At 47.0% G+C, this 128,918-nt stretch overlaps 1 protein-coding gene across 1 annotated transcript; it reads left to right on the forward strand.

Moving 5' to 3' along the window:
* Positions 1-49,908: 49,908 nt before the first annotated feature.
* On the forward strand, positions 49,909-119,485 carry LOC132086444 (uncharacterized). Its single transcript, XM_059492128.1, has 24 exons — positions 49,909-49,954; positions 50,132-50,301; positions 80,478-80,609; positions 82,221-82,352; positions 84,014-84,145; positions 94,225-94,356; positions 94,936-95,067; positions 96,718-96,849; positions 105,209-105,340; positions 105,910-106,041; positions 107,704-107,835; positions 108,397-108,528; positions 110,144-110,275; positions 110,750-110,887; positions 111,511-111,648; positions 112,002-112,170; positions 112,476-112,539; positions 113,244-113,292; positions 114,059-114,171; positions 114,805-114,922; positions 115,706-115,805; positions 116,254-116,450; positions 117,793-117,930; positions 119,277-119,485. The coding sequence occupies exons 1-24, from the start codon at positions 49,909-49,911 to the stop codon at positions 119,376-119,378; spliced, it is 2,994 nt and encodes a 997-aa protein (XP_059348111.1). The 3' UTR covers positions 119,379-119,485.
* The last annotated feature ends 9,433 nt before the right edge of the window (positions 119,486-128,918 follow it).

The raw sequence follows: 128,918 nt of genomic DNA on the forward strand, positions 1-128,918 counted from the left end.
GAGGAAGCTTCCAGAAGCCAAAGGACAGACAGGAATGCCCAAGCCCCTCTGAGGCATCTTCCTTTCACCTGTGTGTCTTCAATTGGTGAGTGCTTGCAGTGAAGGGCTGCCAGGTCCCTGGGAGAGGGCACCACACATGGCCTTGTCCTTTGAAGTTATTTCTTTTGTCTCGTGGGGGGAAGATTTTGGGTTTTGGGGGAAGATGGGTAATCGTTTGTCTCCAGCCCAACGAAAGTTCTATGTCCAAGTTAAAACTACCCTGGTTTTGGGAGATGTTTCTTTTTCAAAGAGGGTCCTCAAATCTTTTGTTCACTTTTTGTTTGAACATTTTCCCAAGATTACCCGGGATGACATTTCTCTGGTTTTATTTTGGGGAAAAGTTGGGTGAAGCATTTATGATATACAAGTTAAGGGGAATTATAAGGTAGGCAGCTTTAATCCTCATTTAGATTCAATTCTTAAATTAGTAAAATCAAAGTGGGAATACAGGGTCCCGAGTTCTCCTCTCCCATGTTCCTCCCTCCCTGATCCTAACCCTGCTTCCCCTATGAGTGGGATGGGAGCCAGATCCTGCCCACAGGCACAGGGTTGTCACCTACTCCTTGCTGCCTCTCACCCCACTCAGTCCCACTCTTGTGCTGGACCTGGCCACTCCAGCCCAAGCGCTGTCCACTCCCTTGTCCCTAGCTCCCCTGTTCCCAGTTCAATCCTCAGTTCTAAAAGTGTTAACAGTTAAGTGCAAAATGGTCCCAACCAAAAGGTCAGGTGCCCAGAATATTTTCCACAAATTGGTGTATCTCCTTCACCCCCTCATGTTCCGGCCCCTCCACCTCCCAATTATCGTGTGCCGAGCCCCGCCCCTGAATTGGGTCCCTTCCCTTTGGTTGCAAATGCGTCAATGGTGTCACCGTCGGGACCCACCCCTTCCGTCCGTTCCACCATACCCTCGGGTGAACCTCCTGTGGGGTGTGCTGGCCTCCAGGAAGGCCACACCCCAGTGGGTGGGTCAGGCCCACCACCAGGCCATGCCCCTCCCTCTTCAGCCTCTTCCGATTCCCATGCCGCCAGAACCAGAAGTAGGCCTGGCCAGAAGCAGGCCATCTTGGCCTGCTGGGACCCAAGACACCAGGTCTCGCCGGTCAGTCGGAGACTCCGTGCCCCAGCCTGCTGGGTCTCATCCTCTGAGGAGAATGGGAACACTAACACCCCTGGCAGCACAATCAAACCGGGAGGAAGCTGGACACAGATCAGGGAGGAAGCCTTATGGGAGGGTGATTTGGGCTTGGTGTGAGACCTTGATTGTTTTGTGGCAATGGTCATTGAAAAACAAGGGAGGAATCCGCAATGGGAGCAAATTCCTTACACCCAGGTGAAGGAGCTGAGAAAGGTGGCCAAAGATTATGGCTGCAATTCACCTTAAATTAAAAATATTCTGGACTTAAATTTTACTGGACACGTCTTAATCCCTCATGATTTATGATATATTGCCACTGCGTTACTTTCTCCCACTGAATTTTTATTATGGGAGATGCAATAGAGAAAGCTGTTAAAGCCCATTATTTCTAAATGGGATTTAAGTGCTGTGCTAGGAGAAGGGGAAGAAGGCTTTGAGGATTTAGCGGGGGAGGGGGAGTTCTCCAGACCAGAAGACCAGGTCATGCTACCCGCTGATATTCTAGATGATATCAAAGCTGCTGCAAAGACTGCTCTTTTAAAGATCCCTGATGGAAATACCCCCCATCCAGAACTTTTCTTCCATCCACCAAGGGATTAAAGAGACATTTATTAAGTTTGTTGACCGCCTCTGAGAAGCCATTGAGTGCCAAATTGATAATGTTGAGGCCAATGATGAGTTCTTGAGGAAAATGGCCACAATAAATGCCAACGTAGAAATGAAAAAGATCCTCAGAGCTCTCCCTCAGAGCCTGAGCTGACCATCCCCCGATGGTTGATGCTTGCAGTAAAGCCTCCTCTCTCAAACACACTTTACTAACAGCCAGTGCCAAAGGAGTGGGGGAGGCAATGGTGAACATAAAAAATGTGAGATGTTTTGACTGTGGCAAATTAGGCCATTTCCAATCTAATTGCCAGCATTTGCCCCCCAGACACTTTAATCAACCATGTATGCCTTCTCGAAGAATGCCTGGAAATTACCAGTCCCCACAACATCCAGGAAATGAGTGGCAGAGCGCAGAGCGGCCCCGCACTGAGACACCAAATGGCAGGGCATATTGCCAAAGTCTCTCTCTCTTTCTACCATCCAGGAGACTCAATTCCTGGACAACTCATTTCCCAGGATTGGAGCCATGAAGAGGGACTCAGGTTCTTCAGGAGAACCTGCAACCTGAACCAAGACACTCATAGAATTTCATATAGCTCCGTCCATCTGCTATTTGCCGATGAGGATCTGGTAAGGGTCTCTGCAGGATACTTGGGTCCCCCTCACCATGATCACATCACCACCATGCTCCTCCTTGGAGACACTCATCATACACTGCACAAGCTTACCATTCTCCCTGAAGTAGTAACTATTGATCCTGGGAATGAAATCACTGTTACAGTAAAATGTTACGACCCCCCTATGCCCTGTGCAAAGGGTACCCCTTTGCCCAAATGTATATCATATCTGGACAAGACTATTTAGATGATGACAATGACTTTCATGTCTACTTTTCTAAGAGTTTAGGTAAAGAAAGACCATTCATTTCATCTGTTATTTCCCAAAAAGGAAAGTCCATCAAACTGAACATAGTGGCAGACACCAGTGCTGTCTGACTATTTACACCAAAACCTTGAATTTCTGTATGCAAAATAATGGGGAGTAACCTTGTACTTTGGAGGATGACCTTCTCAGTGATTGTTAGCTGTAAGGCAGAAATCCATTGTTAAAGGACCAAGGATTTCTAATTCTTGGAGTTCAGATAATGCTTGGGAAAGTTCTTTGTCCCAAATGTTTTTGGGGATTGCTCCCATTGTTAATTTCACCAGGCTTACTACTGACTTGCTTTTTGACCAAGGGCAAATCCTTTACTGTCACACCGACTAGACAGGTTGAGAAAGGCTTTTCTGGTTCTGAATTAGACAAACATGGTATCCAAGCCTTATGCCTTGGCTTAAGTCACCCAAACATTTGGTTTTGGTTGTTCCACAGGCAAATCTGCACTACAAGAAGCAATTAAAACCCACCAACCAACACCAGTGTATCATTGGATTTTGCTCCATGCTTTTTGTGAGCTAATTTTTGGCAAAAGATCCTCCCATATCCTCTTCAATTTAAAAACTTTGCTTTTGACCTTTAACTAAAATTTTACCTTTCTAAGTCCAAGAGAGGGGATCTATAACATAACAAAACAAAACCCCATGCTTTTGCCAAAAAAGCTCTATGAAACCAACAATTGACACATTTATAAATAGTATAAAATCAGTTTGCAGGTTCCACCAATGAACAGGGAACGTCAGGCATGACCTGTGATCCCTCTGTTCTGCTCACGTCTGCATACTTAAATGAATTGCCATAATTGCTTTTAATCAAGGACAGTGCATTGGCCATTTTAGGCTTGGAATTTTTCCTTTCCTTTGTGGAAGAGGAAAGTAACAAAGACTCTTTGGCCACCATTTATTTTACTCCACTAGCGTGTGTGAAAGTCTGTCAGAATTTTCCCTCATCTGCCTCACGATCGTCTTTGGGAGACCACTGAAGAGAAGACCCCCCCCCCCCCCCCCCCGTCTGTATCTGGCTCTGAAGGACCAAAGTCACATGCCGCGGGCCCTGAGACCTGAAAGCTCAGTGTTGAGCTATTGTTTTCACAGGTGTGTTTGCTGTATGCTAAGAAGAGGGCACCATGCCCCGTTTGCAACAATAGCAGCTCTGGAAGCTGTCCCACCTCTCGGCCTGGCTGGACTTCTCCTGAGTCTCAGGTGGTCTCCCACAGAAGACCCTCACCTGTTTTACAACCACCGTGACAGACAGACTGAGATGGAAGAAGATTCTCCACCAAAGACTGAGACATGAAACTCCTAACACGCCCCTCTGCTCCTTCCAAGGACTGGGACTGAAACCCCCAGCCCGGGGTAGGTGTGTGGGGAGGCAAGCTGACCAAAGCAAGATGTTTGCCTCCAGATTGTGACCACTGGAGCAAGAAAATAATGGCTCTCATTTACTGCTGAGAACATAGACTACCTGTTACATCTATCAAGCTCATTTACTGCTAAGAACATAGACTACCTGTTACATCTGTTCCCTATTGTATCTGTTCCCCCCCCCCCGCCCCAATTTTCAGTAATAAAAAACTCTGAGTTAGCCAGAGCCTTGGAGATCTCCCCAGCGTAGCAGGCAGACCCTCGGCTGGACTGGACCAAAGGACTTCATCTCTGCGTTGGTAGCTATATCCCCTCTCTCTCTCTCTCTCTTTCTCTATCTTTTTCTCTCCCTTAATTCCTCTATCGCATTTTTGCTGTAGTTATTTCAATAAAACCACATTTGATTTGATTATCACTGCAAACCCCTTGTACTGTGTTGGTCTTTGCACTCTGAGATCATTCCTACGAACCATCAGGTCATCTGTCCACTAGGACAGACCCTGACAGTGTGGAGTTATTATTATCCTGGTGGGTGTTTTTATAGAGCCTCCAAGGCCTCTTGCCATTGTTATTTTTGTCTGTTTTAGGTGGATTCTTCAAGCTGAGGTTTGAGGACTTCCAAGTCTGTTTCTATATACCATCTTGCAAAAGCAGGATGAGCTCTCTCCCTTTGGCTTGTCAGTGTGTTAGAGCTTGGTTCTGCATGAACCACATTGGATATTGTTCCCCTGATGTCTTGCCAAATTACACTGTAATTCCTTGCCCTGAAGAGTATCAGGAAGACCTGCTGAGCTCCATGGACACTGTCAGCTGCATGGAAGTGAGCATCCTTGGCTTTGCTGAACAAACTGGAGCTCAGCTTAGGTTAGATGCTCTTGAGCAGGAGAAAGGCTGGAATCATCAGGTGGTTCCAGAGGCCTGTGTGCCCTGAGGGACTGAGTTCTGGGGAGCAGCTGGATGTGTCTGCACATCATGGAAGGGGATTGCCAGACAGCTCAAGCCTTAGCACGGGCAAACACTCCCCAACCCTTCTCATGCAACATTTTGCTTTGGATTTCAAGTTGTTCCCACTTGTCTGTCTGTGAAGATGCCCATGCAAGCCTCACAGAACTGCTGTTACATTTCCAGAAATAAGGAAAAGAAGCCCAAACCCAGCAAAGTTTCTAAGGCAGTGGTTTTTAGAGAGGAACTTAAATCCACTGTGCAGTTTCTTCTCACTGGCAAACATGCCTGAAATCTGGGCATGAGGGTGTAAAGGCCACAGAGTCTCTTCTGTTCCTTCTGCAGTGCTGCTGAAACCCTCAGTGACCGTGCTTCTCCCCTAGCCCAAGGCACTTTATCTCACATCACCAAGCCAGAGCCTGGTGATGTGGAGAGCCTGCCAAAACCTCCCAGTGTATCCTGGCACTTTGCGGGATGGGCCTACCATTAATGCATTGACTGCAGTAGCCAAAGGAGTAGAAGGTGACCAAAGGGATGAGAATTCTCCTTCTGATTTGACCATGGGTGTTGTAATGTGTTGTTTTTTGTATTGCTCCCCCATTTTATGTATTGTTTCCCCCCTTTCCAATGTAAGATGGTTTTGTCCTCCCCAGTTTTCCCGCCATAGCCCTCCTGACAGTTTTGTTGCTATGGTTACCCCTGCCCCTGGGTTTGTCAGTCAGTTAAGTTATGTGATTTCTCCTCCCTTATTTCTCCTTATAAGTAAACTTTTTCTCCTCCCTGGGCCCAGTCAATCACCCCCCACTCCTCCTAGTCTTTGAGAACCTTCTTCTCTCTGGGGGTTGTGGTTGGCTGTGGTCCCGTGGCCCCTCCTTTACTTTGTATTTATTGGATATTTCTGTATGCCCATTATGTTAAGTTCCTCCCTATACCTTTCCCTATTGGTCTGCTGTGAATCCCTCCCTTATCCACCCCCTATCTTTAAAACCCTACTTCTCCCACTCCTCGGGGCCATTTTGCTGGTTGGCTGTTCCTCGGTTGGTGCCCCTGTGTCATCGAATAAACCGACCTTCGCCCCCAGCAAGGTGTGCGGCTCCTTCTTCTCGTCCTTAAGCAGTGAGTCCAGTCCGCAATCCAGCCCAGCCTGAGGCCAGGACGCCAAAGGGGGTTGGCACTTTATGCAGTTGGGGTGTCGGCCACCTCAGCTAGCCGGACTTCGCCTTAGTGGCCACATACACACCGCTGCACATGGGAAGCTTTCCTTTTCCACAAAAGGAAAGCAGAAATTTTCACACTGCTAAGAGATAGAGCTGCAGGTGACTCCTGTGGGCCCAAGCAGGCATTTTCATCCCAAAGCATTTGTGCAGGCATCTTAATGTGAATGTGTTGAAGATGAGATTGTAAATGTTTGTTTCCTAACCTGAGGAACACTTGGTGCATTTTCTTTCTTTTCTTCCAATTCCCATTGTTTTCAGGAACAACATAAAAAGCTTGATGAGTTTTGTTCTATGGCAGCAGTGCTTAAGGGACCAGAAAGCACTGAGAAATGATTTTCATGTACTAATCCTTGGAATTAGTTACTATAGCAAAGTCCCTCTTCCAAAAGGCCTGTCAAGCTGATGTGAATCCTCAGAGAAGCAAATGTGCTTTTGCTGATGTAGTTCCCACTAACTAGGTCAGTCAATGAAATCAGCTGTCAAGGCAAGATTTGCGGGATGGTGGAAAAGCTGTGGCTGCATCGGGGTTTGGGTTTTTGATTGGTAGAAGAAAGTAATCTCTGGGTCTCTGCCAGGGCAGGAACTGCCACTGCAGAATGGAGCTTAAACAAAGGGATCTGGGAGAGCACCTACAGATGTGAAAGCAGCAGGTAGAGCCTTGTGTTTCCTTTTTATCCAGGCTAAAAGCCTGATAGCCACATTAGGGACGTCACAGCTGCTGCAGCCCAAGCTCCTCTCTGTTTTGCTGCATGATTTCCTGAGCTGCTGCCTCACAAAGAAGAGCAGCGCTGGTCTGCCAGTGAGCTCCTGAAGGTAAAATGTGAAGGGGCTGTAGGTGAAACAGGGTCTGAGAGATGGGCTCCTCCTCCCCTCAAGTCCAAGGCATCAGCTGAGCCCCCTTCCTCCTCACCTCCACTCTTGCTGCTCTTCAAATGAAAATGGTGAGGAATCCTAGACTGGGTTGGGCTGGCAGGGCCCTGTGAAGGTCCTCTGGTGCAAGTGTCCTGTAATGAGCAGGGACATCTTTAAAGAGATCAGGTTGCTCAGAGCCCTTTGCCACTTGACCGTGAATGGTTCCAGGGACAGGACACCAACAAGCTCTTGGGAAAACCTGTGCCAGGGTGGCACCATGCTCTGTGTAAACAAGTTTTTCTTTAGACCTCCTCTGATTAGATCTCCTTTGTGTTTAAAAATATTCGCCAACATTCTCTTGTAACTGGCCCTGTAAAAAAGGTGTCCCCACTTTTTTCAAAGCCACTCTGAAGTCTTGGAAAGTACCTCTGCATTTCTTGAGAGAGAGGTGCTCTGTTTTCTGACTGTTTCTGTCACCTTCTTTTGTCATTTTGTTGGGTGTTTAATTTTATCTAATGGCAAAAGAATTGAAGTAGAGCAATGCAGGGTACAGAGACATGAAATGGTGGTGGAGGAACCCAAGGAAGCCAGTCCCAGCTGAACAGTCAGAGATTTGGCTGTGGGCAGCAGGGGCTCTGGGGGGCTCACTGTGAGCCTCTGAGGGGCCCTGGTTTGTGCCCCCCAGCCCACCCTTAGAGGTTTCTGCCACACAAACAGGGACAGCTGGGAGGGAATTGTCCCAGCCTCATCTGCTGCCTGGCACACTCAAGCAGACGGGAACTGTGCCATGGTTACTGCCAGGTTGTGTGGCAGAGAGGGAACTGCAGGGCCCAGTGCCACTGGGCTGGCCCTGCTGGGAAGGAAGGTGCCATCCAGCACACGAGGGGCAGGGCATGAAAAGGTAGACACTGCTCTGTCTCCCTGTGGGAATCAGCACAGTGCCTGTCTTGCAAAGGAAGGGACTTATGTGAGTCATTGGAGTTTCCTGAAAGGAAGAAACCCCAGGGACAGAAAGCACCATTTCTAGAGCACTGGCAGGGCAAAAATCCCAGCAAGATGAAGACATCACAATAAACAGATGAGTGGGATTCTGGGCCACCTTTGCCTGTGATGGCAAGGTCCTGCATATTGGGGATGAATGGGGAGCAGACAGCCCCACTGCTCCTCTTTCTGGGTCTTTCTAAGAACCAGAGCAATCCTGATACAAGTCTGTGATGCACTGAGCTTGGAAACTCATGGTTCAATGTTCTTGGTTGTTTTTTTTTCAAGTGAGTAGCATCCATACTCTGGCATCACTCACCATTTCACTGAAGAGGAGGAAAGTGGAGGACCATTTTCTCCACAGCCAGTTTAGAGTAGGACTGAAGAATACTATTGTAGACAAGAATTATAGTTTAGGACTGAAAACAAAGTTTCTGAAACTTTGGCTTATCTGGAAGATTCCTTTCTTTTTCAGCTTGTGAATAAGCTCACCAATCCTTCTGAATTGTTAGATGATTTATGGTGTCTTTGGTACAGTTTGAAATGGGGAAAGCCTCTCTTCATTCATGCTTTCCAGACCACACTGCCTTTATAATATGGACCACTGTGCCCTTTTGGCAAACTTGTGGCACTTATGCCACAGGTTGCAGGCAAAACCAAAAATCTGTGTGCATTGCATTTGACTCGAGAGCATTTGGGTTCCTGCCGCTTGGATTTGTATCCCTAAATGCAATGTCTTTGGTGGAAAGAGAGCCTTGCTCAAGTGAGAAAGCAGAAAGATCAGAGAGGGTGCTCGGGAAGGTCTCCTGTGGTGCAGAGCTGTCAGCGCCTGTGAGGTGAGAGCGGGCCCAGCCTTGGCCAGGGTGGAGCCCCGGCAGAGCCCCGGCAGAGGCCGGAGCAGGCTGAGCCCTGGCAGAGGCAGGCTGGAAGGAGGCCCTTGGAGCTGCAAGAGGCAGCAGCCGGGCTCTGGGTGCCTGTTCTTGGGAGCGGGCGAATCCTCCGCTCTCAGAGCCCAGGTGGCAGCTGGCTGCTGCCGAGGGGAAGCGCAGCCGTGCTGGGCACAGCCCAGCCTGGAGGCATTGGCTGTCTGGAGTGTGCCCAGGAGCAGAGAAAGGCCAAGGGCAGCCGAGGGCCGCTGGGCTGCCTGAGGATTCCTCCTCTTCTGCCGGCTGCCCTGCAACTCCTGGCAAAGGTCAGCAGTGTGTGCAGCACTCTGGGCACCGGGGCAGGGAGCCGGGCTGCTCGGCAGGCTGGAGCGCAGGGCAGCCTCCTTCAGGCCCGGCTCTTGTGCCAGGGGAAGCGAGGCCAGCGTGAGGCCGGGACAGCTTGGCAGGGCACATCTGCAGGAGCCAGCGCCTCACGCAGCTCTGGGAGGAAGCGCCTGCAATCCTGCAGTTCTGCACTGAGCCAGAGCAAAGGTGTGAGATGCAGAGTGTTTGGCAGAAATATTCAGGTCCACCAGGCCAGCCTGCTTTGTGCTCTCTGGCACACAGCAAGTGCTGTGCAATGCAGCTCTGAGCTGCTGGGAGAGAGGGAATCCAGGATGTGCCTGAGGGTTTTGCTTGAGGAGTGAACTGATTTGAAAGGGAGCAGAATAATTTCAGTAGGCAATTTGTGTTTTCTTCATTAATTTCTGAAAGAAAGTCATAATGTGTTGCACACAGGTAGGAGGATTAGAAAAGAAAGGCCTTATAAATTCAGGCCTTGCCATGGTAAATTCCCAGCTGGCCTGTTACAACTTCAATGTGCCAGCTAACTTCCCATGGGAAAAGTCCTAAGAATAAGTGCAGTTAGCAGATCAAGCTATTGTGCTAAGAAAACTGTTTGCATCTGTAATAAACAAGAAATCTGTCCCAGGAGCGTCCATGAAAGAAAAATGTTATCACCTGAGTAAGAGTGAGTCCTAGTATGTACACACCAAAACACCTTCTAAGCAATAAATTGTGTGGCAAGGAGTTGACCATGAGATCGGTGAAAATAATATAAAAATCAGTTATGTGAATAAAGAATTAGCTTTCCCTGCATGAAGAAACTGAGTCCTGGCTGCTTTATTGACACAGCAATGTGGCTTGACTCAGCAAGAAGACTTGCAGGGTGTATTGATGAAACGCTTGTGTTTGATTCCCAGAATAGGAAAGAGAGGCATTAAGTGTAACAAACAGCTTAGTCTTGTGAATTCCTTTATCTTCAACAGGAGTGCTAAACCCTGTATTCCCCCAATTACTCCAATTTTTCCTTATTCAATCCTTTGTTAGGGTTTAATAAACCTTTAAAAAGGTTAAAGTGAAGAGTCTTTTCTTAGATGGGCAATGCTGTGGGCCATTTTCTTGGTCTGGTTTCTTTTGCTTGGGTCCCTTCTGAGTGCTCAGTTGGGGTACAGCCTGTAGGTGCTTGGGGCACTCTTGGAGTTCCTCTCGGATCCCTTGAACAACAGGCTTTGGCCCATGAGGGGAATTTGTGCTGCTTTGTGACAGAGGAGAACTTCGCAGACTATTCTGTGTTTGCTGTGGGGAAGGTTGGTTATTGCTTGGTATAAATTCACAGACCAACACAGAGCGTTTGCTTTGTCCTGTCGGGGCATGGTTGCCACCTTGTCGTAGTGACATCACAAGGTTGCCTTGGTGCACGGAAGGTCCGGAGCCGGTTTGTATTCCATCAGCGGCTCCGGTCTCGTACCATCCCGAGGTGGGGGGGGGAACGCGTGCCCAATGGTCTCCCTTGACACAATAACAAATTAAGGAGCTCTGCAAGGCCCAAAAGGATTACTCCCAGGAGAGTGAGAACTCCCGGGGGATCCTGAGGGCCTCTTTAGCAAGGTCAGAGGTCACCCCTTGTGACCTCCGGGACATTTTCTAGTGCCTCCTCAACCCCACCGAGTTTGTTGCGTGGGAGGCGGCATGGGAAAAGGAAGTTGTGGAGATCCTTCCCTCCTTGTGGGACGATCCCCACACAGGGCAAAACTTAAATGGTGATACCATCTCCATCGAGCACCTGTGCGGGAAGGGAGACCTGGCAGACAGGCACATCCAGGAAAGACTTATCCCACCTGAGACCCTTAAAGAAGGCCGGAAGGCAGCAGAGAGGGCGTTTCTTAGGCTTCCCACTACCGCACCCCAGATTTCGTATTCTAAGATTTTGCAGCAGGCAGACAAGCTGTTCATACTCTTTGTTGAGCATCCCCAGAAGGTGATCGAGGCGCAGGTGCAGGGAGAAGAGGCCAGGAAGCAGCTCCTGTGTGAAGTAGCAACCACTAATGCCAATGCAGTGTGCAGGGATTCCATCCTGAGCCTGCCGATGGATCCACCAATCTCCCTGCAATGGATGATTGAGATCTGCTCTCGAAAGATCACCATGCCCTCCAGAGACCTCGACCACCAGGCTAGACCACTGCCCCGCTGCGTTGCTGCTGCTGACATCCCAGAAGCCGTCCCAATGGGCTCTGATCCTGTTTTTCCTCCAGCTGACTACCGGCCTTGACCAAACATCCCTGGACCGGTTCACAAGAGCACTTCCCCTGCCATCTATGTGGGAATGTGGGCCACTGGATGCCTGACTGTCCCGTTCTGGGAGTTTAAAAAGGAGAGCAAAACAAATACAACACTTTGTGACAGAGGTGAACTTCCCAGGCTATTTTCTGTTTGCTGTGGGGAAGGTTGGTTATTGCTTGGCATAAATTCACAGACCAACACAAAGCATTTGCTTTGTTCTGCTGGGGCATGGTTGCCACCTCGTTGTAGTGACATCAGAAGGTTGCCTTGGTGCATGCAAAACCTAAGTGTCAGAGCAGCCCTAGGCCGTGCTCAGTGCAGGAGAACCCTCCTGCTTGAGGCATTTGTTTGTGGACACTTGCACACTGACAGAAGCCTTGCTTTTTTTGATGTTGAAGCACAGCCTGCAAACTTGCAGAGCAGTGTTACAATGATTCACCATCTTTCTCCTGCAGTTTTTGCTCCATATGGCGTTTCCTTTTAATCTATTTTGTGACTCACTTTGGTTTTCCATCAATTATGTGACTCACTTTGCACGTATGTAGAGGTTTTCCCTGGGTGTATCCTAACCTGGCTTTGTATGTCTTCCTGCTCTTTCTCAGTGACAGAGTTTCTGATTCTGAAACAAAAAGAAAATTAAGGAGGCCACTGGTTTGGCAAAGCTCCTGTCAAGGCGTTCAGCTAAAAGGGGGTGTCTGTAGCCACAGGGGCAGCATTTGCAAGGGAACCTGCAGGGCTCCTGTTCCCTCCACAGAGAGTCTGTGGCAACAGAGTCTGTCATTTCCTCAGTTTGCTGGGACAAGCAAGACAGCTTGAAAATGTAGTCTGGAAGACTTTCTTGCAAAACCTTCCAAAAACTCTGCAGTTGTTTCCAGAATTCAGGGAAAGCTGCTTTCTTTCTACATTTTCTCCTGAAAGGATTTGACTGACTAACTTGACCGTTTACTGAGTGCTAAAACAGTAATTCCCTTTGCAAGGAAGTGCAAACTCCAAAGCAGTGAGTGTCTGCTGCAGAACCCTGGAGCTGTGGGAGGAGGGGACAGGGAAGATGAGGCGAGAGTGCCCTGGGATGATTCTAACATCAATCAGCTGTAGCCCACTCCTTCCCTTCTAGAATATTCCCACTTCCCCACTCCCCCACTGGACCTCGCCACAAGAGCACCCTCTCCCCACACTCCTACAGTTGTACTCCCGATCACCCCACCTTGTCCCCTCCTCTGAGCCCTTTCTCCACTGCTTGATTTGTACCCCGACCCTGCCTACCCTCTCCCCTTTATAAACCCTGGTCCCACCCCGGTTTGGGGCTTGAGCTCATCCAGACACCGGCTCCCTTCAACTGCCGTGGCACCTCAGCTTTCCTTCCCTCCTTAAACCTCGGACCATCTGCTAATAAACCCAGTCGGATTTGCACCGGTGCCTCAAATCTCCTTCTCCCCGGCGGTGCTTTCGATATACATCCGAGACTGTGCGCGCAGTGGAAGAGGTGGAGACGCTCCTATGGGATCAAGAAGGAGTGATCTGCCCACACCCACACAGGACACTCCCCTGCGAGGGGAACCACCCCAGCATGGAGCTGCTGCTGTGCTATTTCACAACAGAACTGCCACAACTCAGGTGGATTTTGGGGAAGCTTTTCTGGGCCACTGTTTCCAGCAAGTTAATAGAACTGGTGCATGCCATTGGTTATTTTTAAAAAGTACCGGAGGGAGAGGATTTTAGAAGTTGTTTTATGTCTTTGGTAGCACAGAAGCATTGAGTGTTGAAGAAGAATGTGCATTTTCTTGGTCAAGTTTGCATTCATTTACTGGCAAAACAGGCCAAAGTGTAGGGACAAGCAACAATACTGTCCTGATCTCTTGCTGGCTGCGTGAATGAAATGTGTCTCTTGGAGGGATGTTGTGAAATGGGATATCATCTCTCTTTGGGTTGACTATTTCTGTGTGATTCAGCAGCCCAAGCAGTTTTCTCACAGCATCTGGTTCAATTCCCCTGCTCACTACAGGTCACCTGAAGCGTGTATTGAGCGGTGCTGATCCTGAGGTTGAGTGAGAAGGCGAGATTTTAATGTTCCTGGTGTTTAAGAATTGTAGAGCCAGCTGTCAGCTTGGCCAATGGCAGTGGTGTGTAGAGGGCCAGCTAGGGAGGCTGAAAGAAAATCCATTTTCATGCCTTCAACATTCTCACAGCCAGCAACAAAGGCAAAAGTGGATATTTCCTAATTTCCATCTCAGAGCCCTGAAGAACTACAAACTCAGATTTGCAGAAATAATGTTGCTTGCTGACAGCAGCCAGAGGGGAACACAGAACTAAGAGCAACTTATTCTAGAGAGCTGAATTATCCCACTTATATTTAGTCAGAGGGACTGAGAATTCTATTCCTATAAATTTAATGATCTCTCCTTAGAAGATGCACTTGTAGAACAAGAAGGACAACTTGAAATGATGGATGCTGTCTTTGAAGTCAAACAGGAAACTTAGTGACTGGAGAGCTGCGTGGGCCAAAAGGAGCCAGGGGTGCTTCTTGTCTTGAGCAGCTGAAGATGAGGCAGCGTGTGGCCAGGTGTCCAAGAAGGCCAAGGGCTTGGTGGCTGTGCCAGCAGCAGTGGGGCAGCAGGAGCAGGGCAGTGAGCGTGGCCCTGTGCTGGGCAGCGCTGCGGCCACAGCTGGAGTGCTGTGTGCACTTGTGGGCCCTGGGAAGCAGAAAGTGATGGAGGGGCTGCAGTGTGTGCAGAGAAGGACAGGGGAGCTGGGCAAGGGAGTGGAGCACAAGACCAGTGAGGAGGTGCTTAAGGAGCTTTAGCCTGGACAATGAGAGGCTCCTCAGGGATCTTCAGCATCTCCTCAGTGCATCCAAATATTTGAGCCACTTTTGGAAGTGACTTTTTCCCTTTTTTTTCTTTTTTTTTTTTTTTTTTGTTTGCTTGGAGGAAGGGGAGTAATCATTTTCTTTTTCTCCCATCTAAGGTGTTTTTCCTCATCATTTCCTGCCCTTTTACAGCACTGGGACTGGGTCTGCTACAATTTTAATTTCCAAGGTGTCACTTCTGGAGAATGCAGTGTGTTAGCATGAGAACACATCATTTGGTGCAGGTACCTTGGTACAGAAGGAGCATTTGTGGTTCCAGGTCAGCCAGCATGGCCTTAAAAATCACTTTGAGCTTAGCAGTGCCCGTGCCTTTTTGCAGCCCAGGGAATCAATGTGTGTTTTGTTTGGAAATTGAGAAAGAGATCAATGCCCTTGCATTCCAGCTCAGAGATCACAGGAGCTGGGAGGGGCTGGGCTGCATTTCTGATTCCAGCCACTTCAGCACAGTCAGTGTGGTTGAGTCCAAGAGAAGAACTCGATCGAGGCACAGATGCACAAAGAGTGCAGTTCCCAGTGCAATGCTCTGGCTCTGATCCCTTTCCATAAGGACCTACATGCTCCAGATTCCCCAAGAGTGTGCTTTATTGAAGCAACAGGAAAGCAATCTCAGAATTGCTGCTGAACGGGACACTGGCTAACAAGTTTTGATGTGTGTAGCAACAGAGAGGACAGTAAAGAGAGATTTCAGTAATGAGATCTGTCTATGTCGCAGAACTCTTTTCATAAAAACCATTTCTTTAGGATTTTCCCTTCTGGGAAGCTGAGGCCCCAGAAAAAGAATGTAAACAATGGTTATCTGCTGCTGTGGAATGCAACAGGTGCACCTGTGATTGGCCCATCTTGGATGTTTAAAATTAATGGCCAATCAAAGACTAAGTTCTCTTGGACAGAGTTGGAGAGAGCGCCTTTGTTATCATTCTTTTCTATTCTTAGCTTAGCTAGCCTTCTGAGAACTTTTCCTTCTATTTGTTTTTTAGTATAGTTATAATGTTATATAGATATCATAAAATAATAAATCAAGCCTTCTGATCATGGAATCAACATTCTCGTCTCTCTCATCCTGAAAACCCTTGTGACCACGGTCACGTCTGTCTGTCAGTCTGTCTGTCTATCCATCTATCTACGCAACATTTACATAATTGAAACTTTCTGGCTCTGGTCCAAGGCAGTTGGAGGTGCAAAGGTCACCTAAAGCATCCCTTTCAGGAGAGGATTAGAGACATGTTCCCTCAACCAATTCTGAGCAGGCAGAGATGTTTCCCCCTCCAGATATGATGGTTTCTTCCCCTCAGAGCTGTTTTACTCCTCCGGCCTCTTCTGCCCTCAAGTGCCCAGTTAATTCTTTAAATTTCTGCCTGTCCTAGAGACGTGCAACAATTCCATATTTAGGAGGGGGTATGGTGACTCTGGTCACACATGCGTTACATGACATGTGGTTTCCTTCACTGGCATCCCCAGGGCTGTGTAAGTGCATTCGTTCATGGGGCCTTAGGAGAGGCTCTTTCCCTCAGCAGCAGCAGCAGCAGCAGCAAGGAGCAGTGGCAGGGTCAGGATGAGGACGTGGCTGCCCTGGCCCTTTGCTCCCAGGCCCCAGGCCAGGAGGGCTCTGGCTGCAGCAGGGCGCTCTTTGGGCAGCCCCTGGCAGCCTCTGCACGGAGCACAGCACGCTACCCAATCCTGCCTGGGTCACTTTTCTTCAGCAATACCCTACTAGCTCCTCTTCAGAAGGAAAAAACTCCAGCAATGTAAAAAGAGCTAATTCAAGTACAGTTCTACCTGCCTTTCTATTGTAGTTCACAGCATCTATTTTTTTGTCTAGAATTTCATGATTTTTATGAAAACATGCATTCATATCTGCATATTTTTGTGTTTCTAATTATTCCTATACAGAAACACTTATTTTTTAACTCTTGATTTATTGCAGTTCATAATTTTGAGGTAGTATAATTTAAAATGTCACAAACCAACACCCTTTGGGTAGTTTTCCTCACTCTTAAAAAAACCCCATACACCAGTTTAGTCTCTGTCTCTCCAAGTTGGTTCACACTGGTCTATTTTAAATCAGGGCTACAATACTTTTACAGGATCGAGAGAGGTCCATGAAATGCACACCAGTGATTCCTCTTGTGGAATGTCACGGCCCTGCCATAAAGCCTCTTTTTACTGGTTTTTTTCCCTCTCATTATCTCAACTGCAAACACATGTTTAGTTGCAAACTTACACAAGATGAGCAAAACCAAAATGATGGGATGGGCCTTTGGGAACTCCTTGCTGATCTTTCTGCCTCTTCAGCTGAGAAAGGCTCTGATCCAGGCAAAGAGATTGCACTTAGAACCTTTTGGCTGGAACTCTGCTGATTTCTAGGAACAGCTGGAGGCCTCTGTCTCCCAGGATGTTTTGGCTGAGCCAAGCTTTGCTGGGTTTTGGCTGCAAATACCATTGCCCTTGCTTTCTTATATCCACAAATACCATGGCTGGGCAAAAACTGCCCAGTGGGCCATATTCCAAAAGCACTTGGGTCTGGAGTTTGTGAATGAAAGAAACCTTATCCACTTCCAAACCACATGAAAAAAATCATGAAAGAGAACTCCCCATCCTTAACAAACAACTGACAATTCGCAAGTGGATCTAGAGCTTCTTTACAGAATGAAAAGGAAGGCAATCTTCCAATGGAGTTGTGCTTTCTGGAGTCTTTCTTCTGACTCCCACTCACAGCTGGGGCTGGAAAAAGTCACCTCTCTGCCAGTGTCAGTGTCTTATGTCTGCCATCAATTGTTTTGCTGCAACAATCAGAACAGGCATCAGGCTGGAGAGAGGCTCAGCTGATGTTAGGAATAGGAGCTGCCCCAAGGAGAAAAAAAGAAATGAACTTTTTTCTCCCAAACCCATCTCCACAGAGGCTCAAGCAGGATTCCTCTGGTTCCCAGAAATACAAAGAAATAGGGTTAAGAAGACCCTCTGCATCTATGTGTTCATGCCCAAGATCTTTGCTGGTGCCATTTGGGTTTTGCCTTTTTTTCTTTTCTACTTTTTCTGTATTCTTTGCACATCTATATAGAGCTCTGTAGGCTACCCTATTTGTGACTATATAAAAGTGACTACTTTTATATATAAGCTACCCTATGTAAAAGTGACTACTTTTCCCAGTCCTTTTCCATGGCCTTTGCCTAAGCAGAAAGACAAACTTCCAGAGCTCCAAGTACTGGGGGGTAGAAGGCCCCAGTGTTATCTTGGTTCTTCCTGGGACAGACCCTTCCGGGGAGCTGGTGCACTCACCATCCCTGCAAGCCTTTAAAAGAAGACTGGATGTGTCACTCAGTGCCGTGCTTTAGTTGAGGTGTTAGGGCATGGGTTGGAGTCGATCATCTTGAAGGTGTCTGTCTTCCAAGCCAGTGACTCTGTGATTCTGTCACTGAGGGAGCTTTTCCTGCAGCCCTGGAAAGGACTGCGGGGTCCCTTGGCTGAGAATGGGGATCAGGGCTCCTGGAAAAGAAGCAAAGGGCTCAAAGCGAAGGCCGAGAGGGCAGAGCTGCCCCAGCGCGGCCCACAGCGAGCCTCATGTCCTCCTCCTCAACCTGCGCCCTCTGCGCTGCCCTTTGCGGCGCCGGCGGCTCCTCTCGCTGCAGGGCTCCAGGCCGTGCTGGGGGCCGAGCACCTCGTCCTCGGGAAGCGCCTGAGCCTCGGAGGCGAGCGGCTGCTGCTGTGGCCGGCAGGGGAGAGCTGCGACTGCGGCCCCGGGCACGGCGAGCTGCTGCTATGGCCGGCTCCTGCCGCGGCTCCTGCCTCTGCTCCGGCCTCTGCTCCTGCCCTGTGCGCACAGACACGGCCGAGGGCTGTCCGGCAGCTCCGTGCCGCTCCGCAGCGGGCCCGGCCGGGCTGCTGCTCTCTGCGGCCTCTGCCCGCCGCTGCCGGCCCCGCCGCGCTCCCGCCTGCCTCTGCCACGGCCCACACGGGAGGCAGCACATTGCGGCCGGCTCGGAAAAGCCCTGCCCACAAAGCGCCCGCCACGGCCGCGGCCTCAGGGCACAGGCTGTTGGCGTCCTCGCAGCTGCGAGCCGGCCTGGGCCGCCTGCCGGCCTCGGCCACAGCTCCCGCCCGTGTCTCCATGGCCGCGGCTGCTCGGCACAGCGGGCTGAGCACAGCCAGCGCCAGCAGCAGCTCCTCACGGGCCCAGGCTCCTGGCGCTCCGAACCCGCCCAACCCCGAATTCCAGCCCTGAGGGGCTTGGCGTCCCAGTGCATCCCCTGGGGACAGCAGACTCGGCCGCTGAGCCCAGCCCATGGCGACACCACCCAGTGACCAATGGAAAATTCACCAAATCCTCAACAGAGACAAGAGAAAACTCCCATGGTGCCTGACAGCCTGAAACAACTGCCATTACAGAACATTCCATCCACGTGGGAAAAGAGACTTTTGCATTAAAGCAGAAAAGAGTTATCTAAAAGGAGGCCAGGAACAAACAACAAAGTTATTTGGACTCCTGCGTCTTGTGTCTGTTTGAAAGACCAAGAAAATGCAACCTTTGCTCTTCTGACACAGCTCTCTGTTCATGATGTGGGACAACGAGTGCGGATGTGCAGGAGCTGATGGAAGGGACTGGGACGAGGATGCAGCAGCAGACACAGTGCCAAGCCAACAGAGGGATGATCTCTGGCAGTAGCACTGAAGCAGAAGAGTTTGCAGGCAGGACAGAAAATGGCTTTGTTTCACCTCATCTTTCAGTGCTGCTAAGAATGTAGCCTGGAGCAAACTGGGAGCACCAGAGCATGGAGCCCTTTCCAGGCAGGGCTGTGTCTGCTGAAGGGGTAGAGAGAGCTCAGTAGGGATCAGACAAAAACCAGTAGGGGACTGAGGAACCCCTGTGGTGGCAGTGAGCAGCCTCGGGCTCCGCTCACTGCTGGTGGCATTTTCTTTGAACCAAGGACTCCAAGGAGTTCTGTTGTGCTCTGTGTTTCTAAGGGTTTTCCCCCTTGGTTTTTTTTTGCTTGTCTCCTGCACCTTTGTTTCTCCAAATTTTCCTACCCTGTCTGCAGCAGCCCCTGTCCAGAACTGGCTCTAACATATGAGCAAAGAAGCTGGCAACAATAATGGGTGGAATCCTATGGCTCAAGAATTCTTATGCCAGAACTCTTCATGTGCCATATGCTTGTCAGCACCTCCTTCTCTGAGCAAAAACTAATCATCAGTGGAGGTTTTTTGCCTAAGAGCTCCTGAGAAGCAGATGTTGTGCTAGAATTCTCATGAGTGTATCTGTTAAGTTCATTGCTGGGAAACAGAAAGTAAGGCCAGGGTAGCAGAGCAGCTGGGAGCTGGTCACTCCCTGCAAAGCGCTGGTGTATGATGTGGGAACACCACGTTCCAGGATGGGTGAGAAAGGTAAATGTGCTCAAGGTGCTGCAGATGAGGTTTGGGTTCATTCAGAGGGCAGTCAGGGCTGGTGAGCACTGGAAGATCCAGCTGCAGTCCCCATCCATGTCCCTTTCAGTGATGTCTTTAAGGTGTCTGCAGCCTGGATCCAGAGCACCTTGGGGGGCTCCTGTGGCTGCCTTTGCACCCAGGCTGAGGATGCCCAAGAGCCACTGAGGCCGGCAGTGAGGACCAGGGCTGGGGCTTGTGGCCTGGCAGGTGTGGCTCTGGGGGCTGTGACATGCCAGGGCATGGGTCACTGTCACTGCCCTCCGGAGCCCTGGCTAGCTCTGTGATGTTCCAGGGACAGTGGCAGGAATGGGGAACTGGCTAGGTTAGGGTTTTGCCTCAGCCAGAACCTCTAGGCCAGCTCCCCAGCAGTAAAGACCCCTGGAGGACCGAGTGAAAGAGGCAGAGGAAGCTCTTCTGCAGTGTAAAGTGCAGCTAATTTATTAGGAGAGACAGGGGGAAGGCACATACGAAAGAATTGCCAAAGGAGAACAGAAGTTAACCCCTAGCAGCCCTGTCCACGGGTTTTTAAAATCTTTCAAAACAGGGGGTGGACACCATATAGTAACTAATAAGGGACTCTCACAGTGTGGTTTCGAAGGCTATAATAAATCAGAACAAGGGGAGGAGAGAGGGTTGGGGTGGGGATTGGATCTTAGGGTGAGGAACAGGGAACTTTCTGGAACAAAGGGTAGGCTTTGGGCTGATGGATGGGCCCAAGGGGCCGGGTTGTCTTGACAGACAGGGAAAAATCTGGTGAGGAGGGAGGGGATTCCTTGAGGGACATTTGGGTAGGAGGGCATAACACAGGGGAGAAACTAACTGCAATAAGTCAGGGAACACTTGAACATACCGCAAGCTAACAGAACATTTGACTCGGAAACTAACGCACTGCAACACAGAAATTCAGGGTTTCAGCAGCCGAGAGGTGGCACGGTTAGAACCCTCAGGAGCTGGTGAAAGCCATCTCTCCCCTTCAGGTTCTTGCTGTGTGGGAAGGTGCTGCGAGTTGTGGTGGCTGCACTCCCCCTTTGCTGGGAGGATGATCTGTACCAAGGGAGAACAGAAAGCTGCCGTGGTGAGCAGAACATGCTCAGAGCACTCCAGTTCAGAGAATGGCACTGCCCCTGAAGGGCAAAAAGATTGAAAGCATAGAATTCTGTGCAGAACCATTGCACAAATTTTGTCTTCTAGAACGTGCCCGTTTTTGTATTCTGTAGATGGATACTCTGGGTTTTATAAAATACATGGGGTTTTTTCTTAAGGTTTTTGGGAGAATTCTCAAGTTTATTTCTATTTGCATTTTACATCCAGCAAGGATGCGGATTTTTATTTTTTTATTTTGTAAATACTTAAAGAAAAAATACCCAAGCATCTTTTAATCCTTTGGGATATTGTGATTAATATTCTTAGAAAGAAAACCTTGTTGAACAAGTGTGAAAACAGAGGGAAAATTGTATAAAAGTCTTTTAGAACAGGGCGTGTAATAAGGACTGCAGAACTGAGTAATTCCTCCAAGAGCAGAATTAGTAAGATGTATTGCTAAGAATACCTACCAAGATACTTCATGAAATCAAGGGAAATGTGACCTGCAGCCATACAAAGTACAGCCAAAGCAAAGGAGAACCTTTGGAAAAGAAGGAATTTTGCCAGTGAGATCAGTCTGTCTGAATAACTGAGGGATGCCCATCAACCTTGCACTGCATTCCTCAATATTTGCAATGTCTTTTATCCCAGTTTTTGTGAAGTGAATAAGCTGCAGTTGTTTACCATTAACTTAAGCTCTTAGGGCAATTACCCAGCCCCATAAATGTTTTTTGTAGCTGAGCAGGACTTGAATTTCCCAAATCTTCTACAAAGCAGAAGGAAACCACACAGTTACTTGCGCTAATGTTAATGAAGGATTTCATGAAAGCAGGTGAATGAGAGCATTGGATTATAAAACTTCCACATTCAAGAAAACAGGAAGCACTAAGAATAAAACATATGAGGCTAGCATAACATCAGAACAGGATAAAATGAAATTGCTAGACAGGAAGTGATGCATTGGAAATGAAGTGTATCATTTCTCATACATCTGCATGCATTTGCAAGCTAAAACAGAAAAAGAAGGGCAGAGATAGAAAGGAATGAATATTTTAAAATTGTACTGTGCAGAAGAGACACACGAACCACCTGGGTAAAAAGAGCTGAGAGATTCAGCTTAGAGATGGATTTCACTCAAGTACATTCACTGAAGATTTCTGGTGCACACGAGTGCAAAGACTGAGGAAAAAAGGAGAAAAGTTTAATTTCTGAAAGCCATTTAGATTCCTGGAAGCATTTTCTAAAGATCTAAGGAGCTAAAGCCTCAGAGAATCTGAACCTAAAACATCCCCAAATGGGTTGATAAGGTATTATGGGCACATCTCTGCTGTTTTCAGTGTCAATGAAACTGACAATGAGTGTCTGGAAATTAGGAATGCCGACCCAGATTTTATCTCCATTACTTTAAGAACACCTTATAAGGCACTTTAGGAACCCAACACTAACATTCTCACTCTTCTCTATTTAGTTGACATTTGAATACAGGCTGGTAGAAGTAGAGATCTGGCTTTAATCTCTGCCCAAGTTACCTGTTGCACATTCAGGTTAGGAGTAGATGTAAAATTCAGCTAATCACTCTCTCTATCCATGAATATTCCACTAGTGAACTGACATGTAGAAACATCCTTTTCTCTTGGTACCTTCCTAAATGGTGCCCTGTTGAACAGGAGACTTGCATAAATCACACAGAAAATCACTAAAATTGCTGAAATTAACCCTCAAGTCCATGATAAAAGCTTCTGAGAAAAGGCTTGACAGGATCACTGAACAAACTAAAGCTTGGAAGAGAAACATGCATTTTAGCACTGATCAAGGGGAAAGAAACAGAAATGCTGTAAAAATTCCAAGTGGAAGATAATGAGAAAGCCAGGAAGCACAGGAAGAACAAGGCCCTCCCTGTCAGATGACCTGTGGAAGGTAACGTTGTGCCCCTGCACTGTTAGAGGACATTCCTGTCATTGGTGCAAGCAGCTGGAGACATAAATACTGATTGATTTGGGGGCCACAATCTTGGTAACTGCAGAGGTGGTTCAGTAACGTGACATGAGGGAGTTCCCTCAGAACAACTGAGATGCCTGAAAGAGGTGGACAGCTCATCACAGCCTGGCCCGCTCAGCTGCTTTTCCTTCTGACCCTCCTGGGGAGGCTCTGAGATTTCCTCTTCCCTGACTGAAGTGCAGCAGTTGCCAAGGGAAACATCCCCATACTCACTCAGTGTTCCCTTTGCTTGCCAGATGTCCCATCTGCTGTCCCTGTCCAGGAGAGCTGCTCTGCACGGGAGGAGGAGCCCGAGGGAAAGCCTGGGAACATCGGCGCTGCAATCCCTCCTGACCTCGTGCTGTTTATGGATGTGTAGAGTTAGACTTGGATAGTTACAAGTGTAGGGATATTTACATACATTGACTGGTATTTCTATGGGGATATTATGAATGTGTACCTAGTTACATTTATGAATGTATGTTATGTGTACGTATATATGTGTAAATATATGTAAAAACATAGATATGTATGCAGTTATGTGTATCTATGTATCTAGTTATATTTATATGTCTGTGTTCACTTTATATCCCTGCTTTCTTATATCCACATACGTGTACAGTTGTACAGCAGTATAGTTCTACTGTTAAAGTTAGATGGATTTTTATATTGGTACATTGATATTTGTATTTATAGATAGGATTCTTATGTATATATTTATATGCATCTTGTTATATGTAATATGTAACAATATATATTTATACTGTACATTATTATGGTTGTGTGTTTAATTCTATTACATTGAAATGCATATGGATTTCTATAGTTCTGAAACTGTATTTATTTAATTCTAGGCATAGGGTTATTTAGAGAGGGATATTGATATTTCTGTGCTTGTGTTGTATTCATATTGCCGTATATCATATTTTTAGGGTCTCATACCTTCTGGGTGGTTTTCTCACAGCAGCTCTTCACAGCATTGTTGTTGCTTCTCAGCCAGGGCTCCTCTCCAGCTCTCCCTGGCTGCCCCACCCCCTTTTATCCCAGCTACCTCCACGGGCTACAGCTGCTGCCCAATTAAGGAAATCACAGCTGCAGACCATTTACAATAACTAGAATCAGGGCAGGGTCACTTATACAATACAGAGATCTTTTACTGCAATACATATCAGAGATCTTTTAGTGCAATACATATATTTACTCAGGCCCCTATATGCTTGTATATGGGCTGTACAGTTGTAGTAGTATGTAATAAATTTGTTAAACTTCAATTGATATTTGCTTACAGTTAATGTTTGTAGATGGTTTCAGTACATTAGTTTTTAAACTGCATTTGATATTTTGTTGTAGTGTGTTCGTTAAGTTCATTGAATTCCTCCCCCATTTTATGTATTTGCCCCCCCCCCCCCCCATTTTGTGTAAAATGGTTCTGCCCTCCTCAGTTTTCCTGCCACAGCCCTGCCAGTTATGTTGTCCCCTTAGCAACCCTGGCTACGTGTATTGTCAATCTTTTAGGTTATATAATTCCTCCTCCCCTTTTTCCCTTATATGTATGCTTTTTCTCCTCCCTGGGCTAAGTCAATCACTTCCCCACTCCACCTAGTATTCCAGAAGCTTCTCCTCTTTGGGGGTTGTGGTTGGCTGTGGTCCTGGGGCCCCTCCTATACCTTGTACCTATTGGGCTCTCCACTATGTCATTTGTGTTAAGCTCATCCCCTCTTCTCCCCCTATTGGTCTTTTGTAAACCCCTCCCGGATCCATCCCTTCCCTTTATGACCCTGTGCGCGAGGGCGTAATTGGCCCTAGATCCGGCTAGCTGTGAAGGTGAGAGATGGCCGACACCCTCCACACATAGGAGTGCCAGCCCCCCTTAGCATCCTGGCCTTGGGCTGGGCTGGATGGCGGAGCTGGATATCGCGCAGGAGAGACGAGAACAAGAGGCGACCACTTGCTGGGGTTAACAGTCGGTTTATTGATGGTCCACGGGAACCAACAGAGGGAAAAAGAACCAGCAGCAAATGGCCAAGAATAGAGGGAGACACAGTGTTTTAAAGCAGAGGGGTGGAGAAGGGAGGGAAGCCCAGCTATCCAATAAGAAATCATTAGGGGAAGTACCGAACATAACTGACATACAAAAATAACTAGTGAATACAAACAATAGGAGGGGCCCTGGGACCACAGCCAACCACAGCCCCCAGCTAACCGAAGGTTCCAGAAGCTTGGGAGGAGTGGGGGGTGATTGACTGGGCCCAGGGAGGAGGAAAAACTTACTTATAAGGAGAGACAGGGTAGGGGAAGTTACATAACTTAGAGGATTGGCAACTGAGGGAGAAGGGGTAACCATAGTAACATAACTGTAACAAACTCTGAGGCGGGAAAACTGGAGAGGAGGGAACCATTTACAAAGAGTAATAGGGGGAACATACATAAAATGGGGGAGCAAACCGAGAAACTTAAAAACACACTACAACATCTCCCCGTTTCTTAACAAATAAAAGAAGGAAAACAGGAATGTCCATAAAAACTCAAAAGTTGGGGACCCGCGGCTGGTCCGGCCAGTCCTCGCCTTCTTCGAGCTGGAGGTCGCCTGCCCATGGATGTTCGTGGGGCGGCGCGGTGGACCCCTCTTCTTCTGCAGCATCTTTGGCCTCCGAAGAGAGGTCGTCCAGCTCGAAGTGCTCTTCCAAAGGAATCGCAGCGTGGTTCACAGCGGGCGAGGAGGCCTTTGTTAGCAGTCTTTGGACCAGTCCGCGGATCACCATGATCAGAACTGAAAATACGATCAAACTCAAAACAACTTTACAAACAGATTCTAAAATCGAGCTGGCCCACCCGCTAAGGCCCCAACCCTTGAACACGTCCCCCAGCCAGTCAGATGTTTCTAACTTGACCTGGTGTACGAGGTCCTGGAGTCGCTTGATCGAGTGTCTGGCATCCTCAGCCCGGGAGGACAGGTTCAAACAGCAGAGGCCCTCAAACTCCTCGCAATGGTGGTGATGAAGCAGCAATAGATTTTCTATAGAAAATCTATTGCTGCTCTATTTTGGAGTGTCGCCTTCCTTGTTATTTCCTCGTCTGTGAGGAGGTCGTAAAGCGCAGCTGATATAAGATTCGCTTGCTTAGCTACCCAACACTCTAGGCGGCCCAATTCACCTAGAGCCTTCGCTACCAATACCCAAGGCAACAGAATGGTAAAGGCAACGGATTTTGAATGCGACCAATGGGTAATTTCGTCATCACAGTCTTCTGTGAGATCTTTCAAATCTCTTTTGGCTCTGCCCAATTCTGCTGTGATGTTTGTTCTCTTCCAATTGACAATTTGGGTGATGTTAGGAGTAAACAGCGTCAGCCGGCCAGAAGTACACGGCCCTCTGACCAGGCCAGAGGGGATACCTGCCCACGCTCGGTCACCACAAATTAAAAACACGCCTCTTGGAAGGGAGTAAGGGGTCCGTCCAGTAGTGGTGGGGCCAAGGATTTTCAGAACGGCCCGGCACCACTGCTTGGCTTGATACTCTTCCTTGGACTGATGGACCACCTCACTACCCTTCTCTATCGGGGTTATACCGTAGTCGAACTGAAAACAAATGGAGGCGTTGGCTGACCCAAGGAGATGTAATTCGGTGGGCTCGGAGGGTGCAGGATCCAGCCTGACCACTCCGTCTCTCCAGGCATTGGAAGAATCAAAATTGGGGAGAATGGTAAGACTCTGGGATAGGATTGGGGAAAAGGCACGTTGGAACGTAACGGGGAACTCGCCTGGAGAGAAAGGGATCCCCACAAGGCAAGACGACATCGGGTCCTCTGCTGCGCCGGTGTCGAGGCAGATGCTGTCCTGACCTAAGGATTGAGCTAAGGCACGCCAGACGTTAACTTTTGGCTGGGGGATGACCCACGGCTCCGATGGTGTCAGAAGGAGTCTGAAGGTCATTGCGACTACCAGCAGCAGGCAAGGGTTTGGGACCAGCGGTGATGTGGTTGAGGCCATCGGGGAGATGCAACTGAAACGAAAGAAAATAGTGAAAGTATAACGAAATCATAAAAATGGTTCCTCTCCAAACAGCCAGTTCAAATAAAACATACGGGGAGAGATCTCAGGAGCTGGGGGAGAATAGGAAGAGATGTGATAGATAAGATCAAGAGGAGGAGGAGAGGCCGGAGGAGAGGGCTCCTTGGGAACTTGGGGAAGAGCTGGAGAAAGGGAAGGAGCTGGATGGTGTTGCTTCCTTCGCCGCCGCCAACATGCTTGCCGGACCTGTGGCACTGTCTCCTGCTTGGTCCTCTGTTTCGGGACGAAGGGCCTAACCCACTTAGATGGTATCCACCTGGGGCCTGAGGGAGTGGACACGCAGGCATATCCCCTCCCCCAGGTCACCAGGTCAAAAGGGCCCTCCGTCCGCCAGGTCTCCGGATCTTTTACAAGAACCGGTGGCCTGGCCTTAGGCTGCAGCTGCTGGTGACTGCCGAAATGCCGGACCACTGGAGAATCCTGGCTGTCGAAAGAGCAATTCAGAAATTTGAGTGTGTACAACGCTCTCGACAGCCGGATGTGGGGGGTCTCCACCTTCATTGCCGGTTGTTGTCGGGACAGAATCTTCTTGAGGCTCTGGTGGGCCCTCTCCACCATGGCTTGGCCTGTTGGGGAACAAGGGATGCCGGCCTTATGAACTATTCCCCATTGCTGCAGGAAGCTCCGCAGCTCCTTGGATGTATACGCAGGGCCGTTGTCTGTTTTTAAGGCCCTAGGGATGCCCAAGACAGCGAATGCCTGAAGCAGATGCTTCTGGACATCTGCTGCCTTCTCACCTGTGTGGGCAGAAGCACAGATAGCCCCGGAGAAGGTATCCACTGAGACGTGGACGTAACACAATCGGCCAAAAGATGGAATGTGTGTTACGTCCATCTGCCACACCTCACAGCTTGCCAGACCTCGGGGATTAGCCCCCGATGCCACAGTGGGCATCTGGTCGTGCTGGTATTGGAGACATGTGGCCACAATCGCCTTGGCCTGATCCTGTGTCAGATTGAATTGCCGGACCAGACCAGGCGCATTCTGGTAGAACAGTTGGTGGCTGATCTTAGCCTGGCCGAACACATCAGGGAGAGGGACCCTGCGTAACGGCAGCCGCGGCCAAAGAATCGGCACGACGGTTGCCCTCCACAATAAACCCGGGCAGGTCTGTGTGTGATCTTACGTGCATGACATAGAAAGGGTGCTCGTGGTGGGAGACTAATTCGACGAGCCTATTAAGTAACTCAAATAACTTTTGGTTGGTGACCTCCTGAAGAACTGCAAATTCAGCTCTCGACACTGCACCTGCGACATACGCAGAATCTGTAACCAAATTGAAAGGTTCAGGGAATCTCTGGAATGCCCTGACGACTGCGTCTAACTCAGCAATTTGTGGAGAGCCCTCCACAATAGCAACATCTGTCTCCCACTGCTGAGTCTGAGGATCCTTCCAAGTCATTACTGACTTGTGGGATGCTCCAGACGCGTCGGTAAAAACTGTCATAGCATCCAGCGGTTCTCTGCTCTGAACCTTTTTCAGAGACAACTTAAATTCCGAATTGAACAATTTGTGGGCCGGCCGATCTACTGCGATGCGCCCAGTGTAGCTGTCAAGTGCAAACTGAAGATATTCATTAGTTTGCAGCAGTTCTTCAAATGTCTTTAATTTAAGTTGGCCCGATTCTAATTTAAGTGGGATATGTATGCACGCAAAATCACAACCTGCCAGCTCCCTGATCCTCGATCTAGCCTTGAGGATCAGTTCGGCTACGAACTCTTGTGGCTGTGTCATTCTTTTGGACCTCTGGTGACTCAGGAAGACCCACTCTATGATTAAGAGCTTATCTCCTGAGCCCTGGTCCTTCAGGATTTCGTCCCACTGGTGGATCATGCCGTGAAGGTGTGGCAACTTTCCCAGTATAATGAATTTGAATGGCAGGCCCGGATGGTAACGATGGGCCTGCCTGGCCGAAATAACTTTTTGGATCTTCTCCAGAGCTACCTGTGCCTCTGGGGTGAGAGCCCTAGGGGAACTAAGCCCCTCTCCCCCTTTCAACAAATTGAAAAGGGGGGCTAGGTCCTCGGTCGAAATGCCCAGCCAGGGTCTCACCCAATTTAAGGACCCACACAGCTGATGGACATCTGCTAGGGTCTGGACCTTAGTCCGAATAGCCAATTTCTGCGGAACAATGGTCTGCTTTGTAATTTCCAGGCACAGGTATCTCCAAGGTGGCATCCTCTGAATTTTGTCCTGCTGGAGCTCGAACCCTGCAGCAACCAACGCATTGGTTGTCAGGTCAAGCGCATGGGCAAGCAGACTGTGGTCGGGTGCACACACGAGGATGCCGTCCATGTAATGGTGAACAATGACAGCATCCCCGGGGGCTGTATGTACAGGTGACAGCAGCGAAGCAACGTACCATTGGCAGATCACAGGGCTGTTCTTCATGCCCTGCGGAAGCACCCGCCAATGGTAGCGCTTGGCTGGGGACTCACGGTTGATGGACAGAACCGTGAAAGCAAAGCGCGGGGCATCGTCCGGGTGAAGGGGAATTTGAAAAAAGCAATCTTTGATATCAATCACTGCCAAATTCCAATTTTGGGGGAGCATTGCTGGGGAGGGCATCCCTGGCTGGAGAGGACCCATATCAATTATTAAATCATTAATTTGGCGGAGGTCAGTCAGGAGCCGCCACTTATCCTTATTGGGCTTCTTGATAACAAAAACTGGAGAATTCCAGGGAGACATAGTCTCCACAATGTTGCCCTTAAGTAGCTGCTCCTGAATGAGCTCATTGAGCGCCTTCAATTTTTGTTTGTTAAGTGGCCACTGCAAGACCTGTACTGGTTTATCTGATAGCCAATTCAGTTTCCAGGTCAGGCGCTCTTCAGTGGCCACTGCCCGAAAAACCTGGGGAGCCTTAGGTAAGTCAATTCGGGCTCCCCACTGGGCTAAAAGGTCTCTCCCCCAGAGAGGCTCCGTGTAATCCAAAACGAACGGGCGTATGGAAGCCAATTGCCCGTTAGGCCCCTTAATTTGGACAATGCTCTTTGATTGGTTAGCCAATTGTAAACCCCCGACACCCGAAATCGTGCCCACTGCACTTTGCAAGTCCCAATGTGACGGCCACTCCCGAGAGGGAATGATCGTCACATCTGCACCCGTGTCCAAAAGACCCCTGACGATCTTTTTGTCCCCGCCCAACGAAATTTGACAGGTCAGGCGAGGTTTCTCCCTCCCCACTAACTGTGCCCAGGCTACCGCCGGCGGTGATGACTTTTCCGCAGGGTTCTTCCAGTGATCTTTCTCCGGAACTGGGATAGCCTGGGCAATTATCTGTCCCTTGGGGAGGAAGAGTGGGGGTTGGACACAGTACAGCCCTACCGCGAAACGGTCCCGGTCGGTGGTTACCAAACCTGGGATGATGTGGATGTCTTGTGGTGTGTGCTTGGTGTCTCCGACGACGGTCCACCTGCAAAGTCCCAGTTTCCTCCAGCGACCTGGGTGTTGAAGGTCGACAGACACCAGCTGGATATTGCTGCTAGGGAAATAAAAGTCCCTAGTTAGCTGCAGCCTGTATGGAGAAACAGAGGACAAGGTGTTAAGTGCAGGCACAGTACCACAGGTAGGCTTTGTCACATCCGTAAGGTATGTCAAGTCCGGCAAAATGAAGGCGGGCGGCTCTCTCTCCACTCCTCCCTCCCTGCATTTCGTTGTTAGTCCCGCCGCATTTGTGTCATCACACAGGGAGGGGCTGCGCTCTGGGCTCAGTTTTTTGAGCCCTTTGCCTCCTCCTTCTCCCGCTTCCTCCTATATTCAAGATAGTCTTGACGCATTGGACACTGGGGCATCCAGTGCCCGATTTTGCCACAGAGATGGCAAGGGTGGGTGGCCACGGATCTTCGGCCGGACCCTGGTGTTCCTGGTCCGGCGACGGGGGCAGCTTCTAGCTCGACGAAATCCGGGTCGGGGCACTCTACAAAAGACACTGAAGATCTCTTGGGGCGCGATGGTAACACAACTTGCCCTACTACTGCCTCGATCATGGCCTCCACCGTGGGCCGGGGACTTCTAGGGAGAGCTCAGATGGCTCTACGGCACTCCACATTGGCATTGCTGTATGCCATTCGGCGGAGTGTACTCTCCCTATCATCGTCCCCAGTCGCGTGCGCCTCCACATACCGGTAGAGGCGCTCGATGAAGGCCATGTAGGGCTCTTGTGCCCCCTGCCGGATCTCGTCATCTTCCCATTGGGAAGTCACTCCCCGCAGCTTGTGGAAGGCTCGCTCAGCAGCCTTGGATGTTTCCACAAGCTGCGTTGGGAATAATGCCTTCGCCTGTGCTGCCCCCTCAGCCCATTGTCCCTCGCCCAAAAGGTGTTCAATGGACACTACCAGACCGTCCGCATCATGAGATGTTGAAGGACTCGCCCAAAGACTTGGGAGAGCCTCCAAGATCTCCCTCCTCCATTCAGCCACCGAGACCCGGAACTCCATGGGCCCTGTAAGGCTGGAGAAGAGAGCTCTCAGGTCCGCTGGCACCAAATCTCCCCGCGCAAGGGCATTACGGAGCATCCACCGGAAGTACTCGGACTCCCAGGAGTAGTCCTTCTGCGCCTTGCACAGTTCCTTGATCTGGGCCTGTGCAAGCGGCACCCACGAGGCCTGAGAACTCCCCTCCCCAGTAAGGTGGTACGTCACCGGGGCAGCTTCCAATAAAGGTGCCTGCCCCAGCTTCCGGTCATCCACGCCACCCCCCCGGAACACAAAGCGTGGGAACCGGAAGGAGGAGCGTGGGAACCGGAACTGGAGGAGGTAGAGGCGGGGTCTGGCAGTGAGGTGGGGCGAGGGAGTGGGCGCAGCACACTCACATTCTCCGCCTCCTTGATGGAGATCGGAGGCGGAGCAACATAGGAGGGCGGAACAGGGGAGGGGTGAACCGAGGGTGGAACCGAGGGAGGAGTTTGAGGAGGAGCTAACGGAGGAGCGGAAGGTGGGGAAATGGGAGGAACGGAGGGAGGATACGAAGGAGGGGCTTCGGAGAGAGAGGCAGGGTCTGGGGGGAGAAAGGGATTGCCACAGGGGAGGAAAGGGTTGGGAGGAGAAAAAGGAGCCGTGGCGGGAACAACCACGTGGTCGCCACCATTTCGGGCTCCCAGGAAGCCATCTTGGGAACCATCAGCAAACCTAACAAACTTAGGGTTAGAAACTGGGGACTTGGGGACTGGGGCAGAAGGAGGGGGAAAAGAAGAAGCCTGGCCAGGGCTCCTCGAAGGGGGAGGCCGAGCAGGTCGAGGGGGAGCAGGGGCAGGATGGACCCCCTGCCTCTGGTCGGCCTTTAGAATCCCCCTCGAGGGCTCCAGCCGACGGAAAGAGGGAACAGGTTTGGGGGCAAGGGCAACAGAACAAGGGGAACGCGGGGATAAACCAGAACATGCAGGACTTTTCTCCGTCCTGATGGACGGAGTGTTGCGTACACTCTACCCGCCCAATAAGCCACGGTGGCCATTTGCGTCTCACCAGAGATAACGGCCTCTTCTAATTTGGCCACAACGGCTGCCCAAAATCGTGGCTGTCTAGCAAGTTCCGGTGAGACGTTGGGGAACTTAGAAAAGACCCACTTAACCAAACTTTTTAACTCTTGCTTGGGGGCCCGATGACCACCCCCAAGCAGCAAATCTTTAACAACATAATACACCTCTTTCTGCAATTTTCCCAGGCCAGCACCCATGGCTCCTTTCTAGGACAGAAATTTCCGTCACTAGAAAGGGGGAAAATCCTCCGATGTTACCGCCACGCGCCTGCCAAACAACGAAAACTTAAACACCAAGCCGCACGCCGCCGGCCCCCGCTCCCCCCAACCGCCCCAAAGTCTGGGACAAAACTGGAGGGAAGAATGAAATTAGGGAGGTGTGTCTGGAAAGCCGGCACCCACAGGAACAAGAAAACAAAGAACGCGGGGGGTGAGGAAAGTCCTCAAAGAACAATGGCAGGGGGTAGGTCCCCAACTCAGGGCAAGTACCCCTAGGGAGCTTTAAAAAGGGCAGGGGGGAAACCCGGAAAGTCCCCTGGTCGGGGCCCGAGCTTACCAAAACCAGCGGCGGCAAAACCAAAAGGACAGGCGGTGGTCTTCGTCTCTGGAGTCGTCTTCAACAGGTGCGAAGAGTGTCGACTCCAATCCCACAGGGAGTGCTGCCCCTAAAACGGGGCCTGCTACTACCTGGGGTAGCTGACGTCCAACAGGAAAATTAAATCCAACTCCGTGGGGTCTGCTCGATGGTCAAAAGTCCACCTCTTCAGGCCCTACGTTGGGCGCCAGCTGTGCGAGGGCGTAAGTGGCCCTAGATCCGGCTAGCTGTGAAGGTGAGAGATGGCCGACACCCTCCACGCATAGGAGTGCCAGCCCCCCTTGGCGTCCTGGCCTCGGGCTGGGCTGGATGGCGGAGCTGGATATCGTGCAGGAGAGACGAGAACAAGAGGCGACCACTTGCTGGGGTTAACAGTCAGTTTATTGATGGTCCACGTGTAGAAGTCCATCTGAAAATCCTTCATTTTTTGCCTCACAATTGTCATGAGAAAAGACTACCGAAGGGTTAAAACTGCTGAGCCAGTTGGGAAAGAAAGTCTCCTGCTTATCTAGTGTGTTCACAAGTGATGCTTGCAGAACACGCCATGCTGTACTCGAAGGGGGCATGCTGCCCTTTTCTGGACAATTGAACTGGACTTTCTTCCAAACTCCTGAGCTGGCTAGACTGAGCTCTGGGGTGGCTCCCCCCCTGCACCATGAGAAGACCCCTCTTGCCTGTCTTCAACCACCGTGATGGACCAACCAAGATGCGAATCCCCTCGTCAAGGAACCCAGAACCCCTCTGGCACCCTATTGGCACCCCCCTGGCAACCTCCTTCCAGAGACTGGGACTGCACTCCCTCCCAAATCAGGGAGGGGGAAAACTTAACGTACATGTGAGCATTCGGCCATGAAAACAATGGACTTCTCCCCTCCATGGAAACCTAATTTCAGTTACCTTCCCCCAACCAAGAACAGTATATATATTGGGGTTCGGTCCGACTGTCCTCTGAGATCTCCCCACGACGTGTACCAGCGAGTTTCGGCGGCAGGACCCCGAAGACATCACGTTTTGGTAGCTATACCCCATTCCCTGACCTCCTTTCCTCCCTTTTTACTTGTCTTAGCCTTCTCTTCCCCGGATCCCTTAACCAAACGCATATTTAGCTGTGGTTATAATCAATAAATTGCACCTTGTTGATTTATTACTGCAAAACCCCTGTGCCTTGTGTTGGTTATTTTTGCACCCAAAAATCATTTGTCACCCGTTTATTTCGGGTGGACCTTCACACCACGGGAACCAACACAGGGAAGAAGAACCAGCAGCAAATGGCCAAGAATAGAGGGAGACACAGTGTTTTAAAGCAGAGGGGTGGAGAAGGGAGGGAAGCCCAGCTATCCAATAAGAAATCATTAGGGGAAGTACCGAACATAACTGACATACAAAAATAACCAGTGAATACAAACAATAGGAGGGGCCCTGGGACCACAGCCAACCACAGCCAACCACAGCCCCCAGCTAACCGAAGGTTCCAGAAGCTTGGGAGGAGGGGGGTGATTGACTGGGCCCAGGGAGGAGGAAATCTTACTTATAAGGAGAGACAGGGGAGGGGAAGTTACATAACTTAGAGGATTGGCAACTGAGGGAGAAGGGGTAACCATAGTAACATAACTGTAACAAACTCTGAGGGGGGAAAACTGGAGAGGAGGGAACCATTTACAAAGAGTAATAGGGGGAACATACATAAAATGGGGGAGCAAACCGAGAAACTTAAAAACACACTATAACAACCCTGATGCACCTTTTGTTCTGTGTCATTCGCTGGTACATCAGGGGGTCCCTCCCTGGCTGGCATCGTGGGTTTTCCAATAAACCTGTTTCACCCTCAGTGAATTTCCAACTCCTTTCTTCTTGTTGTTTAGCAGCGATCCAGTTCACAACCAGCACAGCCCAAGGCCTTACGACGCCAAGGGGTGCTGGAAGGATATGCAGCTGAGTGTCGGCCTTAACCTCAGCTAGCCAGACACTGACCTTGAAGGCCTGTTACACCTCGCCGCAATATTTGTAAATATTTCCATTGCATGATAGTAACAATAAATTTCTTCTGTAACCTTAAATTGATATTTGTATGTTGGCAGTGCAGGTGTAGTAATTTATAAAAAATTTCATTTTTTAAACTTAAGTTGATTTTTGTGTATTTGTTCACTGTTGCAGCATTGCAGGGTGGTGGAAATGCTGCAGCCTTCTTTGAGGTGTCTCCTTCTGTCATGGTTTTGGCCTGGCACAATGCCAGTTCGCCTGTGAGAATACCCTCTCCTTGGTGTCTGCTGTGACATGTGACCAGGAATAAGCAAAGCAGGCTCCTGCTTAGAAATAAAGAAAACTTTACTAACTAAGCTACAAGAAAAGAAGAAAAAAAAACTCATAAGGGAAAAAATGAAAACCTTACAAAATCACTTTCCTCCTCCCCCCCACCAAATTTCCCAATGCAATACATTCCCCCAAATCACCAACTCTCAGTCCGGCACCACCCTTTAGAATACTCAATCTTCAGTTCATGAAGAGGAGTCCTTCTTGCACCATAGGCTTCCCCTGGAAACACATTGAAACGTCGTGTGTTTCCATGCCACTCAGCACTGCCCAGAAAGTCCTTTTGCCATCGTGACACCTTCCTCCCATGCCCAGTGCTCTCACCACTGTGCATGGACCTGCTTCTAGGGTTGTCTTTCAAGGATGCCTTGTCTCACTCCAAAAAGGCACAGTCTCTCCTTCAGGACATCTGTCCCCCCCAATTTTTCACCCCCTGGGACCGAGGGGTACCCACACTGAACCCTCCTGGTTCTGAGGCACTGCCTCCCCCTAAATGCAGTCTCTATGTCACAGGAAAAAAACTGGTTCAGTCTATGGCCACACAAGAAAAGTCCAGCCAAAAGGTCACTCTATCATCTCTCGACCCACTCAAGGGTCTTCTGCACTTCCCTCGGGCCTATCCCTTATCTCATCTCTTATCTCTCTTCTTATTCAGCTCCAGGAGGATCAGCATTTAAAAAGTCTCAATCATGCAAGAAGAGGGGTAAAAATTTCAGTCTCTGCCTGTCCCAGAGCTCCGGAACTCCCACACTGCCCTTCCTGGCACCTCAGCACCTTCTCACCGCACTCTCCCTGCCCCTTCTCCTCCTGGGCCGGCACCGCTATCAAATTCAGACGCCGGCTCTCCCTCTCTCTCTATCTCTCTTCCCTGGGTAGGGTGTGGCTGCCCAATGTCTCTTGATCTCTTCCACCCTTCCATCCTTGGGCTGGGCCTACTTCATGGCCGCGTGGCTTTTCCCCTCCCCCCGCCCAGCCAGCAGCTGGGACCAGGGGAGAGATCCAAAGCCTTTCCCGATGGAAGTCCAAAGAGAGCTTACCAGGGGCGCAGCTCTAATTTTTAACCCCTGTGTTTTTCTCAGAGGCGGATCTGGTCCTCAGTGGGGGTACCAAATGCCAATTCTAAAATCTGAGCATCCATTGGTGGCCTGATGGTAGTGACTACAGCATCCCAGAAATCTCATTTCTGGTCCAAAGCACCACACCTTCAGAAGCTGCTCAGAGGAAGGCCACAAGAACAGCCATTTCCAGTCCATGTGTGCATGGACTCATAGACTCACAGATAGCTCAGCGGAGGAAGAACAGGAAGGGTCTTTGCATGAGATATTCCAGGGATGGTTTTATTGCATCTCTCACACCAGAGGGACCAGAGACAAAGGAGCAAACCATCTGTTCTGCACGACCTAAGTGTGGGGTCAGTGACCAATGACCGGAGGGCACAGGGGCGGGCAAAGGGCAGGGCCAAGGGCAACAACAACCTGTAGGGGGGATGAGGGATGAATAATTGGGGTGGGCAGTGTCAACGGGCCAATGGGGGAGACAAACTGATGTAGATTGGCAGTAGTGCTGCAGAGCATCATGGGTTAAGTCTTCTCTATTAGCCTAGGTGGGGAAAACTCTATGATACTGAGTTTGAGGGGGGGAGTCAGAGGATTCCACAACTCCTCTGATTTTCCTGACTATGAAGACTTCCTCAGTGGACCTCTGCAGACACTTAACTAAACAGGGAAACAGGAGTATAAACAATGATTACAACCCAAAAAGTTCCTCTAAGAAATGATGAAACCTATCCTGTCAACCTCCATTGTCCAAAAAGTTCATTGATGTCATCTGAGTTCTTCTCAACTTTTAAGTCCTTTACTTGCTCCTTCAGCCCTGGATGTTTACATGTGTAGATGCTGAGTGTGAAGAAAAGTTGAAGCAGAGCATCCTCTCGAAGTCGTGGCAGCTGTGTCCACAGGCAAGCAGTGAAAAGTCTCTTGCTGCTGGTTTTATAGTGTTACATGCTTGGTGCCATTAGCATTTGTTAGCAGCTCACTTGGTGCTTAGGATGTAGCATGGGTCTGCTTACTGAGCTAGCAGTTTCAATTCACTTAGCATTTTTTTAAAGTTTTTTGCAGCAGTAACCCCAAGGACCAATACTGAGGCTGCTATTTTCTTTTTTCTACTTCAAAATTCAATTTTGTGTCTGCAGCCAGGTTTAAACTGATGGACAAATCTGTTGAACTTAATCGTTTTGGTCACTAATTATGGTAATGTTAGGTGCTGGCAGAGCAGGCTTCCCCAGGTCATGTGGGTCACTTTGGCCATGGGACCATTTATTTGCTGGTGGGTTAGTAAGGTTTCCAAGAGGCTGCATGGGCAAGGAGGGCTCCCTCAGAGGTAATTTCTCGAAAAACAACCTGTAAAAAGATTACATCTGCAAGAAAAAATTAAATTGTAATAGGCTGCAAGATTTAATAAAGACTGAGTATTTGCAAATTTCAGTTCACGGATTTGTTACGTCTAGAATACATAGAGAGAAAAAATTGTTTTTAGTTACACATCTTTTTAGTAAGGCTGTTAGAGAGTTTTAGCTCTCTGCTTCTCACTGGCTTTAAAGACTCCTTATTCTTAAGACAAATTCAGTTGGATCTTCTAATTACCATTATAAAAAGGAGACAGAGCTGTGCAGTTAGAATATAACAGAATTTTGAAAATGGAAAGCATTCTTAAAAGCTCACAAGAAACAGCTATAAAAGAGCTCTGCCTTTTAAATTTTTTTTAAAATTTTATTGTATCAGATGACTTGTGTGTGTTTGACCAGTTGAACATTGGTATGTATCTTTGCATGAAATTCACACATATAGAACAAAGAGTCTCATTCGTGTGCAGAATGGGGAGCGGCCAGTGGCAGGAGCGGCTCCTCGCCATGAAATGCGATGCTGCAGTGCAGGAGGGGCTGCGGTGCATGAGGGGCTGCGGTGCATGAGGGGCTGCAGTGCAGGAGGGGCTGCAGTGTAGGAGGGGCTGCGGTGCAGAAGAGGCTGTGGTGCAGGATGAGCTGCGGTGCAGGAGGGGCTGCGGTGCAGGAGAGGCTGCAGTGCAGGAAGGGCTGCGGTGCAGGAGGGGCTGCGGTGCAGGAGGGGCTGCAGTGCAGGAGGGGCTTCGGTGCAGCAACGCCCGCTTCGTGGCCGCCATGAGCCGTATCCAGGAGGAGTATAATCGTCCCTTTGAAGAAAACATACTTGTTCCCCTGGATGCTCTCACTTATGATACACCAGACAGACCAAAGAGATGAGAGCGAATGTTAAGGAAGGATGTTCAAAAATGGAAGAAGTAAACATTTAGGCATGATAGATGAAGTCAAAGAAATACAGAAATATCAAAGCAACAGAGCAGTTGCTTTGATATTTCTGTGTTTCTTTGATTTTTTTTTCTGTCAGATGACTTGCATGTGTTTGAGCAATTGAACATTGGTATATGACTTTACATGACATTCACACATATAGAGCAAAGAGTCTTCTAGACTTCTGAAGTTGCTGCAGGTGAGGTTTGGGTTCCCCTAGAGGGTAGACAGGAGTGGTGAGCACTGGAAGATCCAGCTGCAGTCCCCATCCATGTCCCTTTCAGTGGTGGCTATAGGGTGTCTGCAGCCTGGATCCAGAGCGCTCTGGGGGGCTCCTGTGGCTGCCTTTGCACTCAGGCTGGGGATGCCCAGGAGCTGCTGAGGTCGGCAGTGGGGACCAGGGCTGGGGCTTGTGGCCTGGCAGGTGTGGCTCTGGGGGCTGTGACATGCGAGGCCATGGGTCACAGTGGGAGCTGTTAGCAGGGGTGTTGAGAGTTTTTGCAGGACACTGGACATATGCAACATATGCACAATCCAGCCTTCATAGAAACTGAGTAAGGTCACAATGCCCTTGAAGGACATGAAAGGAGAAGAATACACTGAGAAGCAGACAGTTTAGGATGCAAAGGCAGACAAGAAAACCGCAGCGAGACGCATGAAGAAGAAAGACTAACCAAAATTACCTGAAATATTAAAATGCATGCATAAAAAGGATTTGACCAATCATGTATTAGCTTGAGGTGTGAACAATAGAGAACAGCATAAATATAGTTTGCTTTTCATAATAAATCCATTTCAACTGATCATATTGATGATGGCATGATGTCCTGTTACTGATCCTCCGCACAGGGGCATGGCCAGCTTGGCAGCTGAGTGACATGGTTCTGATGGCCGTGACATCACAGAGGACAGGTCACGCTGGCACCTGTGTCCAGGGCAGCACTGGGCAGTTGGATTCTGGCAGTCAGTGAGTGCACACACAGGGGGACAGCTGGGCTGGATGGGGGCTGGGAAAGGTGCCCTGGGGATTTAAAGCCACAGGGAGAGTGGGGACTCTCAGGGCAGGGCACTGTCCCCAGGGCTGGGAGAAGTGGGGCTTGGGGCTCTCAGCATGGCAGGTGCCCAGAGAGGCTCTGGGGACATTGCAGTGTTTCCAGCCCCTTGCTCCCTCCCAGCCAGACGTGCTGAGCCCCCTTTCTCCCACCAGGCCATGTCTCCAACACTGGCCTTCATCCTGGCCCTGTTATGCACCCCCAGGGGGTTGAAAGCAGACATGAATATTGATAAGGATGTGGTCAGGCGGATGCGGGAGCAGGAGGAATTTCTGCATCAGGAGATGACTCGGCTCCTGCAGGAGGTGGATGACAACAAGTCTATCATGGAAAGCCTGTTCCTTTCTGCACGCCAGCTGCTGTGGCTGCCATGCTCACCAACACTGGGCAGAAGGTGAATCCAGAAACTGAAAAGAGTGAAGCTGAATGGATGAAGGAGCGTGAGGAGTATCTGCTTCAGGAAAGGATTCAGCTCCTGCAGGAGATGGATGGCAACAATTTCATCATGGAAAGCCAGTTCCTTTCTGCACAGCAGCTGCTGTGGCTGCCTTTGCTCACTGAGGCTGTTTTTTCTCTGGCCTTCTGGCTGGTCAGGAGATGGAACCGTGGCTCTGCCAGCTGCAGGATGCAGGAGGGATCCAGCAGCAAGTGGAACATTGTCAGGGGGAAGTTCAGCAGCAAGGAGAAGGTCAGTGAGCATGAGAAGGACAAAGGTGCAGACTGGGGAGGCAGCATTTTGTCTGTGCCCAGCCCATCACCAATGGGCACAACCAGGGTAAGGCTGGAGTGTCGGTTTTTTGGCCGTTTAAATGACTTGGAAAGGTTCGGGGTGGCTTTGGATAGCTCACGCTTCAAAGGACGAGAAGAGGCTTTAGGTTTTTTCTCAGTCTCGGTGTTTATTAGTTGTTTATCTTAAAGATTTTTTCTCAGCTTAACAGAGGTCTGCACAGCAAGCTAGCTATGAGCACACTGAGAGCCCTCGGGGTGGTCACTTATCTTTATACTCAAAATTACGTATACAATATTTATCAATTTTCTCCAATACTTTTTAATCTTATTAACTAGTTTTTAGTTTCTTTTTATTTCTCTTCTGAATTCCTTTTTGCAGTTTGAGTACTCGTCTCTTTGTTTTTTGGATTAGCGTTCTTGTGTTCTCGTGTTCGAAATGGCTTCACATGTCATGCTGACACTCACTTCAGACTTCGATTTGTGGAAACACAAGCGAAACTCTTGCTTCTTACTAGGTGGAGCTGTCACTGGCCTCCCCAGCTCGGATGATGGAATGAGCTCGACTGCTCTTTTTCTTTTGGTCGACTGCCGTGTCTGAGACTGAGTCTGCTTGGCTTTTAATTTAGCTGGAGTTCGAACACTAGAACGTCTCTCTTGAAGGGATGAGCTTTGGACTCTAAGGGTTTTGAATAAAGGCACTAAGTCTGGAGAGGTGTGGAGCTCCGGGACGTAGAATCTTGAGCACGGCTCTTCTTCGCTTGAGACGTCACAGGGGACTTGGCCTGCCCCCACTTGCATTCTGCTCTCTGCGCATGTGTGCTCCCCGAGCCGCTCTCTGTCTTTCTTGAGCTGACGTCACTCTCTCTCTTTTGTTCTACTTTTGAAGTCTCTTCTTTTCGGTCTGTCTCTGACTCTGTTTCTTCTTCTTCTGACGCTGTGACTACTCTTCTCACTGGTGTGCGCAGCTTGCCTTTCGCCAGCTCTCGGGCCTGCTCTGCAATTTGAGCCGACTTCTGCACTGGGTCTGACGTCACAACTGCGCGCTTCTTGCGTCTCTTTACGGTGGCCCTTTGGGGCTGCGCAGCTTTTCTCAATTCGCTGCTTGTGCTTAACGCCTCTGCGCTGGTTTGTGACTCCCCCCCCCCCGGGTCTTTGCGAGTTTTGCTCTTCGCGTGTGTCTCTGCTATTCTGCCGGCCGGGGCGGCTGCTGCCCCCGGCGTTGCACAGACTAAAGCTGCACTGGAACTCGTGTTTCTCGTTATTTCTTTACTTGCGCCCCCCGCCTGTACTGCCGCAGCTTGGCTGCTCTGCTCTGTCACTGCGCTGCTGTGAGAAAGCGCCCCTCCCGATCTCTTTTCTCTTTCTTGCATCTTTCTTTCTGATCTTGACTCTTTTGTACTCTCCGGGGTTTCAGGACACTTTAGGAGTTTTTTGGGGTTTCTGGGTCTTGGGACTAGAGGCTTTAATATTATTTCTTGCTCTCTTTCTTTGAGAGCTCTTTCTCTTTGGCTACTTGAGGCCAGAGCAAATTTTTTCTCAGAGCTTTGTTCCCCCCCTCTTTCTGAGGGTCTTGCACCTTTTCGTTGCTCTTCTAGTCTTTTCGACTGCACTGAAATGCTTTCTAGCATTATTCTTGCTGGCGAGAGCAGCTTCAATGCTGTCTCATCTTTTTTCGTTACTAAGATATATAAATGTCTGTTAATTTCTTGCTAAAACCTCACTTCGAATAGTAGGCATGTTTCTGCAAGTGGATAATTGAGCTTCGCTCACAACAATAACTGTTTTAATTCTTTCTTTGGGATCTCTTTTGTGTATGATTCAGCCACGCCTTGTAAGGCGGACAAAATTTCTCGCTGTTCTTGGGAGAGTGCGCTCCTCATGTTCTTATTTTTGACTTTCTCACTGAATTTGTCATTATAGAGCTGTCTGAAGGCTCCCGGTCTTTGTCTAACAGGTCACAGGAGAAGGATTTAGAGGCGCTTTTCTGGTTCTGATCTGGACTGCTCTGCTACGAACTTTCTTTGGCAGAAGCTGAGAGATGGAATTCTCAGTGACTGCTGTTTTTTATTTTTTCTTCAGGCTTCTCTCTTCAGGAGTTATCAGTGCACTCTTGGGAACTCGTCTTAGGCTGGAGCTGCCCTCTTGGCTCTTCAGCTCTTCAGCTCTTCAGGGCTGATCCCTCCCCGAAAGGTTGGTGGGGAGATCGCACACTGGAGTGGGCTGTGAGCAATCTGATCTCATTGGGAATGTCCCTGCTCATTGCTGTGGGGTTACACTGGATGGTCCATAAAGGTCACCCCCAAGCCCAGCTGTTCTGTGATTCTGTGATTCTGCAGCAGGGCCTGCCCAGCATGAAGGTGCTGCAGGAGCTGGTGGATGAGCTCCTCGGTGTCTGCCGAGTGCTGTCCTGGAGGAGCTTCATGCCAGAGCTGCACCCAGCTGTTGGGACGGACACCAGCCCTGCAGTCTGCAGCATCCAGGAGAACAGCAGCACCTACCACACACTGGTCATCCTGCGGCCACCCCCCGGCCACTCCTTCAGCCTGGAGAGCAGGAAGTGGCGGCCAGCCAGGCGCATCCGTGTGGCCCTGGAGTGCCTGTGCTCCGGGCAGCAGCTGCTTGGGCACACGTGCTTTCTGCATGCCTCTGATGGCCAGCTACCCACGGATCAGGAGTGGTACCTGATGGACACCCTCTGCACAGGCTCGTACTTGGATGCCAAGAAAGTGACCCACTGGGTGCAAATGTTGGTGCTGTCGGCCTGGCTGCTCCTGCCGCAGTCGCGCCACTCCCAGCTCACGGCACTGCCCTGCGGCAAGTCCTGCAGCTTCCGGCTGAGCGGCGCCTCTGGCCTGCACTGCAGCATCGAGATGGCTCTGGCCGTGCAGCGAGGCTGCTCAGGTGCCTGCCTGAGCCTGGAGTAGGCAGCAGCCGGCTCTGCCAGCAGCCCCGTGTGGGCCAGACAGCTGCCGCCTCTCAGACTCACTGCTGCAATGGCACTGCTGCTGAGGTGACAGCACAGCCACTGAGGTGACAGCACAGCCACTGAAAAGGAGTTGAGGAAGGTGAAGAGAACCATTCCTCATGGACATTTTTTGTTTTCTGTTAGGATTCTTTAGTTCCTTATTATGAAATCTGAAAAATGTAGCCAGACATTTTTTAATAATTGTAAAACCTCCCAAGGCAGAGCTGGGAAGGTTAACATGATTTCAAATATGTAGAAGTTTATGTTGCGAAAAATTATACATCCATAGGAGTTTTCCTACACCACTTGTTTTTTCATTCAAAAAATAAAATGAAGTTCTCTGACTACTATTTGGTCTCCCAACATGTCACTTATGAGGAGAATACAGACAAGTCACAAACATTAGTAAATTGTCAATAGAAGCAACTGTGGTGGCAATTCAAAATTTCATTGGCTCAGCCACAGCTCCATCTCAACTGTAGGAAGGTTTCTTTAAAAAAGAAAAGAGAAAATTTGACCCATTACATACCCATTATTAAAAGGAAAGAAAAGCCTCTTGTATCTATGCCAAAGGTGACAGAGCCTAAGTGAAAAATGATCATCACATCTCAATTTAAAACTGCTGGCAGCCCAGACTGGGTCTTCTGATCTTTAGCAGGAAGCTGGGGCCATTCCTAGGAAAAGAAAACAACACAAACTTCCTGGGCAAAACCAAGCTGTGTAACTGCATCAACTTGGGATCTTTTGGGCTGGGTTCTAACTTGTATTGCATGAAGCGCTCGCTGCACTGCTCTTGTTGGTTCTCCCAACTTAATAACTACTGTGACACTACTTGCAAGCATAACTTAGCACCAACACCGAACCTCTTCTTTGTCTTCTTGCTGGGTTAGAACAAAATAAATCTGAAGAGGAATAGTGCCTGAAAATATGTTCCTCTACAGCTGCAAGTTGATCCATAACAATTCTAACTAAGAGACAGCAAGAGACTATCTACTCTTCCAGAAGCTCTTGCGTGGTCATGGCTGAGGGAGCTTTTCCTGCAGCACTGGAAAGGGCTCCAGGGGCCCTTGGCCGAGGACGGGGATCAGGGCTCAGGGAAAAGAACCAACAGGCCCAAGGCAAAGGCTGAGAGGGCAGAGCTGCCACAGTGTGGCACAGGAAGAGCCTCATCAATTTTTTCCCTTTTTTCTTTTGCTGTGTGGGAATGAAACCAAAGAAATTGGTCTCAGCATGCCTTCTGGGACTGCAGAGATTCCCACACATCAAACTCCAGGTGAACCTTTACCCTTACTAATTAGACCAATTTTGCATTTCTCCCTCACTTACAAACTGTATGCAAACTCTGAGGCAAAGGCTTAGGGATGCCAGATGAGAGTAATGGCCTCCTTCTAGTGACTGCATCTAAGTGCACTTTGCAAACTCACAGAATTATTCAAGAGAAAGAATGAAACCGATTTCATCTCTTCTATCTCCTCCCACAAAATCCCTGGTGTTTCTGGTCATTCAATGTCTTTCATTTATGGTAAGTATCGCTGGCTGAGGGTCTATATACAAATAACGAACAGGATGGGACTGCTGTGGAACACGCCTTGAGCTGTTTTGTTTTTCAGCATCAGTCTCATTACATGGTTATGACAATGGGAAGATGCCAGCAGCTCACATCCCAGGCAGTAGACCAAGAACTTAATGTTACAACTTACTTTATAAGTTTTTTGACCAGTCACACAAAGGAAAAGCATATTGACAGTAGTTCTATCCAACCACTATAAGCACATGTTAAGCATATTGACAGTAGTTCTAGCCAACCACTATAAGCACATGGTTAAAAGAATGGCTGCCTATTCCAAATACAACACCTGCTTGTAAGCCTTAAAACACAATGCACAGCGTTCCATTATTAAGCTTCAAACTTCCTAATATCTTGCTAGATAAACTTTTCTGTAGCTTAGGGAGTAATTCTAGACAAGCATTAATATACAGACTATTGTTCTCTTTGTCCTTGCCTTTCTACTTGTTAAATAATTTTTTTGCTGACCTATCTCATTGCTGCTGCTTAGCTCTAATCACAGTTCCGCTGTCTCTGAGGCCTGCCTTCTGCAGCTTTCCCAAAACCATCTGATTTTGTGGATTCCCACAATTTTCCCTCTCGGTTCATCTAAAAAGAAACCTTCATAACTGTGTCATTTATTACTACCTTGCCTTTCATAGCTTTACTATAATATTTCTGCTTATTACCTACCTGAAGCATCTTTTTGCTTGCACTAAGCATTGCTATATCACAATACAGCAATTTAATGCTGTGAAAGTCCAGTCAGTTGAAAGGGCATAAATCATGCCTGACAATAATTACAAGTCATTGTTCAAAAAAGTCTTGTCAGTTCCAAGGTCTTAATTCAAAACCTTCTTCCATGTCTATGCCATCATCCACCATCTGTATGAGACTGCGAGAACTCTCTGTGAATCTATTTCCTACCTCTATCTTGTATGATAAAAACTACTTTGATTGTTTTGTCCATCATTTGTCACACAAACCGAATTATGCAAGGTATTTATAGTGGAGCCCTGGAAAAAGTTAAAGATAGAATCTAAAATGTTAGGCTTTGTGCTTTCCCAGATCAACTGCACCTGCGTAAGCAGTATGATAAATTATATAATTGTTAGATGTGATGATTGTTTAGTAATTAAATGTAATTATTATATAACCATAAGAAGAATAATGAGAAAGTATGCTGGAAATTCAGAGAGGGGCGAAATTTATGTATACAATAGAACAATATAAGTTTAATAATTAACGTGAATGTTATGTAACAATAGAGTATAAAACATGATCATTTCGGATGTATGGTCGGAATCAGATTTGGGTTGAATATACCCCGATTCCCAGAGCTCTTAATGAAAAGCACCGCATATAGTCCCTGTGATTGTGTTTTTGAACGCTAACATTTTGGCGACCCAGATGGACCCCTTGTGAGTGCTGCTGAGCGAGTTCGCGACTCGATCATGCTCCAGCCGGCACTGAGGGATTCTCGGGGAGCCCATTGGCTGCGACCGCTTCCGCCGCTCACAAACGCCCCCGGGAGAAAGATAAGGTGCTTTTTACTTTGGTTTGGTTTTGGATAGCTGCCAAATAAGACGCAGCGAAAGCTACGCTTGGTTGGGCTAAAGGAATTCCTGTTGGGACAATCCTAGGCGCCGTTCCGTAAGACAATCGCGAAAGCGTTGCGGGGTCAGCATTTGTGGTGTATTTGAAATGGAGAAACTTAAAGGGATTTTGGGCAGTAACACCCCTATCCCGCAAAATTCTCCTTTGGGGTGCTTATTAGCACATTGGAAACGAGGTAACTTTGGGGAAGAATTACGTAAAATTAAGTTGATTGATTATTGTAATTCATGGTGGCCAGAATATGCCTTGGAGAATGGTGAAAAATGGCCAAAATACGGTACTCTGCAATATAACACTATTTCGCAGTTAATGTAGTTTTGTAAACAAGAAGGAAAATGGGATGAAGTACCATATGTTGATCTATTTTTCTATTTACGGGGAAAGCCAGAATGGCAGGATGAATGTGGATTATTAGTGGTTAAAAAATCTGCAAAGTGTGGGGTTTGTGAGGGATGTTGTTTAGAACACTTAGCGTTAAAAGAAACCTTGAGTAGGGAAAATTATACAGATATTGATTTACAAGTAGCTGCAATAGGAATAAGAGAACCTAACCCTATCCCACCACCTGCTCCTCACCCACCTAGTCCTGAACCTGTCTCGTCTAGTACACCTTTCCCTCTTTATCCTCCTCTCCCATCATCACCCGATCCCTCTTCCTCGGAAGATGAGCAAAACCTAACTGTGATAGAAAAGAGAAAAAGGTATGCAAACGAAAAAGATAGCAATGGTAATGAATCAGTGACCCCAATAGCCCATAGAACCCGGGGTTGGGCAAAGCTTGCCCCAGTTGTGCATAGAAAAGGCATAAGCAAAAAAAACGGACTGTGATTGCCCCCCTTTGCGACGAGGTGTCGGAGAGGAAGGGCCAGTATTTGTAAAAGTGCCTTTTTCCCCTGAAGACGTAGTTATTTGGAAACAGTCAGCCGGAACTTATAGAGAAAATCCTGATAAAGTGGCATGCATAGTAAAAATGGTTATGAAAACTCAAAATCCTGACTGGGATGACATACAAGTAATATTAGATACTCTGATGGATTCTACTGAAAAAGAAATGGTACTTAAGGCAGCCAAAGAGAGGGCAAGAGAAGATACTAGAAATGGGCTGGTAACAGGGAATTTAGATGTGAATTTTCCAATTGAGGATTCAAATTGGGACCCAAATTTATTGTGCGATATGAGGAGATTACAGAAACATCAAGAGTGGATCCAAATAGGAGTTCAGAATGCTGTGCCCAAGACTATAAATTGGTCCAAACTATATGAGGTTTGACAGGAAAAGAAGGAATCTCCCACTGCGTTTTTGGAGAGGCTTAAGGAGGTAGCAAGGAAATATACAGACCTCCAAATGGATACAGAACAAGCAAAGGTTCAGCTCGCTCTCATATTCTTGGGCCAATCACAGGATGACATTCGTAGAAAACTGCAAAAATTAGAAGTGGAGGAATTAAGGAATTTGGATAAGTTACTTGAGGTTGCTTGGAAGGTATATAACAATCGTGAAAAAGAAGCTAGTAAAAGGCAGCAGCAGAATCTTTTGGTAGTAATACAGGGGAAAGGGAACCCAAATTTCAGGGGGCATAACAGTAATGGTTGGGGTAGGAGACCAGTTACCCAGGGGTTAAGCCTGAATCAATGTGCGTATTGTAAGTGGGAGGGGCATTGGAAGCGAAATTGTCCAAGCTTGAATAACCAGTTTGACCAGGGCAATTGGTTCCAGCAGGCTACCAAGGAGATGGTCCTGGGGGAGTATACCAGCTGACTAGACGTAGAACCAGTAGAACAAGTTAAGGAACCTGTTGTAAATATACAGTTAGGGCATAAAGAGGTCAGATTTCTAATAGATACGGGAGCTACTTTTTCGGTATTGAATGATTTGCAAGGACAAATTTGGGACAAGGAAACGACAATAGTTGGCGCTACAGGGAAAAAAGAAAAACAGCCTTTCCTGCAACCCCTAGATTTGTGTTTTGGAAACAAGGTTATAACACACTAATTTTTATATGTACCTGAGCGTCCAATTCCGCTTTTAGGGAGAGATTTGCTAGCAAAACTTGATGCAGTAATAACCTTTGAAAATGGAGAACTTAAAATGAAAATACCTGAATCAAAGACGGGACAGATATTAATGATCAAAGAAAAACCTGTTCCCTCTATTCCTAGGGAGGTAGAAGATGCAGTGATTCCCTCTGTATGGGAGACAGATATACCAGGGAAATCTAAATTGGCACAACCAGTGCATGTAGAGTTAAAAGAAGGGGCGAGGGCTGTACAACTCAAACAATATCCCATAAAACCAGAAGCACAGCAAGGAATAGTAAAGATTATTGAGAAATTCTTGAAATACCTAATTTTAGAAGAATGTGAATCAGAATTTAATACACCAATATTTCCAGTAAAGAAGCCAAATGGTGAATATAGATTAGTGCAGGATTTGAGAGCAATAAATAAAATAACAAAGGACATTTATCCAGTGCTAACAAATCCTTATACATTGCTAACATCCGTAAAGGAGATATATAAATGGTTTACCGTAATTGATTTAAAAGATGCCTTTTTCTGCATCCCCCTTGACAAAGAAAGTAGGAAACTGTTTGCCTTTGAGTGGGAAAACCCAGGGAACGGAAGAAAGACCCAGCTCACCTGGACATGATTACCACAATGATACAAGAACAGTCCCACCCTATTTGGAAACCGAAAGGAAAGGAACTGGAGATTTGGACTGAAAATGGGCAAGTACCAAGAGACCAATACTTATTGTTGCAGTACGTTGATGATATACAAATAGCTACAGAAGAAAGAGCAACCTGTATAAAGGTAACCATTGAGATTTTAAATTCACTGGGAATGGGAGGCTATAAAGTATCCAGAGGAAAGGCACAGATTGCACAACAGACTGTGATTTACCTGGGATGTGAAATTTCACAAGGGCAACGAAAACTAGGTACTAACCGTATCCAAGCTATTTGTGCTATTCCAGAGCCCCAGAATTTACATGAGCTGTGAGTCTTCCTTGGGATGGCAGGATGGTGTCGCTTGTGGATCATGGACTATGAACTGATTGTGAAACCCCTGTATGAAGCTCAGAAGATGCAGCCATTCACCTGGGGCAAACCACAGAAAGAAGCCTTCCTAAAATTAAAGGAAGCACTGACAACTGCTCCAGCACTAGGGTTACCTGATTTGTCTTAAGATTTTCAGCTGTTTGTACATGAAAGGCTGTGCCTAGCACTAGGAGTCCTGACCCAACATCTGGGAAGCTGGAAAAGGCCGGTGGGCTACTTTTCCAAACAACTCGACAACATAAGTGCCGGGTAGCCCCCATGTCTGCGGGCAGTCGCAGCTACTGTGATCCTGAAGCCAGGAAACGTACTATGGGAAGGTACATAGATGTCTATGTACCACACATGGTAACTAATGTCTTAGTACAAAAGGGGGGCCATTGGCTATCTCCCAGCAGGATGATGAAATTCCAGGTAGTCCTGACTGAGCAGGATGATGTCACATTAAAAACAACTAACCTTTTGAATCCACCTTTGCTCCTAGGTACCACAATTGAAGAAGGCCCATTAGAACACGACTGTGTAGAAGTAATAGAGTACACCTATTCAGCAAGAGAAGACCTGAAAGATGTCCCACTAGAGCAGCCAGAGTGGGAGCTGTTTACAGATGGGAGCAGCCTCGTGGGAAATGGAACCAGATATGCTGGATATGCGGTAACAACAGTCAATACAGTAGTGGAGGCAAAGGCATTACCACCAAATACATCTGCCCAGAAGGCAGAACTGGTTGCTTTAACCAGGGCACTAGAATTAAGTGAAGGGAAAAAGGTAAATATCTGGACTGACTCAAAATATGCTTTTGGAGTGGTGCATGTACACGGAGCACTGTGGAAAGAAAGAGGACTGTTATCTTCTAAGGGTGAGACAGAGTAAAGATCCATTCTGAATTAGGTGAAGTGTCTAAGAGAGGTGAAAAGTCTGTGAGGCCAAAGCTGAAGGAAAAACTCGCATGCCGAGACAGCAAGGAGACAGAGAAAGAAAAACAGAAATTACCACAAGGTCGATTTGCCCCCGACTTAGAAATTCCTTTGATAAAGAAGAACTGGTGCTAAATGTCACGCGGAATGAATATGTATGAACTTATTGTGAAACTGCATGCATATGCATTTGGGAGGGGGATAAAAGGCGACCTGAGGTCTTCAGAGGCACGCATGCCTTGTTGGGGGACTTGCGTCCGGCGCGCGTCGTAAAATAAACATACCGGGCTTTACAACTTTTATAAAGTTGTGAGGTTTCTTCTTTTCTCCGCAAAACATTATGGCGAGCCAGGCAGGAGCTCTCTGTCCCCGCAGGGGCAGGGGGGATAGACGGACCTCCAAGGCGCGCCCTAGGATTTTTTCCTGGTGGGGCTCCGCTCGTCTCAACTTGCCACCTGCCAGGACAGACAAGGACCTGCTGGCCTGCGGAGGAAGATACGGTATGTACTGAGGGGCCCCGGGGGAGGGAAAGGAGAGCAAGGGAGTAAACCACCCGGAGACGTCTGGGTTCAGCTGATAGAGCAGCTGTATTAGAGATGGGGTTCATCGTTCTGATACAGCAGACCGCTAGTGGCTCTGGGGGTGAGCCGGGTGAACCCGTGTATGTGTGTTGGGGGTTCATAGTTCTGATAGAGCAGAACCGCTAGAGGCTCTGGGGGTGAGCCGGGTGAACCCGTGTATGTGTGTTGAGGGTTCATAGTTCTGATAGAGCAGAACCGCTAGAGGCTCTGGGGGTGAGCCGGGTGAACCCGTGTATGTGTGTTGGGGGTTCATAGTTCTGATAGAGCAGAAGTGTTGAGCCCGTGTGTGTTTTGTTTGCATGTGTGTGATGTCTGGACACTGTGTTGCTGTATGGTTAATGTGTGCATTGTGTGGTCGGTGCACTGTGTTTCTAATCGTGCAAGTGTATAAGTGTATGGTGTATAAAAGAGAATAAATCTACAGTGCGGGGGGGTCAGTACTACCCGTGTTTGAAGCAGCCGAGTGAGGCCTGAGGCGCCGGCTGCAGCAGGCTGCGGGGGCAGGGACAGAAGTGCCCTGCAGAGAAGCGAGTGGAAGAATGTCAGTGATGGTACTTATCATGTTTAAATGTAGTGATTTGTGTAGATCTGGTACATTTTAACCGTGAGTATGAGTATGAGCTCAGAGAGTTCCTTTGCCTTGGATGTTTGATTTTGATTGTGTCCAAGAAAATTGAGGTGAGTAAATGCTGAATTATGGTATGCTATGTTGTGTTGAGAAAAGTGAGCACTTTGAGAGATATGCCCTTTCCCAGTGGTTTTGTGTGGTGATTTTCTTCCGCTGCATTGTGGTAATTTGATTCTCAGATTGTATAGTAGTGTTTGTGGAGATTTTAAGATTTTGTTGCAACAAGAGTGGCATTTTACATAGGAGAACTATAGTACGGTGATTTATGCTTAATTACGATAGAGTTAAAGGAATTCCAAGAATTCCCCCCCCTCACAGCAATTCAAGCCTTGGCTCTAGCGAATTTGAGATAAAGGGGGGGTGCGGGTGCGAGTGTTTGTGTCTGTGGGCATATCAGAGTTTCGGCTGTGACTAGCACAGCCTTTTTGCAAAGCAGTAAAACAAGTGTAGGTAGACCTAGGGCTTAATTAGATTGTGCAAGAAGAGAACTAGAAAAGACTGATATTTTGTTTGATCAGAATATAGTGTCTATATCACGTTTTTGATTAGCATGCTGTGTGAGGTGACAGTGGCTGTCCCCTGGGCACAGGGACAGCTCTGGCTGCCCCATCTCCCCAGGGAACACGGGAATGGCCTGTGAGCAAAAGCTGGATGTGCAGTTATTATTGCAGTGCGGTGTTTATGAGAAACACTGGTTTTGCTGTTCTAATAAGTGTTAGGGCACATGTAAATTAGAAGTTTCTGGTCAAGCGGATTCAGAACCTAAGGTCTTAGAACTTGTGTGGGGGAACCACATCTGATATCTGCCACCTGGAGCTGTGTGTATAGGAGGAAAGTTGAGAAACTACTGTGAAGGTCTGTAAAAAGGTTTGAGTGGAAGCGAGACAGGGCAAGGAGAAATAAATAATGAGAACTGACCAGAGCAAAGAGGTTCCTAAATTAGCCCCTTTTGGGAGGGGCTCACTGGGAGAAGGCTGCCAGTAGGAGCAGCTCAGAAAATAAAAAGATTTATAATACTTCATTGCTGTTAGTACTGTTTTAAAATAGGAGGATAAACGGGATAGAGTTTTGTATGCTGAAATGTCTTTGTGTTTTAAGGAATCACCCAGATTTCTTGAAAAGGGAAAGCAAGGCAAAGAGAAAGCAAATCAAACATGTTGTTCAGCATGCAGCATAAGATAGCAACGTATGAAACCAGGCAAGGATTATCGTGCTGAAATGCAAAGCAATCACAGTTCACAAAATGAGTACATATGATTTGCTAAAGGCTCCTCCCAAGGTAAGGGAGGAAGGGTAAAGATGACCTCCCCAAAAGGGAAGAATTTTTGTTGACACAAGGGCCATATATTCAGTTTTAAATAAAACTTTAGTACCTGTGGAGAATGTTTATGTTGCAGTGTGGGGAACAACTGAACAACTGGCCAGTCTGAGAAGGCATCCTGACATCCTTGTGCAAACCTTTAAAGTAACATGTGTACTATGTGTACCTAAAAGCTTTTGTACAATTCGCTCAATTTGCTAAACATTCTCAAATGAGAAAGGTTACTCTGGAGGCAAATGATATAAAGATGTTAGGCTTAACATTAACAGACACTGAAATTAAGAGAGACATTAGTAAGGAAATATTAGAATAAGTAAATAAATGTTTTCAAGGGTATGGGCCTCTGCTGTACCAGTGAGACTGAAAGATGCTCCCCCATGAGCATCAAGTTTAAGGAAAGAACACAACTAGTGAGAACTGAGTAGTACCCTCAAAAGGAAGATAAGGAAGGAATCAGCCCAATAATTGATAGTACTGGACTAAGGGCTGTCAATAAGATAACACAGAATTTATACCCTGTGGTAGCAAATTCATATACCTTACTAACTTGTTTAACACCTGAGCTAACCTGGTTCACTCTTTTAGGCCTAAGAGATGCCTTCTTTTGCCTCCCTATCCACGAAGCCAGCCAGAAAATTTTTGCATTAAAACACAAGCTCACATAGTCCATGTGCCTGAAGGCTTCAAGATTCCCCACTCCGATTGGAGAACAGCTTGCAAAGACCCAGAGTCCCAGGAAGCTCCACAAGAGGAAAGGAGGCTGTTGCAGTACGTGGACGATCTTCTAGTAGCCACTCGGATGAGGGAAGCGGGAGAAGCCTGGACGGTAAGCCTTTTGAATTTCCTAGGACTCCAAGGACGCAGAGTCTCAAAGAAAAGGCACAGGTAGTGAAACAGAAGGTAATCTACCTGGGGTAAGAAGTGAGTGCTGAGCAGCAGACTTTAAGGCGGGGAAGCCATATGCCAAACCCTGAAACCCCAGACAATGAAAGAACTCCGAACCCTCTTAGGCATGGTAGGGTAGTGCCAGCTGTGGGTTTATAATTATGGACTGCTCGCCAGACCCCTCTGTGCTCTTATTGCCAATGGAAACAGAGATCTCCAGTGGACACAAGACACCACATGGGCCTTTCGCCAGCTAGAGAGAGTGCCCTCATGTCAGTTCCAGCTTTGAAACTTCCAGATGTAAATAAACCATTCTTTCTATTTTTCCTACGCAAGGAATTGCCATCGGAATACTGGCTCAGGACTTGGACCCTTACTGAAGGTCAGTTGCTTACTTCTCTAAGCAACTAGATGCAACAGCCAAAGGATGGCCAGGTTGCCTCAGAGCTGTAGCAGCAGTCGTGCTGAATATTCAAGAGGCGTGCAAGTTTACCCTGGGACAAAAATGACTGTGCTAGTGTCCCACACAGTGTCCGCAGCACTGGAAGTAAAGGGTGGCCACTGGCTCTCACCACAGAGGTTTACGATGTAGAGATAGTGGTGACTAATATTGTCAACCCAGCTTCTTTTCTCAGTGGACACCATAGTTGCCTAGAGACCACCGAAGCTACGTACTCCCGCTGCCCAGACTCAAGGGACACTCCTCCGGACGATGCAGAGACCTGGTTCACTGACAGGAAAGCGACATTGCAAAGTTCACAGTGACTACCTGCAGAGAGGTAATCGAATCAAGTCTGGACCCTTACCAATAGGTACCTCTGCGCAGAAGGCTGAGATAATTGCCCTGACCCGTGCCCTGGAAAGGGCAAAAGGGAGGAGAACAACCATCTACAGAGACCCAAGGAATGCATTTGGAGTCACACATGCACATGGAGCCATCTGGAAAGAGAGGGGACTGCTGACCTCACAGGGAAAGAAGAGACAATCCAGCTGCTAGAAGCAGTTCAGCTACCTGAAAAGGCATATTAAGGCACACTAGAGAGTGAGCTTAAAATTGGAGGAAAGAAATGAGCTGGCGGATGGAGAGGCAAAGAAAGCAGCAAAGGGTGAGGTACAGATTTTCCTTGAAGGTAAGCCATAATACAATAATACTAACCAAAAGAGACGTACAACTGCAAGGGGTGGGCTGCCATTGAAAGAGAGCTAGGAATCCCTTCCCATTTATGTGGTTACTAGTGAAGGAAGGGCACTAGAAAACACACTAGGGCCTAACTACTTAGAAGCCTTTTATAGAGTGTGGCTCCTTTTTGAAATGACCAAGGCTGCGAGTGATACAGAGTGCATTGAAATGAAGTGTTGACTTTAAAGCAGTAATTTCCACAGGCTTTCTAGAACACACATCTGATTGAAACAATCGTTGCATCGTTGTCAGGAATTTATATGCCACTATCACTCAGGTAAGCCGACAATGTGATCCTTGCCTCCAGACTAACCCCAAAATACCCCCCGGCCAAAATTCGGTCAGACTGGGAGAGGCCATGGGCCTGTACAGCAGTGGCAAATTAACTTTTACGAACTCCCAAGGAGAGGGGGGTATCAGTATTTACTGGTATTGGTAGATACATTTTCAGGGTGGCCAGAAACATTCCCCACCAGAACTGTCAAAGCTCAAGAGGTGACCAGATTATTTTTACAAGAAATAATACCATGCTTCAGAGTTCCAGCCACTATATCCTCAAATTAAGAATCACATTTCATTTCCAAAATAGTGCAACAGATTAGTAGCCATCTGGGCACAGATCAGGAACTTCACACCCCATACCACCCCCAATCAAGCGGCCAGGTGAAGAGAGTGAATAAGACTGGGGCAAGAAGTTAATCTACCCTAGCCCAAGCTCTTCCACTAGCAATATTGCAAATTCAAACTAAACCTTGAGCTAAAGGAATGCTGAGTCCTTTTGGAATGCCTTATAGACGACCATATAGAATACAAAGGGAATGTCCAGAATGTCCACCTACATGGTGGCATTAAGCAAACAGCTCAGAGTAATTGAGAAACATATGGCTGGAACTTGGAGGAGGGAGTTAGATAGCCTGGGGATGATGTATATGTTAAGTCTCTTACAGAGAAGACTTCGGAACCACAGTGGGACAGACCACTGCGAGTACTTCTCACCACCTTCACTGCAATCAAAATCAAGGAGCAGAATGCCTGGATCCATCACTCTCGGGTGAAGAAGGCCCAGAAACCCCTTAAGGAGTGACGCCAGGAGACAATGAACTGAGATTAAAACTTACTCGGGCAAAATGAGTATATTGCGGTCGGGAGTAGCTCATATTTTAGTTTGTAGAATTGTATTGTGTGTAATCATAACTGAAGTTTCAGAACTTGAGAGTACCTCTGTTCAAAGTAATGCTAAATGGCCTTGGTCCCTGGCATTTAATCAGTATACTGGATCATAGGAAAACCTTCTGAGATAAAAGATTTAAACATATCTACTGTAGTCATCCACGAGAATCAGATATGTGAGGAGCAAGAATGGCAAGAACAGGAACTGTGGACTCTTGAAGGAATCAGAGGAGAAGAAATCAAAGTAGAGTGCCAGGTCATCAATAGGGTAGCTTATGAGAGACCAGATGTAATTAGTGTCTGAACCTCTCCTGGTGTATATGAACACCAGGAAGTCTGTGATAACCTAAGTGAATCAGACTGTTGGTGTAATTTCACCTTGATACAGCCTGTAGAAGTGACCTGCCTTTGAGCTCGAATTATTATCAGATTTTCATTTGAATTCAAAGTGGACTCTGCACTTTTTACCACAGCAGGGCCTTATATACCCCATACTAGTTCAGACTCTACCCAAACTCCAAACTTGAACCTAACGTAGTAAAGAATGTGACTGAACAACAGCTCCTTAGGTCATTTTCCAAGCCGGTTGGCTGAACACTCAGGCAATGACTGGTAAAGGGTGCTGAACTGCAGGTGGTAAATTAACCCAAGCAAGAAAGGTGATTTTCTTTATTTATAGCTATCCCTTTTCCTACTGAGATTTGGATCAGTGATTGTCCCAGTCTGAGGCAGTTGGATTCTGCTTAAAAGAGGTAGAGAGAGACTCCCCCTCAGAGCTCAGCAGCAGGCTGTAGGATTTTGAGCATCACTTTTGTGCTGAGTGTTTCAAGTAGCAGAAACCTGGTCCCAGTTTCTTCTGAGGCACTGCAAATGAATTTAGGCTCTTCTCTTAGACTTCCCCTTCATTATTTGCTTGAGGCTTGGACCTGAAGCTAGGGGCAAGGTGGGTGAAGTTTCGTAGACCAAGAGAGACATTCCTGCTTGCCACACATCTGGGAAATCAGGTGCTCTGGAGGGGGAAGGAGATTCCTGAGGTCTCTACATTTCAGAACAAACATCTGCCTCAAATATGACCTAAACCTCTGTCAGATACACTTGTGAAGTGTCTCTGAACTTGCAGTGTGAGCCCAGCACATCCCTATAGCAGGAAGGGATGGTCATAAACAGAAAGCAGTTCCTGTTCCCCATAACAAACATCTAACTGGCATATTAGGGACAAGATTAGGAGTTTTAAATGGAATTGATTCAGAAATACTGGTGAATAAATTGGCCACTGCAGCAGGTAGCCTAACAAAATTGAAGCAGCCTTTATAGTAATCTCTATTGGCATTAGGAACTAGCCAGTGACAGATTTCAAAAGTACTGCCAAAGTAAGGAAGTATGAAAAGGCCGGGGACCAAGACCACAAGTTGATAGTAGAAACACTTAGTATAGTACAAGATAATGTGTCTTTAGCTTTCAGTTGTATACTAGCACAGTTATGGATACAAGCAACAGCAGCTCTGATCATATGGGAAAGGGGTGAAGGTAATTTTCCAATTCAAGAAATTTTGTGGGATAATGCAATTGATGTTGAAAGGAAGTTTCAAACCTGGGGGACTATGGTGAATTTCACCTATGATCCTGTTTCTAATGTGGCAACTGCCTTTGTGCTTATCATACATAATGCCACGGTTTATGTTATCCATCCCATCATTGCTCTAGGATTAAACCATGAAACTTAGAATCCTGCACTGCTAGAGAACAGATGGGATTCATTTGTGAAAGCAATACTATTAATGCTCAGGATGTGTGTTTGGACACTGAGCAGAGTATTTGTCGCTTCGAAATTCATCCAGTCACTGACCAGAAAACTGTGCTCATATATACTGGAAAAGGGGGTATGCTTGAGAACTGTTTGTGCTGCTGTATGCTACAACGAATAGCTGTACTAACATCTTTGTCAAAAGCACATGGTGAAGCACTAAAAGACACTTACTGTTGTGAAGGTTTTCATTAAGTAAAAGAATTTACTTGTTTCCTAGGAAAGGGGGGAATGAGACAGAGTAAAGATCCATTCTGAATTAGGTGAAGTGTCTAAGAGAGGTGAGAAGTCTGTGAGGCCAAAGCTGTAGGAAAAACTCGCATGCCGAGACAGCAAGGAGACAGAGAAAGAAAAACAGAAAAGACCACAAGGTCGATTTGCCCCCGACTTAGAAATTCCTTTGATAAAGAAGAACTGGTGCTAAATGTCACACGGAATGAATATGTATGAACTTATTGTGAAACTGCATGCATATGCATTTGGAAGGGGGATAAAAGAAGACCCGAGGTCTTCAGAGGCACGCATGCCTTGTTGGGGGACTTGCGTCCGGCGCGCATCGTAAAATAAACATACCGGGCTTTACAACTTTTATAAAGTTGTGAGGTTTCTTCTTTTCTCCGCAAAACAAGGGTATGCACATTAAACATCAGGATGCAGTGCTGCAATTGATAAAGGCAGTACAAAAACCTGAACAAGTGGCAATCATACACTGCAAAGCACACCAATCAGGAAACTCCAAAATCTGTGAGGGAAATCAAATGGCAGACTGGGCAGCCCGACACGTTGCTCGAGAGGTACAAACAACAATGGTGATGATACCTTTGAAGCTTAATGTATCCCAATTCAATTTGCCTCCAAAACCAAAATATTCAGTAAAAGATGAGAGACTGGCACGTTTGCTAAATGCACAAAGGAATTCAGAGGGGTGGTATGTAACTGCACAAGGACAAATAGTGGTACCCCCCTTGATAATGAGAGAAGTTCTACAAATTAAACATAATGAACGTCACTGGGGAGCAGAGGCATTGGTAAAATTGCTAAAGCAGAGTTTAATTTCAGTACAGATGTTAACAATGGCAAAATCAGTAATGTCAAAATGTGATATCTGCTTGAAAAACAACCCAGTGGCCAGGCGACAGGCACAGCTAGGAAGAATTCGGATAGGAATAGAGCCAGGAGACTATTGGCAGGTAGATTTTGTAGAACTGCCAAGAACTCGAGGATACAAATACCTGTTAGTGGGGGTTGACACCTTCTCTGGGTGGCCAGAAGCCCTTCCCTGTCGAACCAAGCAAAGGAAACAGTTAAGTGGTTACTACAGGAGATTATTCCCAGATTTGGGGTGCCCCTAGGGGTATCATCAGATAGGGGACCCCATTTCATAGCTACAGTAGTAAGAGAGGTAAGTAGATTGCTGGGGATAAACTGGGACCTCCACACAACATGGAGACCCCAGTCAAGTGGACAGGTAGAGAGGATGAATCAGACACTAAAAAGACAAATCAGTAAAATATGCCAAGAAGCCAAATTTCAGTGGTCCCAGGCTTTGCCAATAGCACTGTTGAGGATTCGGATAAAGCCTAGGAGTGGGATGTCAGTCAGTCCTTATGAGATATTGTATGGGAAACCATATGAATCTCCTGAGCCTAACCCTAATATACACGTCACAGGAAAGCAGGAAGTGTATAATTATGTTCTGTCTCTCGGGAAAACTTTAGCTCGGCTCCAGAGTATCCTCATATGGAATAGACCACTGACTCTCGAGAACCCAGTCCATAACATACATCCAGGAGACGAGGTGTACATCAAGAACTGGAACGAGGAACCGCTGAAAGAAAAGGGGAGTGGACCCCATCAGGTACTACTGACCACCTTTACAGCAGTCAAAGTAGCTGGCGTGGACCCCTGGATTCACTATACCCGAGTGAAGAAAGTCCATCCTAGATCACAGACTGTATAAACTCTGGAATAAACAAAGGCTGCAGATAAGATGTGTTTAGTCACTTTCAGAATGCTATCAGTAATTGTGCTAATGTTATGGTTATTAATGTCTTTGGGATGTGGAATGCAAAATGATCAACTAACCACTCTTCATTCTAGAATGAAGAGAGAGGTACAAACGGAAACACAGGTGCTAAAGGTTTCTAATGCAGTTCAGGCTGAGAATGTAATGATTGGATTAGTCAAAGATTTTGCCAAAATGCAAAACACTAGTTGAATAACTGCCTGTCTGCCAATACCAAAGGCAGCAGGAGACCCAGTAAACTGGGGAATCATAACATCAAAACTACCTGAAATACAAAAGAACAAAACAATTACATGTAAACAGGTACCCGAATCGAGGCAAGTTACAGAAACCACTCTGGTATGGAAATGTGAGGCCAAGGATAAGAAAGATCAGATAGAACCTTGGGACAGTGCGTGGTCTGTGAGTATTCTTCAAAGATTCCAATATATGGCAAACACCCCTTGGTGTATTAAGTGGGAAGGCCCCGAGAATGAAACAGATCCAGCAATAATGAACACTGACACTAGCAGCAGAATGAGGGCAGACAAAGTAAGTTGGTGGGTATGTAATAAAACTTACAACTGCACTTCAGATGATGAAGAGATGAAACAGATGCCACCCCTGGCAACAGCCCTACAAATTGGTTGTGCTTGCAGAGGGATCAAACATAAACAAGGCAGAGTGAATTATAAAGTAATTATAGGGTGTACCAGGGTTACAATCTGAGGTCCAGGACAATTTGTATGGGCAGCAAGAGATGGTACCTGGACAACACATCTGCCTGTAGACAGGAAAGTAAAGGAGATTACTTTAGGCCTCCCTACCTTATGTCCAATTTGGAAAAAGTCCCCATTTAATGGAAAACATGAACTTCTGCAGATAAGAGCAAGACGAGAAGTTCTAGACAATGAAAATCCAGATGACACTTGGCAAGAAAGCTCTGGTGGAGTGAAATTTGGATGGGCCCTAGAGTCATTGCTTGGTTCTATAGCAAACTATCAGAGTAGAGAGATGCTGTACAAACTTACAGGTCAGGTAGGTAGACTGGCAAGAGTCACCCGGGAAGGATTTAAAGAATTAAATATACAATTACAAGCCACCACAAAAATGACTTTACAAAATCGATTAGCCCTAGATATGTTACTCCTGAAAGAGCATAGAGTATGTGGATTTTTAAAGCGACAAGTTGATCATTGCTGCGTTCATATCCCAAATGTAACTGCAGATGTAGAATATGACATCAATCAGTTGAAACAAATAGAGCATGAAGCACAAGAAGAGCAAAAGGATTTGGCTACAAGCTGGTTAGGAAAAATCTTCAAAGGATTAGGGTGGAATGTGAGTTCATGGATTAAATGTATCATTGAGAGTGTGATAATCTTATTAATTGTATTCTTAGCAATTTGGTTAGTTTACAGCATCTTAAAGGGAGAGATACAGAAGAAAATGTCCTGGAACTAGAGGATAATAAAGGCACTAACACGAGATCCACGCCCACCATCTTCTGGTTTTCCAGTTCATAACAGCATCCACGACAACGTGTACATCAACCCTGGATTTGAAGAAGCAAGTACGAACTGAGGAATAAAGGACTGTATCAAGTGAAAACATTTACACCTATAGTGAAGTGAAAATGCTTTCAAAGGGGGGAGAATGATAGTGGAGCCCTGGAAAAAGTTAAAGATAGAATCTAAAATATTAGGCTTTGTGCTTTCCCAGATCAACTGCACCTGCGTAAGCAGTATGATAAATTATATAATTGTTAGATGTGATGATTGTTTAGTAATTAAATGTAATTATTATATAACCATAAGAAGAATAATGAGAAAGTATGCTGGAAATTCAGAGAGGGGCTAAATTTATGTATACAATAGAACAATATAAGTTTAATAATTAACGTGAAAGTTATGTAACAATAGAGTATAAAACATGATCATTTTGGATGTATGGTCGGAATCAGATTTGGGTTGAATATACCCTGATTCCCAGAGCTCTTAATAAAAAGCACCGCATATAGTCCCCGTGATTATGTGTTTTTGAACGCTAACAGTATTACTACTAATATAACTACCAAAATACCCAATGCATGGAGACTTATCTTGCCAAGTTTCCTTAGCCAAGGTGCAAAGCTCTATTCTTGGAACAAGTCATCTAACTAGGACCCACCATCTTCTTTAATTTGAGCTATCAAATCTTTCAGTTTTTGTATGCTTTTGTGGGAGGATTCAGAATGATCTGACAGGTTCATACAACACAATCTCTCAAATTCCTCACAATCATGTCCTTGTGCCAGTAAAAGAAAATCAATTGCTGGTCTCTTTGGAAGGGTAGCATGGCTAACACTACTAACATTGGTCAACATATCACTGATTGCAGTGCATGTGGCATTAGTTTGTTTACTCAGTCAACATCCAAGCCGATCTAATTGTTTCAATGCCATTGCTGAAGCCAGTTGGGGTAAAAACAAACCTGCTGAAACCCTTTTCACAGCCTTCCAAGACATGAAATCACTCTTACAGTTTTCATCATAATGATGAGGAAATCTTGTTTCCCTGTGTTTCTTCTTAATGACTGCTTTAGCAGCAGGTGCTACCACAGTGAGCATTCCATTGCTACATAAGCCACCTTAAAGGTGTGATGGGATGCCCTGCCAAGTCCTATCTCCACAAATGAACCAACATCCTTTTGGCAATTGTCATGGATATTGGTCAGCCTCAGAAAGCACATCCCTACTATTTGAATAGTTACACCAAAAACTTAAATTTCTGTATGCAAAATAATGGGGAGTAACATTGTACTTTGGAGGATCACCTTCTCACCAACCACTACTGTAAATGTAAAGCAAAAATCCATTGTTAAAGGAGCAAGGATTTCTAATTCTTGGGGTTCAGATACTGCTCTGGGAAGTTCTTTGGCCCAATGTTCCAATTCAATACAGGATTGCTCCCATTGTCAATTTCACTAGGCTCACCATTAGATTGTTTTTAGATCAAAGGCAAATTCTTTACTGGTACATTGACCAGACAGGTTGAGAAAGGCTTTTCTGGTTCCTAATTCAACAAACATATGGTATCTGGGCCTGCTGCCTTGGCTAGGGTCACCCATACATTTGTTTTTGGTTGTTCCACAGGCAAATCTGCACTACAAGAAGCAATTAAAACCCAGCAACACCAGCATATAATTTGATTTTGCTGCATTCTTTTCATGAGCTAATCTTTTGGCAAAAATCCTCACATATGTATCAATTTAATAACTTTGCTTTTTGACCTTAAAATAAGATTTCACCTTCGAAAGTCCAAAGGACAGGATCTTTAACATAACAAAACAAACCCCTCGTTTTTCCCAAAAGTCAGCTCTATGAAACCAACAATTGACACACTTATAAATAACATAAAATCAAGAGTTTACAGGTTCCACTGATGAACAAGGAGCATCAGGCATGACCTGTGATCCCTCTGTTCGGCTCATGTCTGTGTACTTGCTTCTTTGGTTTTGGACTTGTCAGCACATTCTTGGTGGAGATATGGTTTGATGTTTTCCTGCTGGGACCCACCTAATTCCTGCACCTGTAGAGACAGAAGCATACCCATTTGCCCCAAGGGATTAATTGGAAAGGACCTTCAATTGGTTCTTTCCCAGGGTTTCTAATTAAAACAGGGGGATTTTCTTACAGTTTTGCCTGTGTGGTATTTGAAAAATGCCTAAAAATCGGTGGATTGGGTTCTGCAACTGAGCTGTTTAAAAAATTAAAAACATACAATGCTTTGTTCAACCTCATCTGTGGTGAGAATCTCTACTCCCTGCCTCTGTTGATCTAGAATGTGTTTTAATGTCTGATGTGCCCTGCAAATAATTACTTGACTTGCAGGAGAGTGAGGAATACCAAAGATGCGATGAACACCCCATTATTTTAGAAATGTGGCCAATTTTTGAGATATATATGTGGGACCATTGTCAGTTTTTACTTCTTGGGGCACACCCAATGAAGCAAAATCTTGCAAAAATGCTGATAGGCATGATTACCTGCTTCACCTGTGTGAAGAGAAGCAAAAACTGCACCAGAGAACTTGTCCACTGAAACATGAATATTGTTATATTTACCAAAGGAAGGCTATTTAGTGATATCCATTTGCCATGACTGCGGGCTTTGCAAACCTCGTGGGTTGACTGCTTCTGCAGAAATAGGAGGCTGCACAAGCTGACAGTCAGGGCAAGTACTGATGATAGCCTTAGCTTGACTTTTGGAAATTTGAAACATTTCCACAAGTGCTTGCACGTTTTGGTGAAAAAAGACATGACTCAGATTTGTTTGTTCTAAAATGTTTGGCAAAGTGTTTGAAATAACCACTGTCCGTTTGTCTGCTCTTGCGTTTCCTTCCACTAAAAATCCAGGAAGCAAAGAATGAGCCTTGATGTGAGAAACAAAATATGGATTAGTTCTATATTGCAAAGTTGTATAAAGACGTGAAAGCCAATGGTATAAAGTGTCATTACTAACATCCTTTAAAACTGACCCTTCTAATCTTTTAACTACATTAGCAACATAAGCAGAATCTGTGATTAAATTAAAAGGTTGTGGGAAGAGCTGGAAAGCCCAAACTACAGCAGCAAGCTCAACAATCTGAGGAGATCCTTCTACTATTTGAATGTCTGACTCTCAAGCATTAGTTGTTTGGTTCAGCCAAGTTATGACTGATTTGTGACTTTTGCCAGAGCCATCAGTGAAGAAAGTTATTGTGTTTAAAGATTCTTTACTTAACTTAGGTTTCTCTCTAAAACTCAATTTTTCTTACAATAATTTGGGAGCTGGGTAATCAACAGAAGAAACACCTCGGAAGTCCAACAATTCATACTGCAAATCATCTGAACTTTGCATTGCCCAATTAAGGTAATCTTTTTTCAGTGGTAAATAGATAACTACAAATTCTTGACCTGCTAAACTTAACAATCTGGTTCTGACTTTAATTACAATTTGTACTATCATCCCTAGAACCGTAAAAACAGTCTTTGGAAACCTGTATGAAAGAAAAATCCATTCTATTATCAACAAAGGATCTGTCTCAGAAGGGTCTCACTGAAAATGACCACAAAGTTGCATTTTTTGTCCTAAAATTGCAAAAAAGGAAGGCTTTTCTGGAATACAGTGATGAGTTTGTTGTCTTTGGAGAGCTTCCATGACCTTGTCAGAGGCTGCACGAGCTTCAAGTGTTAGAATTCTAGGAGAGTTGATGTCGCAGCTTCCTCTCAGTAAATTGAGAAGTGGACCCAGTTCATCATTGGTTCTCAAAAGAGGTCTGACTCAATTGATTTCTCCCAAAAGCTGTTGTAAATCTTGCAGGTTGGTGACACTGGTCCGGAGCTGTATCTCCTGCGGTGTTATTGTTTTTTCAGTCATCTTCCATCCCAGATCCTTCCAGGGTGGAACTTCTCGGATTTTTGTTCTAGAAATTTTAAGTCCAGCATTTTGGATTTCAGTAAAAACACTAGGACAAGCTTGCTACATCTCTTGCTGCGTTGGAGCTGCGATGAGCAAATCATCCGTGGAGTGAAATCATGGATCTTGGATACTTCTGTCGAACCGGAGACAAAGCTTGTGCAAGAAAATACTGGCAAATTGTAGGCAAATTCTTCATTCCTTTTAGCAATGGTTTCCAGTGGTATCTCTGCATGGGTTGTTTTTGATTGATGACTGGAACTGAAAAGGCAAATCTTGGACCATCATCAGATGAAGTGGGATGCGAAAAAAACAATCCTTTAAATCAATGACAACGAGAAGCCAGTGTTTGGGATGATTGATAAAGAAGGAAGTCCAGGTTGAAGTGGTCCTATGTCTTCAATCACTTCATTGATCTTCCTCAGGTCATGAAGCAACCTCCAGGAGTCCAATGTCTTTTTGTGGATGATGAATACTGGTGAATTCCAGGGACTATTTGTGGGTGTGATATGACCTTGCTGTAATTACTCTTTCACTAATCTTTTAAGGCTATTTAATTTTTTCTCTGTTAAAGGCCATGGATCAATCCATATAAGATGTTCAGTTTTCCAGGTCAGCTTTCAAGTGGCAGGTTTCGACGTGGTTTCTATCACAGGCCCACTTCCCACCTCCAGTTTTGCTCCCCATTGGGACAGGACGTCTGTCCCCCATGAGAAGCTTCTGAAGAACAAAAGGATACACTGCTGCTGTCTTTCCTTCAGGACCTGTAACGTTAATCATGGATACTCTTTGCAAACATAGAGTAGCACCTCCAATCCCAGTGAGGGAACTTGCAGGAGCTACCAAATCCCAATGGCTGGGCCAAAACATGTGAGAAATTACAGTGACATCTGCACCAGTATCTGGCATGCCTGTAATATAAATTGTTTTACCACAGCGAGTCAGGCAGCAAGTCAGTTTTCCTTGATTATAGTCCAAACATTGCACCCAAAAGACCTCTGTACCTGAGGTACTAAATGGTACAGACACAATTGAATTCTTTGGAAAGTTGTTTTGCGTGGCTATATTCATGGGTAACAGAAATGCAACAGCTATAGGTGGTTTTGGTGCAATTACCATAGGAACATCAAGTGCAAGAGCTAAAATTACTGGCTCTTCATTACAATTTATTGAAACAACAGAAGGAAGGATTGGAAGTCCAAAAATTTTGTTGCTGGCTTTGCCTAGAATCAAAAAATCTTGTCTGTGTTGAAAAAGATTGACAATTCCAGCAGGAATGCTTTCATAACAAAAATAATTTAAAAGATTAATCAACTTTGTGAAGGCCAATTCAAACTTTGTACCTGAGAGTATTGAGCTGGGACCATTTGAGGGATGGTTGACTGAAGGATAAATGACTGAGGTACCAATGCCATTTGACTGGGTAGTTGACTGTAAGGAGGGACCACTACTTGTGTCAAAGCGCTCTTTTTTGAGTTTAACGACAAAGCTTTGCCATGTATGTCAAATTGAGAATGACTGTGCTTAGTAAGATGCTTCCCTTTCCCACATCAAGGGCAAATAGAAGGCTGTTTAGGTTGGATTGTTGTTGTAGGGCAATCCCTTTTCATGTGTCCTGTTTACCACAAACAAAGCAACCAGACTTTTTATCAGAGTCCAACTGTACAATACCAACAGATTTTGCAAAAATTTTTGTTTGTGCTTCAAGGGCCTTTTCAGGCTTTTCCATTTTTTGTTCCAAATTTTCTCCCAAAGCCTTTCCCAGATAATCTTCTGCAGTGGTCAGGCTAGACAGACGTCCTGGCTAGACGGCCAGCAACTGCTAGCAGCACGGGGGGCACTTAACCCGATAGCAAGGCTTTGGATCAGCGCCTCAGGCAATCGCCCAGCGTTATAGCTGGCGACGTTGCCAGGTGCAGGACAAGGCTGACTAAGAGCTGCAGCCAGCAGAATAAGAGGGCGGACTCCAACTGCGGTGAATCTGAGCTTTAGTGAAACCCAAGCAAACCAGCAGAACAAGAAGGGCGAGATTACAGAAGTTTTTTAAAGGGTGAGGGGTACAAGGGTGGACTCAGTCTCTAGACCAATGAGGACACTGTGGGGAGTGGGATCCACGGGACTGACATGAGGAAAACACGGATAGGAACAATGTGAAGGAGGGGCCCTGGTCCCTGAGCTAATCATTCAGCTCTCCAGCTGGAAGCTTCTAGTAATAAAGGAGGGAGTGAAGAGTGACTGGCAGGGCGCCGGGGAGGGGTTGAGGAAGGATACATTTGGTTACTAAGACAACCAGGGTGGAGTTGAGGTAACTGACAATAACTGGGAGGAAAGGAGAAGTTGGGGCAGAAGCTTTACAAAACAGGGGGAAACAGAACAATCCAGCATAACACAACACAACAATCTCCCAGTGTTTTTCCTACCTTTTCTTGAGATTCTGCAATCTGCTTTTCAAAAGCGTTGACTTGCACATTAGCAAGATGTTTTGGAGAGGTGAGCTTACTGCAAGCTGTTAGCATCTGTGTTACAGTTGGAGGCTGATCACATAAAGTTACAATATTTTTTTTACATTCTTCCTATAAATTCTTTGATATAATGGTGAGAAAGAGTTTCGTATTGTGGATTTACATCATTACGACCATATCTTACAGGTAAGGCAACGAGTTGTTTATTTGAATCCACATTTTTTCTGAATTTTGAATAAAATTAGACCAATTAGGTAGTTGCAATGGAGGGTTTACCACTGATTTAGACTGTGTTTTGTTTTTCCCTTTCATTACTCCTGTATCTGGTCCAGAAGAACAGGTAGTGTTGTCACAGCAATCAGCTGTTCCAAGAACTCTGCCAGGAAGCTCCAGGTTCTTGGCAGTAGTGTTGCCCAGCAACAAATTTTCCCAGAAGCCCTGACAGGAAGGGCTGGGGAGGAGGGCTCCAAGTTCTTGGCGACAGGAAGAAAGCCAGAGGCTGCTAACCACGTCTGGATTTACTAAATTGGATCCTTTTAGATTCATACAAATCGGGCTGCTCTCCAGCTGCAGATCCTGAATTTGTATTTGTGACACTTTCCAATGGCCTGTGACAGGTACCACATGGTATGCCCACCCAAAGGGATACAGCTGGAAAACTCTCAGGTCCAAGCTGTGATCTCAGCATGCTTTCCCCCCCCCTCCCAGCAGCGAATGACACAGGCTTCAAGGCTTCTAAACAAACTATGTCTCCACAGCAACTTTCCTGAGCTCTCCCACCTCCATCACATCCACCTCTCTGGGCAGAGCCATCCCTGCCCTGCTCAAGCCCTGGCTGCCCCCGCCACCTCTGTCCTCTCCCCTGCCCGCTCCCCTGCAGGCAGAGCCAAATCCGAAGCCCACCCACCCGCTGTAACCGGAGGCTGGGGAGCCAAAAGTGATGAAAATCCCAGAAGAGTGTTGGCAGAGGAATCTATATGAAAAGAGTCCTCAGAGCTCCAAAGCAACCTGCCAGCCTGAGCCCGATCCGAGGGGATGATTTCCTGGGAAGGGCAAACAGTGACAGAGGTGACCCTGCAGCCCCTCGGCCAGGCAGAGCGGATCCAGATTTCCCCTTGGCAGACCCCGCCTGCACAACTTCTGAACAAGATCCAGTCTCATCTTGTTCGGAAGAGGTGCAGGGCACAGGAACAGCAGCTCTTGCTTTGCTAGGCTTCCCCAAATTCTCATCTCTGGGACCTGTTCAATTCCCAGCCTCCCCAGAACACCTCCCCTGACCCCCCAAATTCTGAGAATGCAACAAAAGTTCTGAACCCTTTCCTGGGAATTCTGGGGGTGGATGATTTTGCCATGGAGTGGGAGGATGCCTGGTCGCAGCATCAGCAACTCAGGGAATCCCGGAAAAAACAGAGGACACGACCGAAGCTGGAAGCTGATCTGATTCCTCCTTCCCGGGTTTCAGGGTGCTGTCCACACTGCCTGGAGAAACCCCAGACATGCCAGGAGAAGGGAAGGAACCCCGAACAAAACCCGAGATCCCCCCCAGAGGAGGACGAAGGCCCAGCACCACTCGGAATTAAAGTCTCAGAACCAGGTGCTCTGTTTTGTTGTTGGAGAAAGTCTCTGTTACGATCATTCTGTTTAAAGCTCTCCATTAAAGCTCTGGAGACAGGCATAAGTTTGACCAAAGTCTCTTCCTTTTTGAGAGAGAATAGATTGTAAATTTTCCACTTGATGTAGTCCCAGAAATCAAAGGTAAAAGCAGACTTCAAGTCTGTATTTTGAGTATTCACTTTTACCCAAATTAGTAAGTCTTTTAGTTCATGTTTGGAGATGTCTGAATGTCCTTTATCCTAAAATTGTCTCAAGTCGGTAAAAGACGCCCCATTCTGGTTTAGAGAGATGGTTTCCCATCTTGTTACCCAGGAGCCCCCAAAGTTGCTACTTATAACTGACAGGGGTATCAGCTACAGACAACGAAGGGGACGATCCATTCCTCCTTTTAACAGCCTGGGCCTCTGGCAATGGCACTGTCCATGGCCTTCTTTTTATTTTTATGTTCCTCTAGTCTAGAAATACTTCTCACTGAGGAGCAGCTTTCCCAAAACCCTCTGATTTTAGGGATTCCCACAATATACTACATAATATATATTTTAATATATATACTGTAATAAATAGAATATATAAAATACATTCTTGATCTTTTTCTAAGCCAGCAGGCCTTTGCAGCAAGTTCTGAGCCAATGTGTGGCTCTGCTGCCAGCCCAAATCTGCACTTCCCTTGCCCAGCTTGAGTGCAGGTGGGGCATGTGCTGGGCATGGCTGGAGATTTTCATGGCCAAAATCTTCCAGCATTTACATCTGCCCATGGCTTTGGGTGGCACAAATTACAAGACATCCTGTGAGAGTCAGTCTGAATTTTCCCTCATCTGCCTCATGATTGTCATTGTGGGTACCACTGAAGAAAAGACCGCCCTGTCTAGAATCTCTGGCTCTGAAGGAGAAAGTCACACGCCAAAGGTCCTGAGACCTGAAAGCTCAGTGTTATTGTTTTCACAGATGTGTTTGCTGTATGCTATACTGAGAAGAAGAAGGGGCACAGTGCCTCATTTGCAACAATGGCTTTGGAAACTGTCCCACCTCTCAGCCTGGCTGGACTTCTCCTGAGTTTCAGGTGGTCTCCCACAGAAGACCCTCACCTGTCACATCACGCACCATGACAGACAGACTGAGAGTAAGAAGCCTCTTCATCAAGGACTGAGACATGAAACCCCCATGTGAAAAGGCCCCTCTCCTCCTTCCAAGGACTGAGACTGAGACCCCCAGCCTGGGGGAGATGTGTGGGGGGAGGCAAGCTGGCCAAAGTGAGATGTTTGCCTGCAGGTTGTGGCCACTGGACCCAGAAAACAATGGTTCTTGCCTGCTGCCTAGTTTGGACTCTGTGTAGCCCCCTTTCCATTCTTCCCCTCTGAAGACCTTTGTTTTGGTTGTGAAATTCATTCTCCCTTCCCCCAACAAAAAAGAGTATAATTGGGGTGCAAATGAACTGTGCCTTTGAGATCTCCCCAGCGTAACAGGCAGACCCTCGAATGGACTGGACCAAAGGACTTCGTCTCTACGTTAGTAGCTATATCCCCTCTCTCTCTCTGTCTTCCCTCTCTCTCTGTATCTTTTTCTCTCCCTTAATCCCTCTATCGCATTTTTGCTGTGGTTATTTCAATAAAACTGCATTTAATTTGATTATCACTGCAAACCCCCTTGTACCATGTCGGTTTTTGCATGCTGAGATCACTCCTAGGAAACATCAGGTCATCTGTTCACTAGGATGGATCCTGACACAACCATCTCAGTTGACAAATGGCATTTCTTACAAATTGCTACACCAGCACTGACAACATAGAACAGATCTCAGTTAAAGTTAAAAAAAGTAATTTATTTAATTGTTACACCACAGTATTTAAAAAACATACAATAAAAACTTCTGGTAGCAAAAATTAATTTATTGCAAACTTCTACAAACACTCACTATACACAGAGATCAAGGGAAAATTAACAACTTAATTTCTTGCATATTCTGACAAGCATACAGCCCATATAGAAATACAAAAAATATCAGTATCTCTCTCTAATACCACGTACTCAACAAATAGAATTACACCACTATACAACTCCATACATATTTAAATTGAACTGAATACATATACAACTACCACAATATATAGATATGAATATAGATTAAATGTTACCTATTACATTCAAGAAACAGATACATAAAACAGATCTATCTATAAATAGACAAACAGCACTACCAATCTAAATATGTGTACAGCAGCAACAGTACAAATATACAGCTATACAACTGGATATATATGTAAAAATAATATATATAGAAATTGATCAATATACATCTAAAAATATAAAACCTGACATATATACCAATACAAATACCAATATAACTGTTTAAAAAGACATATATCAAAAACTACATCAATACAAATAGATACCTACACAACCATATAAATATGGAAATCTAAACACAGATATTACAATACACATAAAGAACACATACACACAAATATGTGACTGCAAACCTGTATGTATGCAGGTATCTATATGTACATATATAGACAGAACATTCATAAAGCTAATGCCATATGTACAGAAATATGCCTGTACAAATACCAGGCTACATATGTACATATCCATATAATAATCCCTGTCCATGTGCAAGTCCGTGTATCTTTAAACAGAGCTCCAAGCAGAGGGATCCCAGCTGCCCCATCTTCAAAGCCTCTCCCTCGGGCTCCTCCTCCCGTGCAGAGCAGCTCTCCTGGACAGCGACAGCAGATGGGGCATCCGGCAAGCAAAGGGAACACTGAGTGAGTAAGGGGACGTTTCCCTTGGCAGCAGCTGCACTTCCATCAGGGAAGAGGAAATGTCAGAGCCTCCCCAGGAGGGTGGGAAAGAGAAAGCAGCCGAGCGGGCCAGGCTGTGGTGAGCGCAGTCGCAGCGGGACTGTCCCGCAGCCCCGGCAGCCCGGCAGAGCCGGCACAGCTCCCGGGCCCTGCGGGCACAGCTGCCTTGCCCAAGGACAGCCCCTGTGCCAGCCGGGAGAGCTGCGCTGAGCGGCCCCAGCACGGGCAGGGCCCGCTCCTGCCCGCCGGGCAGTGCCCACGGCCACAGCCCAGGGCAGCCTCAGCCCCAGCCTGCCTCCCCGGGCCTGTGGCCTCAGCCGGGCTCTCTGCAGGCTGGCAGCAGCAGGTCCCCGTTCACTGCTCTTGCACTGGCCTTCAGCTCCTCCCTGCTGCCTCCCGTCAGTCTCCGGCTGTCCTCAAGGTTTTTCCTTGCAGTTGTGGCAAAAGTGAAGGCTCTGGAATTGCTTCCAAGCACAGCTGCAGTCCCTGCTGTGCTCCCTGCTGGCCCCCTCCATCTTCTCAGCCCCGCCATGCTCTCGGTGAAGCCCCAGCCCCCTTCAGTTTCTTCAGCCCCTCACAGTCCTCTCACCCTCCTCAGTCCCTTCTGAGCCATCCCGTCCCCTGAGACCCGCCAGCCCTCAGCCTATGTCACTTCCCTGTCACCTCAGTGCCACCATAGGCCTCGGCTGCCCCACAGCCCTCAGCCCCAGCAGCAGCTCAGGGTCAGCGTCCCTTCGGCGCCACCGCCCCCTCAGCCCCCTCAGCCCCCTCTGTCTCACCGTCCTTCAGCAGCTCCTCAGGGGACAGTGCCTGGGGCCAGCGGCAGCTCCCACCGCTCCAGGGACAGCCGGGGCTGGAAGCGCTGCTCCGCCCGGCCCGGCCGCCAGCTCGGACCCAGCAAAGGGACAGGGGACACAGGGGGCACTGGGGGAAAAGCAAGAGGTGAAATAGGCAGCCGAAGGGGGAAAGAGGTAAAAATGCAGCCTAGGCTTACACAGATCAATCTATGCATCTAAACTTCCACATACCTCTAACTAAATAACTATGCACATTTCTAAATCTATATCTAAGCATTTAAATGTAGGCATCTAAATGTAGGCATCTGAATGTAGGTATCTAAATGTAGACATCTAAATGTAACTCTATAAATATATAAATATAAATCTCAAAATCTAGAAATGTAACTACTTCTGTCCCATCTATAACAATATACATCAATTTTCCTGTATAGATGTATGTATATGCACATATAAACATACCTCTACAAATCTATAAATGTAACTATATGGGTATAGAAATAGAATTATGGAAATGTATAAATCTGTGTATACTAGAAGGGATTCCAACTGCCTGATAGTCAAAGGCTCTCCCTCTGATCCTTCTTCCCACACAGGGCAGCCCTCCTGGCAAGGCAGATCAGCTGGAAATCTGGGAAGCAAAGGGAACACTGGGTCAATATTGGCCTCTGTGCATCATTTGTCCCTTTTGAAGTAACTGTCCTTCTATCAAAGACTGTAAAAGATGGCCAGAAAGGCAGACTCTCACTTGGTAATTTGAAGCCTGCTCTTCAAATAGCCAGACTCCTTCCAAGTGTTCAAAACTTCTGAAGTTTTGAAGTATCCCAATACACTGAAAGCCCTCGCAGTGCAAAGGGTCCCCATGAGAGCTTGAAACACAGACAGACCCAGCTGCCACAAAGAAGCCCAGCCTGGTTCTTTCTCTGTGCTGAAAGAGAGACCTCAGTCCTCACTGAAATGGCTGAAGCTGAAGGTGCTGGGAGCTGAGTTATGAACTAGCACCGTTCTCTGCCATCTACAACCTGCTCTCTGCAGTGAGCCACAGCTCCTCCAAAACAACCACCAGCTCTGGGATGAACAGCTCCGTGGCAAATGACCAGGTAATATTGACTTTGGCATTTATGTATTAGTTTATGCATGTTGTTAGTGATTATAAGTATGTAGAAATAGCATCAGTTAGAACTCCTTTTAGCTGCTTGTTAAAGTAATAGAATCTATATTAAGTGTGCACTGCATTGCCTATAGAAATAGTAGTGTAATTAATATAATATCTATGGATCACTTATGGAAACAATTGTGTGATGAGTGTATTGTGTTACAGAGCTTAGCAAAACATAAGGGGGAAAAAAAAAGGTTGTGTGTAACTAAAAACAGTGTAAGGCCATCCACTGACCAGCCTGTCCAAGTGATAAGATAGCCCTAACACCAACCACAGCGCCAGAGGACAACTAGAGAATACCATGTTAAATTTAAGGAAGACATACTAAACCCTTATCAGAGGAAGGGAAACAGCAGGAAGGAGACACAAGAAGAAATAAAATACATTGACCTGACACACAGGATGTCATGCAATAAGCCAGAGTGTAGGAGACAGCCATGGAGAATTCAACCCTGGAATGCCTCACCCTCACCTCACCTGAACCCTTGGATTTTCCCTCAATAAACCCTGCTGGATCTGCCATGCAAAGAGTCCTCTTGTCACTCTGGTGAGGCTTTGATTTCACCATCCGGGCTCAGGCCTCTGGAGGGCTGGGGGAGTTGTCAAGGCAGCCCAAGGTGGAGATGCTCTTGGGGCTTCAGGCACACCGACAGCACCTGCCTGGGGAAGCTACTCTGGCCACCCGCAACAGAGTGTGACGTCAAAAAAAGGAGTTCCCAAAACATCAGAAATTTCCCAAGAATGTTTGAATACTGCATAACACACATAAATATGCTGGCATCTCAGCAATGTAACAGTATAATGATAACACTGTCTCTATACACCAGGTGTTCTTTGGCTGTTGGCCAGGAGCACCCCAGTGCTGCAAATATTGTCTTTTTTTATCCTATTAGTATTAAACTTTTAAAAATTCTAACCAGAATTGTGTTTTTCAGAGCTGGGAGGGAAAGAGCTCCCTACCAGGCCTGCAGGCTGCACCAGTTTTGCTCAAGAATGCAGATCCAAAATGCTCTCTGTCTCCTTTAGTTCTCTCTAATTTAAAGGGGTAATTTCAGTTTTTCCTTGAGGTACTGGATTTGTGACTAATGATTTCCTTGGCTCCAGAGCTTCTGCTGCTTGTGTTTTTATGTATCTCACTACACCTATCAGCACAGTGGCACTACATGGATTTAATGCTTGGAGACAAAAAGCTCAGACTTCTACACTGACCTTTTGCTGGACTTTTCCTCTCTTGCTTCAAGAGTCACTCAGGGTTGCCTCCAGAGCACTGACATCCTGTAGCAAACTTATCCATGGACATCAGCACCAAACTGGGACACCCGGCTTGGTGACACAACTGCCACAAGGTCAGGTTTATTCCCTGCTCTCTTGCCCCAGCAGAGGACTCAGTGTCAGAGCCTCTGGAGAAGCGTGGAGGGCAGGGCTCAGGCAGGTTGTGCCCGTGCAGGATTTGAACTCAAGGCACCAGGAAGCACCAAGCCTGTAGACAGGAACTCAACTCTTCTCATCTCCCTTCTTGCCAGAGGCAGGCTCAGAGCAGCCATCTCACCCCTCTCTAAACCAGTGGGGGCTCTGTCCCTACCAAGCTCCTCGGGCTCCTGGGAATTGTTCCTGCAGCTCTCGGTGCCAGGCAAAGCTCCCTCTGCTGCAGCTCTGCCCACAGGCTCCCCTCCTGAAGACTCAGGGGCAACAGTATTATTGGCCTTGAAAGAGAAACAGAAAGGGAGAAACCCTTCTCACCACTTACACAAAACACCTGGTCCAACAACTCCATGGCTCACAGTTCATAATCTCTTGTTCCTAACAACTCTGGGCCACAAAGGCATTCAACAGTCAAAAAGATTTGACTTCTCAAACACAGTCCAAAAGCTGTCAAAGCTGACAGTGTTGAGCATGGGGGTGACACTGAAAACATGGAATGGCTGCTAAGGAGGAGTCCTGCCAGCTCCTGGCACAGGGATGTGCCCCTTCCTCCACAGCCCTGAGCACAGCAGTCTCATCGAGGCTGCAGCTTGGCAGGGACAGCATGGGAACACACATCTCTTCCCACAGAGATGCCCAGGAGCGAGGGGAAAGAGCTCTGCAACATGGACAGCAAGACTGGCCAGTTTGCCCAGCTGAGGATTTCCCAGATGGAAACTGGACTGCAGGCAGCAGCTTACTGAGAGGACAAGAAAGCTGCAGCTGCCGCCCAGCCCCAGCCACGGCTCTGGGAGCACCCACACGCACGGCAGGGCTCACACAGCAGCAGCAGCTGCAGCCCAGCCCTTGCTTTGCCTTGGCCTTCCCACCCAAAAGAGGCACAGCCCACATCTGCTGCTGCAACAGAGGCACCTCTGGCATGCCCCTTCCTGCCTGGGACACTGGGCCTTCAGTGCCACTTCTCCAAACACTCTTCTCTTCTTTCCCATCAAACAAAGCCTCTTAGAACCTACAAAGCTTCCACTTCCTCACCACAAATGCCCCTGCATCAGGGGTTCTTCCCAGGAAAAGGAGCACCCAAACTTGGCCAACACAGGCTCACGCCTTTTCATCCTTACTCAGTGGGGATGACTTTATCCTTTCCTCTTCTTCAGAAAATTTTCCTTTACCAAGTAAATCCTTCCCTGTCCATTCACAGCTGAACTTGAAGCCTTCTCAGCCATGCAACAACATTCACAAGCTCTCAGTCCAGCCACTTTCTTCCCTGTCGAATGCAGTTACCTGAACAGAGGGAGAAAACATCTTCTCCAGTGTCTCAAGCACCATGTCCAGGACATCACAGTCCAGGAGCAGGAAATGTGGAGGAATGAGTGCAGTTTCTAAAAAGAATCTCAGTGCTTCTTCTCCCCCCCCTTGGAACAAGTCTTAAAGGTGCAAAACTTATTATTCAGCAAAACCAGAACAGAAGACTGGGGATACAAGCATGATATAGTCAAGCCAGGACACCCTTGAAAGAGAAACAATGTATTGGTCAATCGGTGGGCAGTCAAGCTTTGAAAGGGGAGCAGTGCATAATGGAGCCCTTGGTGGCAGGGAGTCGGTATGCTGAGCCATCATGGCCTCATCTCACACACCGGCCATGTGTGGGCCGATGCTGTAACTGGGAAAATTCCACTCCTGACAGAAGATACAGGGCCTGGTTCTGGGGTGGAGGGGTGAGAAGGATGAGATGCACAGCGTTTTGATCCAGGGCATGTCCTGGAAGTGCACTGCCTACCTGCCCCTGGTGCTGAGGACCATGCTCCATCTCCTTCTCCTGCTCAGCAGATTTTGGGAATCCAGGGGTTGGTATGTATTACTTGCTTTGCAGGCCCAATTGTGGCTTAGGTTCTTTTGTGCATGGGTCTCCTCCTGAACCCGTGACAGTGACCATCAAGGAGCTACAGAACACTCCTGCTCTGATGTCAATAAATTCTGAGAAGTAATTGAAATGTGTGTGATAAATTGGGGTAATGTTTAGCCTGTGAGTTTCCGCAAAATGTTGTATATGTCTTAATTCCATGGATACAAAGTAGTAAGTGAGATTGCTGGTGTGAAGTGCATATGTCAGAGAAGTGATTCCCTATGCACCAAGTACTAAAATACAGTAATGCCTCCTTTCTAACCCTGAGCTGGCAGCAGGGATCGGGCCCTGCTTGATAAATTTCATTTTGGCAACTTCTGTTAGCAGGTAAGAAATGTCAAAATGAAACTTTTTCACCTTATGTTTTCCTCTGGTGGACCTTTTTGGGAGCCAAGGTGTCCTGGGTGTGTGCAGAGCAGAGCAGCCCCAGAAAGCCCTTGGCTTGCCCACCAGTTGTCATGCCTTGTTCCAGGTGTGCCCAGCTCTGGCAGGAGAAAGAGCCCGCAGCGCAGTGGGCACCGTGGCCTGCCCAGCCAGGGCTCTCTGGCACAGAGCAGCAGCAGCAGCAGCACCGTTCAACCCGCTCCTGCCTTGGCTTCCCCTGGCACACAGAAGCCTCTGGAAATCAGCACCACCAGTCACGTTCCCAGCCTGGAGCAGCTCCTGCATGCAGGCAGATGCTGCCAGTTTGACTGCTTCCAAAGAGGAATAAAGGCAGAGATGTACATGCACCAGAGCCCTGGGCATGTCCAATAAATGTGCAAATATGCGGGGAGATTTTTAGGAATGATTTCAGCTGTTATGCCAGCAGTGGCTTCTCTCCTGGTTCTGTGCAATGCTGTGGGCCATTTTCTTGGTCTGGTTTTCTTTGCTTGGGTCCCATCTGAGTGCTCAATTGGGGTCCAGGCTGTAGGTGCTTTGTGCAGTCTTGGAGTTGCTCTTGGATCCCTTGAACAACAGGGTTTGGCCCATGACGGGAATTTGTGCTGCTTTTTGACAGAGGAGAACTTTGCAGAATATTTTTGTTTGCTGTAGTGAAGGTTGGTTATTGCTTGGCATAAATTCACAGAGAAACATAGAACATTGCTTTGTGATGTCAGGGCATGGTTTCCATGTCATCATAGTGACATCAGAAGGTTGCCTTGGTGCACAGAAGGCCTGAGTGTCAGAGCAGCTGTAGGTCTTGCTGAGAGCAGGCACATCCTGCTGGTTAAGGCATTTGTTGGGGGTAGCTGTGCACTGACGAGAACCGTTTTTTTACAACTGTGTGAGCACAGCCAGCACACTTTTAGACCAGTGCCACAGGGATGGAGGATCTCAGGGCTGCAGTTTTTGGGGCTTACGCGCTTTATTATTCTGCCTATTATCTGACTCACCTGGCACGTAAGTAGAGGTTTTCCCTGGGTGTAACCTAACCTGGCTTTTGTATGTCTTCCTGCTCTTTCTTAGTGACTGAGTATCTGATTTTGAAACAGAAAGAGCATTAGAATGACACTGGTTTGGTAAAGGTCCTTTCAAGTCGTTCAGCTAAAAAGGGAGCGTCTGTAGCCACAGTGGCAGCATTTGCCAGGGAACCTGCAGGGCTTCTGTTCCCTCCACAGGAGAGTTTGTGGCAGCAGAGTCTGTCATTTCCTCAGTTTACTGGGATAGCAAGACACCTTTGGAAATGTAGAATGGGAGACCTTCTTGGAGGGCCTCCTAAAACTCTGCAGTTGTTCCCAGAATTCAGGGAAAGTTTCTTTCTTTCTAAATTTTCTCCTGAAAGGATTTGACTGTCTAACTAAATCGTGATCTTCCATTTGCCAGGAAACGCAAACTCCAAAACACTGTGTGTCTGCTGCAGAACCCCTGCTGCTGCTGTGCTGTTTCACAACAGAACTGCCACAGCTCAGGGGGATTTTGGGGAAGCTTTCCTGGGCAACTGTTTCCCACAAGAGAATAATGAAAAGTAGTGCATGCAACTGATTATTTTTTTTTAAAGTACCTGAGGGAGAGGATAAAAAAAGCTGCTTGATGTGTTTGGTAGAACAGGAGCATTGAGTGTTAAAGATGAATTTGCATTTTCTTGATCATATTTGTATTCATTTACTGGCAAAACTGGCCAAAGCGTAGGCAGAAGCAAGAATATTGTCCTGATCTTTTGCTGGCTGTGTGAATGAAACGTGTCTTTTGGAGGGATTTTGTGAAACGGGAAGTCATCTGTTTGGGTTGACTTGTTCTTTGGAATTCAGCACCCGAAGCAGTTTTCTCACAGCATCTTGTTCATTTTCTCTCCCACTACAGGTCACCTGAGGCGTGTATTCATCGGTTTTGATCATGAGGTGAGTGAGAAAGGGAGATTCCATGTTCCTGGTGTTGAAGAATTGGAGACCCAGCAGTGAGTTTGGCCACTAGCAGTAGAGTGTAGAAGGCCAGTTGGAAAGCCAGAAAAAATCCAATTTGATCAGAAACAAGGTCATCACTTCCAAATTCTCACTTTTCCATTTCAGAATTTTGAAGAAATAGAAGCACTGTTTTACCAATAGAACATTGCCACCTGATAATAGGCAGGGTGAAGTACTTAAATAAGAGCAATTTGCAGTGCATTTGAATAAGGATATTATAATTCTGTCATTGCGACTTAAAATGACACTGCTATAAAAGTTCTGGATCTCTCCTTAAAAGATGTGGTGGTAAATATGAAAAGAAATGAGGTTCTGAATGATAGGTGATGGCCTGTCCCTCATGCTCCTCTCTTGCCGCAGCTGACAGAACCAACAGCCGTCTCTCCCCTGGCTTCTGCAGCTCCTGGAGAAGAAACCAAAGAACAACAAATTGAGGTGGAGGAGCGCCTGCTGCCATCATTGATCACACCAGAGCCTGGATATCCTGGACCTGTAAGTGCCATTTGTGGGTTGTGCTGTCTTTAGTGCAGGGAAGAGGTGCAAGTTTCATACCAGCCAGTGCTTCCTGTTGCTGGCTGAGTGTGCTGAGTGCTGGAGTGCTGCCAGGAGCTAGGGATTTCCTGCAGGCAGCATCAGCAGAACTTGGCCTTTGACGTGTGATGTTGAGGCCCCAAAGGGCTGGTGCCTGTGGGAGAGCATCTGGCTGGTTGGCTCAGGGAAGCTCTGCCTCTGGTCTTCAGCAGTGCTATCGCCGAGTGAGCACATGGTAGTGCTGGAGGTCACAGGGCGTTCTTTGTTGGACTTCCATTTTTGGAATGGTGTGTTTGGTTTGTGAAACCAGTCTGCAGCTTTTTTGCATAATTCTTCAGTTCTACAAAGGCGTTTGGGCCAGGTGTCTTTAGGTTTTCACAAGCTGCAAGAAGATGGTTTTGTGGTCCATGAAGCTATAGGGGTTCATTACTGCCCCGTCTGGCCAAAGAAAGAAAGTGAGTAGTTATGATGCTTCCGGGTGAGGCAAAAAGCAGAAAAGGGCAAGTTTATGTTGCTACATTGAGTGATGAAGTCTGCCCCTTTGGCACATGCCTTGCAGATTGGACTGGGGGAGAAGCTTTAAGTTCTTGACTACCATCTTGTGTTGCTCAGAAAATAAAGGCATCTAGAAATGGTGGATGCTGTATTTGAAGTGAAATGAGGACCTCTGTGGCTGCGGAGCAACTTGGGTACAAAGGTCCCAGGGGTGCGGTAGAAGATCAGCTGAAGAAGAGCCAACCTGGGACCAGGTGTCCAAGAAGGCCAAGGGCATGGTGGCCTGTGTCAGCAGCAGTGGGGCAGCAGGAGCAGGGCAGTGAGCGTGGCCCTGTGCTGGGGAGCACTGCGGCCACAGCTGGAGTGCTGTGTGCACTTGTGGGCCCCTGGGAAGCAGAAAGTCATGGAGAGGCTGCAGTGTGTGCACAGAAGGACAGGGGATCTGGGCAAGGGTGTGGAGCACAAGGCCAGTGAGGAGGTGCTGATGGAGCTCTAGTATGGACAATGGGAGGCATAGGAGGATCTTTCAGGCAGTCTTCCATCAATCCCCGCATGGGCCATTTCCCTACTAAACATGCTGTCACTGAATCCAAGTGCTTTAGACACTAAAGTGGGGGATTCTTTCACCTTGCTTGCTTGCTAGGAGTGGCTTGCCATGATCATTTTTTTCTTATCTAGTAAGAAAAGGTGCTTCTGCTCAAAAGTTCCTGCCCTTTTTAAGCCCAGGATGGGATTCTAATCCAGTTTTTGTTTTCCACTTCTGCAACAGCAGTAGCAAAGGTGTTGCTGTCGCTTTCCTGCTTTTCCATTTCAGTGCTTTCAGGAAGTTGAAGCTGTGTTTTACAGAGATAGTGTTGCATGCTGATAGCAGCCAGGGAGCAATAACAACCTTGTATCCATCCACACTTCTTTTTAGGTGGACCATTTTATTTTATTTTATTCCGTAGGGCTTAGAATCCTGATGTTGCTATGAAATGTTCTGATTTCTCTTTAGAAGATGTAGTGGAAGAACTGAAAAGAAATGAGGTTCTGAATGATAGGTGACAGCCTGTGCCTCATGCTTCTCCCTTGCCACAGCTGACAGAACCAACAGCCATCTCTCCCCTGGCTCCAACTTCTCCTGAAGAAGAAGCCGAAGAGGAGCAAATTGAGAGGGATGAACGCCAGACTCCATCAGTTGTCACACCAGAGCCTGGATATCCTGAGCCTGTAAGTGCCACCTGTGGCTGGTGCTGTCTTTACTGCAAGGCAGAGGTGCAAGTTTCAGAGCCACCAGCACTTCCTGTTACTGGCTGAGGATGCTGAGTGCTGGAGTGCTGCCAGGAGCTCGGGATTTCCTGCAGGCTGTGACAGCAGAACTTGGCCTTTGACCTGTGATGTTGAGGCCCCAAAGGGCTGGTGCCTGTGGGAGAGCATCTGGCTGCTTGGCTCAGGGAAACTCTGTCTCTGGGCCTCTGCAGCGCTATGGCCGAGGCAGCACGGGGTACTCCTGGAGGTCACGGGACTTTTTATATGTTTTCCATTTTTTGGAATGGTGTCTTTTTCTTGTGAAACTGGTCTCTAATTTTTTTGAATTATTCTTGAGGTCTACCAAGTCTATTGGGCCAAGTGCCTTTTGGCTTTTTCAAGCTGCAAGGACATGGTTCTGTTGTCCATGAAGTTGTGGGGGGACATTCTTATCCCTTGTTGCCAAAAAACGAAGGTGAGCAGTTATGAAACGTCCTTGTGACGCAAGAAAACAGAAATGGCAAGTTTGTGTTGCTGCATTGAGTGATGAAGTCTGCAGCTTTGGCAATTTCCATGGAGCCTGGAGTGGGTGTGTAGCTGCAATTCCTTGACTGCTGTGTTGTGTTCTGTGTGCTCAGAACAAGAAGGCCATCTACAAATCGTGGATATTGTATTGGAAGTCAAATGATCAAATCTGTGGCGGGAGAGCTGCGTGGTCCAAAGGCCCCAGTGGTGCGGTAGAAGATCAGCTGAAGAAGAGCCAGCCTGGGACCAGGTGTACAAGAAGGCCAAGGGCTTCTTGAAGGCCTGTGTCAGCAGCAGTGGGGCAGCAGGAGCAGGGCAGTGAGCATGGCCCTGTGCTGGGCAGCACTGCAGCCACAGCTGGAGTGCTGTGTGCACTTGTGGGCCCCTGGGAAGCAGAAAGTCATGGAGAGGCTGCAGTGTGTGCACAGAAGGACAGGGGATCTGGGCAAGGGTGTGGAGCACAAGGCCAGTGAGGAGGTGCTGAGGGAGCTCTAGTATGGACAATGAGGGGGTCGTGAGGGAACTTCGGGCAGACTTCCATCAATGCCTACACGACAGTGCTCACCACAAGGGCTGTTTCCCTACTAAACATGCCCCCCACTGAATCCAAGTGCTTTAGACAGGGGAGTGTGTGACACTTCCATCTTGTGGCTGGATGCCTTGCTGGCTTGCTGGCTTCTTGGATCACTCGGAGTGGATTCCATGTTCATTTCCGCCTTCTCCAGCAAGCAAAGATGCTTCTGCACAATGTCTCCTGCACTTTTGCCGCACTGGATGCATTGTGGTCCAGTTTGAGTTTTCCATGTCTGCAGCAGCAGTAGCAAAGGCGTTGCTGTCGCTTTCCTGTTTTTCCATTTCAGAGCTTTCAAGAAGTTAATGCTGTGTTTTACAGAGGCCGCGTTGCTTGCTGATAGCAACCAGGGAGAAATATCAACCTTATATTCATGTAGAGTTCTGTTGAATTGGTCCATTATAATTAGGTTGGTGGGAGTTGGAATCCCTATGTCGCTAAGAAATGTTCTGATTTCTCCTTATAAGATACAGTGGAAGATCTGAAAAGAAATGAGGTTCTGAATGATAGGTGATGGCCTGTGCCTCATGCTTCTCTCTTGCAACAGCTGACAGAACCAACAGCCGTCTCTCCCCTGGCTCCAGCTTCCCCTGAAGAAGAAGCCGAAGAGGAGCAAATTGAGAGGGATGAACTCCAGACTCCATCAGTGGTCACACCAGAGACTGGATATCGTGATTCTGTAAGTGCCACCTGTGGCTGGTGCTGTCTTTAGTGCAAGGCAGAGGTGCAAGTTTCAGAGCAGCCAGTGCTTCCTGTTGCTGGCTGAGGATGCTGAGTGCTGGAGTGCTGCCAGGAGCTAGAGATTTCCTTCAGGCAGCGACAGCAGAACTTGGCCTTTGACCTGTGATGTTGAGGCCCCAAAGGGCTGGTGCCCCTGGGAGGGCAGCTGGCTGCTTGGCTCAGGGAAGCTCTGTCTCTGGGCCTCTGCGGCACTGTGGCCAAAGGCGCATGTATTAGTGCTGGAGGTCACGGGACTTTCATTGTTTGATTTCCAGTTTTGGAATGGTGTCTTTTCCTTTTGAAATTGGTCTGCAGTTTTCTTTAATTATTGTTGAGGTCTACCAAGTGTTTTAGTCCAGGTGTCTTTTGTCTTTTGACAAGGTGCAAGAAGATGTTTCTGTTGTCCATGAAGCTGTGGGGGGACATTCTTATCCCATGTGGCCAAAGAAAGAAAGTGAGCTATTATGAAGCCTCCTTGTGATGCAAGAAACCAGAAGCAGCAAGTTTGTGTTGTTGCATTGAGTGATGAAGTCTGCAGCTTTGGCAATTTCCATGGAGCCTGGAGTGGGTGTGTAGCTGCAATTCCTTGACTGCGGTGTTGTGTTGCTCAGAACAAGAAGGCCATCTAGAAATCGTGGATTCTGAATTTGAAGTCAACTTGGCAAATTTGTGGCTGGGGCGACGGGTGGGTTAAATGGACGCAAGGGTGTGGTAGAAAGCAGCTGAAGAAGAGCCAGCCTGGGACCAGGTGTCCAAGAAGGCCAAGGGCTTCTTGAAGGCCTGTGTCAGCCGCAGAGGGGCAGCAGGAGCAGGGCAGTGAGCGTGGTGTTTTGCGGAGAAAAGAAGAAACCTCACAACTTTATAAAAGTTGTAAAGCCCGATATGTTTATTTTACGATACGCGCCGGACGCAAGTCCCCCAACAAGGCATGCGTACCTCTGAAGACCTCAGGTCGCCTTTTATCCCCCTCCCAAATGCATATGCATACAGTTTCACAATAAGTTCATACATATTCATTCCGCGTGACATTTAGCACTAGTTCTTCTTTATCAGAGGAATTCCTAGGTCTGGGGCAGATCGACCTTGCGGTAATTTCTGTTTTTCTTTCTCTGTCTCCTTGCTGTCTCGGCATGCGGCCTTTTCTTCAGCTTTGGCCCCACAGACCTCTCACCTCTTCCAGGCACTTCACCTAATTCAGAATGGATCCCCACTTCGTCTCATTCCCCCCTTTCCTAGGAAATAAGTAAATTCTTTTACTTAAGGAAAACCTCCGCGACGATAAGTGTCTTTTAATGCTTCACCATGCACGTTTGACAAAGATGTTAGTACAGCTATTCGTTGTAGCATCCTACAGTTCCAAATTAACAATGTAATAGATAGTCCTAAACTTATCCCAACTAATATTAGTAAAACTACAATGGGGTGACACAACTTATTAAAGATTCCATTCGCAGTTGGTGACCACCCAAAGATCACATCCCACCAGTGATGATCTATATTCTGTTTTATTCTTTGTAGAACCCTGGTTATCTCCTTTGTATCGTGTTGGACAGTAATTAAGGTTTTCTTTCCACTTTCTTGGATTTCCTTCAGGATTTCCAATAAGTCTTGGTGCTCAATTAATTGTTTCACTAATGTAAGGTTCATCCCAATAGGGGTAGGTGGTAGTCTGTGGTACATTGTGTAATTAGCTTTAATCAGCTGGTGGGATGTCACTGGGGCCAAGTACGAAAAATCACACCCGATAATCTTAACAAAATTACAAATACAGAAGTTAGAGTGATTTTTACTAGACAGAATAACATCATTGCTATCAATATTTACTGCAGCACAGGCAGTCCTCAAACACACACACCCTTTTCCAGTGTATACGAGCACAGTTTTCTGGTGAGTGACTGGATGGACTTCAAAGTGACAAATACTCTGCTCAGTGTCTAAACACACATCTTGAGCATTAATAGTATTGCTTTCACAAATGAATCCCATCTGTTCTCTAGCAGTGCAGGATTCTAAGTTTACTGTCTGCCACTTCCCATTCATCTTTCGTGCCCACACTCCATGTCCTAGAGCAATGATGGGATGGATAACAAAAACAGTGGCATTATGTATGGTAAGCACAAAGGCAGTTGCCACATTAGAAACAGGATCATAGGTGAAATTCACCATAGTCCGCCAGGTTTGAAACTTCCTTTCAACATCAATTGCATTATCTCACACAATTTCTTAAATTTCAGCTGGAAAATTACCTTCACCCCTTTCCCATATGATCAGAGATGCTGTTGCTTGTATCCATAACTGTGCTTGTATACAACTGAAAGCTAAAGACACATTATCTTGAACTATACTAAGTGCTTCTACTATCAACTTGTGGTCTTGGTCCCCGGCCTTTTCATACTTCCTTACTTTGGCAGTACTTTTGAAATCTGTCACTGGCTAGTTCCTAATGCCAATAGAGATTACTATAAAGGCTGCTTCAATTTTGTTAGGCTACCTGATGCAGTGGCCAGTTTATGCACCAGTATTTCTGAATCAATTCCATTTAAAACTCCTAATCTTGTCCCTAATATGCCAGTTAGATGTTTGTTATGGGGAACAGGAACCGCTTTCTGTTTATGACCATCCCTCCCTGCCAGAGGGATGTGCTGGGCTCACACTGCAAATTCAGACACACTTCACAAGTGTATCTGACAGAGGTTTAGGTCATATTTGAGGCAGATGTTTGTTCTGAAATGTAGAGACCTCAGGAATCTCCTTCCCCCTCCAGAGCACCTGATTTCCCAGATGTGTGGCAAGCAGGAATGTCTCTCTTGGTCTACGAAACTTCACCCACCTTGCCCCTAGCTTCAGGTCCAAGCCTCAAGTAAATAATGAAGGGGAAGTCTGAGAGAAGAGCCTAAATTCATTGCAGTGCCTCAGAAGAAACTGGGATCAGGTTTCTGCTACTTGAAACACTCAGCACAAAAGTGATGCTCAAAATCCTACAGCCTGCTGCTGAGCTCTGAGGGGGAGTCTCTCTCTACCTCTTTTAAGCAGAATCCAACCGCCTCAGACTGGGACAATCACTGATCCAAATCTCAGTAGGAAAAGGGATAGCTATAAATAAAGAAAATCACCTTCCTTGCTTGGGTTAATTTACCACCTGCAGTTCAGCACCCTTTACCAGTCATTGCCTGAGTGTTCAGCCAACCGGCTTGGAAAATGACCTAAGGAAACTGATTTCTTGGTGTTCCTGGTTTTAGGCACCAGGAGAGCTGGCTCCTTCCTTTCTTGTTCTGCTCCTGAGATATGCCTGTTTTAGTTTGAACTAGTATGGGGTGTATAAGGCCCTGCTGTGGTAAAAAGTACAGTGTCCAGCCCTCAAAGGGAGTTTTTAGGAAGGAGGAGCAGGCTGGTTGGATTTTTGAGATGTTAATTTGCATTATCAACGCCACACATTTGAGAGACCATTCTGGATTGAATAATAGCTGTTGTTCAGTCACATCCACTTTGAATTCAAATGAAAGTCTGATATTAATTCGAGCTCAAAGGCAGGTCACTTCTACAGGCTGTATCAAGGTGAAATTACACCAACAGTCTGATTCACTTAGGTTATCACAGACTTCCTGGTGTTCATATACACCAGGAGAGGTTCAGACACTAATTACATCTGGTCTCTCATAAGCTACCCTATTGATGACCTGGCACCCTACTTTGATTTCTTCTCCTCTGATTCCTTGAAGAGTCCACAGTTCCTGTTCTTGCCATTCTTGCTCCTCACATATCTGATTCTCGTGGATGACTACAGTAGATATGTTTAAATCTTTTATCTCAGAAGGTTTTCCTATGATCCAGTATACTGATTAAATGCCAGGGACCAAGGCCATTTAGCATTACTTTGAACAGAGGTACTCTCAAGTTCTGAAACTTCAGTTATGATTACACACAATACAATTCTACAAACTAAAATATGAGCTACTCCCGACCGCAATATACTCATTTTGCCCGAGTAAGTTTTAATCTCAGTTCATTGTCTCCTGGCGTCACTCCTTAAGGGGTTTCTGGGCCTTCTTCACCCGAGAGTGATGAATCCAGGCATTCTGCTCCTTGATTTTGATTGCAGTGAAGGTGGTGAGAAGTACTCGCAGTGGTCTCTCCCACTGTGGTTCCGAAGTCTTCTCTGTAAGAGACTTAACATATACATCATCCCCAGGCTATCTAACTCCCTGCTCCGAGTTCCAGCCACATGTTTCTCAATTACTCTGAGCTGTTTGCTTAATGCCATCATGTAGGTGGACATTCTGGACATTCCCTTTGTATTCTATATGGTCTTCTGTAAGGCATTCCAAAAGGACTCAGCATTTCTTTAGCTCAAGGTTTAGTTTGAATTTGCAATAGTGCTAGTGGAAGAGCTTGGGCCAGGGTAGATTAACTTCTTGCCCCAGTCTTATGATTTGCTGCTTAATCAAATGATTCATTCTCTTCACCTGGCCGCTTGATTGGGGGTGGTATGGGGTGTGAAGCTCCTGATCTATGCCCAGATGGCTACTAATCTGTTGCACTATTTTGGAAATGAAATGTGATTCTTTATCTGAGGATATCGTGGCTGGAACTCTGAAGCATGGTATTATTCCTTATAAAAATAATCTGGTCACCTCTTGAGCTTTGACAGTTCTGGTGGGGAATGTTTCTGGCCACCCTGAAAATGTATCTATCAATACCAGTAAATACTGATACCCCCCCTTTCCTTGGGAGTTCTTAAAAGTTAATTTGCCACTGCTGTACAGGCCCATGGCCTCTCCCGATCTGACCGAGTTTTGGCCGGGGGTCTATTTTGGGGTTAGTCTGGAGGCAAAGATCACATTGTCGGCTTACCTGAGTGATAGTGGCATATAAATTCCTGACAACGATGCAACGATTGTTTCAATCAGATTTGTGTAATGCACTCTGTATCACTCGCAGCCTTGGTCATTTCGAAAAAGGAGCCACACTCTATAAAAGGCTTCTAAGTAGTTAGGCCCTAGTGTGTTTTCTAGTGCCCTTCCTTCACTAGTAACCACGAAAATGGGAAGGGATTCCTAGCTCTCTTTCAATGGCAGCCCACCCCTTGCAGTTGTACGTCTCTTTTGGTTAGTATTATTGTATTATGGCTTACCTTCGAGGAAAATCTGTACCTCACCCTTTGCTGCTTTCTTTGCCTCTCCATCCGCCAGCTCATTTCTTTCCTCCAATTTTAAGCTCACTCTCTAGTGTGCCTTAATATGCCTTTTCAGGTAGCTGAACTGCTTCCAGCAGCTGGATTGTCTCTTCTTTCCCTGTGAGGTCAGCAGTCCCCTCTCTTTCCAGATGGCTCCATGTGCATGTATGACTCCAAATGCATTCCTTGGGTCTGTGTAGATGGTTATTCTCCTCCCTTTTGCCCTTTCCAGGGCATGGGTCAGGGCAATTATCTCAGCCTTCTGCGCAGAGGTCCCTGTTGGTAAGGGTCCAGACTCTATTACCTCTCTGCAGGTGGTCACTGTGAACTTTGCAATGTTGCTTTCCTGTTAGTGAACCAGGTCTCTGCATAGTCCGGAGGAGTGTCCCTTAAGCCTGGGCGGCAGGAGTAGGTAGCTTCGGTGGTCTCTAGGCAACTATGGTGTCCACTGAGAAAAGAAGATCTGGAAGTTTCAAAGCTGGAGCCGACATGAGGGCACTCTCTGTAGCTGGCGAAAGGCCCGTGTGGTGTCTTTTGTCCACTGGAGATCTCAGTTTCCATTGGCAATAAGAGCATAGAGGGGTCTGGCGAACAGTCCATAATTATAAACCCACAGCTGGCACCACCCTGCCATGCCTAAGAAGGTTCGGAGCTCCTTCGTTGTCTGGGGTTTCAGGGTTTGGCATATGGCTTCCCCGCCTTAAAGTCTGCTGCTCAGCACTCACTTCTTACCCCAGGTAGATTACCTTCTGTTTCACTACCTGTGCCTTTTCTTTGAGACTCTGCGTCCTTGGAGTCCTAGGAAATTCAAAAGGCTTGCTGTCCAGGCTTCTCTTGCTTCCCTCATCCGAGTGGCTACTAGAAGATCGTCCACATACTGCAACAGCCTCCTTTCCTCTTGTGGATCTTCCCGGGACTCTGGGTCTTTGCAAGCTGTTCTCCAATCGGAGTGGGGAATCTTGAAGCCTTCAGGCACATGGACTATGTGAGCTTGAGTTTGAATGCAAAAATTTCCTGGCTGGCTTCGTGGATAGGGAGGCAAAAGAAGGCATCTCTTAGGCCTAAAAGAGTGAACCAGGTTAGCTCAGGTGTTAAACAAGTTAGTAAGGTATATGGATTTGCTACCACAGGTATAAATTCTGTGTTATCTTATTGACAGCCCTTAATCCAGTACTATCAGTTATTGGGCTGATTCCTTCCTTATCTTCCTTTTGAGGGTACTACTCAGTTCTCACTAGTTGTGTTCTTTCCTTAAACTTGATGCTCATGGGGGAGCATCTTTCAGTCTCACTGGTACAGCAGAGGCCCATACCCTTGAAAACACTTGTTTACTTATTCTAATATCTCCTTACTAATGTCTCTCTTAATTTCAGTGTCTGTTAATGTTAAGCCAAACATCTTTATATCATTTGCCTCCAGAGTAACCTTTCTCATTTGAGAATGTTTAGCAAATTGAGCGAATTGTACAAAAGCTTTTAGGTACACATAGTACACATGTTACTTTAAAGGTTTGCACAAGTATGCCTTCTCAGACTGGCCAGTTGTTCATTCCCCACACTACAACATAAACATTCTCCACAGGTACTAAAGTTTTATTTAAAACTGAATATATGGCCCTTGTGTCGACAAAAATTCTTCCCTTTTGGGGAGGTCATCTTTACCCTTCCTCCCTTACCTTGGGAGGAGCCTTTAGCAAATCATATGTACTCATTTTGTGAACTGTGATTGCTTTGCATTTCAGCATGATGATCCTTGCCTGGTTTCATACGTTGCTATCTTATGCTGCATGCTGAACAACATGTTTGATTTGCTTTCTCTTTGCCTTGTTTTCCCTTTTCAAGAAATCTGGGTGATTTCTTAAAACACAAAGACATTTCAGCATACAAAACTCTATCCCATTTGTCCTCCTACTTTAAAACAGTACTAACAGAAATGAAGTATTATAAATCTTTTTATTTTCTGAGCTGCTCCTACTGGCAGCCTTCTCCCAGTGAGCCCCTCCCAAAAGGGGCTAATTTAGGAACCTCTTTGCTCTGGTCAGTTCTCATTATTTATTTCTCCTTGCCCTATCTCGCTTCCACTCAAACCTTTTAACAGACCTTCACAGTAGTTTCTCAGTTTTCCTCCTATACACACAGCTCTAGGTGGCAGGTATCAGATGTGGTTCCCACACACACAAGTTCTAAGACCTTAAGTTCTGAATCCGCTTGACCAGAAACCTCTAATTTACATGTGCCCTAACACTTATTAGAACAGCAAAACCAGTGTTTCTCATAAACACCGCACTGCAATAATAACTGCACATCCAGCTTTTGCTCACAGGCCAATCCCGTGTTCCCTGGGGAGATGGGGCAGCCAGAGCTGTCCCTGTGCCCAGGGGACAGCCACTGTCACCTCACACAGCATGCTAATCAAAAACGTGATATAGACACTATATTCTGATCAGACAAAATATCAGTCTTTTCTAGTTCTTTCCTTGCACAATCTAATTAAGCACTGTGCCTACTTACACTTGTTTTACTGCTTTGCAAAAAGGCTGTGCTAGTCACAGCCGAAACTCTGATATGCCTTCAGAAAGAAACAATTGCACCCACACCCCCCTTTATCTCAAATTCCCTAGAGCCAAGGCTTGAATTGCTGTGAGGGGGGGAATTCTTAGAATTCCTTTAACTCTATCGTAGTTAAGCATAAATCACTGTACTATAGTTCTCCTATGTAAAATGCCACTCTTGTTGCGACAAAATCTTAAAATCTCCACAAACACTACTATACAATGAAAATCAAATTACCACAATGCAGCGGAAGAAAATCACCACACAAAACCACTGGGAAAGGGCATATCTCTCAAAGTGCTCGCTTTTCTCAACACAACATAGCATACCATAATTCAGCATTTACTCACATCAATTTTCTTGGACACAATCAAAATAACATCATACAGTCTGCAGATCAAAATCAAACATCCAAGGCAAAGGAACTCTCTGAGCTCATACTCACGGTTAAAATGTACCAGATCTACACAAATCACTACATTTAAACACGATAAATACCATCACTGACATTCTTCTACTCGCTTCTCTGTGGGGCACTTCTGTCCCTGCCCCCGCAGCCTGTTGCAGCCGGCGCTTCAGGCCTCACTCGGCTGCTTCAAACACGGGTAGTACTGACCCCCCCGCACTGTAGATTTATTCTCTTTTATACACCATACACTTATACACTTGCACGATTAGAAACACAGTGCACCGACCACACAATGCACACATTAACCATACAGCAACACAGTGTCCGGACATCACACACACATACAAACAAAACACACACGGGCTCAACACTTCTGCTCTATCAGAACTATGAACCCCCAACACACATACACGGGTTCACCCGGCTCACCCCCAGAGCCACTAGCGGTCTGCTGTATCAGAACTATGAACCCCATCTCTAATACAGCTGCTCTATCAGCTGAACCCAGACGTCTCCGGGTGGTTTACTCCCTTGCTCTCCTTTCCCTCCCCCGGGGCCCCTCAGTACATACCGTATCTTCCTCCGCAGGCCAGCAGGTCCTTGTCTGTCCTGGCAGGTGGCAAGTTGAGACGAGCGGAGCCCCACCAGGAAAAAATCCTAGGGCGCGCCTTGGAGGTCCGTCTATCCCCCCTGCCCCTGCGGGGACAGAGAGCTCCTGCCTGGCTCACCATAATGTTTTGCGGAGAAAAGAAGAAACCTCACAACTTTATAAAAGTTGTAAAGCCCGGTATGTTTATTTTACGACACGCGCCGGACGCAAGTCCCCCAACAAGGCATGCGTACCTCTGAAGACCTCAGGTCGCCTTTTATCCCCCTCCCAAATGCATATGCATACAGTTTCACAATAAGTTCATACATATTCATTCCGCGTGACATTTAGCACTAGTTCTTCTTTATCAGAGGAATTCCTAGGTCTGGGACAGATCGACCTTGTGGTAATTTCTGTTTTTCTTTCTCTGTCTCCTTGCTGTCTCGGCATGCGGCCTTTTCTTCAGCTCTGGCCCCACAGACCTCTCACCTCTTCCAGGCACTTCACCTAATTCAGAATGGATCCCCACTTCGTCTCAGTGGCCCTGTGCTGGGCAGCGCTGCCGCCACAGCTGGAGTGCTGTGTGCACTTTGGGCCCTGGGAAGCAGAAAGTCATGGAGAGGCTGCAGTGTGTGCACAGAAGGACAGGGCAGCTGGGCAAGGGGGTGCAGCACAAGGCCAGGGAGGAGGTGCTGATGGAGCTCTAGTATGGACAATGCGAGCCTCATGACGGACTTTCTGATAGACTTCCATCAATGCCTACACGACAGTGCTCACCACAAGGGCTGTTTCCCTATCAAACATGCCCTCACTGAATTCAAGTGCTTTGGACAGTGGAGTGGTTGATACTTCCATCTTGCGCCTTGCTGGCTTGTTGGTTTACAAGGAGAGGTTTGCCATTGTCGTTTTCTCTTTTTCCAGCAAGCAAAGATGCTTCTGCAAAACATTTCCTGCTCTTTTGCAGCACTGGATGAGATTGTTATCCAGTTTGATTTTTCCAAGTCTGCATCAGCAGTAGGAAGGGCCTTGCAGTTGCTTTCCTACTTTTCCATTTCAGAGCTTTTAGGAACAAAAAGTTGTGGTTTACAGTGACATTGTTGCTTGCTGATGGCAGCCAGAGAGCAATATCAACCTTATATCCATCCACAGTTCTGTTTAGGTGGCATATTTTATTTTAGTCTGTCGGGCTTAGAATCCCGATGTTGATATGAAATGTTCTGATTTCGTCTTAGAAGATGTAATGGTAGATCTGAAAAGAAATGAGGTTCTGAATGATAGGTGACAGCCTGTGCCTCATGCTACTCTCTTGCCACAGATGACAGAACCAACAGCCGTCTCTGCCCTGGCTCCCGCAGCTCCTGTAGAAGAAGCCCAAGAGGAGGAAATTGAGGTGGATGAGCGCCAGACTCCATCATTGGTCACACCAGAGCCTGGATACTCCGAGCCCGTAAGTGTCAGTTGAGGGTTAGCAAAGTGGGAGGCAAAGGGCCATTTCGCTACAAAACATGCCCTCAGAGCATTCAAGATCGTAAGACACTGGACTGGGTCACACTTCCATCCTGTGGCTTCCTGGCTGGCTGGCTTGCTGGCTTGTTTGTTTTCTAAGAGAGATTTGCCTTATTCATTTTCTCTTTTTCCAGGAAGCAAGGATGCTTGTCCACGTTTCCCATCGTTTTCCAGCCTTGTATGGGATTCTGATCCAATTTTAATTTTCCATGCCTGCAGCAGCAGTAGCAAAGGCATTGCTGTCGCTTTCCTGTTTTTCCATTTCAGAGCTTTCAAGTAAAAGCTACATTTCACAGAGACAGTGTTGCTTGCTGGTAGCAGCCAGGGAAATAGCAACCTTTTATACATCCCCAGTTCTTTTTAAGTGGACCATTTTATTTTATTCTGTAGGGCTTAGAATCCTGATGTTGCTATGAAATGTTCTGATTTCTCTTTAGAAGATGTAGTGGAAGATCTGAATAGAAATGAGGTTCTGAATGATAGGTGATGGCCTGTGCCTCCTGCTTCTCTCTTGCAACAGCTGACAGAACCAACAGCCATCTCTCCCCTGGCTCCTGCTGCTCCTGGAGATGAGGCCCAAGAGGAGCAAATTGAGATGGATGAGCGTCAGACTCCATCATTGGCCACACCAGAGCCTGGATATCCTGAGCCCGTAAGTGCCAGTAGTGGATGGTGCTGTCTTTAGTGCAGGACAGAGGTGCAAGTTTCAGAGCAGCCAGCGCTTCCTGTTGTTGGCTGAGGATGCTGAGTGCTGGAGTCCTGCCAGGAGCTAGGAATTTCCTGTAGGCAGCAACAGAAAACTTGGCCTTTGACCTGTGTTGTTAAGGCCCCAAAGGGCTGTTGCCTCTGGGAGAGCATCTGGCTGCTTGGCTCAGGGAAGGTCTCTCTCTTGGCTTCTGCAGTGCTGTGGCCGAGGGAGCACGTGGCAGATCTGGCGGTCATGGGGCTTTGTTTGTTTGATTTCCAGTTTTGGAATGGTGTCTTTTTCTTTTGAAACTGGTCTGCTGTTTTCTTGCATTATTTTTGAGGTCTACCAAGTCTTTTGGGCCAGGGTACTTTTGGCTTTTGACAGGCTGCAAGTAGATGGTTCTGTGGTCCACAAAGTTGTGGGGGGCTATTCTTATCCCATGTGGCCAAAGAAAGAAAGTGAGCAGTTATGAAATGTCCTTGTGATGCAAGAAAACAGAAGGGGTAAGTTTGTGTTGTTGCATTGAGTAATGGAGTCCGCAGCTTTGGCAATTTCCATGGAGCCTGGAGTGGGTGTGTAGCTGCAATTCCTTGACTGCTGTGTTGTGTTGCTGAGAACAAGAAGGCCATCTAGAAATGGTGGATCCTGAATTTGAAGTCTACTTGGCAAATTTGTGGCTGGGGAGCTGTGTGGTCCAAAGGCCCCAGGGGTGCGGTAGAAGATCAGCTGATGAAGAGCCAGCCTGGGACCAGGTGTCCAAGAAGGCCAAGGGCATGGTGGGCTGTGTCAGCAGCAGAGGGGCAGCAGGAGCAGGGCAGTGAGCGTGGCCCTGTGCTGGGCAGCGCTGCGGCCACAGCTGGAGTGCTGTGTGCAGTTGTGGGCCCTGGGAAGCATAAAGTCACTTATGGGCTGCAGCATCTGCACAGAAGGACAGGGGAGCTTGGCAAGGGTGTGCAGCCGAAGGCCAGTGAGGAAGTGCTGAGGGAACTTTAGTATGGACAATCGGAGGCTCATGAGGAAACTTCGGGCAGCCTTCCATCAATGCCTATACAACAGTGCTAGCCACAAAGGCAGTTTCCCTACTAAACATGCCCCCCACCTAATCCAAGTGCTTTAGACGTGGGAGTGTGTGACTTCCATCTTGTGGCTGGATGCCTTGCTGGTTTGCTGGCTTGCTGGCTCGCTCCAAGTGGTTTCCGTGTTCATTTCCTCCTTCTCCAGAAAGCAAAGGTGCTTCTGCACAATGTCTCCTGCACTTTTGCCGCACTGGATGCAATTGTTGTCCAGTTTAATTTTCCACATCTGCAGCAGCAGTAGCAAAGGCGTTGCTGTCGCTTTCCTGCTTTTCCATTTCTGAGCTTTCAGGAAGTAAAAGCTTTGTGTTACAGAGGCAGCGTTGCTTGCTGATAGCAACCAGGGAGAAATATCAACCTGATATCCATGTAGAGTTCTGTTAAATTGGCCCATTACAATTAGGTTGGTGGGAGTTGGAATCCCTATGTCTCTAAGAAATGTTCTCATTTCTACTTATAAGATGTGGTGGCAGATCTGAAAAGAAATGAGGTTCTGAATTATAGGTCATGTCCTGTGCCTCATGCTTCTCTCTTGCAACAGCTGACAGAACCAACAGCTGTCTCTCCCCTGGTTCCCGGTGCTCCTGGAGAAGAAGCCGAACAGGAACAATCTGAGGTGGAGGAGCGCCAGACTCCTTCAGTGGTCACACCAGAGACTGGATATCATGATTCTGTAAGTGCCACCTGTGGCTGGTGCTGTCTTTAGTGCAAGGCAGAGGTGCAACTTCTGGAGCAGCCAGCACTTCCTGTTGCTGGCTGAGGATGCTGAGTGCTGGAGTGCTGCCAGGAGCTAGGGATTTCCTTCAGGCAGCATCAGCAGAACATGGCCTTTGACCTGTGATGTTGAGGCCCCAAAGGGCTGGTGCCTCTGGGAGAGCATCTGGCTGCTTGGCTCAGGAAAACAGTATCTCTGGGCTTCTGCATCGCTGTGGTCGAGAGTACACGTGGTGGTGCTGTAGTACACGGGAATTTTTTTTTTGGTTTGCAGTTTTAGAATGGTGTCTTTTTCTTGTGAAACTGGTCTGCAGTTTTCTTTAAATACTTTTGAGGTCCATCAAGTGTTTTGGGCCAGGTGACTTTTGGATTTTACAAGCTGCAAGAAGATGGTTATGTTGTCCATGAAGTTGTGGGGGGACATTCTTATCCCTTGTGGCCAAAGAAAGAAAGTGAGCAATTTTGAAGCCTCCTTGTGACGCAAGAAAACAGAAGCAGCAAGTTTGTGTTGCTGCATTGAGTGATGAAGTCTGCAGCTATGGCAATTTCCATGGAGCCTGGAGTGGGTGTGTAGCTGCAATTCCTTGACTGCTGTGTTGTGTTGCTGAGAACAAGAAGGCCATCTAGAAATGGTGGATTCTGAATTTGAAGTCAACTTGGCAAATTTGTGGCTGGGGCGACCGGTGGGTTAAATGGACACAGGGGTGCGGTAGAAGATCAGCTGATGAAGAGCCAGCCTGGGACCAGGTGTCCAAGAAGGCCAAGGGCATGGTGGGCTGTGTCAGCAGCAGAGGGGCAGCAGGAGCAGGGCAGTGAGTGTGGCCCTGTGCTGGGCAGCGCTGTGGCCACGGCTGGAGTGCTGTGTGCAGTTTTGGGCCCTGGGAGGCAGAAAGTCATGGAGGGGCTGCAGTGTGTGCAGAGAAGAACAGGGGTTCTGGGCAAGGGTATGGAGCACAGGCCCAGTGAGGAGGTGCTTAGGGAGCTCTAATATGGACAATGGGAGGCATAGGAGGGTCCTACACGCTGCCTTCCATCAATCCCTGCATGACAGTACTCACCACAAGGGTCGTTTTAGTACTATACATGCTGTCACTGAATCCAAGTGCTTTAGACACTAAAGTGGGGGATTCTTTCGTCTTGTGGCTGGCTTGCTGGCTTGCTAGCATGCTAGCTTGCTGGCTTGCGAGGAGTGGCTTGCCCTGATCATTTTCTCCTTATCCAGTAAGGAAAGGTGCTTCTGCACAACATCCTGCGCTATTTAAGCCCAGGATGGGATTCTGATCCAGTTTTAGTTTTCCACATCTGCGGCAGCAGTAGCAAAGATGTTGCTGTCGCTTTCCTGGTTTTCCATTTCAGTGCTTTCAAGTACTAAAAGCTGAGTTTTACGGAAACAACCTTGCTTGCTGATAGCAGCCAGGGAGCAATATCAAACTTTTATCCATCTACACTTTCGTTGAATTGGCCCATTGTAAGTCTGTGGGTGGATTTGCATCCCTATGTCGCAACAAAATGTTCTGGTTTCTCCTTAGAAGATGTAGGGGAAGATCTGAAAAGAAATGCGGTTCTGAATGATAGGTCATGGTCTGTCCCTCATGCTCCTCTCTTGCCACAGCTGACAGAACCAACAGCCATCTCTCCCCTGGCTCCCACTGCTCCTGGAGAAGAAGCCCAAGAGGAGGAAATTGAGGTGGATGAGCGCCAGACTCCATCATTGGTCTCACCAGAGCCTGGATACTCCGAGCCCGTAAGTGCCAGCTGTGGGTTTGCAAAGTGGGAGGCAAGGGCCATTTCCCTACTAAACATGCCCTCACAGCATCCTGGATCTTCAGACACTGGAGTGGGTGAAGCTTCCATCTCATGGCTTGCTGGCTTGCTGTCTTGATAGGAGAGATTTGCCCTGTTCATTTTCTCCTTATCCAGTAAGGAAAGGTGCTTCTGCATAACACTTCCTGCCCTTTTTAAGCCCAGGATGGGATTCTAATCCAGTTTTAGTTTTCCACATCTTCAGCAGCAGTAGCAAAGGCATTGATGTCGCTTTCCTGCTTTTCCATTTCAGTGCTTTCAAGAAGTTAAAGCTGTGTTTTTCAGAGACAGCGTTGCTTGCTGATAGCAGCCAGGGAGCAATATCAAACTTTTATCCATCTACACTTTTGTTGAATTGGCCCATTGTAATTTTGTGGGTGGATTTGGATCCGTATGTCGCTATGAAATGTTCTGATTTCACCCTAAAAGATGTAGTGGAATAACTGAAAAGAAATGAGGTTCTGAATGATAGGTCATGGTCTGTCCCTCATGCTCCTCTATTGCCACAGCTGACAGAACCAACAGCCATCTCTCCCCTGGCTCCCTCTGCTCCTGGAGAAGAAGCCCAAGAAGAGGAAATTGAGGTGGATGAGCGCCAGACTCCATCATTGGTCTCACCAGAGCCTGGATACTCCGAGCCCGTAAGTGCCAGCTGTGGGTTTGCAAAGTGGGAGGCAAGGGCCGTTTCCCTACTAAACATGCCCTCACAGCATCCTGGATCTTCAGACACTGGAGCGGGTGACACTTCCATCTTGTAGCTTGCTGGCTTGGTGGCTTGCTAGGAGAGATTTGCCCTGTTCATTTTCTCCTTTTCCCACAATCAAAGATGCTTCTGCACAACACTTCCTGCCCTTTTTAAGCCCAGGATGGGATTCTAATCCAGTTTTAGTTTTCCACATCTTCAGCAGCAGTAGCAAAGGCATTTATGTCACTTCCTGCTTTTCCATTTCAGTGCTTTCAAGAAGTTAAAGCTGTGTTTTTCAGAGACAGCGTTGCTTGCTGATAGCAGCCAGGGAACAATACCAACCTTATATCCATTCACAGTTCTTTTTAGGTAGCCTATTTTATTTTAGTCTGTGGGTCATAGAACTGCTATGTCACAACAGTCTTCTGATTTCTCCTTAGAAGATGTGGTGGAAGATCTGAAAAGAAATAAGGTTCTGAATGATAGGTGACAGCCTGTGCCTCATGCTTCTCTCTTGCCACAGCTGACAGAACCAACAGCCATCTCTCCCCTGGCTCCCACTGCTCCTGAAGAAGACGCCGAAGAGGAGCAAATTGAGATGGATGAGCGCCAGACTCCATCATTGGCCACACCAGAGCCTGGATATCCCGAGCTTGTAAGTGGCAGCTGTGGGTGGTGCTGTCTTTAGTGCAAGGCAGTGGTGCAAGTTTCAGAGCCACCAGGGCTTCCTGTTGTTGGCTGAGTGTGCTGAGTACTGGAGTCCTGCCAGGAGCTTGGGATTTCCTTCAGGCAGCATCAGCAGAACTTGGCCTTTGACCTGTGATGTTGAGGCCTCAAATGGCTGGTGCCTCTGGGAGAGCATCTGGTGCTTGCCACAGGGAAGCTCTATCTCTGGGCTTCTGTAGTGCCATGGCCAGGGGTGCACGTGGCAGATCTGGCGGTCATGGGGCTTTGTTTGTTTGATTTCCAGTTTTGGAATGGTGTCTTTTTCTTGTGAAACTGGTCTGCTGTTTTCTGGATTTCTTCAGTTCTCCAAAAGTGTTTGAGCCCAATGTCTTTTGGCTTTTGAGATGGTTATGTTGTCCATGAAGTTGTGGGGGCCCATTCTTATTCTGTGTGGCCAAAGAAAGAAAGTGAGCAGTTATGAATCCTCCTGGTGAGGCAAAAAGCATCAATGGGCAAGTTTGTGTTGATGCCTTAAGTGATGAGGTCTGCAGCTTTGGCAATGCCTTTCAGTCTGGAGTGGGGGTGAAGCTGCAAGAACTTGACTGCTTCTTACGTTGCTCAGAACAAGAAGTCCATCTAGAAATGGTGGATGCTGTATTTGACGTCAAATGTACAACTCTGTGGCAGGAGAGCTGTGTGAGTCAAAAGGCCCCAGGGGTGTGGTAGAAGATCAGCTGAAGAAGAGCCAGCCTGGGACCAGGTGTCCAAGAAGGCCAAGGGCTTCTTGAAGGCTTGTGTCTGCAGCAGTGGGGCAGCAGGAGCAGGGCAGTGAGCGTGGCCCTGTGCTGGGCAGCGCTGTGGCCACAGCTGGAGTGCTGTGTGCACTTGTGGGCCTCTGGGAAGCAGAAAGTCATGGAGACGCTGCAGCGTGTGCACAGGAGGACAGGGGAGCTGAGCAAGGGTGTGGAGCGCAGGCCCATTGAGGAGGTGCTGAGGGAGCTTTAGTCTGGACCATGGGAGGCTCATAAGCGACTTTCAGGCAGCCTTCCATCAATCCCTACATGACAGTACTCACCACTATGGCCGTTTCCCTACTAAACATGCCTCCAGTGAATGCAAGTCTTTAGACAGGGGATTGGGTGATACTTCCATCTTGTGCCTTGCTGGCTTGGTGGATTGCTAGGAGAGGATTGCCTTGTTTATATTCTCTTTTTCCAGTAAGCGAAGATGCTTCTGCACTACACTTCCTGCCCTTTTGCAGTACTGGATGAGATTGTGAGCCTGTTTGAGTTTTCCACGTCTGCAGCAGCAGAAGCAAAGGCGTTGCTTTTGCTTTCCTACTTTTCCATTTCAGAGCTTTTAGGAACAAAAAGTTGCGGTTTACAGCGACATGGTTGCTTACTGATAGCAGCCCGAGAGCAATATCAACCTTATATCCATCAACAGTTCTTTTTAGGCGGCCCAATTTATTTTAGTCTGTGCGACTTAGAATCCTGATGTTGCTATGAAATGTTCTGAATTTTCCTTAGAAGATGTAGTTGTAGACGTGAAAAGAAACGAGGTTCTGAATGATAGGTGATAGCCTGTGCCTCATGCTTCTCTGTTGCCAAAGATGACAGAACCAACAGCTGTCTCTCCCCCGGCTCCTGCTGCTCCTGGAGATGAGGCCCAAGAAGAGCAAATTGAGGTGGATGAACACCAGACTCCATCATTGGCCACACCAGAGCCTGGATATTCAGAGCCCGTAAGTGCCAGTTCTGTGTGGTGCTGTCTTTAGTGCATGGCAGAGGTACAAGTGTCAGAGCCACCAGTGCTTCCTGTTGCTGGTTGAGGATGCTGAGTGCTGGAGTGCTGCCAGGAGCTAGGGATTTCCTTCAGGCAGCATCAGCAGAACTTGGCCTTTGACCTGTGATGTTGAGGCCCCAAAGGGCTGATGCCTCTGGGAGAGCATCTGGCTGCTTGGCTCAGGGAAGCTCTGTCTCTGGGCTTCTGCAATGCTGTGGCCGAAGGTGCATTTGGTAATGCTGGAGGTCATGGGACTTTTTGTTTGTTTTCCATTTTTGGAATGTTGTTTTTTTCTTATGAAACTGTTCTCTAATTTTCTTGACTTATTTTTGAGGTCTGTCAAGTCTTTTGGGCCAAGTGCTTTTTGGCTTTTGACAGGCTGCAAGGAGATGTTTCTGTTGTCCATGAAGCTGTGGGGGGACATTCTTATCCCATGTGGCCAAAGAAAGAAAGTGAGCAGTTATGAAGCCACCTTGTGATGCAAGAAAACAGAAATGTCAAGTTTGTGTTGCTGCATTGAGTGATGAAGTCTGCAGCTTTGGCAATTTCCATGGAGCCTGGAGTGGGTGTGTAGCTGCAATTCCTTGACTGCTGTGTTGTGTTGCTGAGAACAAGAAGGCCATCTACAAATGGTGGATACTGTATTGGAAGTCAAATGATCAAATCTGTGGCGGGAGAGCTGCGTGGTCCAAAGGCCCCAGTGGTGCAGGAAAAGGTCAGCTGAAGAAGTGCCAGCCTGGGACCAGGTGTCCAAGAAGGCCAAGGGCTTCTTGAAGGCCTGTGTCAGCAGCAGAGGAGCAGCAGGAGCAGGGCAGTGAGCATGGCCCTGTGCTGGGCAGCGCTGCGGCCACAGCTGGAGTGCTGTGTGCACTTGTGGGCCCTGGGAAGTCATGGAGGGGCTGCAGCGTGGGCAGAGAAGGACAGGGGAGCTGGGCAAAGGGGTGCAGCACAAGGCCCATTGAGAAGGTGCTGAGGGAGCTTTATCCTGGACAATGGGGGGCTCATGAGGGAACTTTGGGCAGACTTCTATCAATGCCTACACGACAGTGCTCACCACAAGGGCTGTTTCCCTACTAAACATGGCCCCCCACTGAATCCAAGTGATTTAGACAGGGGAGTATGTGACACTTTCATCTTGTGGCTGGATGCCTTGCTGGCTTGCTGGCTTCTTGGATCACTCGGAGTGGATTCCGTGTTCATTTCCTCCTTCTCCAGCAAGCAAAGATGCTTCTGCACAATGTTTCCTGCACTTTTGCCGCACTGGATGCGATTGTGGTCCAGTTTGAGTTTTCCATGTCTGCAGCAGCAGTAGCAAAGGCGTTGCTGTTGCTTTCCTGTTTTTCCATTTCAGAGCTTTCAAGAAGTTAATGCTGTGTTTTACAGAGGCCGCGTTGCTTGCTGATAGCAACCAGGGAGAAATATCAACCTTATATTCATGTAGAGTTCTGTTGAATTGGTCCATTATAATTAGGTTGGTGGGAGTTAGAGTCCCTATGTCGCTAAGAAATGTTCTGATTTCTCCTTATAAGATATAGTGGAAGATCTGAAAAGAAATGAGGTTCTGAATGATAGGTGATGGCCTGTGCCTCATGCTTCTCTCTTGCAACAGCTGACAGAACCAACAGCCGTCTCTCCCCTGGCTCCAACTTCTCCTGAAGAAGAAGCTGAAGAGGACCAAATTGAGAGGGATGAACTCCAGACTCCATCAGTGGTCACAGCAGAGACTGGATATCGTGATTCTGTAAGTGCCACCTGTGGGTTGTGCTGTCTTTAGCGCAAGGCAGTGGTGCAAGTTTAGGAGCAGCCAGTGCTTCCTGTTGCTGGCTGAGGATGCTGAGTGCTGGTGTCCTGCCAGGAGCTAGAGATTTCCTTCAGGCAGCGACAGCAGAACTTGGCCTTTGACCTGTGATGTTGAGGCCCCAAAGGGCTGGTGCCTCTGGGAGGGCAGCTGGCTGCTTGGCTCAGGGAAGCTCTGTCTCTGGGCCTCTGCAGAACTATGGCTGAAGGCGCACGTATTAGTGCTGGAGGTCACGGGTCTTTTTTTGTTTGATTTCCAGTTTTGGAATGGTGTCTTTTCCTTTTGAAACTGTTCTCTAATTTTCTCGAATTATTGTAGAGGTCTATCAAGTCTTTTGTCTTTTGACAAGATGCAAGGGGATGTTTCTGTTGTCCATGAAGTTGTGGGGGGACATTCTTATCCCTTGTAGCCAAAGAAAGAAGGTGAGCAATTATGAAGCCTCCTTGTGACGCAAGAAATCAGAAGTGGCAAGTTTGTGTTGTAGCATTGAGTGATGAACTATGCAGCTTTGGCAAGTGCCTTTGAGCCTGGAGTGGGTGTGTAGCTGCAATTCCGTGACTGCGGTCTTGAGTTGCTCAGAACAAGAAGGCCATCTACAAATGGTGGATCCTGAATTTGAAGTCTACTTGGTGAATTTGTGGCTGGGGAGAAGTGTGGATTAAATGGACGCAGGGGTGCGGTAAAAGATCAGCTGAAGAAGAGCCAGCCTGGGACCAGGTGTCCAAGAAGGCCAAGGGCATGGTGGCCTGTGTCAGCAGCAGTGGGGCAGCAGGAGCAGGGCAGTGAGCGTGGCCCTCTGCTGTGGCCACAGCTGGAGTGCTGTGTCCAGTTGTGGGCCCCTGGGAAGCAGAAAGTCACTGATGGGCTGCAGTGTGTGCAGAGAAGGACAGGGGAGCTGGGCAAGGGTGTGGAGCACAAGGCCACAGTGAGGAGGTGCTGAGGGAGCTCTGGTATGGACAATGGGAGGCATAGGAGGGATCTTCAGGCAGTCTTCCATCAATCCCTGCATGACAGTGCTCACCACAAGGGCCGTTTCCCTACTAAACATGCCCCCACTGTATCCAAGTGCTTTAGACAGTGGAGCGGGGAACTCTTACATCTTGTGGGTGGGTTCCCTGCTGGCTTGCTAGCATGCTAGCTTATTGGTTTGCTAGGAGAGGATTGCCCTGATCATTTTCTCCTTATGCAGTAAGGAAAGGTGCTCCTGCACAGTGTTTCCTGCCGTTTTTAAGCCCAGGATGGTATTCTGATCCAGTTTTAGTTTTCCACATCTGCGGCAGCAGTAGCAAAGGCATTGATGTCGCTTTCCTGATTTTCCATTTCAGTGCTTTCAAGTACTAAAAGCTGAGTTTTACGGAGACAACCTTGCTGGCTGATAGCAGCCAGGGAGCAATATCAAACTTTTATCCATCTACACTTTTGTTGAATTGGTCCATTGTAATTTTGTGAGTGGATTTGCATCCCTATGTCTCAACAAAATGTTCTGGTATCTCCTTAGAAGATGTAGGGGAAGATCTGAAAAGAAATGAGGTTCTGAATGATAGGTCATGGTCTGTCCCTCATGCTCCTCTCTTGCCACAGCTGACAGAACCAACAGCCATCTCTCCCCTGGCTCCCTCTGCTCCTGGAGAAGAAGCCCAAGAGGAGGAAATTGAGGTGGATGAGCGCCAGACTCCATCATTGGTCTCACCAGAGCCTGGATACTCCGAGCCCGTAAGTGCCAGCTGTGGGTTTGCAAAGTGGGAGGCAAGGGCCGTTTCCCTACTAAACATGCCCTCACAGCATCCTGGATCTTCAGACACTGGAGCGGGTGACACTTCCATCTCGTAGCTTGCTGGCTTGGTGGCTTGCTAGGAGAGATTTGCCCTGTTCATTTTCTCCTTTTCCCGCAAGCAAAGATGCTTCTGCGTAACACTTCCTGCCCTTTTTAAGCCCAGGATGGGATTCTAATCCAGTTTTAGTTTTCCACATCTTCAGCAGCAGTAGCAAAGGCATTTATGTCACTTCCTGCTTTTCCATTTCAGTGCTTTCAAGAAGTTAAAGCTGTGTATTACAGAGATAGCATTGCTTGCTGATAGCAGCCAGGGAACAATATCAACCTTATATCCATCCACTGTTCTTTTTATGTGCCCCATTTTATTTTAGTCTGTGGGGCTTAGAATCTGGATGTTGCTATGAAATGTTCTGAATTCTCCTTAAAAGATGTTGTCGAAGAACTGAAAAGAAATGAGGTTCTGAATGATAGGTGACAGCCTTTGCCTCATACTTCTCTCTTGCCACAGCTGACAGAACCAACAGCCATCTCTCCCCTGGCTCCCGCTGCTCCTGAAGAAGAAGCCGAAGAGGAGCAAATTGAGATGGATGAGCGCCAGACTCCATCATTGGTCTCACTGGAGCCTGGATATTCCGAGCTTGTAAGTTCCAGCTCTGGGTGGCGCTGTCTTTAGTGCAAGGCAGAGGTGCAAGTTTTGGAGCAGCCAGCGCTTCCTGTTGCTGGTTGAGTGTGCTGAGTGCTGGAGTGCTGCCAGGAGCTAGGGATTTCTTTCAGTCAGCAACAGCAGAACTTGGCCTTTGACCTGTTATGTTGAGGCCCCAAAGGGCTGTTGCCTCTGGGAGAGCATCTGGCTGCTTGGCTCAGGAAATCTATATCTCTGGGCCTCTGCAGCGCTATGGGAGACGGCACACGTATTAGTGCTGGAGGACACGGGACTTTCTTTGTTTGATTTCCAGTTTATGAATGGTGTCTTTTCTTTTTGAAACTGTTCTTTAATTTTCTTGAATTATTGTAGAGGTCTATCAAGTCTTTTGGGCCATGTGCTTTTTGGCTTTTGACAAAGTGCAAGGAGATGTTTCTGTGTTCCATGAAGTTGTTGGGGGACATTCTTATCCCTTGTGGCCAAAGAAAGAAAGTGAGGAATTTTGAAGCCTCCTTGTGACGCAAGAAACCATAAGCGGCAAGTTTGTGTTGTTGCATTGAGTGATGAACTCTGCAGCTTTGGCAAGTGCCTTTGAGCCTGGAGTGGGTGTGTAGCTGCAATTCCATGACTGCGGTCTTGTGTTGCTCAGAACAAGAAGGCCATCTACAAATGGTGGATCCTGAATTTGAAGTCTACTTGGCAAATTTGTGGCTGGGGAGAACTGTGGATTAAATGGACGCAGGGGTGCGGTAAAAGATCAGCTGAAGAAGAGCCAGCCTAGGACCAGGTGTCCAAGAAGGCCAAGGGCATGGTGGCCTGTGTCAGCAGCAGTGGGGCAGCAGGAGCAGGGCAGTGAGCGTGGCCCTGTGCTGGGCAGCGCTGCGGCCACAGCTGGAGTGCTGTGTGCACTTGTGGGCCCTGGGAAGCAGAAAGTCACTGAGGGGCTGCAGTGTGTGCAGAGAAGGACAGGGGAGCTGGGCAAATGGGTGCAGCATAAGGCCAGTGAAGAGGTGCTGAGGGAGCTTTAGTCTGGACAATGGGAGGCTATTGAGGGACCTTCAGATAGACTTCTATTAATCCCCATATGACAGTCCTCACCACTATGGCCGTTTCCCTACTGAACATGCCCCCACTGCATCCAAGTGCTTTAGACAGTGGAGTGGGGAACTCTTACATCTTGTGGCTGGGTTTCCTTGCTGGCTTGCTAGCATGCTAGCTTATTGGTTTGCTAGGAGAGGATTGCCCTGATCATTTTCTCCTTATGCAGTAAGGAAAGGTGCTCCTGCACAGTGTTTCCTGCCGTTTTTAAGCCCAGGATGGTATTCTGATCCAGTTTTAGTTTTCCACATCTGCGGCAGCAGTAGCAAAGGCATTGATGTCGCTTTCCTGATTTTCCATTTCAGTGCTTTCAAGTACTAAAAGCTGAGTTTTACGGAGACAACCTTGCTGGCTGATAGCAGCCAGGGAGCAATATCAAACTTTTATCCATCTACACTTTTGTTGAATTGGTCCATTGTAATTTTGTGAGTGGATTTGCATCCCTATGTCTCAACAAAATGTTCTGGTATCTCCTTAGAAGATGTAGGGGAAGATCTGAAAAGAAATGAGGTTCTGAATGATAGGTCATGGTCTGTCCCTCATGCTCCTCTCTTGCCACAGCTGACAGAACCAACAGCCATCTCTCCCCTGGCTCCCTCTGCTCCTGGAGAAGAAGCCCAAGAGGAGGAAATTGAGGTGGATGAGCGCCAGACTCCATCATTGGTCTCACCAGAGCCTGGATACTCCGAGCCTGTAAGTGCCAGCTGTGGGTTTGCAAAGTGGGAGGCAAGGGCCGTTTCCCTACTAAATATGCCCTCACAGCATCCTGGATCTTCAGACACTGGAGCGGGTGACGCTTCCATCTCGTAGCTTGGTGGCTTGCTAGGAGAGATTTGCCCTGTTCATTTTCTCCTTTTCCCACAAGCAAAGATGCTTCTGCACAACACTTCCTGCCCTTTTTAAGCCCAGGATGGGATTCTAATCCAGTTTTAGTTTTCCACGTCTGCAGCAGCAGTAACAAAGGTGTTGCTGTCGCTTTCCTGCTTTTCCATTTCAGTGCTTTCAAGAAGTTAAAGCTGTGTTTTTCAGAGACAGCGTTGCTTGCTGATAGCAGCCAGGGAGCAATATCAAACTTATATCCATCCACAGTTCTTTTTATGTGCCCCATTTTATTTTAGTCTGTGGGGCTAGAATCCGGATGTTGGTATGAAATGTTCTGATTTCTCCTTAGAATATATAGTGGAAGAACTGAAAAGAAATGAGGTTCTGAATGATAGGTGACAGCCTGTGCCTCATGCTTCTCTCTTGCCACAGCTGACAGAACCAACAGCTGATTCTCCCCTGGCTCCCACTGCTCCTGAAGAAGACGCCGTAGAGGAGCAAATTGAGATGGATGAGCGCCAGACTCCATCATTGGTCTCACCGGAGCCTGGATATTCCGAGCTTGTAAGTGGCAGCTGTGGGTGGTGCTGTCTTTAGTGCAAGGCAGTGGTGCAATTTTCAGAGCCACCAGCACTTCCTGTTGTTGGCTGAGTGTGCTGAGTGCTGGAGTGCTGCCAGGAGCTAGGGATATCCTGCAGGCTGTGACAGCAGAACTTGGCCTTTGACCTGTGATGTTGAGGCCCCAAAGGGCTGTTGCCTCTGGGAGAGCATCTGGCTGCTTGGCTCAGGGAAGGTCTCTCTCTTGGCTTCTGCAGTGCTGTGGCCGAGGGAGCACGTGGCAGATCTGGCGGTCATGGGGCTTTGTTTGTTTGATTTCCAGTTTTGGAATGGTGTCTTTTTCTTGTGAAACTGGTCTGCTGTTTCTTTAGTTATTCTTCAGATTTACCCAGTCTTTTGGGTCACGTACCTTTTGGCTTTTTATATAGTTATGTTGTCCATGAAGTTGTGGGGCCCATTCTTATTCTGTGTGGCCAAAGAAAGAAAGTGAGCAGTTATGAATCCTCCTGGTGAGGCAAAAAGCATCAATGGGCAAGTTTGTGTTGATGCCTTAAGTGATGAGGTCTGCAGCTTTGGCAATGCCTTTCAGTCTGGAGTGGGGGTGAAGCTGCAAGAACTTGACTGCTTCTTACGTTGCTCAGAACAAGAAGTCCATTTAGAAATGGTGGATGCTGTATTTGACGTCAAATGTACAACTCTGTGGCAGGAGAGCTGTGTGAGTCAAAAGGCCCCAGGGGTGTGGTAGAAGATCAGCTGAAGAAGAGCCAGCCTGGGACCAGGTGTCCAAGAAGGCCAAGGGCATGGTGGCCTGTGTCAGCCACAGTGGGGCAGCAGGAGCAGGGCAGTGAGCGTGGCCCTGTGCTGGGCAGCGCTGTGGCCACAACTGGAGTGCTGTGTGCAGTTGTGGGCCCTGGGAAGCAGAAAGTCATGGAGGGGCTGCAGTGTGTGCACAGGAGGACAGGGGAGCTGGGCAAGGGTGTGGAGCATAGGCCCAGTGAGGAGGTGCTGAGGAAGCTTTATCCTGGACAATGGGAGGCTCATGAGGGACCTTCAGGCAGCCTTCCATCAATCCGCACATGACAGTGCTCCCCACAATGGCTGTTTTCCTACTAAAATTGCCATCACTACATCCAAGTGCTGTAGACACTGGAGTAAGTGACACTTCGATCTTGTGGTTTGCTGGTTTGCTAGGAGTGGTTTGCCCTGATCATTTTCCCCTTTTCCCGCTAGCATAGATGCCACTGCACAAAGCTTCTTGCACTTTTGCAGTACTGGATGAGACTGTGATCCAGTTTGAGTTTTCCACGTCTGCAGCAGCAGTAGCAAAGGTGTTCCGGCTACTTTCTTACTTTTCCATTTCAGAGCTTTCTAGGACTAAAAGCTTCAGTTTACAGCGACATTGTTGCTTGCTGATAGCTGCCAGGGAGGATTATCAACCTTATGTCCATCAAGAGTTGTGTTGGAAAGGCCTGTTAATATTTGTTTGGTTCGCACTTAGAACCCCTATGTTGCTGCAAAATAATCTGATTTCTCCTTAGAAGATATGGTGGTAGATCTGAAAAGAAATTACGTTCTTAAGGATAGGTGACGGCCGGTACCTCATGCTTCTCTCTTGCCACAGGTGACAGAACCAACAGCCATCTCTCCCCTGGCTCCCGCTGCTCCTGGAGAAGAAGCCCAAGAGGAGCAAATTGAGATGGATGAACGCCAGACTCCATCATTGGTCACACCAGAGACTGGATATCCAGAGCCCGTGAGTGCCAGTTGTGGGTGATGCTGTCTTTAGTGCAAGGCAGAGGTGCAAGTTTCAGAGCCACCAGTGCTTCCTGTTGCTGGCTGAGGATGCTGAGTGCTGGAGTCCTGCCAGGAGCCAGGGATTTCCTGCAGGCAGCATCAGCAGAATTTGGCCTTTGACCTGTGATGTTGAGGCCCTAAAGGGCTCTTGCCTTGGCTTGAGCATCTAGCTGTATGGCTCATTGAAGCTCTGTGTTTGGGCTTCCACTGCACGGTTGCCGAGTGCTCACGTTTTAGTGCTTGATGTCACGGGGCTTTGCTTGTGTGTTTTGCAAGGTGTGTTTGCCCTGGGACAGGAGGATTGTAATGGAGGCAGAGGTGGGTAGGGAGGCAGAAAGAAGAAGCTGAATAAATGTGATTTTGAGGCTGCAAGAGGAAAAAAACTGATGCTGATGGCAATTCCCAGTCACTTGGTCTGCATTTGTGTGTACAGAATATCAAGGAAGAGCCACAAGCAGAGCTGCCCGAAGTACAGAGTGACATCATGGACGTGAAGAGAAAGAGCAAGGAAGATGTGGGAAGAATTCAAGAGGAGAATCTCAATCAGCAGAGAGGCGATCAACAAAACCAGGTGAGTGAAAGAGTGGCAGGCACTCCACCCATGAAACATCCTCTCTCTTGTTTTTTAGAAAAGATGAAGGCACAGCTGAACGCAGAGCTTCAGACTGCTCAAACTCAGATGAAGGAAAGGCAGAAGAAGCTGGAGGATGAAATAAAAATCATCAGAGAGAAATTTAATCCCTTCCCTCAGTCTCTACAAAAGCAAGTGAGTGAAAGAGCAGTCCCCAAACTGGTGGTTTCTGCCCTTCTGCTTTTCTGCCCCACTGCCTTTCCAGTGCAGAGCAGCAGGGAGTGGGGTGATGCCTCTGACTGCAATCCTGCTGTAGTGTGTATCACAATCACTCTGAAGGGCATTTCCGGGTGTGCTCAATCTCTTCTGCTGCCCTGGATAGAGGGACTTGTCCTTTGGCCTTTTTGGCCAGCAGTCATCCAAATTCATTCCTGCTGGCTTGTTCCTGCTCTCCTTGTTTCTTGAGGTGTTTTTACAGGGGAACATGGTGACCCAGATGGGGGATTGAAACAAGCTATCTGTATCCCTTGTCAATCTGTTCTTTCCCTTTCCTCAGAGTCAATGACTCCTGGCTGACAGGAAAAAGCTGTAGTGTCTGACTGCTTTGTTCTGTTTCATTTGAGGAGCGAGTGTTGGCATCTCACCGGGCAGCCTGTGAAGATTACCAGCAAATCTCTGCCACTGAAGGGCCCCAGGTTAGGAGTGAGGCACAGGAACAGTGCCCACCAGAAGTGCTACAGGTTGAGCATGACCTGAAGATGGTACAGGAAAAGAGAAGGCAGTGGGAGGAGGCAGAACTCTTGAACAAGGAACTGAAAGTGTGTCTGCAGCTCTTGGAGGGGGAAATGAATCCTTGAGAGGCAATAGAATGGTGATTGTGGCAGTCATCCTTTGGAAAATCCATGAAAATGGAACATGAATCTGGCCATGAACTCGAGTAAAACTAGCCTTTGTTTTTGATCCATCCAGTTTGAGAAGTGGACATCAGAAAAAAGCCATTTAAGAGCCCTGCATGTGGCTGACAGCACATTTCTAAGGGCTTGCATTTCAAAAAGGGATCTCAGGGTAATTTCTGCCAGCCACCTTTTTGATATCAACTCATTTCTTGTCCCAGATCTACATGGGCTCTGTCACCAAGCCTGCTGCAGCAGCAGCAGCATCGTCTAAAGGAGCCTTTTCTCCCCGACCTGAGAAGTGGAGCCAGGGCAGTTTGTTCACCTCCCGCGCTGACCCAGCTGCTGCTCAGCAACAGGAGGTCGAGGGTGACTCCCTGGAGCTACTGAGTACGTCTGCTGTATTTCTTGTCTGAGGGACAGTGCATTGTGTGCAGGTGTCAGCATAGCCGTACCAAATGTTTCTCCTGAGTTTGGTGTCACGGGCACATTCAGGAGTCCCCACAGGAACTGCTGTAGAAAATCAGTCTCTGTGCTGGCCACCTGTGCTGCAGACCTGTCTGCCTGGTTGTTGTTGTTGTTACCCAGCTGAGCACAAAGGGCTCAGAGCTCCAGGCACTGGGGCTGCCTTTTGTATCTCCTGGAAGCTGAGGTCTCTGCTTTAATGTCAGCATCTTGCATTTTGTTTCCCTCAGGGAAAATAGTAAACAAGGAAAATCCCTGGATGAAATATACCAAACTGGAAGATATTGGCAGTGGGTGAGTCCAACTGCAGTGACTTCTACATAACCATGGGCCAGGTGTTTTTCTGGTGGAATTTCTATCCACCATGAAGTCAGGCAAGCTGCAAACAGACATCTATCCCCATGTTCCCACACTGGGGATAGATTGTCCCATCTCTCAGTGCTGCTCAGACTTTGTGTGTGTGCTCAGAAGGCACTGTCAGAGACACCTCCACGCTGCCAAATTCTTGCCTGCAGCAAGGAACAGGACCTGGAAAATCTCATCTCTCAAGTGTGAGACACCTCTGTGTTAATTTCCTTAGCATTTTTTTATATCTCCAATTCATACTGCCATCCTAGTAAAGAGGGAAGAAAGTTGCTTGCCTGAAAGAGAAACCTACTCCCTGATATCTGTCAGATAACAGTTCTCAGGAACATTTCTTTCTGAGAGTTTGCTGAAGGAAATACTCTGTGGTCAGGATAAAAACTGAACAGTTTAGAAAGTGAAACCTGAGGTGGAAGAAGCTGGTCTATTTTTGAGCTGAGGCAGGAAACCCAAGCAGTTCAGGAACAGGCCCAGTGTCCATGCACTTGAGAGGAAAATGCATTATCTGCCTTCTGGCAGAGCTCTTGTGCATCCTGCAGGTTTTTGGCACTCACAGCAGAGACCTCCTGAGTGGGCTGGCTTTCCCTGAAAGATCTAAATGGCTTCTACTTTCCTTGCTTTTTTTTTGTTTCTAGGACTTTTGGGGATGTGTGCAGAGCAGTTGACAATACCACAGGAGGAGAGGTAAATGTCAACAGGCCCCGCAGACTCTGCTGCTCTTGAGGGGCTTTCCCCTCTGGTGTGGGCTGTGGCTGGAGCTTTGGGTAGAGCCATGCTGAAAAGGCACAAGAAGCACAGACTGGTCCCAGACTGCAAAATACATCTGGGCCAGTCTTTGTCCTCCTCAGCTGCCAGAAGGAAAAAGCACGGAGGGCAGCGCTTCCTTTCAGAGAAGGACGCGCTCACTCGCTCTCCATTGCTAAAACAAAGGTGGTGCCTTAGAGCACCTCACTGCTCTTTCGGGCTACAGCTTCAGAGTCCTGAATTCTCATTTCTGGCTGCCAGCAAATCCATCTGAAAGTTACTGGTAGTTCCTTAGCCACCTGCAGTGCTGCACTTGGCAATTGCACATAGGGAGAGATCTGCAAGGTGTCCCTAAAAGCCCTAAGCCCTGCCCATAGCCCAAGATGTAGCCCAAGAGTATTAAGGCATGGATTACTTCTTCTGAATCCCAAACAAAGCAGCAGAGAGTGTGGTCAGAGGTTTGGGGGTGATAGTTTAGACACCACTGTTACCAAATGGACAAGGCAAAACGTCAGTGGCTGCAGGTGTCCTGCAGCTGTCCCCCAAGGCAGCAGAGAAATGGGCTGTTGGAATGTCAGTTCCTAATTACTGCAGTGCCTAATCACAAGGCAGTTTGGCACAGCTCAGCTGTGTCATTGCAAAATCATGTGCATTGTGGTCTCGTGCCACCAACTTCTCAAGTTACTGATTTTCAATGTCATTTTAGGTGGCCATAAAGAAAATAAATCTAAAAGGACTGAGGAAGAAGAAATTAAAAGCCAATGAACTCATGGTCATGAAAATTAATAGGAATCCCAATCTGATCAACTATTTAGACAGGTGAGATTTTGTGAATGTTTCTTTACATATAGCAAACATGCAAGGTAAAATCCCACTTTGGTCAGTGGCAGAAAATAGAGCTGTAATTATTGGCCAATTATTATTGCTCTGCTCATCTCTAATGGATGGGACGAGAGTGCCTCGTGTCTGCATGAGTCTTCTCTGGCATACATAGTTTGAAAATTACTCAAAACCCGGGATCAGTCATATCTTACTAAATCAATAGCCTGTAAGTTCACAGCCACCACTTTGTTTTGGGGCTTGATTTTTATCAAGTGTCTTTTTCTGTCCAGATAGACTAATATAAATTTCCCTTGGATTGTGTCCCCTCTTTTCCATTGCTCTGCATGCCAGGAAGACTAGGTGCTTATTTCCAGAAACACATAGTGTGACAGGTTTTTTTATCTGTTACTAAACTGCATTTTTCACTTGCTGGCCATTTAAGACATCTCCTTTTTCACAGCTGTGCCTTTCTTCTTAAGACTGCACAGACTGCAAACAATTCACAGCTGAGAGGGAATGTCTATTCCTTTGATTCTGTCCTAGTCACAAAGGAACCTGGAAACGAGAATCAATCAAGAACACACCCTAGTCATGCATGTTCATCTCCACACCCTTGTTTCCTTCTTCCAGCTTCCTTGTGGGTGATGAACTCTGGCTAGTAATGGAGTTCATGGATGGAGGCACTCTGAGTGACATCATCAGCAAGACTTGCCTGTCTGAAGACCAGACGGCAGCCATCAGTCGGGAGGTCAGAAATCCCATCTGTGTTTCTGAGGGCTTGGGCAGGATTGTCTGGGAAACGGGCTCAGAACAGGAGAGGTTTCATGTGCCAAGCAGTGAAATGCCTGCCAGTGCCCCTGCACTCCCTGTACTCAGGTCCAGTACTCTTCTCTCCTGCTGTTGTATTCTCGCTCTGTCTCATGTATTTGTATTTGCTGTTCTCCATTTTGCCTCTCTAAACATTTGCCTGGAGCCTGTTTTCACTGCATTCCTTGCCTGTGAAAGCAAAGGTGCTGGTGGCAGGATTTGAAACAAACAGCAAAGAAAAAAGAGAGACTCATTTCTCACAGTCCTCTGCTGAAAAGGATAGTAGTGCAGCCAAAATGCTCTTTACTTCAGGAAGGTGACCGATGTGATACTTCCCAGTCTGTGCTGAGGCCAGCAATAAAACCTTTGTCATGCAGCCTCCCACCCAAAAGTGATCTGCTTCACACCAAAGGGAGGGACTTTTTCTTTCTTGGCAAAACCCTCATTTGTCTTCTGCATGGAGATAGCACATGCACTGCAGCAGCAGTCATCCTGGCTGGTTTGCAGGGGACAGTCTACAACAGCAGGTGCTGTTGCTCTTTCAGAAGTTGGCGTGCCTTTCCTCAGAAAGGTCCTGCTCTGCAAGTGTTGGAGCAGCAAGCTCTTCCTCTCAATGGCACTGTGTTCTACCCTGCAGAGGGAATCTTTTAGATTCTTTGTTTCCTTTCTTGTGTGATAAAATCCCATCACTTATTTTTGCCCTCCTCTTTGTTTTCTTGCTCAGTGCCTGCAAGGACTGGATTTTCTCCACTCAAACGATGTGATCTACCGAGATGTGAAGAGCTGCAACATCCTTCTCAGAACCGATGGTTCTGTCAAGCTGGGTCAGTGTATTCTTGGTCAGCTGCAGCATTCCAGGGATGTGGGTGTGGGGCTGCTTTGAGTGACAGCCAGCTCCCCAAAAATGGTGCTGGTGGCAGCTCAGGGACACCCGCTGTGAGCTGAGGGCACAGTTGCAATGTGCACAGGGGTATGAGAAGGAACCACAAGCAGTCAAGACTGCTCTTGGTCTGTGTGTGTCCCTTCCAGAGGGAGGGAGCTACAGTCTAAAGCTTCAGGGGAATAAAGTCCACTGCTGTGAGCAGCGTTAAAAAAACAGGGTTATTTTGTATGGGGCCAGTTCAGTACTACCTTGGCTAAAGCCCCAAGGAAATCAAGCGTGGACAGTTCTCTGGGAGATTCAAGAGCACATTCTTAGACTGAGAAGGGGGAATTCTTTTGCTTGGTTTCCTAATTGGAGCTGGCTTTCATGGTTTGTTGTTTTCCCCACAGCTGACTTTGGCCTCTTTGTTAAGCTCACCCCTGAGCAGAGCAGACGGAGCTCCGTGGCCGGCACTTCTGGGTGGCTGGCGCCTGAAGTGGTGACAGGCCAACCATATGGCCCCAAAGTGGACATATGGTCTTTGGGAATCGTGGGCATTGAAATGGTGGAACAAGAAGTTCCTTGCAGGAATGCAACTCCTGTTTCAGTAAGGAGCAAATACTCACTGATCCCAGTGTCTTTCTCACCTGTCCATGTCCTGCATGTGCCATTGGACAAAATCCCATTGCCATCTGCTGGCCCCACTTCCACCAAGGTCCCCTTCTAAAAATGTCCCTGCAGCACATCAGCACCCACTATAGATTTGGTTGCATCAGAAGGGAAGTGGCAGTTCAGAAACCTAACCAGTTCAGAAAGTTGCCATTTTGGCCTCCAGCCATGCTTGACATTTCTCATTTGCTTTTTGAACCCTGTTGGAGCTGTGGCTCTTAAGGACAAGAATTTTTCAGTGGAACGGTTGGATGTATGATAAATATCCTTCGAAATGGAGGTTGAGTCTTCCCAGTTTCAGTTTTATAGAAACAGAAAAAGTGAAAAAGAAACAACCACCAAAGCAATGCCCAAGCAGTTCTGCTTCCTTTTCCCTTTTTGAACCACAGCGCATCAATTTTCCTCCATATTGTAGCATCTTTTTAAAATCCTGTGGGTCTTTGAAGCTTTCAGATTTTCAAGTCATCTGTACATTGTTCAGTCATGTGTGTGGGATGCCTGGATGTGTTTAGGATGTGTTTTTCTCCAACTGCAGTTAGAATTGTACGCCAAACCCTTGGCTGTTTCTTGGTACTTTAGCAAGTTGATGAGCAGAGAGTGACCATAGGCATGGCACTTCTTCTGATTTGACCATGAAAAGGTTTCCTTTTGCCACATAAAGAAGCAAAAATGTGCATTGAGAGACAGAGCTACAGGTGGCTCCTGTGCACCCAAGCAGGCATTTTCATCTCAATATATTTGTGCATGCATCTTAATGTGTCTGTGTTGAATATCAGATTCTAAATGTTTGTTTTCCTTTCCTGAGGAATAGCTGGTGGATTTCCTTTCTTTCCTTTCACTTAGCAGTTTTTTCTAGAAGAGGAAAAGAAGCTCAATGAGATTTGTTTTATGGCAGTTGTGTTTCAGGGACCAACAAGCACTGCAGAGATGCCTTTCATGTACTAATCCTTGCAAATAGTAGAGTTAGTATAGCAAAGTCCCTCTTCCAAAAAGCCTGTCAAGCTGATGTGAATCTTCAGGGAAGGAAACATGCTTTGTGATGTAGTTCCCACTTACTAGGTCAGTCAATGAAATCAGCTGCCAAGGCAAGATCTGCAGGATGGTGGAAAAACTGTGGCTGCATCAGGGTTTGGGTTTTTTGTTGGTAAAGGAAAGTCATCTCTGGGTCTCTGCCAGGGCAGAAACTGCCACTGCAGAGTGAAGCTTAACCAATGGGATCTGGGAGAGTACCTAGAGATGTGAAAGCAGCAGGTGCAGCCTGCTGTTTCCTTTTGCTGCAGGCTAAACAACGGACAGCCAGGGGAGAGAGACCACAGCTGCGGCAGCCCAACAGATTCTCGTCTTGCCTGTGTGACTTCCTGAGCTGCTGCCTGCAGACAGATGAGCAGAAGCGCTGGTCTGCCAAGGAGCTCCTGAAGGTAAAATGTGAAGGGGTTGCAGGTGAAACAGGCTCTGAGGGATGGGCTCCTCCTCCACTCAAGTCCAAGGCATCAGCTGAGCCCCCTTCCTCCTCACCTCCACTCTTGCTGCTCTTCAATTGAAAATGGTGAGGAATCCTAGACTGGGCTGGGCTGGCAGGGACCTGTGAAGGTCCTCCGGTCCAAAATCCTGCAATGAACAGGGACATCTTTAAAGTGATCAGGTTGCTCAGAGCCCTTTGCCACCTGACCTGGAATGGGGCATGTACAAGCTCTTGGGACAGCCTGTGCCAGTATTGCACTAGGCTCTGAGTAAACAAGTTCTTCCTTAGACCTACTCAGACTTGATCCCCATTTTGATTAAAAATATTCATCACATTCTATTGTAACTGGAACTGTTAAAAAAGGTGTCCCCACTTTCTTCAAAGCCACTCTGAAGTCTTGGAAAGTGGCAACAAAGTCTCCCTGGGGCCTGTTCTTCACAAAACTGAAAACCTCCACCTCTCTCTGCATTTCCTGAGAGGAGAGGTGCTCTGTTTCCTGACTGTTTCTGTTGCCCTGTTTCGTAATTTCCTGGGGTGTTTCATTTTATCTAATGGCAAAACAATTGAAGTAGAGCAATGCAGGGTACAGAGTCATGAAAAGGTGGTGGAGGAACCCAAGGAAGCTGTCCCAGCTAAGCAGTCAGAGATTTGGCTGTGGGCAGGAGGGGTCATGGGGGGCTCACTGTGAGCCTCTGAGGGGCCCTGGTTTGTGCCCCCCCAGCCCACCCTTAGAGGTTTCTGCCTCGCAAACAGGGACAGCTGGGAGGGAATTGTCCCAGCCCCATCTGCTGCCTGGCACGCTCAAGCAGACGGGAACTGTGCCAGGGTTAGTGCCAAGTTGTGTGGCAGAGAGGGAACTGCAGGGCCCAGTGCCACGGGACTGGGAAGGAAGGTGCCATCCAGCACACGAGGGGCCGGGCATGGAAAGGTGGACACTGCTCTGTCTCCCTGTGGGAATCAGCACAGTGCCTGTCTTGCAAAGGCAGGAACCTATGTGAGTCCTTGGAGTTTCCTGAAAGGAAGAAACCCCAGGGACAGAAAGCACCATTTCTAGAGCACTAGCAGGGCAAAAATCCCAGCAAGGTGAAGACATCACAATAAACAGATGAGTGGGATTTTGGTTCACAGATTTGTCTGTGATGGCAAGGTCATGCACATGATGACTGGGGGAACAGATGGTCCCATTGCTCTCCTCTTTCTGGGTCTTTTAGGACCCAGAGGAATCCTGATTGATTCTCCAAAGCATTGAGCTTGGAAAGTCATGGTTCAATGTTCTTTGTTGTATTTTTTTCCTGTGGACAGCATCCATTTGTACGTTCAGCCAAGCCAGCATCCAGTTTGGCACCACTCATCAACTCAATCAAGATGAAGAAGAAGAAGGACGAGTGGAGAAGAAGAATGTAATAATCAAGATGTTATCTCCATAACCAACTTAGAGTAGGATTGTAGAGTAGGATTATAGAGTAGGATTGTTGAGTAGTTTAGATTTATAGAATAGGTTTATAGTATAGGTTTATAGAGTAGGATTATTATTAAATAAAGTTTCAGAAACATCAACTCATTCGGAAGATTCCCCTTATTCGGACCCCTTCAGACAGCTCAGCATTTTCTTCTGAATGACCACTTGTTTTTTACTGGTGCTAAGTCACACTTACGGCTTCTTTGGTGTGGTTTGTAAGTGGAGAAGGTTCTTCTTCATTCATCTTCTCCAGACTACACTGCCTTTGGAATATGGCCCACTGGCTGGTTTTGGCACAGCTGTGGTATTTCTAGTTGAGGCAGAAAGGGCAATGGCATTTGCAGGCAAAAGGAGAGGCAGCCAAGACACCTGTGTGGATTCAGGCCTTCAGTCATGACTCAAGAGCATTTGGTTTCCTGCCACTTGGATTTGTGTCCCTAAATGCAATGTCTTTGGCTGGAGGAGAGTGTTGCTCAAGTGAGAAAGCAGAAAGATCAGAGAGGGTGCTCGGGAAGGCCTCCTGTGGTGCAGAGCTGTCAGTGCCTGTGAGGTGAGAGCAGGCCCGGCCTTGGTCGGGGTGGAGCCCCAGCAGAGCCCCGGCAGAGGCCGGAGCAGGCTGAGCCCCACAGAGGCAGGCTGGAAGGAGGCCCTTGGAGCTGCAAGAGGCAGCAGCCGGGCCCTGGGTGTCTGTTCCTGGCAGCGGGCGAATCCTCCGCTCTCAGAGCCCAGGTGGCAGCTGGCTGCTGCCGAGGGGAAGCGCAGCCGTGCTGGGCACAGCCCAGCCTGGAGGCATTGGCTGTCTGCAGTGTGCCCAGGAGCAGAGAAAGGCCCAGGGCAGCCAAGGGCCACTGGGCTGCCTGAGGATTCCTCCTCTTCTGCCAGCTGCCCTGCAACTCCTGGCAAAGGTCAGCAGTGTGTGCAGCACTCTGGGCACCGGGGCAGGGAGCCGGGCTGCTCGGCAGGCTGGAGCACAGGGCAGCTCCTTCAGGCCCGGCTCTTGTGCCAGGGGAAGCGAGGCCAGCGTGAGGCAGGGACAACTTGGCAGGGCACATCTGCAGGAGCCAGCGCCTCATGCAGCTCTGGGAGGAAGCGCCCGCAATCCTGCAGTTCTGCACTGAGCCACAGCAAAGGTGTGAGATGCAGAGTGTTTTGCAGGAATATTCAGGCCCACCAGGCCAGCCTGCTTTGTGTTCTCTGGCACACAGCAAGCGCTGTGCAATGCAGCTCTGAGCTGCTGGGAGAGAGGGAGTTGGGGATGTGCCTGAGGGTTTTGCTTAAGCAGTGAACTGATTTGGAAGGGAGCAGAATAATTTCAGTGGGGAATCTATGTTTTCTTCATATATTTCAGAAAGAAAGTTATAATGTGTCTTCACTCATCAATAGCACATGCAGGACTTTATGGGAAAATGTTTGTGTTTGATTCCCAGAATAGGAAGGAGAGGCGCTGGGAAAATATTAAAGTGTAAAAACGGGACTTAGTCTTGTGAATTCCTTTAGCTTTAGCAAGCAGTGCTTAGTCCTGTATTCCCCCATTGCAGTGCCTAATGTGTGCATGGGGCTATCTTGGCCTTGAGAACAGAGAGAGTGTTCCTTCTAAGAAGGTAGGTGGAATGCATTTAAGGGAAAGAAAGTGTTTTTAGGAGGCTCTTGACCAGAAAAGGAGAATTTGAGGAATGGGATATTTTGCAAACCACTGTGGCAGGAACTGGAGTTGTGTCCAAGGCCCTGTCATATTTGATCCATGTTTGAGCAGGTCAACGAGAAATGAAGAAAAGTGTATTGTTCAATGCGTAGGAACTTAACCTTTGAAAGAGAAACAGTGTATTGGTCAATCCGTGGGTACTGGCATTAATTACCAGTATAGCCCCAAGGGACGTGCCTGGACTTGTCTGGCTAAGCTGGATGTTGCAGCTGGGTGCTAGAGACAAGTCCAGACATGCAGGAGCTCAGGTTTACCTTGGCAAAGAAGCTTTAAGGCAAGGATGAAGGAAAGGAGTTGGGTTCTGCTAGTGGGTTTCGATCCAGAGCTTTATTCCTTGCCCACAGGCCTCTGAATCCAATAACAGCTCTAACAGAACCTCTCGAACCGTGTGGTTGCTGTTCCTTTTAACTCCAGGGAGAGGGGGAGGGATCCCACAAACCAGGTGGAGGGGGATGTCTCAAGGGACAAATGACAGCTGGATGGCCCAATGTCCTCCAGGGGTGTAAGGCATCTTTTGAACTCTGCCAATCACTCAATGTCCTTCTGGAATGCCAGGATTGACAGACAGTGCTCAGCAGGGGTCAGGGTGGGGGAAAGGAGAGGTGATTGACACACCTGGGAAAGAAGTCTACAGGGAGAAACCCGAGGTATCTGAGGCAACCCATGACATCACAATGCAACACGTGGGTCATTAACCTTTGAAAGAGGAACAGTGCATAATGGAGCCATTGTTGTCATGTGGTTGGTATTGTGAGCCATCGTGGTGAAGCACAGAATAAAACTCACCACTAGTTAAAGTTAGAAGTTGGTATGTTTATTACATACCAGCAGACAATGAGTCTTCTCCTAACCAGGCACCAGGCACACAATGAGTCTTCTCCTAACGACATGTGCAATGAATCACAGACTCTGGCTCTTCATCTAAAAAAGTCTTACATATTCATATAATTCCCAAAACACCTAATACATATTCATTGGCTAACCCACCTACCTCCACTTTAAAATGTATTATAATTGAGTCCAAAGTTCCTTCATGCTTGTGCAGTCTTTCACTTTGAATGGGTTGGTGGGTTTTGAAGTGGGGAATGGTCTTCTGATGAAGGCCAAGACGTCTTCCTCAATTTGACCTCTTTACTTATGACCTGTTGGCAGGCTTTCACACCCCTTGGTTTTAGCTGAAGTTTTGGGGCCCACGTGCAGGCTACAGTCCTCCTCTTTGTCACAAAGAAATCCACATCTCATTGTGTTTCTTTAAACATAGTAAAGACTGGCGAGTGATATATTACCCTAGCCTTAACTATTTTACCTGCTAAAAATTACCTATCCCTTATTATTTCTACTCTTCTTGCTATACTCTCCCCCCCATACTAAATACTTAGTATTTACCAGTACTAAGTTGGGAGCTATGTACAAATGACAAACAGAAGGGGACTGCTGAGGAACGCACCTTGAGCTGTTTTATTTTTTAGCATCAGTCTCATTACATGGTTATGACAATGGGAAGATGCCATGAGCTCACATCCCAGGCAGCAGACCAAGAACTTATAGTTACAATTTACTTTATAAGTTGTTTAACCAATCACACAAAGGAAGAGCATATTGACAGTAGTTCTACTGTCCAATCACTACAAGCACACGTGCCTTTGGTTAAAACAGTGCTTGCTTTTTTCAAATACAATACCTACTTGTAAGCCTTAAAATACAATGCACAGAGCTCCAGTATTAAGCTTCAAGCTTCCTAATATCTTGCTAGATAAACTTTTCTGTAGCTTAGAGAGTTATTCTAGACAAGTGTTAATACAGAGAATATTGTTCTATTTGTCCTTGCTTTTCTAATTTTTAAATAATTTTTCTGGTGACCTATCTCATGGCTGCTGCTTAGCTCTAATCACAGTTTTACTGTCTCTGAGGCCTGCCTTTTGCAGCTTTCCCAAAACCCTCTAATTCTGCGCATTCCCACACCATCCTGTTTCTTTAAACATAGTAAAGACAGGCAAGTGATATATTACCCTAGTCTTAACTACTTTACCTGCTAAAAATTACCTATCCCTTATTATTTCTACTCTTCTTGCTATACTCTCCCCCCATACTAAATCTAGTAAACTTTTAACTCTTTCAGTTTTATTAAATCCTTGATTCATTCCCCCCTTTTTATATAGGGTTAGTAAATTCTTTTACTAATACACAGTTTCTTCCTCATCCAACCAAGTCATACAGTAAGTATCTTTGAAGGCTATTCCATATGCTCTTGGCAATGAATTCAAGACTGCCATTAGTTGTCGCATCCTCCAATTCCAAATAAGTGTTGCAATGGACAAAATTAAGCTTCTGGCAGCTAAAAGGAGCAAAACAATAATTGGAGGGATTAGGGCATCAAGTATACCTGTTGCTTTTGGTGACCATCCAAAAAGTACATCCCACCAATGATGACTTGCTTCTTGCTTTATGTTTTGCAGAACCCTGCTAATTTCTTTTGCATCCTGATGAACAGTTATTAAAATTTTCTCTCCGTTCTCTTTCATTTTTCTCAAGATCTTGATCAGAATCTTGATCTTTAATCAACTGTTTTACCAAAGTAAGGTTTATGCCAATGGGTGCAGGTGATACATTTTGTAGTTGGCCTTTATCAATTGGTGAGAGACTACTGGCACTGAATATGTAAAATCACAGTCTATAACATTAACAAAATTACTAATGCGAAAGTTGGAGTGATTTTTAATAAGTAAGTATCTATTTTCATTGTCCATTTTTAATGAGGCACAGGCAGTTCTGAAGCATACAGAGCCTTGACCAGTGTGTATAAGCGCTGTTTTCTGAATGGTGTCTGGGTGGATCTCAAAGTGGCACACACTGTTCAGTATCTAAGCATATGTCTTGGGCATCAATGGTATTGCTTTCACAGATGAATCCCCACTGTTGTTGAGTAACAAAGGATTCTATGTTTGCAATTTGCCATTTCTTTTCTACCATTCTGGCTCATATCCGATGTTCAGAGAGGTAAAGTACTGCCTTCTCACGATTTAATCCTGATGCAATGATAGGGTGGATAACATCAATTGTGGCTTTATGTATGGTAAGTGCAAAGGCAGTGGTGGCGTTTGTAATGGGGTCATAACTATGGTCATAGTCATTACTTATGGGGTCATAACCTTGGTCATAACCATGTGTTGGAGATGGATTTGTACAGAGTTCTCAGGGCCTGACAGGAGGCCCACACAGTATACATCTGTATGCAAACTTTGAGACAAGAAATGCTGACTTAGATATGGAATAGGACAGATATTGTTGAGAGAGAAATGGAGCTAGAAAAAGGTTTCAAAAGATGGCCTTGCAAATGAGACTTGATACTTTGGAGAAATAGAAATATGAAAGATGCATTGTAGTGGGATGCACGAGGGGTAGTTTTCAGTGATTGGCTTTAAGGCATCTACAGCATGGTGTGGCAAAAAGCTGATAGGCCAAGAAACGCTGCCAGTGTGCTGGAATTAGGAAATGGTTGGCTTCTGATTGTGATGGCATGAATGTTAACATCTGTATTGTCTCACCCTTCTCATGATACTGAAAAAGGAATAAAAGTTTTTAAAATGCCTCTCAGTTGCCCCATCTCTGGGTCAGAAAACGGTATTGTCCAACAAATTGGTGCCCCTGACTGAGGCAGATAAATCTGTATATGTGTCTGACTTGTAGGAAAGGCCCAAGGTAATTTTTGTAAAGTGCTGCTGAATGAAGCACGAATCCTGAGATTATAATTCCTGCAAGAAGAGAGAAGTTGGATTTCTACCCTTGTCACTGGCTCGATCAGAACTGAGATCTGACAATACTTGCCTGTTTTTTAAGATCAGGTAAGCGTCAGGGAACATGATAGGATGCAAGATGTCCAATTTGCCTAGAGATGTTTATAAAAACCTTAAAGAACTGGTCAAATCTAATTCTTGTAACATTTCAAAAACTGAGTTAAATGACTTACAATTATGCATTCAGAAGCAGTTTCCAGCTGTGGATGAAGCTTCTGTGTTATCACTCCCTCTTTGGGAACTATTAGGACTGAAACTATACAATGCTTTTACCACAAACAGAGATCAAACAGCTGCTAAGTGTCTTCTGGTGTGTCCTACCATGATTGATATGTTTAAACATTCTACTAAACCCTCCACTTCCTCAGCTGTGTCTGTGCCTACCCCTGACACTCAGGCTGAGTCCCCAGACCTCCCACCTCTGCTTCAGCTCTAGCTCAAGACCCTGACATTCAGACTGGGGCTGTGACACCTCCACCCCTACCATGGCAGTGTGCCCCCCAACTTTCACCATTTTCCAAGCCATGTCTGGGTCCCCCCTCTGCCCCCCCAGGACCCGAACTCTTTGCTGCTTATGAGAAAAAGGAGGGGGAGAGAAAGAGGGGAAAATTTCTCAGTACCAGTGTCTCTACTAGCAAAAGGGAGGATGATTTCTCTGGTAACATTACAAAGCAAACAGGCTCTGGTCACCTTGAAATTCTTCAGAGACAGTCTGTGATTTATGAGGCCATGGCAGAGAAGGAGGACAGTAACTCTAGTGATTCCAGTGAGTCTTCAGAAGAAGTTAACCTTTTACATGATAGACCTACAAAACCAGAAAGGGAGCTTGGTATACCTGATTTTGATTTGGGAAATAATTCAAAGAGACTGGCTGATTGGGCTGAGATAAGATATAAAGTCAGGCAAGATAAAGACTTTGCTTCACCTAATGGAGACTTGCTTGTAATGCAGTGAGGTATGGAAGGAATAATGCTAACTCCAGATGGTAGCCCATCTCACATTATGAAATCAAAGATTTAAGGAAAGAAATCAAAGATGGTGGCCTGAGTTCCCCGTATTTTAGCAATGTGGTGAAAAGTAGATTTGACTCTTATGACCTAACACCGTCAGATTGTAATGATATTTTCTCTGATGATTTTTACAAACTCGTAGTATATTTTATGGGATTTAGAATGGTGAAAGCATCTTAACAAATTGGTGGAGAGTTATGCTGGTGGTCCTAATGCTCAGCTCACGGTGTTTTAGCTGGTGATGCTCCAAATGAAAGAGTCAAAGACCAGGCCGAGGCTTTGTCTTGGGCTGTGCTTGGAGATATTAAGAAAGCAGCCTGGAGGGCCCTTTTAACTGTACAACCTGTGGGAACTCATGAGAATGCCTATTCTCTGATTGGGCAAGGAGAAACTGAATCCTATGGCTCTTTTCTGGATTGTTTAACCCAGGCTGCTCAGAGGCAATGTCTGGATGAGTCAGCCCATCCACTTTTAATTAAAAGCCTTGCTTTTGCAAACACAAACAATGATTGTAAAAAAAGTCGCTTTGATATTATAGGGATAAAATGTTTCTAAAAGCATGGGATGTTTGGGGGGGGATTGGAAAGAAAGGTTGGGCCCAGTAGGCCCCGAAGAATGTTACGATACGGTAAATGTTAGGCTTTACTGGATCATGCAAAACGGCAACTGTGTAATCATTTAATGACTATGATAATTGGATATATTTCCAATTATCCAGTTTGGTAATTGGATATAATTATTGTTTAATCGTAACAAGAATCATGAGAAACGATGTTTGGGGGTTTGAGAGAAATGACAAAATCCATGCTTGGATGAAATCAATGTATATAATTGAACAATGTAAGTTTAATAATAATAGGTAGTTATATAACAATAAGGATATAAAAACGTGTTTATCCTGAACCCATGTCAGAGTCACATTTGGGTCTGTACCCCTGACACTTAGAGCTCCTCAATAAAAGCAGCTGCCTATGATCACTCCGTGATTATGTGTTCCTGAACACTAACAATTTTAGCTCTGCCAGAACAACTCCCCACAGTTCCCCAAATGCTGTCTGCTTGTAGTAAGCTGGGTACGTCTTTACATGTAGCTAGGATGCAAGATAATATGGTGGGGGAACAGCTTGCAAAAGCCCTTGAAAGGCTAACAAAAGCTATTGAGAAAACCCTCACTGCTTTGCAAATTGATTCAGTTAAAGGCCCATGTTTCACTCTCATAAGTTTGGACATTTAAAAAAGGACTGTCCTGAGGCTGCAAAAAATACAAAAACATCTAATGTTTGCCCTCGGTGCAGGAAAGGAAGGCATTTTGCCAATGTTTGCCACTCCTGATTTGAGAGAGACGGAAAACCTCTGACAGGAAACCCAAAAAAGAGTGTGCAGCGCTGTCATGTGGAGAAACAAATGATGGCAGCTCAATCACAAGTACATTCAACCAACTTGAAGGATACTTGGGAAAACCTGGTCCAGATGCAATCTTTTCAATCACCAGCAATCTCCCAATTGACCCAAACTTATTACCTCCAGGGGCACAATGTGACGTAGCAAATTCCAAAATAATACATTTTTTAAAAAGTTTTTTTAAAAAAAACGTTTGCCATTAATACATTCTCACAGGAGATATTGGTACTTGACAACAAAGACAAGACTTTTTCATTATAGGCAAGGACAGTAATAAAATTCTTAGACTTTCAGTTTTTCCAGTTGTCATCTCAGCAAATTGTAATAAGAGCTGATGATTTCAACGTTTGCTTACAATGCTCCAGAGGTAATTGAACCAAAAAATGACAATAGTTATTGCTATTGCATTACCAATGAACGGAAATAAGCAAGTTGTATGCTCAGAAATGCCTTTTCAGAGTTCTGGCCTGATGCCTAAAGTTCTTTGGATAAAACATGTCAGCAATGAACGGCCAGAGCTGACATGCAGTCTAATGCACCTTGGTCAAACTGTCCATATTGCAGGTATGCTGGACACAGGGGCTGACATCACTGTGATTTCTCATGCATCTTGGCTATGCAATTGGAATTTGGTGACACCCATGGGTGCTCTCACAGGTATTGGAGGAGCTATCTTGTGTCTGCAAAGTGAATTCATGATTACTGTTACAGGTCCCAAGGCAAGGACAGCAACCATCCGTCCCTTCGTGGTGCAGAAGCCCATCACAGTAAATGGGAGAGACGTGTGTCCCAGTGGGGAGCAAAGATAGACGTGGGTGTTTGACAAAAACCACAGCAATGCCTGCCACTCTGAAATTATCATGGAAAACCAATCAGCCAATTTGGATTGATCAATGGCCTCTTGAACAGAAAAAAATGAATTTTCTCAAAAAATTAGTAAATGAATAACTACAAAAAGACCACATCAAACCTACAAACAGTCCCTGGAATTCCCCAGTTTTTGTCATTCATAAGAAGACTTCTGATTCTTGGAGATTGCTCCACGAGCTGAGGAAGTTCAATGATATCATAGAGGACATGGGGCCTCTGCAACCAGGACTTCCCTCTCTTTCAGTGATTTCAAGAGACCAGCCTCTTCTTGTCATTGACTTAAAAGATTGATTTTTCAACATTCCACTTCATCCAGAGGATGTTCCTCCATTTGCCTTTTTGGTTCCAGCCATCAATAGCGTAGAACAACTGCAAAGGTATCACTGGGTCTTTTTGCCACAAGGGATGAACTTCACCTACTATTTGTCAATAATTTGTGGCAAGAAATTTATCTCCAGCCCTGTGGGAAAACACCCTATTCCTGACCCAGAGATGGGGCAACTGAGAGACGTTTTAAAAACTTTTATTCCATTTCCAGTCTCATGAGAACGGTGAGACAATACAGATGTTAAAATTCACGCCATCACAATCAGAAACCATCCATTTCCGAATTCCAATACACTAGCAGCATTTCTTGGGCTATCAGCTTTTTGCCACACCTTAAAGATGCCTTAAAGCCAATCACCTAAAACTACTGAGACAGAGTGA

Source organism: Ammospiza nelsoni, chromosome Z (genome assembly GCF_027579445.1).
Source record: "Ammospiza nelsoni isolate bAmmNel1 chromosome Z, bAmmNel1.pri, whole genome shotgun sequence".
In the NCBI taxonomy this organism is placed as follows: Eukaryota; Metazoa; Chordata; class Aves; order Passeriformes; family Passerellidae; genus Ammospiza; species Ammospiza nelsoni.

Bases quoted from the DNA above. Each gene is read 5' to 3' on its own strand.
- LOC132086444 (XM_059492128.1), top strand. From the start codon at position 49,909: ATGTCTGCGGGCAGTCGCAGCTACTGTGATCCTGAAGCCAGGAAAC. The intron at 106,042-107,703 runs GTAAGTTCCAGC...CTCTTGCCACAG, and splicing joins AGCCTGGATATTCCGAGCTT to CTGACAGAACCAACAGCCAT. The intron at 117,931-119,276 runs GTAAAATGTGAA...TCCTGTGGACAG, and splicing joins CTGCCAAGGAGCTCCTGAAG to CATCCATTTGTACGTTCAGC.